General features: G+C 51.0%; 5 protein-coding genes and 1 pseudogene across 21 annotated transcripts; 2 read left to right on the forward strand and 4 right to left on the reverse strand.

The window, feature by feature from the left end:
* The first annotated feature begins 5,923 nt into the window (after positions 1–5,923).
* On the forward strand, positions 5,924–14,974 carry LOC119052881 (histone H2A.V). 2 transcript variants are annotated; one of them, XM_037150295.2, is made up of 5 exons: positions 5,924–6,018; positions 8,187–8,264; positions 10,370–10,483; positions 13,184–13,313; positions 14,645–14,974. In XM_037150295.2, the coding sequence occupies exons 1-5, from the start codon at positions 6,016–6,018 to the stop codon at positions 14,704–14,706; spliced, it is 387 nt and encodes a 128-aa protein (XP_037006190.1). In that variant the 5' UTR covers positions 5,924–6,015; the 3' UTR covers positions 14,707–14,974. The 2 variants fall into 2 exon arrangements, with proteins under 2 accessions (XP_037006190.1, XP_053510784.1); XM_053654809.1 differs by lacking the exon at positions 8,187–8,264.
* Positions 14,975–25,446: 10,472 nt separating this feature from the next.
* Positions 25,447–28,696, reverse strand: PPIA (peptidylprolyl isomerase A). 2 transcript variants are annotated; one of them, XM_037150301.2, is made up of 5 exons: positions 28,571–28,696; positions 26,807–26,837; positions 26,630–26,718; positions 26,250–26,422; positions 25,447–25,786 (listed from the first exon to the last, which is right to left on the reverse strand). In XM_037150301.2, the coding sequence occupies exons 1-5, from the start codon at positions 28,637–28,639 to the stop codon at positions 25,654–25,656; spliced, it is 495 nt and encodes a 164-aa protein (XP_037006196.1). In that variant the 5' UTR covers positions 28,640–28,696; the 3' UTR covers positions 25,447–25,653. The 2 variants fall into 2 exon arrangements, with proteins under 2 accessions (XP_037006196.1, XP_037006197.1); XM_037150302.2 differs by lacking the exon at positions 26,807–26,837 and having other exon boundaries at positions 28,571–28,653.
* A 5,445-nt stretch (positions 28,697–34,141) lies between these two features.
* On the reverse strand, positions 34,142–46,251 carry ZMIZ2 (zinc finger MIZ-type containing 2). 14 transcript variants are annotated; one of them, XM_037150284.2, is made up of 19 exons: positions 46,039–46,128; positions 42,464–42,586; positions 42,231–42,345; positions 41,810–42,012; positions 41,416–41,608; positions 40,945–41,202; positions 40,643–40,789; positions 40,185–40,262; positions 39,826–39,985; positions 39,156–39,300; positions 38,873–39,083; positions 38,087–38,192; positions 37,763–37,941; positions 36,894–36,961; positions 36,590–36,658; positions 36,096–36,340; positions 35,545–35,714; positions 35,221–35,460; positions 34,142–34,714 (listed from the first exon to the last, which is right to left on the reverse strand). In XM_037150284.2, the coding sequence occupies exons 2-19, from the start codon at positions 42,511–42,513 to the stop codon at positions 34,607–34,609; spliced, it is 2,745 nt and encodes a 914-aa protein (XP_037006179.2). In that variant the 5' UTR covers positions 42,514–42,586; positions 46,039–46,128; the 3' UTR covers positions 34,142–34,606. The 14 variants fall into 14 exon arrangements, with proteins under 14 accessions (XP_037006179.2, XP_037006180.2, XP_053510788.1 ...); XM_037150285.2 differs by having other exon boundaries at positions 42,464–42,589; positions 46,039–46,116; XM_053654813.1 differs by lacking the exon at positions 42,231–42,345 and having other exon boundaries at positions 39,826–39,982; positions 42,464–42,589; positions 46,039–46,251.
* A 4,258-nt stretch (positions 46,252–50,509) lies between these two features.
* Positions 50,510–51,447, reverse strand: LOC119052879 (dual specificity protein phosphatase 14-like; annotated as a pseudogene).
* A 1,483-nt stretch (positions 51,448–52,930) lies between these two features.
* OGDH (oxoglutarate dehydrogenase) lies at positions 52,931–100,519 on the reverse strand. Of its 2 annotated transcripts, none has more exons than XM_037150325.2 (23): positions 100,418–100,519; positions 87,045–87,293; positions 78,831–79,022; positions 77,435–77,537; positions 65,289–65,404; positions 64,461–64,615; positions 64,213–64,359; positions 63,756–63,846; positions 63,363–63,542; positions 61,193–61,321; positions 60,896–61,075; positions 60,421–60,573; positions 59,836–59,938; positions 59,564–59,692; positions 59,112–59,262; positions 58,785–58,912; positions 58,508–58,686; positions 58,275–58,346; positions 57,843–57,971; positions 57,278–57,350; positions 54,161–54,324; positions 53,878–54,032; positions 52,931–53,789 (listed from the first exon to the last, which is right to left on the reverse strand). In XM_037150325.2, exons 2-23 carry the CDS (start codon positions 87,264–87,266, stop codon positions 53,669–53,671), a joined length of 3,072 nt encoding a protein of 1,023 aa, XP_037006220.2. In that variant the 5' UTR covers positions 87,267–87,293; positions 100,418–100,519; the 3' UTR covers positions 52,931–53,668. The 2 variants fall into 2 exon arrangements, with proteins under 2 accessions (XP_037006220.2, XP_037006222.2); XM_037150327.2 differs by lacking the exon at positions 77,435–77,537 and adding an exon at positions 77,659–77,749.
* Positions 100,520–107,182: 6,663 nt separating this feature from the next.
* Positions 107,183–110,350, forward strand: TMED4 (transmembrane p24 trafficking protein 4). The gene is made up of 5 exons (XM_037150308.2): positions 107,183–107,394; positions 107,513–107,613; positions 107,778–107,903; positions 108,155–108,301; positions 109,353–110,350. Exons 1-5 carry the CDS (start codon positions 107,235–107,237, stop codon positions 109,500–109,502), a joined length of 684 nt encoding a protein of 227 aa, XP_037006203.2. The 5' UTR covers positions 107,183–107,234; the 3' UTR covers positions 109,503–110,350.
* Positions 110,351–113,042: the final 2,692 nt, after the last annotated feature.

Here is a 113,042-nt window from a genome sequence, read left to right on the forward strand (position 1 = left end):
TTACGCTATTTTATATTTCCCCCATCCTAGGTATCAAATCAAGAAATAGCAAAGTTAGCCTTGGCTGGCGTGGCTCAGTGGACTAAGTGCCAGTCTGCAAACCAAAGGCTCTCTGGTTCGACTCCCAGTCAGGGCACATGCCTGGGTTGCGGGCCAGGTCCCCAGTAGAGGGTGCTCGAGGGGCAACCACACATGGATGTTTCTCTCCCCCTTTTCTCCCTCCCTCCCCCTCTCTCTAAAAATAGATAAATAACATCTTTAAAAAAGGAAACAAATGAGCAGTGATCCATTTATTCAACTGTATCAGGATTTCCAGGGGTCATTTACAGAAGAGAGGTTGGGAGGATGCACTGAGGCCTGTGGATACAGCACTGGTCTATATACAACCATCACACAGGATTCCCGCCTTCTCACTTTCGGGACTCTACCAGGAAGCCCTCCAAGGACCTTTAGACTGTCCCACTCTCAAAACTGTCATGTCCTTTGCCTAGTTACCTAGTACCATTCATAATTAGTGAGCATCTTTTTTGGCAGTTATAATTGCCAAACTTTCTTTTATTTTAAAATAAATTTAAATTTAATAAAATTTAATTTAAAATTAAAATTAATGCACTCATTTTAACAGATGTGAACAGTAGAAAATTACCATAAAGAAGCAAAATGAATATGCTCCTTCTCCAAACCCACTCCTTAAAGGTAACTACAACTACTGTTAAATAATCTAGCATTCAGTCTTTTAAAAACTTTTGATAATTTAAAAAACTCAACACTGCCTGGCTGGTGTAGCTCAGTGGATTGAGTGCAGGCCTGTGAACCAAAGGATCGTGATTCAATGCCCAGTCAGGGCACATGCCTGGGTTGCAGGCCAGGTCCCCAGTTAAGGAGTGCTGGAGAGGCAACCATACATTGATGTTTCTCTCCCTCTCTTTCCTTCCCTTGCCCTCTTTCTAAAAATAAATAAATAAACTTTTTAAAAAGAGTAAAAAATAAATAAACAAAAGTAAAAAATGTCAACAATGTTAAGTAGCCATCACATTTGTGTATATATTGAAAAATCTGTATTAGTTAAACAGGTTAAATGACAAGGAATTCATGTTAGGTACATTGATAGCTATTCCCTGTGGCATTTTCTGTTTTAAGATTTTATTTATTTTGAGAGAATGATGGGGCAGGTGGGAGAAAGAGAAGGGGAGAAACATCAATGTGTGGTTGCCTCTTGCATGCCCCCAAGTGGGGACCTGGACCACAATCCAGGTCTGTGCTCTGACTGGAAATCAAACTGGGAGACTTTCGGTTTGCAGGCCAGTGCTCAATCCACTGAACCACACAAGTCAGGGCCATTTTCTAATATACATATCTTATTATTAACATGCCACAAAGTCAACAACTGTTATGTAGAAATTAAATTAAAAAATAATTTAATTCATTATTTTAGGTTCCATTCATTCAGGCACAGGCACATCTTCTCTACTTGCAAAACAAAAACTCTTGGGTCTCTGGAATTTAGAGAAAAATGTTCTTATTTCATGAATTCTGATAAATGGAACATTTTGCCATTTATGCTTCATATATCAGTTTTACTCTGTACTTCCCTTTCAGTAAACAAGTTGCACTTAAAATTGTCATTAAATGAAGTGATTGTCTACTGAGAATTTATTCCACTGGGTACAGAGATCAGGTGCCCTTAGTTTTTGTGTTTCAAAGCTGTTGCTTAGTTTAGGAATAAGAAAATGTTATTGTTTTGGATATACTATATGACCAACAGTGTGTGCTCTTTGTGTATAAACAGAAGTTCTGACCCTACATACATCTTGCTGCTTGACTCTGATGCTTTAGCTTAGAATTCAGAGCCTTTATTAATATATAACTTGTATACAGTGTCCCCTGTAATGCATAGTTCAAAACATAAAGGGTCCCCACCTTTAGCATAAATAATATACAAAGAGAAAGCATGTTAGGTTCCCAGTAAGAATGGCAGAAAAGTCTTCTGAGGTAAAGAAAGTTGTTGTCAGCAGTGTGGAATGTTCTAGTCCAGCAGCTGCCGATTTTCCCGTAGGGAAAACCTGGCTGGTGATATCACTCAGGCAAGTGAGTCATCAGGGCAGTGGGAACTTATCTGTCTGCTCCTCAACTGACCCACACCTTTCCTGGTGGTGACTGTAAGCTCTTTTGGTTACAACTAATGAACTCTCCCAGACCTTTATCAGCTCAAGGTTTCTCTTTTGACTTGGGACAGAAATAAGTGTGGGGAAGATTTGGGGTGATTTGTCGCAGTGTTTCTACACTGTAACTACAGTCTTTGGAGGTTTCTGAGGGAGCACTTCATCATGTCATGTCCTGACAATCCACTTTCTATGTAAATGAGTAAAAGAAAGCAAATTCTCTTTAAGGAGAAATTCCAGCACCATTTGTTGAGAAGACTGTACTTTCCTTATTAAATTTTCTTTTTTAAAGTAATTTTTTAAATGTATTTATTTATCTTTAGAGGGGAAGGGAAGGAGAAAGGGAGAGAAACATCAATGTATGGTTGCCCTTTGCACATCCCTTGCTGGGAACTGGCCTGCAGGGAACCAGCCTTCAAACCAGGCATGTACCCTGACTGGGAATTGAACAGCGATTGTCTGGTTCGCAGGCCCGAGCTCAATCCACTGAGCTATACCAGCCAGGGCCTTTTTTAAAGTAATTTTATTTATTGCTTTGAAAAAGATGGAAACATTGACTAAATTATGCATTAACTGGCTGACTCTTGTATACGTCCTGAGCAGGGATCACACCCACAACCTTGGGGTATCAGGGCGACACTCTAACCACCTGGGCTACCCAGCCAGGGGCCCTCACTGAATTTTCTGGACATCCTTGTCAAATACCAAATGACCCTGGGACTCTAACTTACTCCACTGGTCTACATGTGTATTTAGGCCAGTACACATCTTGATTACTGTAGCTTTGTAGTAAATTTTGAAATCCACAAGTGTTCATCTTCCAACATCATTTTTCAAGATCATTTTGGCTATTCTGGTTCTCTCACATTTCCATATGAATTGTAGGATGGTTTTGTCAGTTTCTACAAAGAAGCAAGCTGGGATTCTCCTAAATCTTTAGTTTTCAACAATGTTTAGTGGTTTTAAGTCTGTCTTGTGATTCTTTTGTGAAATTAGTTACCAAGTACTTTATTCTTTAAATGCTATTATAAATGGAAGTGCTTTGTTCCTTTAAAATTTTGTGCATGTGAATACAGTGCTCACTCTAAACTTGACCAAGGTCAGATTCCCAGGAAACAGGCTCTAATACAGGGATTCCCTTCCAGAAGTGTACTGTGGAATGCTCTTGGCAACATTACTGAGAAAGTGAAGGAAACAGAATTAAGTGGAGGGACTGAACTGCGATGCAGTGTTACACAGAAAAAGTTGGAGCTGGAAAAGCCATTTGTTTGTCCCAAATTAAGGCAAAGGACGCACCAGTCACTGAAGGTATGCGGCCCCCGAAAGGGGTGCAACCACAGACAAGGTGGCTCCTTTGGGCCAAGCACAGTTGTTGGGAAGACAGCATCGATCAGCCATCAGTCAGCATGCTCAGGAGCTCAGTGATTTTACTGCCTCTGTCCTGAAATGGTCTTCAGAACCACACAGCTCAGCTTACACGGTACCAGTGGTTCTCAGACTTGAGTGCCCCTGCAGTCTCCCGACACAGCCTAGGGCTGGGCCTAGGGTTAGAATCTGCCATTTCTAACCAGTTCAAGGTGAGGCTGATGCTGCCGGGCCAGGAAGCACACACTGGGTGAAACTTGGCAGAGTTGCACACTTTGCTAGTGTGTGGCAGTGTATCATGTATGAGTGCTCATGCCCAAACCCTGTTAGATGGTGCCTCTTCAGAACACACTGCCTTCTTAGAAAGCCCAAGATAGACCCTTCTCACTAACACACGTGGTCAACAGACAGTTTCTGCTTACAGAGGCCAGTAAATTTCCAGCCATGCTTCTCCAGTCTGTGGGCTTCAGTTCACCTCTCCATGCTTAGACACACACGTCTGTGAAGCAGCTACTTTGTGTATGATGAAAGCATTCATTTCAACCTGACTGCATGTCCATCTGAACCTCAGCCACGGACACGAAGCCAAAGGGTGAGGAGCAGTAAGAAGGAGTTTCCTACAGGAAGGAAGCTCACACTCACCAGACGTTCCCACCTGCAGCGCCGAGCTGAGTGCTCTCTCTGCGCATCACGGAAATCTGTTAACAGGCAGTGCTTATTCTGGTGGACAAGTGGCCCGCCAGGCCCGGGGGTACTGAGCACTCACTCACCCAGGCAGGCCCACACCTCCCCAGTGAAAGGGTGTGGACCCATCCCGGCGCCTTAAAAAACAACTGTTAACTCCTTCCTCTGGTCTGCCAGGAGATACTGACCGACATTCAGCTCTGGTTAGAGCAAGGCTGACACACCCACGTGAGAGCTGCGATGGCCCACCAGTGAGGACGTCCGGAACGCCATGGGGGGGGGGATTAAAAGCCAGCCCGAGGGCAACTGAGAGGGGTTCGTTTCCAGTGAAAGCAGAAGCACTAGCAGCAAAACACTGGGAGGCCGCAGGGGCCAGAGCTTCTTCCGCCAAGCACAGGACTTGCACTTTGTCCCAGCAAAGAGTGGGTTCGGGAAAACAAACTAAGTCTTGCATTTACAACGAGCGCGGGGCGCACTGAAGGGAAAAGGGGCTCCTCCTGCCTCAGTGGACACGGCGAAAGCTAAGCTAACACCGGCTCAAGGGAGTGAGCGCCCGTGGGGGGAGAGGTCGCTGTCGCTTCAGGGGCTTTGCTGCACGGGCTCCTCCGGGAGCCCCGCCACCCCCCCCACCCCCATCACGTCCCCTCTGCTTCTGTCTGCATCCCGTACGCGTGTCTGCCGACACCTGCACACGGGCCAGACCGCTCAGACCGCTCCACCAACGCCGCTGGCGCTAGAGAGCCCCAGCTACGTCGCGGTCCGTTAACACCTCAGTCTCCCTCTAGATTTCGCTCCACGCCTCCGAATCCCTGACATCCCTTCTCACCTCAGCCCTCGTCTCCTCCGACTCGTTACCTTTCCTCCTGTTACAAGGTCATTCACACTTGGTGACACTTTTAAAATGTCAGCCTGGAGACCTCCGCGTGGGAGGTGGACCCCACTCTGGACCGCCTGGCGTGGCAAGGGAGAAACACCATGTAAACACGCATCGGCTCGCGGCCGCAGCGGGTGAGACGCGACCCAAGAAGCCGGCACCAGGTCGGCCCGGGGGAACCGTGAGCAGACACACCTGCCCTCCGTTCGTCTCTCAGCGCCTTAGCGGCCGCTTTCGAACGCCTCCGCCTTCCGCCTGGTGTCCACAGGTATCTTAACGCAGGCGGGAAGGCGACCTGGCGTCAGCCGACCTGGCGTCAGCACCCTCCACCACGCGAGTACCACTACACTAACAGGCCTAAGGGTCTGAAAACGCGCGGGGAGGAGCTACAGTACGACCACTCTCTTCCAAATAGTTCTGAGAAGCCAGACAGACAGCACCAGGAACGCGCGGGAAAACCTCCACCACCTCCAGTCTCATCCTATTGGCGAGTCTGCCTAACGTTACTGGAGACCCACCACCCTTACTCGCGGGCAATGTTCTCATTGGCTGACGTCCGCAAGCTTTCCGCCCTCACTGGTCCGTCCCTCCGTTTGTCAGACTCCGTCGCGGACATAGGCGGAGAGCGGCGCATGGCCCGCCCCCGCCTGCGCATTGGTGCGTCACTGTTGAGACTGGAGACCCCGCCCCCCGTGCCGTGTGCAAAAACAAACAGCCGTTAGGGAGGAGGAGCTGGGGGGGGGGTGGGCCTAACTAGAAGGAGACACACGATTGGGCAGCCGCCGGGGTTCAAACTAGCAAGGCGAGCGGCCATTGGCCGGAGCTCCGCGAGGCGGGCCCCGGTTATTGTCCGGCGACGGAGGTGGCGGCGGCGGTCGGTGCTGCGGCGGCAGCGGCTCGGCGGGAGTGAGGGCGGGAGCGGCCGAGACGATGGTGAGGACGACGTGACAGCGTCTGGGCGGGCAGGCGGCGGCGGGCGGGCCGAGGTCTGGCGGCCAGACCTGCACCTCCTTCGACAGAGTCTGAGTGCTAAGTGGTGCTTCTTTTGGCCGGGACGCTACACTCGGTGGGGAGGAGCGGGTCCCTAAATCGTGAGGCTGTGCGGCGCTGGTGCCGAAGCCTTTCCGCGGGCGGGCGAGGCGCAGTTGGTCGCCCAGCCCTGCCGGTGTTCTCCGTGATCACGAGCGCACTCGCGACGTGCTGCAAACCGGTGTCGCTTTACCGGCAGCTAAAAATACCGGAGGCACCGAGTTGTCATCCAGGCCCTTAGGATTTTAAACTTGAGCGGAAGTTAGCCTGGCCCGTTAGAGCACCGCGCTAGTGCCCTGAACGAAGTGCGCTCCTGCTCTGCTGCAGGTGTGTTTCCTAACGAACGCCTGAGCCTGGATTTGTCTTGACACGGTTCTTGGAGTAAAAAACGTACATTTGCTTGTGTTTTGTTTCTCAGTCGATCGCCATATATATATTCAAATTAGTATACAGAGAGTTCGAGGGAGTTATGAAAAGAAACTAATTATTTTCTGTATTGGTGATACCACAGAAGTTTGACTTTGTTAAGTATCCAAACCGAGTTTGTATTCTCCAAACCTTGGAAATAGTCATTTAATGTATTGCGATTTCTAAAAACTGATTTTGTGTCTGCTGTCTCAAAAAGCAAATGGATAAAACTAATTTGATGGATTAAAACAGCAAGGATAAAATTGTTTAAGAAAACTGGGCAGCCTGCAGTGTTTGGCAGTTGGTGGCATTTAGTTAGTAGTAGTTCTTAGTTCATAATTCATAGAGATACAGTGATTAGCAGATCAGACCATGCACTAGTTGAGAGGTTTTCAAGTGTTTTATACCAGAGGAAACAGCTGAAAGATGTCTATCAGTAATAAGTGAGTATTGTTACTTGTCCTGATCTCAGAAATTTAAAAAATTATGCAATTTTTTGTAGAGAAATATGGTCAGAAATTATTAAAATATTTGAGGCATCCTCCAGAAATCTAAAGATCTTCTAATCTCAGTTAAATCAGTCTCTTGCTAAATTGTTAAATATGAGAAAGTGGTATGAACTAGTTCTTAGACTTTCTTCTGATATCTGCCACAGCTTTTGTTCTTTAACGTATAGTTTTCAGAGATAGACATGAACTGAGACATGCACTTAGCAGGACTGTACATTGTTGGGTTTTCTTAATTTTTTTTGTTTTCATTTTAAAGACAAGAGAGGGAGAGCAGCGTGGATTTGCCGCTCCACTCCTGTGTGTATTCATTGGTTGATTCCTCTATGTGCCCTGACCCGTGATCCATCCCTCTGGTGATCTTGGCTATCAGCCAAATGAGCCCCCCCCCCACCCCCGCCAGGCCCTCACAGTTGATTTTTTGCTCGAAACTTTTTAGGGAAAGCATTACTAAGGGGAAATGCCATTTCAGTGCTTACTCTCTACTTCAAAAATATAGACCCTCAAACAGGTAGCCAATCTTGTAAACTTATTTCTTCTTTTAACAGTTTCTTTGGTTTTGGGTTGTGGATTCTTTTGCCTTTGTAGTGAAGAAATAATCAATTTAAATGGTAAAATTAAACAGAAGGAACATGAGCTTCCCTCTTGTCAGATCGTTAGTATTTCTTCCCCAGGGACAAGTAATTTTTCTAACTTACTATGTGACCTTCTAGAATGTATGTGTACACACACTGTAATATTCCATTTCTACATAAACAAGTTCATTTCACTTGCAAATATCTTTTTCATAAAGAAATGTTTTCTGTGTTGCTGGTTATCAGCACACAAATGTACCATTTGTTAAAATGGTTCTGCCACTTAATTTTTAGAAGATTTTATTAATTTACTTTTAGAGAGAGGGGAAGGGAGGGAGAAAGAGAGGGAGAGAAACATCAATGTGTGGTTGCCTCTCACACATCTCCTGCTGGGGACATGGCCTGCAACTCAGGCATGTTCCCTGACTGGGAATCAAACTGGTGACCTTTCAGTTTGCAGGCTGGCCCTCGATGTCCTGAGCCACACCAACTAGATATTTTTAACTAAAGTAAAACTAGAAAGCATTTTGCTTCCTGAATATTTTTGAAATAGCATCTTCATCTGGAGCCTTTTTTCATATAGGCTGGAGGCAAAGCTGGAAAGGACAGTGGGAAGGCCAAGGCTAAGGCAGTGTCTCGTTCACAGAGAGCTGGGCTACAGGTAATGTATCAATGATGTTGTCATTCATTATTAAATTCCTTTTTTTACTGTTGTAAAGAAGGTTCACAACCCATAGATGTTTCATTAATTACAAAAATTTAGTAGTGATCATTAGTGATGAGGTTAATTGGTCAAAATTTAAATCATAAAGCAATTGTCTTTTAATTTGTATTCTCTTCTACCAAACAAGAACAAGTTATGAGAGGTCTTAATTGGTAATTTTGTTGTCTTAAAATCTCTTGTTTCTAGATTATAGTTATGTTCCTGATTCTTTTACAGATTATATCATTGAAATGAATTATGCTGTGGTTTTTCTTTTGAAGAAGGCATTTGTAGTGGTGCATTAACTTTCAGAATGAGATAAAATTTTTGGTAGAAGAACGAGTTATCTGTTAGTCCTGTGAATATTTCCCCAGTAGATTTAGTTTTAGACTAAGTGATGTTCTGGATGAGTAAGAGTTAGCCTTTATATATGAGACACTTTGTAAACAGGAAAGTTTGAAGGCCAGACTGTAAGGTTTGGATTTTATCCTCTTGGCAGTGGTTAGCCACGGAAAGTTTTTGAATAAGAGGCTGACAGGCTCTCAGTGGTACTGAAGGTTGGGACAGAAACTTACACTTGAAGGCTACATTCTATGTTTTAATACACCACGTAAACCTCAACCAGAATTTACCTGCAGTGTGGGGGATGGAAGTCAGATGAAGGCAATAGCAGTGGTTTTAGGAATAAGGTCATACACACTTGAGTTAAAGTAGGACAGATAGGAAGGAGTAGGATTCGAGAGTGTGCTCCCAAAAGGGGGATGGGAGGGGTAGTGTTGGAGGAAAGTCAAAGGTTTCTGCAGACCATAGAACTAAGGGGCATAGGAGTTTTTGGGAGGGGCAAGTTACAAGATTTAAGAATTCAGGCAGAGTCGTTTTGAAGTTCCACCAAAACAGCCACATGAAAATGTCTCAAAGTTAATAGATTTGCATCCAGCTTTCCAAGAGAGATGATCGAAAAAATTAAATTTAAAATCATTTTGTAAAATTGGTAATTCATGCTCCAAGTGAGTTTCCAAATACAGCATGAGAAAGGGCCACAAGAACAGTTGTGCACCACCCAGAAAACACACAGCAAGACTGAGGAGGAGTCAGAACTCTAATCTGCAACCCAAGAAGAAATGGTTTTGAGGTCCTACTATGTGTCAGACAACATGCTGATTACTGAGGATGCATCGCTGAGTAAGGTGTTGATCCTGCTCTTAGGGAGCTCAGGGTGTGTAAACCCCCCCCCCCCAATGCCTTTTATCCTTAAGGATGCTACTAGAGATGGTGAGTACAATTGATCATTAAAATGTCACTGCCTACCTTCAAGAGTGGCACTAATCAAAAGAAAGAAGAGGACTGCTAATCAGAAGCATGTCAGGGAGAAAGTGGGAGACAAAGTGTCTCAGGGTTTGTGTTTAGATTCTGCCTTTGCAAAGGTGCCTGGGTTGTGCCTGGAAGCAGCTGCCACAGACAGGGAGAGGTTTTCAGTGAAGTGCAGGGAGGGAAAGGAGCCCAAGAAGAAGAGGGAATTGGAGCCATTGGAATGGGGGGCTGAGGACATTTTGGAAGTGAGCAACTACCCATTCTTAGGAAGTAGAGTCACAGTGAGAGAATGGTACTGTTTTCCTCAAGTCAGCCCTTGAGACCGAAGAATGACAGAACAAAGTGGGGCCAGCAGAAGGTATGGAGGTTCAGAGTCGCATGAGGCTGCCCTGTGAAGGAGTAACCAGGCGTGAAACTGACTGTGTGGCCACCTGGAGTATATAGTTGGTTGCTGTGCAGCAGCATTTCTCTTCGTTTTATGGTGACACTCCATGTTCTGAAGACGCTAATTCATGAAACCCTGTGGTGGTTCATGCCCTTTTAACTTTACCATCTTCTGAGGAGGGTGAAGGCAGGCATGGAGGCATGGGGCTAAATACTAGGACCTAGCACATAGGCCCTAGCCACTGCAAATTGCCCAACAGGTTGGGCTTCTAACATGGGAAACCACATTTCATAACTTCATGCTTCATTCATATTGTTTGCCTTTGATGACGTTTCAGTGCTTCTCACTCAGATGGTGTCTCTTTCAGTTTCCCGTGGGCCGCATCCACAGACATTTGAAGACTCGCACCACAAGCCACGGAAGGGTTGGTGCCACCGCGGCCGTGTACAGTGCCGCAATCCTGGAGTACCTCACTGCGGAGGTGCGTCGGGGTGTTAGACATGGGAGTCCAAAAGTTTTAGAGTAGAAAAGGCTGGAGCCATGGAAAATGGGTTTGAAACAAAAAAGACTCAGCCTTTTTAAAAGCACTTTTAGATATGTCTTCATCAACTTATTACCCTGGACCACTGTCAAAAAGAACCTTGGTGCATCTCGTTTTTAAAGTTAAACAATGGTTGGCAATCCATGTTTTTAAGTGACTGCTGAAGGAGTGTAAAAATTAAAATACTATATACTATCAAGTGAACTCTGAAGTCACATATAATCAGAAGTTACAGCATAATCTCTTAAAGATTTGGGGAGGGGGAACAGCTTGCCAGTGTGGCTATACCTTTTTGAAAATCACAAATATATGAGCTTTGACAAAAGACCTAACTGATCATTCTAGCTCAGTGCATGGTTGTATGCATTCTGTGCTATATTGTGCTCAGTTTTCACTTTTCAGAAAAATGAGTTACTTGGGCAGGAGGTTTTAATTAGGGGGTTATGGACCCACCACTGCTCCACCCCAGTGCCTGCTGGGGAGAACATGGGTGGCCACGTGTAGAGGCAACCAACCTGGTGGAAGCACAAGGAAGGTTTTTACTTGAGAAAGATTCAGGTTCAGTCTGCATGTTAATGATCTTTCGCTGTCATTTCATTAACCTCACCAGGTCATTGGTGTCCCTTTGGAGATTTAAGATTAAATTACCAGGAATTGCAGCCTTGCCATGTCATGAACCAGGGGTTTCTCTTTGGCACTGAGGTGCTGGTTGAGCACCTCCCTTACTGGCCTCATACCAGTTTTTGGTTAGCATCATACTGTGCAGAAAGGTGTGCTTTTCATCCACTTGTGGAGGCATAGTCTTCTGGCTCAGGATGTTAGAGTCCTATTTGAACTCCCATTTTCTTTATTCTTGAAAACTTTGATGATAATTTATTAAGGCACAATTAGGTAGTAAGCCTGCAAGCAGTCGACATGTTTTCAGATATGTAAGTTTGGGGTTTTCATCGTTATTAGAGGTGAAGGAAATAATTTAGTCACTAGTAGAGATAATCACTTTCCATTCTGGCTTCCTGCTAGGGTCACTCAGGAGCTTTCAGAAGACACTGGTGCCAGGCCAGCGAGAGTTCCCAGGGAGAAGGAGTGGGTTCTGGTGGGCTTTAAAGCACACCAGTCACTTCAGATACACACCGAGGATTCTGCTGCTCTGTTTAAGGGTGGAGGTTCTGTGGAGTTACATTGTGTTCCATCCAAGGTTTTATAATGCCATGTAGTTTACAGGGGCAAAATAAAAAAATTTAGCCATGGCTGGTGTAGCTCAGTGGATTGAGTGCTGGCCTGCGAACCAGGCAATCAAGGTTCGATTCCCAGTCAGGGCACATGCCTGGGTTGCAGGCCGGTTCCCTGCAGACCAGTTCGCAGCAGGGGACGCATGAAAGGCAACCATACATTGATGTTTCTCTCCCTCTCTCCTTCCCTTCCCCTCTAAAGATAAATAAATAAAATCTTTTAAAAAAAAATTTTAAATGTGCTTCTGTGGCCAGCTGGGACTTCGAAATTCCTCCAGTTGAAAATTTTCATTGTAGAATAGAGGGCTTCTGGTTTATTGTGTACAGATTATAGGGCCTCGTGATGTGTTAAAACCTCTTAAATAAAATTTCTCTATTTATATTTTTTATCTTTTCTACAAGTACTAAGAAATTCCAGCCACTAAGGGCTATACAAAAATAAGACTACACGAATATATGAAAATATATGGTCTTTCTAGATGTTCACATTTAGAATGTTGGCTGAGGAATAATACTGTCCTTTGGCCTTCTTTCTTTTTTTTTTTTTCCCTTATTTATCTATCTTTAGAAGGGAAGGAGAGAAGGGGAGAAATATCAGTATGTGGTTGCTTCTGGTGCATTCCCTGCTGGGAACTGGCCTGCAACCCAGGCATGTGCCCTGATGGGGAATCGAACCGTGATCTTTTGGTTCACAGGCCCGTGCTCAATCCACTGAGCTACACCAGCCAGGGCTGGTCTTCTTTCTATAGAAGTAGGTTTTTGCTCAAGTTTCTAATGCTCTTGTAGGATGTGAATATTAAAAGCCCAAATAAAGTCATGAGAACTCTATAAAACCATTATTAAAATATGAATAAATTATTTTTGGAATTCCTGGGCATTCCTGTGACCTCTCCTCCATGAAGGGTAGGGGTCCTTAGGAAAGACAGAATCTATTATCAAGGGTCTGATTGTTTTTTACATATATTGGATGGAACTTGTTCATATGTTTATATTCTTGCTCAATACCAAATCTGTTGTTGAAGGGATATTAATAAATATCCCAGAATTCATAAAAACACAAAATAGCCCTGCCTGGAGTGACTCAGTGAGTTGAACAACTGGCTGGGAACCAAAGGATCACAGGTTCGATTCCCAGTCAGGGCACCTTGGTTGCAGGCCAGGCCTCCATTAGGGGGCATTCGAGGTGCAACCACACATTGATGTTTCTCTCCCTCTCTCCCTCCCTTTCTCATATATATATATAATCTTTAAAAAGTATGAAAAAGAAAAACATACTGTTGGTTTCTGTATTTTTGTGTGCATTTTATGCATAGATGCTATAGTGATCTTTTTAGCTGTAATTGCTAGTCCACAATGAATCCTTCTGCATTTCACCCTTTGTTTGATGTGCTGTCTCACTGGTGCTTTGTAGGTGCTGGAGCTGGCAGGTAATGCCTCCAAGGATCTCAAAGTGAAGCGGATCACTCCACGTCACTTGCAGCTTGCGATCCGTGGTGATGAAGAGTTGGATTCTCTTATCAAAGCTACCATAGCTGGGGGTGGTATGTATTATGACCTCTTTAGCCCAGATTGGTATTGGCTTTTCTAACTAATAAATAATTCAGGTCAGTGATCCAGCGCATTTCCTCAGCCAACTGGGAAACTTACAAACTTAAATTCTGTAAGTGTCAAGTTTTATTACAGTTCTAGGCTTTTTATTACCATTTGAATAAATATTTTTCTCTGTATAGCAAGTCCTTATCTAAATTTCATACATATTTAAAACCTGGTGTTGAACATATTTCTCATGTTCATTGTCTATATTTGAAAAATGACCTTGAGAAATTGCTTTATATGATGCCCTTGAAAATCAGGGCTGAGCCCTGGCTGGTGTAGCTCAGTGGATTGAGCACAGGCCTGTGAACCAAAGGATTGTGGTTCGATTCCCAGTCAGGGCATATGCTTGGGTTGCAGGCCAGTCCCCGGCAGGGGAGGCATAAGAGGCAGTCAAACATTGATATTTCTCTCCCTCTTTCTTTCCTTTTCCCTCTAAAGATAAAATATGAAATCTTAAAAATAAATTATTAAAAAGGCAAAATCAGGGCTGAGTGAATGTCAGAGGTAATTTGGTGTCTCTTAACCCTTTTTTGGAGAACCTTTAAAGAACTTCCTAAAAGCTGTGGTTACTCTTCTCCCAAAAAGCACATAAAATCAGCTCTGGCCAGTGTGGCTCAGTTGGTTGGAGTGTTGTCCCAGAACTGGAAGGTTATAGATTCAGTTCCCCACATGGGCACAGATGATCCCAGGTCCGAGCATGCATATAGGAGGCAACCAGTCAGTGCTTCGCTCTTGTGTCAAAGTTTTTCTTTTTCCCTTGTCAATGAAGGGAGAAATCAATGAAAAAACATCCTCAGGTGAGGATTTAAAAAAAAAAAATTTAAGCCCATAAAATCACATCATTTTACATACAACCCTAGAGGAGTTCCCAGACCCCAAGGTGGGGCCCCCCCTTGGTGTGGATATTTAAACAAGGTTAGTCATGAGAGGAGACTTAATTAAATCCCATTCTTTGTATAATTGCTCTTTTTGGTTTGAGGCACCAAAATGGTCAGATACAATCAGCTTAATGTTCTTTTTAATAGTAACACCTTCCGCTCTGGCTGGTGTGGCTCAGTGGATTGAGTGCCAGACTGTGAAGCAGAGGGTCACTGGTTCAATTCCCAGTCAGGGCACATGCCTGAGTTGCAGGCCAGGCTCCCCAGTGTGGGGAGTGCAAGAGTCAACCATACATTGGTGTTTTCCTCCCTGTCTTTCTCCTTCCCTTCCCCTTCGTCTAAAAATAAATAAATGAAATCTTTAAAAAAATAACACCTTCCTTTCTGTCTTACCGTAGGTGTGATCCCTCATATCCACAAGTCTCTGATTGGAAAGAAAGGGCAGCAGAAGACTGCTTAGAAAGTCGTCCTAACCAGCCCACTTACTCCCACCACCGTGCTGCAACCAGGACAGGAGATAATGGGGATATGTGGAATTTTAAACACAGGAAGTGGAAAAGCATAGACAATTACTGTAGACATGGTAAAGGAGACATTTGTACGTTCTTAGACTCAGAGTTTGATAAAAGTACCTTTTCACGTGTCAGCAGTTGTGTGTTGATTGGCTGGGTTTTTCCCATGGGTTTTATACAAAAATGGAATTGATAAACCATTTTTTACAAAAATAATGTGTCTCAAAACTGTTCTGTTTGTGATGTGTTGGAAATAGTTTGCTCAACTTTGAAATTTTTAAAAATTTCATATTGGTTACATACTCAAAGTAATCTTAAATAAGAATTTGGGACTGTAGTTTGACCATAGTTGACAACAATACTTTATTGAATCTTAGATGCTATCCGTTTCTAGTATGTACCATTGCTTTACATACTGCTAAAGAAAGAAAAACTGCTTGTTTTTCTTGATATGCCATTAATAACAAGATCCATCCCAATCTCAGAGATGTTAGAATGTGCACTGACATAGATAGGTACTTGTTGGAATAGGCCCTGGCTGGCTCAGTGGATTGAGTGCTGGCCTGTGAACCAGAGTCGTGGGTTCCATTCCCATTCAGGGCACATGCCCAGGTTGTGGGCCAGCTCCCCAGTAGGGGGCACAAGAGAGGCAACCACACATTGATGTTTCTCTCCCTCTTTTTCTCCCACCCTCCCCCTCTCTAAAAATAGTTGGGTTTTTTTGTTGTTGTTTTTAAAAGAAATGTTGAAATAGGCTAGCAGAATTATTTGTTTTACTGAGTGGCAGGCCCTGTGCTAAGGCCTTCACTGACCGAGGAATTTTACTGCCCCCACTTTAGAGATGTGGAACCTGATGCTCACAGAAATGAAATGGTTTGCCAGGAAACATCGATTTGGTCGACAGAAGGTGGCAGAGCTGAGATACAAACCTAGATATGCCTGACTTTAGAGCCCACACGCTTACGTAGAATTGAAGTTACACTTGGCTTGGAATTCAAACTTCCAGTAGTCTTTTATTGATACAGTAATTTGTACAATATTTTTAATTATTTTTCTTTGTCAGCTTCTAAGTAACTTGTAAAATTTAGGTTAAGGTACCAGTTAGTCATACTTAATATAATATTTTTATGACTGGAAGACCTCATTAAAATTTTTTTAAATGTTTTTAATGCAACACTATCAAAATAACTCATTTTTTAAAACTTATGCTACTGTGGTAATTTTCAAAACTATAGAATAAAGAGAATAGTATAATGGCCCCCATGTACACAGCCTCCAACTTCAGCAGCTGTCCTGTGGTCAGTTAGGTTTTACCTGTCTTTCCCCCACCAGCCCACCTCCTAGTGGAGCCATGTGAACCCCATTTCAAGCTGATTTACTTTGATGTCTGCGGACGTCAACGTGTCTCTAAAGATGAGGCACTTTTTAGACCATAACCCAGTATCATTGTAAGACAACTAGCATATTTCATAGTACCAAACATCACACACATTTCAGTATGCAATTCCCTAATTGTCCCATATTTGTATTCAGTTTGTTTGAACCAGAATCCAGACAAGATTTGTATCTTACACTTTGTTGATATCTCTTGTTTCTTTTTAATCTATAAGTTTCTCTTCACTTTTTGTTTTTCTTACAATTTTTGAAAAAAAAAGTCCTATAGAATTACCTTTAATTGTAGATTTTACTGAATGCATCCTAGTGCTATTTAATTTTCCCCCGTTCCCTATATTTCCTATAAATGGCTCTAGAGGGGTGTTTTATTGCATTTTGCCGTTCACAAAAATAACTCCTAGGTGACACTGCACTTCGAAATTTTGTCACACACTGGTGAGGGTCACCTCGTTTCCCCTTCCTTCCTGTGTCTCACCGGCAGGAGTCTTTGAGGCTTCCTCCCTTCTCTGCACCGTCGAGCGACTCCCCTTCCCTGCAAAGCCCTATAGTGTAAGGACAGGAGCGCACTGCCATACCGGGTTGCATCCCACCTGTAACGGGGCAGTGCTGCTTCAATTGCATCATGGCTCCGTGTAATTTAGGGAGCCCTGCCGGGCCACCTGGCCTCCATACAAAACGTGCGTAGGCGCCACAGTGAGACAAGAACCAATCAACGCCTCCGTCCGCGTTGGGTGTTGGCAGCTCGTGCTCCCATCCATCAAGGTCCTACCCAGTGGGTGCCCTCCAAGCAACTTGAGAAGGTAGAAACAAGACCGGTATCCATAACTCCGTTATTCCGGAGTACTCATGAACAAATCTGCCAACCAATCACAAACCGTGGTCCCCACACAATGGCTTCCCCAAAGCAGTCCTCATCTGGACCTTACACGGCCTTACCGTAAACCCGGTTTCTTTTCACCAGCCAGGCGTGTTTAGGCAGCCGGCACCTGCAGCGGGCACGCAGAGGAACCCCCAGAGACTGGAAAGCCCACTCAGGGTCGACCAGGCACAGGAAGCCAGGGCCGCACCAGTGACCACTGCTGTGACCAAACAGCAAGTGGGATCCTGCTGCCTGCTGCCACCCTCCAAAATTCCAGAGGCAGAGGTTTGGTGACAAAGGAAAGGAGTCTTTATTCAAAAACTTAACAATTTTGGAATAACAGCTTTCCACGTGCATTAGTCACTTAAGCCTATCAAAGCGAAACTCTTAACTAGTTACAGCTTCGATCACTTAAGCCTATCAATTAAGGCTAAGCTCTAACACCTGCGTTCTAATATTCCCCGGTTAGTTTTTAATTATCTTGTTTCTATAGGCTTAGTTTACAAACTACAACATAAGATACAACAGCTACACAGTGTGGGGAGAAGGGCAGGCTTCTGCCTCAGAGCCTGTCCCCTCTAGTGTTCCTGAAGAAGAACCCCCGCTGCCCTGTGCCAGGCCAGCAGGAACCTAGGCTGTGCCCAGAGTTCCTTCAATCAAAATTCATCCAAAATCCACCTCAAATCCATCCGAAATACCTTCTGCTGGGAAACGCAGGCAGCTGCAACACTATCCAGACATCCTGAGGAAGGAACCAGAGAGATCCAGTCCGAGAGCCTGAAAGCCTCCCCCCACTCCACCCCATTTCAAACCTTTGTGGCCCATAATTCCACGCGCTCTGGACGCATTCAACTTCTCAGCCAATCCTGTCCTGGGCTATTTACCGTTTCCTGGGGCAACCTCCTCCTAAGGCCCCTTCTCACTCCTCTCCAGTGAGCTGATCCAGACCCCTCCGTATTTTTGTTTCCGCACACGTTTTCAACAAGTTTCTATATTGGGAGGACCCACAGTTATTCCTGCGTGAACTTTTAATCATTTTTGGAAGCCAAAGTAGCAATGGAAAAGGCAATAATTAACAGAGAAGAGGCTTCTTTTACGAGAGTTTTCTAGATCATTGCTGCAAATATCTATTTCCTTTTGGTAGTGCAGTTATTTGACTACTGCGTCCCCAGGATTGTATTTTTGTTTTGTTTTCTACCGAAGGGGAAAAAAAAGCCAAGCACCTGCGCCTGTGCTCTGGGCCTCACCCAAACTGTCCATCTTGCTGCATCAGTACCTGCCCCCTCCTCTAAAGCATGGCGTGGCCATTATATTTCCTCTGTAACACTTGAACAGGTGTCCTTAAAAGAAAGCTTTTTAAAAGGACGTTTTTTTAATATTCAAAGAGCCCCCCCCACCCCCAGCTAAGCTGTGAAATTGTTATAGGATAATTCCGGAGCTGCAGCTGCACTTTCAGTAGCATTCATGTGTGTGGTAGCACCTCAGAAAGGGGAGTCTTTTTCTTTTTAAGATTTTATTTAGAGGGGAAGAGAAGGAGAGAGGGAGAGAAATATCAATGTATGGTTGTCTCTCATACATTGTGCATCCCCTGCTAGGAACTGCCCTGCAGCCCAGGCATGTGCCCTGACTGGGAATCAAATGGTAGTTGGTTAGTTTGCAGGCCCATGCTCAATTCACTGAGCTACACCAGGGGAGAAGGGAAGGTCTTTAAACATTAGGCCTGGAAGGAGCATTTGGGGAAGGCCAGTGCTGTCACAGCATGACAGACATCCAGGACAGGAAAGATGGTGTGTGCAGGGGCTTACAACAACTGAGGAGCATGTGGCTTGAAGGGATGGGAAATGCCACACTGCTGGCTTTGGGGCCTGTGGCTGAATTCACTGTGATGGTTCTTTCTTTCTTACAGTGTAATTGCATAGATTATATTAGTTTCAGGTGCACAACATAATGACAATATCTGTATGTATTGCAAAATAGTTGTTAATATCCATCATAAGTTTTCCTGTGATAACTGTTTTAATTTTTATTTATTTATTTTAGAGAGTGGTGCAGGAAAGGAGAAAGAAAAGGAGAGAAATATTGATGTGTGAAAGAAACATGCATCAGTTGCCTTTCTCACACCCCCCAATCAGGGACCTGGCCAGCAACCCAGGCATGTGCCCTGACCGGGAATCAAACTGGTGATCTCTGGGTCGTAGAAGGATGCCCAGTCCACTGAGCCACACCAAATCAGGGCTTCCTGCAATAACTTTTAAGATCTATTCTTACCAAAAAAAATTTTTTTAAGAATATAAGAGTTTATTTGAATCAAACCGACCAAACCGATCTTGCTGGGGAGCAAGATCTCAAATGTTCCGGAAATTAACAGTTTTGCAGCTTCTTTCATGTATTTGAGATTAAGGATGGATCTTAGCAACTTTCAAAATATGCAGTGGAGTGTTAATAACTATAGTCACTCTGCTGTCCACCCTATCCCATCGCTTATTCGTTTTACAACTAGAGGTTTGTACCTTTTGACACATTTCACCCTCCACCCATCACCAGCCTCAAACCACCAACCTTCTCTATCTATGAACTTGGGTTTTATTTTAAGATTTTATTTATTATTTTCAGAGAGAGGGGAATAGAGGGAGAAAAAGAGGGAGAGAAACATCAGTGTGTGGTTGCCTCTCAAGCACCCCCTACTTGGGACCTGACCTGCAACTCAGGCATGTGCCCTGACTTGGAATCAAACTGGCAACCCTTTGGTTCATAGGCTAGCACTCAATCCACTGAGCCACACCAGCCAGGGCTATGAGCTTGGTTTTTGTTTTTGTATTTCAACTTGTTTAACTTGATTTAAAGTTGAGAATCACGTTATTTATAATTCAAGCACTTCCCCTGACAATGAAGGGGTTGGCAAAAGTAGATTCACAGTTGTGAGTATGCAAAACAGTTTATTCTTTTTTTTTTTTTTAAAGATTTTATTTATTTATCTTTAGAGGGGAAGGGAAGGAGAGAGGGAGAGAAACATCAATGTATGGTTGCCTTTTGTGTGTCCCCTGCTGGGAACTGGCCTGCAGGGAACCAGCCTGCAACCCAGGCATGTGCCCTGACTGGGAATCGAACCACAATTGTCTGGTTCGCAGGCCCACGCTCAATCCACTGAGCTACACCAGCCAGGGCGAAAACAGTTTATTCTTGTATTACTATTTATTTTTATTTTTATTTTTATAAAGATTTTATTCATTTATCTTTAGAGGGGAAGGGAAGGAGAGAGGGAGAGAAATATCCATGTATGGTTGCCTCTTGTTTGTCCCCTTGCTGGGAACTGGCCTGCAACCCAGGCATGTGCCCTGACTGGGAATTGAACCTGCAATCCTTTGGTTCACAGGCCCATGCTCAATCCACTGAGCTATACCATCCAGGGCTATTTATTCTTGTATTATATATTTTTCCATACAAATGACTGTAAACCTACTTTTGCCCACTCCTGTATAACTACTTTATCAATAAATGAACTCATTAATAGGGGGAGAAAAAGCCCTGGCCGGGTGGCCTCAGTTAAAGAGCTGCCCTGATGTGCCAGAGTTGCGGTCTGATCTCTGGTTGGCACACACAGGAGAATCAACCAACGAATGCATCAGAGTAAGGGGAACAGTAAATCAATGTTTCTCTGTCTAAAATCAAAGAGAGAAAGAGAGAGAGAGAGAGAGAGAGAGAGAGAGATTCCACCTGGAAACAATTAGCTCTCAAATGGTGCTACCTGGCTTACTAGATGTAAGGGGAAGGGGACAGACAGACAGAACTCTTCACTGCACTGCACTTCCCAGGCACTGGGCACTGAGTGTTGTTGTTGTTCAATATTCTTAGAGAGCCCTGGCTGCTGTGACTTAGTGGTTGACCGCCGGCCTGCAAATCTAGGGCACATGCCTGGGTTGCGGGCTGGGTCCCCACTGAGGGGTGCACAGGAGGCAGCCACGCATTGATGTTTCTCTCCCTCTCTCCCTCCCTTCACCTTTCTAAAAAAATGAATAAATAAAATCTTTTAAAAAATTCATACAGAGAGGTAAAGGGAGGGAGAAAGAGAGGGAAAGAAACATCTATTGGTTGTCTTTCACATTCGGATGTGAAGCTGAGGACAAAACCCACAATCCAGGCCTGTGCCCTGACTGGGAATCAAACCTGCAACCTTATGCTTTGTGGGATGACACCCAACCAACCGAGCTACACCAGTCAGGGACAGGGAGCTGAGTGCTGCACAAAGGGAAGGTCTGTGGCAACCTGGAGTCAAGATTGTCAGAGCAGCCCTGGCTGGTGTGGCTCAGTGGACTGAGCACTGGCCCGTAGAGTGAAGGGTGGTTGGTTCAGTTCCCAGTCAGGGCATGTGCCTAGGTTGCAGGGCAGGTCCCCAGTAGGGGGTGCTTGAAACGCAACTGCACATTGATGTTTCTTTCCCTCTCTTTCTCCCCCTATTCCCCTCTCTCTAAAAATAAATCAATTAAATAAATATTTGAAAAATAAAAGCTTTAAAAAGATTGCCAAAGAAAAAGGGTGTACTCACCCAGAAAGTTGGGACCCCTGCTGACTAGGACTGCCACTGCCTTTTTGGTTTAGGCACCAAGGAGATCACTGTGGGGCCCCCTTTTCCCCACCTTTGAGCCCCATGCAGTATAAGCCCTTCTGAATTCCCTCCCCATTCCACACTTCAGTTAGCCCCCTCCCATGAAATCCTCATTACCGCTCCTCACAGGACACTTGCCACTTTCAAGTAAAATCCTTTATTCCAGGTACTCTTCCCCCTATCTCAACAAAGCTCCTCACAGCTGCTTAACTAAGCGTCACCTCCTGACCACTGATGACAATCTGCAGGAGGCTCCTGGGTGACACTGACTTCTCATGGCTTGTTCTTTGATCTTACTTAAGAGGTGACAACTGCAGAAAATACTGTGCCGCGTGTGCAGTATCCACACCCTTTCAGATCACGGAGCCCAAGGAGCTCATGCAGGCTTGCACCCTAGCCTGAGGCAAAACTGCCAACGTGTATATTGATAGGGCATCCACTTTCAGAGTGGCTCATGGCATTGGAATGTTGTGGAAGCAATGTGGCTTTCTTACCTGCAGCAGAAATAAAGTTAGGAATTTTTGGACACTATCCTTTTTGTTTTATGTATGTTTCTTTCTTTTTCTTGTTTTTTTCTCTTATCTTGCTATTTTTGGTCACTATACTCTGTGTGTGTGTGTGTGTGTGTGTGTGTGTGTGTGTGTGTGTGTGTGTATTTATTTATTTAATTGATTTTAGACAGGAGGAGGGAGAGAGAGATTGAATTGTTTTTCTTCACACCTGTCCATGCATTCACCGGTTGACTGCTTTGACTGCTGTATGTGTCCTGAGCAGGGATGAAACCTGCAACCTTGGCTCATCAGACTGATGCTCCAATCAACTGAGCTACCTGGCTGGGGCTGTACTTTTAAAAACGATGAATTTTATAGTGTATAAATTATGATCTCCATAAAGTTTTTAACAAAGAGAAATTACAGTATGTAAAAATAAAATGTTGTTCTAGATTGAAAGAGACTAAAGAAACCTCATAATCAAATGCAATGTGTGAACCTGGGTTGGATCCTGGGGGTGTGGGAAGGGGAGAAGGAAGGGTATTGTAAAAGACCTTCTAACTACATGTAAATTATACCTTAATAAAACTAATTTTGCCCTGGCTGGTGTGGCTCAGTGATTGAGTGCTGATTTGTGAACCAAAAATTCCCCAGTTTAATTCCAAATCAGGATATGCCTGGGTTGCAGGCCAGGTCCTGGATTGAGGGCCCACAAGAGGCCACAGATCATGTATCACTTGCATGTTGATGTTTCTCTCCCTCTATTTCTCCCTCCCTTCCCTCTTTCTATAACTAAACAAAATCTTTTAAAAGTAAAATAAAGCTAATTTTAAAAACACCTAGGTCCCCTGGGGGAACTCTGAAACATGGACCAGATACTCTAGTTATGGATTCTGCTTATTTTCTGAGTCGTGATGAAGGCACTCGGAGAGCTCACCTTCTAGGAAGCTCCCCTGGCTGGCTCCCCTGTGCTCCTGAGCTGCTGAGGTCACACCAGGATCCACACTGCTCATCTTGCCTTCTCCTGGTTCTGTCAGCACATAGTGACAATCTCCCCTTTCTTTGCACAGATTTGAGCTTGCTTCTCAGTTTCCAAACTAAACACAATGTTTCAGGGGTACACATTATGTGCATAAGATCGAAGAACACAGAAATATACATTATGTGCATCAGATCGAAGAACACCACCTCTGGTGAGGGGACATATGCAACAGTGGGGGCGGAGTGACCCCCAAGGGGCTTTGGGGTGACTGGGAAATTAGATATGCTGGTGGTTTCATTTCTGGTCTCTACACCTACTTGTAGGAGGCAACTTCTAAGGATGGCCCCTACTGCTCCCCACCTTCTGGTGTACATGCCCTTGAGTGTGGGCTGAACCTGGTGACTGGCTTGTAGAACACCGTATGGGATGTCATTTCTGCGACAGGCTGGGAGACAAGGACTGCCACCTTGCTGGGCCCTACTGCCTTCAGGACTGCATACTTTGATAAAGCAAGCTGACAGTTGATGAGACCTTGTGGCAAGAACAACCCTGCTGTGTGACGCCCATGTACATGAGTGCTACGTGCTACAAAGCAGGTCCTTCCCCATGGGGCCGTGATTAACACCCTGGCCAACACCTTGACTGCAAAGGACCCAGTCAAACCATACTGAGTCCTGACCCACAGACACTGATACTACTGCTCAGTCACTAAGCTTTGGGACAATTTGAGACAGCAATAGATGCCCATAGACTATGCTTCTGTATGTATGCTTTGCAATAAAACATTAAGTTCCTAATCCTGGAAAAAACAACCAGCATCTATGTTCAGATTTCAGTTTTCATGCCAATATTTGTGAGCCTCCTCTGGGGACACGGCTCTGGGACTCACTAACCTCGCTGGACAAAACCCCAGGGGTCCACACTCACACTGGCAACACACCATGCCCCAAGCACTTGCAAGAGTGATCACTGAACTCTCACCCCCCCATGGAGCAGAGCACAGCCTGTGTAAAAAGCGTAAAAAGATTGGTTTTAAGATAGGCAAACCACCGCTCAGCCCAGGACACTTCCTGGGGTATCCATGAGCCTAGAACCAGCAGAAATGGAGGGTGAACAGGTCTTGCCTGAACCTTCTTCTCTTCACCTGATTACCTCTGGTTAAATTGCTTGGGACGTTCGCAACTATGCCACCTTACTACACCGTATGAAACAATTGTTATTGTTACGAACTCTAGGAGTCTGCTCTGCACCTCCTGAAGTTCTGCAAGGCAGGAATCTCCCTTCTTTGGTTTTCCACTTTTTCTAATGTCCACCACTCTGCCATGCTATCCAACTGATAGTGATTAGACAAATGTGATCAATGACTTGGTGTGTGGTCACACATGGGATGAGTGGTTTACTACAGGAGTCCCCAACTCCTGGTCTGGGACCTGCAGCAGCACAGACCTCTTAAGGACCAGGCCACACCAGTGAGCTTGAATGCAAACTACTTGGATCATCCCACCAACCCAGCCACTGCCCCCAGCCTATAGACAGTATCTTCCACAAAACCAGTTCCTGGTGCCAAAAAGGTTGAGGGACTGCTGCACCACAGAAACAAAAGTACCAAAGGAACCAGCCAAGCAGCCACAGTTCAGGGCACTAACTGGGTGAGTGCATCATCCTTTAATCTTGAGTAGCAGATGGGACAACCAAGCCAGGAAACTATAGTCAGCTGTGGAGGTGGAGAGGTAAATGCTAACAGTGGGGTGTTCTTGCCTCACACCTGCATGGGATTCCCTTCCACCTATGAACAAGTCACTCCTGACACAACACTTGCACTTCACTTTCAAGGAAACCTAGTTCCTGAGGAAGGGCCTCGCCTCAACTAGATCCCACAGCTAGGGCTGGTCAAGACTGCATTAGAGGGACTTCAGGGGCAGATGCCAGAGAACCATGTACCTGACTTTCTACCATCAGACTGTTTTGTCCATTTCAGACAATCTATATTTTATGATAAACCTCCCATGCTTCATCCACCTCCTCAAAGTCAACAGTTCCAATGGTTCTGCCAAGGCAGCCCCACAGACACCCCTCAAGGGGCACCACGGTAGGCTGTTCAAATGTGCCTTCTCAATTCGTTGCCACACTAACTTTGATGGTTGCTTTCTCAATGTGCCAAGCAGGAACTTCTAGTGGCGCAGCTCCCAGCTCCTTTCCTACCCTGCTTGTAGCCCCAGCTTACTTGGTGGGTACTCCATGACACTTAGGTTAGGGAAGCAAAAATTGTAGTCTGGAATTAAATGAAGAGCATGGTTGCCTTAAAAGTAACCTGTTGCTGCTTTAGGCAAAACCCTCACCCAAACAAGGACAGACAACTGTTGTTTAGTTTTTATTTCATAATCATAAACTTAACTCTGCAAACCAGCTAGACTTGGAAGGGGAAGGGAAAACATGGAACCCATTGAACTGCGGCGAGAGCACGAAGATTATAGAACATTCCAAGCAGATGGGGGTGAAGGGGTGCTCTCCTGAGCTACAGAAGGAATGGTCTGTTGGTTAAGATAAAACGTAAGTCAAATGTTATTAGAGCTGTCCACAGTCAGTAATGGTGATCTTCTTGCTGGTCTTGCCATTCCTGGACCCATAGCGCTCCATGGCTGTCACAACATCCATGCCATCTTTCACCTGACCGAAGACCACATGCTTGCCATCCAGCCTGGAAGAGAGCAATCACTACCACCAGTGACCAGAGGTAACAGGCACCCTGCACTGTGCATTAAGATGAGAGGAGTGCCCCACAAACCAATGCAGCACACTTACAAGAGCACAAGAAGGGTGGCTTATCCAGCCTTTAACATTAGCTAATATTGACTCATTAAATACTGGAAATGCTATTTTATCCTTCTACCTAAAGGAAAAGGCAACATAAAGACTGACCCAAAAAGGTGGCATAAGACTCTACAGCCTCGGCAAGGGAGCTCAGTTGGTTAGAATGTTGTCCTGACATGATCCCTGGTCAGGGCACATTCAAGAATCAACCAATGAATGAATAAACAACAAATCAATGTTTCTTTCTCTAAAATCAATATACATATATGGGCAAAGAGATCACGTGCATTTGAGATAAAACACTACTTGTTCCTTGGTTGCCCCTTCCTGATTCTGCCCTTACCACTCACCACTCGGTCTTGGCAGTGCAGATGAAAAACTGGGAACCATTTGTGTTGGGTCCAGCATTTGCCATGGACAAGATGCCAGGACCTGTGTGCTTCAGGACAAAATTCTCATCATCAAATTTCTCCCCGTAGATGGACTTGCCGCCTGTGCCGTTGTGGCGTGTGAAGTCACCACCCTGTGAATGTAACAGAAACCTATCACCTTTGCAACATAATCAGAAAGCATGCCAAGCATGCAAGGTTCAAACTTCAAAACTCAAGTTTAAACTGACCAGAAGGTTTAAGTGAAGCCAAAGTGGTAAAATAAAAGGTCATGTGTACCAATCCCATCCACTCCCAAAATAAGGTAACAACCCAAGTGAAGATCAGCACACATTTCATACCTGGCACATAAATCCCGGAATAATTCTGTGAAAGCAGGAGCCTTTATAACCAAATCCTTTCTCCCCAGTGCTCAGAGCACGAAAGTTTTCTATCAAAAGAGAAAAAGAGAAGAATGTATGTACACACCACACACAATTAAAATTGGATCACCTTATTAAACTTAAATAGGAACTAACCTGCTGTCTTTGGAACTTTGTCTGCAAACAGCTGTAAGAGAAAAACAACACCTGCTTACATATTTTATTGCTAACTACCCATGTCTTCAGGGGCTTTTGAGTCAAATTCATTTTCTCCCTACAAAAGAATTCTTCAGTAATTGCCCTGAATCCCAAATAAGTGTTCCAGACAGCCTTAATGTCCTGTGGGGGTGAGGTGGGAGCCGTAAGACCCAAAGACATGCGAAAAATCCAGAACCCACAACGACTTACATAGTGTGAGGCTTCTAGAAAGTGACTTAGAACTTCTGAGTATGGTGACACTTACTCCTCAACAGATACATGGCTTCTCAAGTATCACCACCTGCCCCCACCTCAGCTGGAACCAAGGGACAGATTTTCAGGAACAGCAACTACTGCTGCAAGATTCCAGCGACTGCTCTAATTTTAGTCACTGGCAATGAAAATGCTACCACCTCCAATCTGTTAACATAGCTCTAAGGGATTAGATAAGCAGCCTCGTCTTGGGGTTTCCAAGTCCCTCACCTGGGGGGGGGGGTACAAAAATCAAGATTGGTTCCTAATTCACCTGCTTTGAACCTTTCCTGCGAGCACACAGCATCTTGGCTAAAGACGATTAAATGCCATAGAAAACACTTACAAGCCCTTCCACAACTCTTACACCGATCTGTGACTAAATACGCAGGTCCCTGGATGTTTCACCTAGGAGGGCGCGGCTTTTTAGCTCTAAGTCCCTGCACCTACAACATCCGGTCTCTAAGCAGCGCCTTTTCTCCTGGCCCTGAGCTCCTCACCTAAGTCCCTACCACTTCCCCATTAGGCCCTAACTCCGGTTCAGGCCTTTCCTGGCAGCTCCACCTTCATTCTCACCCAGGGACCCGCGGGAGGTCCTATCGCCTTTCCACTAAGCCCTGGAGCTAACCCGACACTAACACGTTACTCGCTCAGCTCCGGCCAAGTTTCCACGTGGGCCCCTGACAGTTACGAGCGGCTCACAGCAGGGCAGGCTGACCGACTGCGACTGACGCCTGCCGGATAGGGCCCAGGGGCCATGGGCAGGAGCCTCCGCCCTCGACTGCACGAGGAGAACCGACTCCCGGACGAGGCCCCACCCCGAGCGCCGGCGTCTTGCTAAGAAACGACCGAAAATCAAACCACGCCCGGGAACGTGGCCGGGGCCACATGGGCCGCCCGTCCTCCGGGCTCACTCCCGCCCCAACCGAGGAGCGCAGCCCCGACCCCAGGGGCCCTGGCCCTCCCACGGGCGTCGTCACCGCGGGGGAGGCGGGCCGCAGCGCCACCTCGCTTCCGCCGGGCTCGTGTCGATTCCACCGCACCTCCCCAACCACCGTGGACGCCGAGTCACGCGGGGTCCGGTCCCCGGAATCTGGGCGAGCCCAGGCCGGCGCAGAATTGGAGCCCTCAGGTGCAGCGGCCGTGAGGAGCCAAACAACGGTCCGATTGCTCAGGGCGACGCCCGTGCCCTCCGTCCGTTTGGGGCGTTGCCAACCCGCAAGGCCCACGGTCTGCGCGGCGGCCCACGGCTCGCGGTCCGAGCACGTGCGCGGCCGGAAGGGCGAGGCCGCCCCTCCCCCGCTGCCTTTGTCTGCCCGCCGCCCCCGGCCTCCCAAAATGGCCCCTCATCAGGAAATGGCGCCGCGCTCCTCCGGAGGGAGCCCGCCCGGGCCCCCTCGGCCGCCGCCCCCACCTCACCCCACCCCCGCCCAGGCCCACCCGGAGCGCCGCCGCCGCCGCCCGCCCCACCTCGAAGGAGACGCGGCCCAAAGGCTCGCCGTCGGCAGCAATGTCGAAGAACACAGTAGGATTGACCATGGCTGGACGTGGTAAGGTCCGAAGCGGCGGCGGCGTCTGCAAGGCGGCACGAGTCGTGGCGCCCGTCCCTCTTATAGTCGGGCAGGGCCCCGCCCAGGGTCGGTCGCGCGCCGCCGCCCTAGCCAATCGCGACCGCAGTCAGTCGGGAGTGACGATGTGTCTGGCCTTTGCGCTGAGACGGCGCTGGGGCGGGGGTGGGACTGCAGGCGCGCGTGCGCGCTGGGGTTCTCCAGCAGGTTCCCGCCCGCGGGTTCAGTCGGGTTTCTGCGGCATTGGGTGGAGTGAGGGGGTTGGGGGGTGCGTCCTCTGGATGGTGTTGCGGGTGGGTGCCCGGGGCGGCCCGAGTGAGTGGCCGCAGCCGCATGGGGCGCGGGGGTCGGGAGGCCACCCTTCGCCTGAGCGTCCTTCCCACTGCGCTGAGGGGGCAACTGAGGCGAACGCAGGTCTCAAGGTCGGGAGACGCGCCAAGGTCGCTCGGGGTCCCCGGCTCCACCGGGAGGCTCAGGGCCCAGGTGGCCTCAGGCACTGCCATCTCCACGAACTGGGGAGGAAGCGCAGCCACCCAGACTGCTCGGTGACGAAATGCTTCCAAAATGCCCTACTTTCCGAAAATACCTTACACTCTCTGACTGCATCTCCCCCGGGGGAAAGACACTGCGGCGGAGCCTAGCAGCCCCACCTTTAAGGACGCTGCACCTTCCCCACTTTGCAATCTCGGCGCCACCCCCACCTACAAAAGCAGATCTGTGCTCTGTCGGGCCCCCGCTCTGGTGAAAGACAAAGCAACAATTTTAAAGTTGATTTCCGCAGGCAAAGACAGTAACACTTTATTACCAAATGCACTTATGCGACCCTAGCGTTTTGTTCAGAAAGCCTTGAAATGGCGATAAATTACACGTATGCCCACCCCTGCCACGTAGCCACAGTACTCACAGTGTTAATGAGTATCTCAAACTCAGTTTCTTCATCTATAAAACCAGGGCAGGGTGTGAGAAGCAAAGCAAATGAAACTCCGGGATGGAGGAGAAGCCCAGCGCCCGGCACGTTCCGGGTCGTTCACCAGGAGTCTGACTCTACGGTGAACGCGGTGTGGTTTTCTCACCGACCTCCACGATCCCCATCACAGACGCGGGCGTTACGGGTCCTGGGTGTTTCTCGGCTTGCTCAGAGTGTTAGCAAAGCCAGCCCTGGAAACGGCTTTTTTTTTCCTCCCTCACTCCACATCACCTGGTGCTTTGTGACCTTGAGGAAGCTACTCGCCCTCACCTGACACCAAAAAGAGCCGAGGCCCTCACACATAAACTCCAACTTCTCTCCCTTCCACTGGGAACCTGAGAGCATTTGGAGCCTCCCCCCGCCCCCCCCCCGCCGCCCCGCCCGAGGTGAATGAACGAATGCAAATGCAGAGTGCCAAACAGAGTCATCCTCTGACTTTCCTCATACTACTGTCTCTTTCTTAAAGATTTTACTTATTTATATCTTTAGAGAGAGGGGAAGGGAGGGAGAGAAACATCAATGTGTGGTTGCCTCTTGCTCGCCCCGTTCTGGGGACCTGGCCCACAACCCAGGCATGTGCCCTGACTGGGACTTGAACCCACAGGTTCCCAGGCTGGCATTCAATCCACTGAGGAATTGCTGCTGCAAGTCCTGTCTGCTGTTCATCAGTGCTGTCGCAGCCAGGACCTAGGCCTGATCACTATCCACACAGGCACATGGTGTGTACCCTCAGAAACCAAGCGTGAGTGTTTTCTTTGGTAAGGGAGAATGGATGTTGGAGCGGAGCCTTCATTGACAATATGTATTGAACTAGACTTCCAAACTGAGTAAGACAGCAATCGACACAGAACTTCCAGAATGTGGGGCTGCCTGTGCCTTATTGGGATGATTCAGACAAAAAAGCAAACGCAAGTGAATTCAACAGCACCCTGACCTGGCTCAAAGGAAGTGTTCCATCCCAGCAATCAGAACTGTGTTCATGCAGCATACTATATACAAATGCTTACATCGCAAACTCTCTCTTTGAACAGGAGAGAATGTAACAGGGAAAGTAAATCAGGTTATCCAAAATTACACAATCACTGCTTCGGAAGGGGGGAACTTGTCTCTTTAGGGCCTAGCTTGGTACTTCTGCCATCTTGCTTCTGCTCACAGCTGGGGGGAAGCTGCCCCTGCTGGGACAACCTGTGACATCACCATCCCCAAACCCAGGGCCCTTCCCAGGTTGAGTGTTCACCTCCATCAGGCATGTGTACCACCTTCTGCTTCTACAGATTCCTTGATGGCTTGACTCTTCTCTCCCACTTCAACTCTGGCCTTTCCCCATTTAATTGTTTCCCAGATTTCTCCCGTGTCACAGCTGCGCAGTTGATCTTGTTTTGTCTCACACACACCTGCCATGGGGGACCTCGTCCACTCCCATGGCTTCAATCTCAGGTGACTTCCACACTAAGCTCTCCCCCACACCTCCTCTCTGTCCCTCCTGCTGCAGCACTCACTCGGACTGTTGCAGCCTGGTTACTGGGCTCCTGGTTTGCCACCCAGAGTGGTCATTCTCAGCACCATTTCACTGTAACTCCTATGCTATACAGCCCTCTCGGAGGACCCCTGGGCAGGGCCCACAGCATGGGACGAAAGCAGCTCCTTCACAGTCTGGCCCCGGCTGGCTGGCTCCAGCCTCTGGGTGGACATTTCTCCTTCCACAATCTCCCCATCACTGTACTTTGTGTTTCCTGGACTCACTCTTTGCCTGCTCAGTGCCTGCCCCAACTGCCCCTTCTCAACCCGGTTGAGAAGCTCAGCAAAGCTCAACCCTGTTGTTCCGGCCCAGAAGTTACCCAGAGTCACAGCATCTGCAACACCTAGACTCAGTACAAGTGAGTTGGGTGGATGCACAAATGAATTCTATGACCCCACAGGTGGCTGATGAGAGAGCCAGCCAGAGCCTGACTCTGGAGCATGTCGTCCAAGGCTGTGAAACAGCCCAGGCCCAGTTCAGCAGGTGCCCCTCCTCTGGACACTCAGTCAGCCCAGGAGAGTGTCCACGGTATGAGGCAGCTTCACTTCAGTCCTCACTGCCCCCACATCTGCTAGCACCTGCCCACACCCTGCTTCCTCCCCCAACCCATCCTCTCCTGCAGCTTCTTGCCAGGCCCCTTACAGGTAGCTGGCCTCAGTGTTACTCTTCCACCCTCCCCTCCTCTCAGCATCTCCTCTTCCTGCAGTTCCCCCTTCCCCACCCCTCCCTGTGCCCAGCCTCAGACGTGTGCCCCATTGCCGCTCTTGGCTCACTTTTCATAATGGTCTACACTGCTTGCCCTGACCCCTCATTCAGTCCAACTTCTGCTCTCACCAAGGCCCCCAGGTTACTGATTTACGGCTTGTCAGACTTTACTCGTTAAACCCATCAGGCCACAGGCTCACTCTACCTTGATCCGACTCCGTGGCAGGTAGGACAGACTGTCTCAGTGGTCACCGAAGGGGGTTGCAGTGGGGAGAGCCAAGGGATGGGGATGGGAGCCCCTCCTGCAGGGAGAAGGGCCAGAGGCTGCCTGGGATTGGGATGTGTCCCCACCCCTACCTTTCAACTGTTTGGTGGTCCTGGGGTTTGGGGTGGTCACTGACTTAATCTCACTCACTGGAGTGTTCAGCTGCTATTTCTTCTTGGGTCAGTTTGGGTATTTTGTATGTTTCTAGGAATTTGTTCAGCTAGGTTACCTGATTTATTAGCACATAATTGTTGCTAGTGTTCTCTTATCCTTACTTCTGTCGGGCCCGTACTACCTGGCCTGCTTCCATTGCTAATGTAGTCATTTGTGTCTCTTCGGGGTAGCTACAAGTTTGCTCGTTGTAAACACTTGTGCTTATGTTGACTATTGCTTCTTTGGGCTCTGGTTCACCTCTGTGTCTCTCATGACCGCCTTTCTGCTACCTCTGCATTCAGCGCATGCTTTTTCTACTTCCTTCAAGAGTTAGATTTTTAATTTGGGACCTCTCTTCCTTTTTTAATGGTGTTCACAGCTACAGATTCCCCTTTAGTACCACTCCCACCCAACTCATGCGTTCGTGTGTTTTCCCTCACCTCAATGTGTCTCTCATCACTGTGATTTCCTTTGACCCTTTGGCTCTTAATTTCCATGTATTTGTGAATTTTTGTTTTCCTTCTATTATTGTCATCTAGCTTCATTCCCCTGTGCTTAGAGAAGGTACTTTGCATGATTTCAATATAACTTATTGGTACTTGCTTTGTAGCCCAATACATGGTCTGCTATGGAGAATGTGCTTTGTGCTGTTGTGTGGAATGGTCTAAGACTGGCTGGCTTAAAAATCTTTTAAAAGTTAATTTAGCCCCGGCTGGTGTGACTCAGTGGATTGAATGCTGGCCTGCGAACCAAAGGGTCATGGGTTCAATTCCCACTCAGGGCACACGGCTGAGTTGCCAATCAGGCTCCCCAGTAGGGGGCGCAGGTGAGGCGACCAATTGATGTTTATCTCCCTCTCTAAAAAGTAATCAAAACCTTTAAGAAACTTGATTTTAGAGAGAGAAACATCAATTTGCTGTTTCACTTACTGATGTGTTCATCAGTTGATTCTGTGTGCATGCTGAGAACTGGACTCATAGCCTTGGTATACTGGGAACCCACTCTAACCAAATGAGCTACCCAGTCAGGGTACTGGCTTTGCTTTTCAGTTTTGTAATATTTGGTGTACACTGAGGTGAATACCCACAAAGTCACTGCTCTGCTCTTCCTTGGGTGCTCCCACCCCACAGAAGTAGGCACGGGAACCCTGTGAAATGCACAGTGGGCAAGCTTGGACAGGCATCTACTGTGGGGGCCCCACACCCCAGCCTCTTGTCCTTCGTTGTGAGAGGAGGCGTCCACAGCAATGTCAGGTCACCCACACCATGGTAGTCACTGCTCAGTCCTTTCTGAGGACTCTTAAGTGGTTTGCAGCCTTGCAGTTGCACCCTGATCTCCCCACACCGTACCCCCCCCCCGACAGAAAAAGCTCCCACAGTGCAGTAGTCTGGGGTGCCAGCACCTGTCCTGCTCAACAAAGTCCCCCCAGCGGGCCCAGAACTGCTGATGAGAAAGTACTGGGCTGGGCTTTTTGGTCCCCATTTTGGACTTCAGGTGTGCCCTGCAGCCCTGGAGGTCTGGAATCACCCCTGTGGCCAGACAAGCCGGAAACAGGCTGCAGCAGGACAAGCAGGTCCATGTCTGAGGGTCCAAAAAGGTCAACAGCCAGGACTGGAACCGCCCTCCCCGCCTGCACGTGAAACCTACCCCCCACCATGCCAGGCAAGCGGGGGCTGGGGCACCAGGTGGCCAATGGAGCAGAGGGCCTCACCCCAGGCTTCCTGCCAGCACGCCCACGCGAGGGGGACAAGGTGGCAGAGGTGCCTCCCGGCTGAGGCGACACTTCACAAAACAGCAGGCCAGCTCTCAGGCCACAGCCAACTTGGAAAATTCCAGGGATGAGGAAATGCACGGAGGCGGGGTGGCACGCAAGGAGGTCCCGAGCCACCATGGGAGTCTTTAATTGAGACGCGGGCAGGCAGGCGCCCCCACCCGGCGCCGAGACACGGCAGGGCTGCACAGTCACGGTTCGGGGTTGTGGGGACGACGACGTCCCCTGGAGGTGCATGAGGCTGCTGCACCTGGGCAGGAGGGAGGCCCCCTGGTCCCTTCGGGAACCACTGAGGTCACCACTGGGGGCGGCAGGCGGAGGGCGCGCTTGTGTGGTATGTGGCTGAGGGGGCGGGGCGGGGCGTTAGGGGACGGGCCCCTGGAATCTCCTGCAGCTGCCAGTGGGCGGGGTTGGCACGGGTCCCTTCTCGCTAGGGCAGGGCTGTTTGCAGCTCTGGGACAAGTGGCCCAAGGTGAGCCTTGGAGAGCGAACGGGAGGGAGGGAAGGCAGGGCGCGGTGACGCCTGCGACCTGTCCCGCCTCTGGGCTGCCAGCGGGTTCAGTTGTTCTCAAAGAGAGAGAGCAGGTCGTCGCTGCTGTTGGCGGGCAGGTCGGGCGGGCCCAGGTAGGACAGCAGCTCATCCGGGTTGGTCAGTTCTGGGAGCAGCTGAGGACACAGCAAACTGGTCTCAGACCCACCTCCAGCAGTTGGCCGCAGCCCAGCTGGGTGGGTGAGGTGGCCGGGATATGGGCTGCCCTGTCCCTCCCCTCCATAGGCGGGCCTGAGACCCAGACCGTGTGGGGCTCTCCCTGCAGGCCTCTGACCAGGAACCCCTGACACGTTGCCCAGGGCCAACACAGAACAGGCAGGGCGGAGCTGCTGCAAGTCACAGGGAACACAGGACTGTGAGGGGACCCCACTGTAAACAGGCCATGTGGGAGCTCAGGCCCCCAGTCTGTAGGGTTTGCTGCTTAGAGCTGCTCTAGTTGTGTTCATGTTAAACCTGGGACCCCCAGGCTTCAGCTGGGAGTCCTGACCCCTGGGGCTCTGCACATGCCACCTGCTGCCTCCTCTTGGCCATCATTGAGGTGTGTGCGTGTGCACCCAGGACAACAGAAAACCAGCTCCCAGCCAGGTTCCCAAGTGCTCCCGGCAGTGGGCACGGTACTCACATCCAGGGCTGGTTCTGGGGCCTCCCCTGCCCCAGATAAGGGGGGCCCCATCATGCCTGCGGCAGCATGAAAGGCCAGCTCGCCAACAGGACCCGAGCTCACTGGGCCCAGGGGCTGCCGGGTCGCTGGGAGAGGGTTAGGGTGGTGCAGCTGGGTCCCTGGGGGGCCTCCAAGTGTGGGGGTGTGCAGTCCAGGTGGTCCAGGGTTGTGGGCCGGGTCCAGGTGACCTGCAGATGTCATCTGAGAACGGAGAGAAGGACCTGGTAAAAGGGCCCAGGGCTCTCTCAGGGGGGTGGTCCCTCGGCTCCTTGGCCTGGTACTCACCTGACCCGGGAGGCTGGGAGTAGACTTCTCTGGTGTCAGGAGGCTGCTGGGAATGTCAGACTGGTAGGAGATGGGGGGTGGCCCTGGGGTGAACTCAGGAAGGATCGGGGTGCTGGGTGTGGTGGGTGGGAAGGAGTCGGGGAAGGTTCCGGGTCCCAGGAAGCTGGAGCCTGAGAGAGGAGAGCCAGGTCCTGCAAGGGGCCTTCAGAGGGCAGGCCACAGTGCCCAGCACCCCAATCCTTCCTGAGCTCACCCCAGGGCCATCACTCACAGGCCAGGAAGCCATGGGAATGGGGCCTACCTCATCACATAAGGTCAGATGGGGCCAGGCCATGGGTGTGTGCTGGCAGAGGGCCCCTTGTTGGAAGCTGCTGGGAGGGTGGGGTGCAGCTTCAGCTGGAGGCTCTCTGGCCACACCCATTGGCTCAGCAGAGGCCACCTCTACACTGCGTGTCCACAACCAGTCCTGCCAGGCATGGCCCACATAGTGACACCCTCACAGGTAGCTGACCAGTCTGGAGATCACAGTCATTTGCCAGGGCTGTACTCACCCTGGCTGGGGTAGTCACTAGGGGCCGGGGCCGAGGGAGGCTGCAAGGGGGCGAAGGGGGTGGCCCCTGGGCCCAGGGCGGCTATCATCTCCATCACGCTGGGCAGGAGTGCGTGTGCGGGGCTCACGGTGCGACAGCGTTTTAGCACTGGCCCATCTGGCTCCTCCTTGATGTGCATGTCAGGCTTCACAGGCACTGGCTTCCAGCTGCACGTGGGGTCGATGGTGATCTCCTCGTGGTCAGAGCTGGGCGGGGCACAAGGACAGTCACTGCCCGTCCTGCTGCTTCTCCTGGCCCCAGGGCAATTTCTAGGCAGGCCTTCCACTCAAATGCACATTCCATGTGCCCTGTGGAATGCTGGCTGTGTGGGGGCAGATTCCATGACACCGGGAACCGAGTGCACTTCTCTGTGGATCCACAAGGGTGCCACCCCTCCCGTCCCGGGGCTGCCCCTGGCCGACCACAGAGGCTAGGCAGACTGTAGGAAGACTCACTTCTGGATGTAGGTGAGGATGCCCAGCATGTATTGATCCACCTCCAGGCCCTCCAGCAGGGCTGTCTTGCTGCAGAGAACAAGTGGGACACGGCTCAGAGGCCTAGCCCAGCCTACCCCAGGGAGAGGGCTGCCACGTCTCAGCCCTCCTCTGTTCAAGGCCACCCAGTGTGAGGTGGCCCTGTATGAGGTCTTGGCCCCAAGCTATACCAGTGACTGTGCCCCCGCCAACCATGGCTTGGGTGTTGCTTGAAGAACTGTCCTTGCCCCTGGTACGCAGTGAGGGCCATCTCTGGAACACTTACTTGCACACGGGGCACCTCCAGGTCCCTCGCTCACAGTTAAGTTGCAGGTAGGACTCCAAGTCGAAGCACTGTAGGGAGGGAGACCATTTCTCACACTGGGCCGGCGCCTGGCCACGTACTTGTAGGATCACAGCGCTTATTTTCCTGCATGTTTGAGGGGCTGTGTGCACCAGGTTGTCACAACAACATTGTTCTAAGGGACCAAGACTGGGGACAGCCACGAAGCCTGCACTGGGAGTAGAAGGCCCTGGGACCAAAGCCAGCGTTGGGCAGCTATGCTCCAGATGTGGTGTCTAAGGAAAGACCAGCGCACAGGGCTGTGTGTACTCTCGTGTGGTCACAAAGGTGGCGAGCACACTAGTCTGCAGAGTTTTGGCAGAGAGCCTGGGTGGCACTCCTGAGGTTCCAGCAGGGGACTTCATCCTGCATCCTCGACACTGTCAACACTGCATCCCGGGAACATAGTAAGGTCACTATGCTTAGAACAAACGGAAATCCAGCCTGAGGGGACGGAAGGAGTCAGGCTACCTGGCTGCTGGCTGGGTGGCCTGTCCTATCACCTACAGGTCCAGGCGCTGAATGTCATCTGCTAAAGACAGTCAGACAGTTGCCTTGGCTGCTGTGGCTCAGTGGATTGAGTGCTGGCCTGCAAACTGAAAGGCCACCCATTCGATTCCCGGTAAGGGCACATGCCTGGGTTGTAAGCCAGGTCCCCAGTAGGGGGCGTGTGAGAGACAACCAAACACTGATGAGTCTCTCCCTTTCTCCCTCCCTTCCCCTCTCTAATAATAAAGAAATATAAGATCTTAAAAGAAAAAAAAAAAAGATACTTAGAGGTTGTTCTGGAAAAGGCTACAGTGACCACCCACCTGTATATGGCGACAATCGTGGCCTCGGGCAGGGAGCTGGATCCTGCGGAAGGTGATGGGGCACTTGAGGGACACCTTGATAGCCGTCTGCTCCACCCCGTCCTCTCCGTTGGGCCCAGGGGTACCAGGGATGGTGCCGCTGCTGAAGTTCCGTTTTACTGGCGGTGACAGGGAAAGGACTGAGGAAAGGGCCACAACAAGGATGCGACAACTCCGAGGGCCCATCTGGAGTGGAGCACTGTCCCTGCTCGGACCCCTTGCCCCGGGGGAGATAGCCTCATCAGGCAGGGGTGATGCCATGGGGCAGATGGGCAGGCCACTCACTCTTGGTGACGCAATGCTCAGCGGGCAGCAGCCGCTTCTTGAGGAGACCCTGCAACACTGAGCGGACGGCCGGCCGGTGCACCAGCTGCAGCACGAACAGGTGGGACTGCAAGGCAGGGGCAGGTCAGGGGGACACGGGCCAGGCCTTCTCAGCAGCAGCACGTCCTCCAGCACAGTACACAGGCTAGTGTGCTGCCTCTCCCAGAGCCCGGGTGACAGGGGGCTGGCTCTAGACACCTGCGCTCTGCTCTGCACCCCACATCCTAACCCTCCCACAGCACCATCACATGGACCCCTGAGAGCCTGCCGGCCTGCAGTGCTCCCCTCTCCCTGCATCTACTCCTGGGCTGCCCTTCTGAGCTCAGCTGCCTGGGCCCCAGGCTGGGTGGCGTCAGGTTACCCTCTACAATAACTCAGGGCCCGGGAGCTTCCTCCCAATGGTGGTATGAGCACCTACTTTGTGCTGGGACCTAACTGGAAGCCTTGAGGGTGGGTTTAACTGGATCCTCTCCTTTTTAAAAATATTTTATTGATTTATTTTTAGAAAGAGAGGAAGGAAGAAAGAGAGCAAGAGAAACATCAATGTGTAGTTGCCTCTTGCATGCCCCCTACTGGGGACCTGGCACATAACCCGGGCATGTGCCCTAACTGGGAATCGAACTGTGACCTTCTGGTTCTCAGGCCAGTGCCCAATCCACTTAACTGGGTCCTCTTCTTAAAGAGTTGAAGGACAGATGGAACAGAAAGCCACGGGCAGGACAAAGACCCATTGCCTGGGGCACTCACGCAGCAACAGGCTGTGACTGTGATCTGGATGGTGTTGCGGCCCGGCTGGCACACATGCTTCAGGTACAGGGGCTTGTGGGAGGTCTTGTTGTCACCACGCTCGATGGTGAGCGGGGTGGCATTGACGCTGACCTGCACTGAGGCTGGCCAGTTGGTGTTCATCTGCCGGTCCTCGTGGTGGTAGCACTTGAACTGCAGCTCTAGGTCAGGCCTGTGCAGGGAGGACCGACGCTGAGAGCCGGGTGGAGGTGTGAGGGGCTGTGGGGCAATGGGGGACGCTCACCTCAGCATCAGGGTCTTGTAGACGGAGTCTCGGAGCTGGAAGGCATGGTTGCTCACAGCCAGGTTGTGCTGCAGGCGGAAGGGCTCCAGGACCACCCCATCCCGCACAGGGAAGGTCAGCCGCAGCTCATCACAGGGGCCGCTGCCTGGGAGCAGGCCTCAGTGTCAGCAGGCCTCCTGCTCAGAGGAGCTCCAGGCCCCCAGCCCCATGGTAGCACGGTGGCAAGGGTGGGGGTAGGGGGACCTGCGGCCCCTCCTCCCCTATGCAGGGCTCCAGTCTGGTTGGCATCTCTCCCGCAACCCTGGGCTCTGCTGTCGTCTCCAGTGGTAATAGGACTGTCCCATGGTTCCATGCTGCCTCAGTCACCCCACATGGCACCCCCTAAAATATAACCCAAGAACATGCCCCAACCCGGAAAGGAGGTGCTCCTGGTGCTTTCAGCAGGGTGGAGATCGAGGAGGATATCAGCTGGCCACCTGCCATCAATCACTCTGATGCTCCAATTAGCATTAAAGACCCCAACCACAGGGGTTCTGAACCAGGAGTGGGCCTCAGGGACCTGGCTTTGTGTGTGAGGGCACTTTCCCACACAAGCCCCGCAGGTGCAGCACTCCTGCAGAGGTCCCTGGTCCCCACCCACCCACCTGTCCCAGAGGCAGGTGACACTCACCAGTGGGTGACGAGTGCAAGGAGCTCACACTGGGCTTGAGGTCAGGTAGGAAGGGAGACTTGACATCCTGACTATAGGGGACACTGCTGCCAGGGGTCATGGGCGGTGTGGGGCTGCCCGGTAGTGGGGAGCCGGGATAGCCAGGGAGGGAGCGGGCCTGCTGTGGGGGTAAACAGACAGTCAAGGTAGAGCAGGGAATGGGGGGAGGTGGGGGGTTGCAGTGTGTTTCTGAGCACCCCTGGGAACAGCCAGGGCTGCTGAGGGTGCCTGGCTGGGCACCCACACTTCCTTATTCCCGGGAGCCCTCTCTCCTCATGCCCACCCAGGCAGCTTCCCACCCAGCTGCCAGCTGCCCATACCCCACTCAGGCCAGGCTGGCTGTAGCCGATGCTCCCCACACTGAAGCTGGTGCCCTGCCCGTGGAACTGCTCCGCAGGCTGAGGAGAGAAGACCACATGCGCCTGGGGCTCCAGCCTACCTCCCACCCCACCAGGCCCTGCACAAGACCCAGGATAGGGCTGAGGGCAGGGAACCTGCCAAACATATGGGCCTTGCCTTTTACTTTCTTCTTTGTATGCTTTTGTATTTTCTAAATCATCCACAGGAAGCACATACTGATTTCATAATTTTAAAAACTGCCACCACAGAAACAGATGACTGGTTTCAGACGGGTTTATGTGTACACCACAGAGAAGCCATGCTCTCGGAGGGCCCTTGCGGGGCTGCACCCCCACCCTAGCCAGCCCAGCCTGTTTGAGGCCTGGCTGTGTGCCAGCACTGGCAGCAGCTGCTGCGGGCCTGGAGGAGCTAGCCCTACCTTGTAGTGCAGTCCCAGGGGGCCAGAGGCGGAGAGGGGCAGCCTGTGACCAGGGTAGGAGGAGGGGGCAGGGGGCTGCCCGGGTGTGTACTGGGCAGTGCTGGGTGAATACTGGCCTCCTGGCAGGCACTGCTGCCCTGGACACACCTGGAAGAGGAAAAGGTGAATGCCCAGGGGAAGAATGGGGGTCAGGGAAGCCAGCTCCTGAGGAGTGGGCAGCATCCATGGCCTGTTTTCACACACAGGTGTCCAACCTCACCACGGCCCCACGTGACGCCTGGGATAAGGGCCCCGACTCTCACCTCACTGGAGTAGACTCTCTTGATGCCCTGCCGGGGCAGCGGCTGGGCCTGTGGAGGCCCTGGGTACCCGTGCAGGGGCAGACGCTGCCCTGTATACAGGGGGGCTGTGCCCACTGCCCGGGCAGGGTTCATGCCCATGGGGCCAGAGGGGCCCGTCAGCCCTCCCATGCTGGCAGGGTTCATGCTGCTGGGGACGCTGGGCCCCCGGGGACCTCCATGCTGCAGGAACTGGCTGTTAAAAGACTGTCCGGCCCCCATCTGGGAGGAGAAGAGGGACCATGAGGTCTAGCCACTGCTGTGTGTGCCCCTGTCCTCTCCCCTCAGCGCCTCACTCCTGCCCACCCATCTCCCTCCCAGGGCTTGTCCTTACGGCCTGTACCCTGTGTGCACACCCAGCAGCCCCTGAGCCAGCCCAGGTGCACTGTCCCTGACTGCCTGGGTCCTCCCTCCCAGGAGGGGCTACAGCCTCACCGCTCCATACTGGCTCAGCTCCTGGCTCTGCTTCTCCTGTAGGGCAGCCACTGTGGCCGTGGCAGTGGCTGTAGCGGTGGCAGCGGCAGCAGCCACAGCAGCAGCAGCCGCTGCTTGAGTAAAGTCTGTGGAGGGTCGTGTGACATGGGAGGGGAGGCCCAGACCCCCAGGCGTCCCTGGGCCACCTGCATACCTGCCGAGACACAGATGGCTTGGCAAGTAGCTCGTCCCACTTGTGGCCCAGGGGCAGGCGCTCTCCACCAGCCCTCCCTCACGAGCTGGGGGAGCCAGTGGGGAAGCAGAGACAGCACGTCCAGCGAACCACTGCTGCAGTTCCTAGGTGCCTGCCTTGGGAGGGCCCCTCACACATCTATCAGGGGAGGGTCCTGCTTACCCAGTGGTGAAGCCGGGGCCTCCGGGGTAGCCCCCACGGCCATACACTCCCTGCTGCATGTAGCCCTTGTTGGCACCACCCTCGTTAAATGCCTGCTGTGCCAGGCACTGGGGGGAGCTCAGGGCCGAACTGCTGCCTGCCATGCCAGGCATCATGGAGCTGCCAGGGGGGCTTCCCGTAGGGCCCATGGGGCTCCCCAAAACCTGTAAGGAAGCAAGAATCACCAAAGGGAACCATCCAAACAACATGTTTCACATGATAGCTCTAATATGCGCAAAGGAGACACTGGCAGGTAAGGTGGTGGGCAGGGGCAGCTCACGAGGGGTCGAAGGAAGCCACATGTGTAGGGAGAACTACTCTCAAGGGCTCGGAGTGCAGGGAGCCCTGGCTCCATTCTGGCTGAGACCGGAGGCGGGCGCACCTGGCTCTGCGCTGCACTGCCGACTCCCCACACGGTCGTGACCACCGACAGCGCTCCTGCGGGCTGAGGGGCACTCTGTTGCCACGGCACCGCCTCATAAACGAAGGGACCATCACTGCAAGGACAGGGGCGGCAGGGAGGCCTGGGTCCGGAGACCACAGGTGTGGAGGAGACACTGCCTGGGAAGAGCTGGAGGCTGGGAGCGGAGGGGTCCACAGCAGCAGCCTACTCACCTGTGTGGTGCGGAGGGCGGGGCAGGTTTCATGGGGTTCATGGGGTTCATTGGCTTGGGAGCGGCCTGAAGGGTAGCAGGAAGCAGCTCTCAATGGTGCTGGTGTGGGACTCAGCTGCTCTGGCTGCTGGGACAGGAGGGAAGGACAGCAGTGGAGATGCAGCTGGAGAACCCTGGGAGCAGGTTTTGGGGTTTAGGGTCAGGGGTCAGGATACAGGGTTCAGGGAGTAGGGCAGATGCAGCTCCCCTAGGCCCTGGCCTTGCCCTCCTCTGTTCCCATTGGCAGGGACAGGGCAGGCTACATTGGGGGTACCAGGGCAGCTCAAGGGGGCCAGGTGCTAAGGAAAGTGTTCTTAGACATGACACCAAAAGCACGATGCGTAGAAGAAAAAAAATGGAAACTGCTACTCTGTGAGAGAGGCTGCTTGGAGGACGAGAAGACAAGCTACGGGTGGGAGACTTATCTGTAAACCATACAGCTGACAAGACTGGTATCTGGAATATACACTAAAAACAAGTCCAATTAGAAAAGACAAAATACATGGGACACTTCACTGAGAGGATGTGCAGATGGCAAATGAGCACAGGAAGAGATGCTCAGCATCACTGGCCATTGGGAATGTAAATTAAAACCAGGTGGGGCATCCCTGCACACCTCCCAGGATGACCGGAGTAAGACAGTGACCCAGTATCATCCCATGCTGCTGGTGGGAGTGTGGGGCCTGGCCCTCTGGAAAGCAGTCAGGTTGTTCCATAAAATACTAAGCCTGCAGCTACCGTCTGACCCACCAACTCACTCCTGAGCGTCTATCGCAGAGACACATACACAGGTGTTCATATGGAAATCTGTCTGTGAATATTCACCACAGCATCACTCCTAATCACCAAAGAATGGAAACCCAGATGTTTTCCAGGAGTGAAGATTAACCAAGGCTGAGCTTCCCCAGCCAGAGGCATAAAAAGGGTGAGCTGAGCCAGGCACCAGCCTGCAGGAATCTCGGGAAATTCTGCTGTGTGGAAAACAGACAGTCCCTAAAGGTTACACACTGCCCAATTCCCTTTATATAACTTTCCTGAAATGACAAGATTACAGAAATGGAGAACAAATGGGTGGCTGCCAGGGGTTAAACGTGGGGAGGACGGGGCCGCAGGGAGGCAGGGATGGAAATATCTGTATCTTGAGTGTGTCCACAGAGAATCCTGCTGTGCTGCTGCAAGATGTTACCACCGAGGAAGCCAGGTGAAGGATACACTATTCCTATGGATCTAGAATTCTCACAAAATAAAAACTTAGTTAAAAACCCACCACTCGCCCTGGCTGGTGTGGCTCAGTGGATGAGTGCAGATCTATGATCCAAAGGGTCACCAGTTCAATTCCCAGTTGGGGCACATGCCTGGGTTGTGGGCCAGGTCCCCAGTAGGGGGCGCATGAGAGGCAACCACACATTGATGTTTCCCTTCTTTCCCCTCTCTCTAAAATTAAATAAATCTAAAAAAAAAAAAACAAAACACCCCACTACCAGCCCCCTCTCTCCACAGAGGCCCACTGGCCATCTGTCTGGCACCTGAGCAGGCTGGGTTGGCCAGGCTCACTTTGCTGCCCCAGAAGGGCAGGAGGAGGCCAAGTCCCAGGGCAGTGCAATTGCATGTGTTCCATTTGGAACTGCCTACACCAGCATCCCTTGGGAGGGCTGGAGGAGGGGGATGGGGCAGGTGCAGGGCAGCCTCCCACACCACATGGGTCTGGGGAATTCCACTCCCCAGGCTTCTCTGCTGTGGACAGACCACAGACATTTCCAGTTCCCCCAGGGCTGATTTTGTGGGGGCGGTGACTTCCTGCCTGCCCAGCCCCTGAACTAAGTCTGCTCTCCTCCCTGAGAAAAGACCACAGTTTCCAGATACCTCTGCAGGTACCCCTGCTCCTCCCCTCCTCACAAGGGCGCAGGCTGTGAGTGCAGACCCTCCTCCCTCCTCCCAGCCTGGAGCAGAGCTGGGAAGGAGCCAAGAGCGTGCAGGGCCTGTGCCTGGGTGGTACCAATTCCAGCTGGAAGCCAGGACCCCTTGGCAGCTGGCCTGAGGTCGTCTAGAAGGCCACATGGCTTTCTGGGGATCAGATCACAGCTTCCTCAAGCACACTTGCCCAGAACCCTCTTCTCCGGAACCTCGAAGCAGCTGCACCCCAGTCTCCCACATGCCACCCGAAGGCAGATGATAATGTTGGTCACCCCTCTACCACCCTCCACTCCATCTCCCTGCCTGGTCACTCAGGTGCAGCAGGACCCAACCCCAGCAGGGCAGCCCCTATCCTCCCTCGGTCACAGAGTGGGGATGCACTGCCTCCAGCAGGCCGGGGGCATTAGTTCCAGAGGGACCTGGAGTCAAACAGCCCTGAGACCCAGTGCAGTAGAAGGACGCCAAGGTGTCCTCACATCTGCAGGGGCTGGAAGCCCTGCCCTGTCCACCTGCCAGGCCCCAGCACTGCAAGAGTTCATCAGGGACACCCAGGAAGGGGCATGCATGAATGCCCAGGGTGTGGGGTGCTTCTGAGACCCGCTGAAGGGTTTTACTACGTTGAGCCTCCATTCATATATAATGGGAACTGAGAAGAGGAAAGGACATGTGACCACCTTTATGTCATCAGTCCTGGCTCCTGTCCTGGACACAGGTGTTAGTGGACACTGAGAGAGACCTGGCTGTGATCAAGCCAAGGACGAGTCCTCCTCCCCAGGTGTCTTCCCCAATTCCCATTCTGGCCTGTAACCATTCCCCGGGTGTGACAAGTCCCCAGGGCTAGTACCCACTGGCTGAGCCTGAGATCCCTCACTGGTCCTGTTTCTGCTCTCAGGCTTCTTCCAGGAAGTCCCTCTGATTCTGGCAGAATTTGGTGACTGAATCTGTCTTCACCCTATCCGACCCGCCCCATCTTCTATATCGAGTTGCGTGTTCTGAGTACGTCTCTGTGAAATCTTCTGAAATAATGAGTAACTTACAGATATCACCATGCATGTTCTGCAACTATCAGGAAAGAGGACATGGGGCAGCAGGTGTGGGGGCAGGACGGTGCGGATCAGGTTAGGGGGCAGCAAGTCAGCTGGGAGGAGGTCAGGGTGTGAAGGGGAGGAGGAAGGGGAGCGCCGGACAGCGGTAGCAGGTCATAGAAGGCTAGGGCAGGACTCCCTCCCGCCTGAGCTTCTGTGTGTTCTGTTTGGAAAGGGGTAAACCCACGGATCCACGGCTGGGGCTTAAAGGTCAGCGTCGCTGGGCCAGGTCCCCGTGACTGTGGGCGCGCACAGCCGGAGGTGAACCCTCCAGACACAGCGCTGAGCGGCGGCCGCGGGGGCAGATCTGCGAGGCCGGGCAGCCTCCCGCACACCACTCGGGGGCTCAGCCGGCGCCGTAACGACCGTTGCAACAAAGGCTCAGGTGAGAGGGTCGCCTGTGCGCACCGCCGGCCGCCCAGGACCACGACGCACGCGCGGCAGGCCAGCTCCGGAGCCTCGCTGAGGCGCCGCACCTGCCGCCCCGCACCTGCCGCACCTGCCGCCCCACCGCACGCATCTGCCTACGGCCGCTCACCTCCGTGCGGCCCGGCCCGGCCCCTTGCCGCCGCAGCTCCCGGCCCGTTCCGCTCCATGCGCTCAGCCCGCCCTGCGCGCCGCCTGCCACCCAGGGGCCGCCGCCGTCCGCGCCATCGCGCTGCCGCTGCTCCCAGGGCACAATGGAGCTGCCGCGCCGCTCATGCATATGCATGACGCAACGCGGCCCCGCCCCCAGGCCAGAGCAGTAGAGCCCCGAGCCAACGTTCGGGCGGGGCGGCCGCGGACCCAACGGCGGGTGGCTCGTGGACCTCAGGCTGACCGAGGGCAACCTGTGACTCCGCCCCCTCCACACCTTGCCAAACGTAGTGTCCACGGGACCACCACGCTTCCTGCTCGCTCTCTGCCGGGGCCGGGCAGGCTCAGGACGGAGGAGGCGCGGGAGGGGTCAGGATGGAGAAGTGAAAAGGGGCGGGGTGTGTCAGGGTGGTAGGGATAAGAAAAAGGAGATGGAGCGTGGCCGGGGTGGAGGACGTGGGATCTGTCAGTGGGGCCGGGGCTGGAGGAGGGGCCGGGCGGCTCCCGAACGAAGAGGGCGAGGGCGGGGTCAGGGTGGAGGAGTGAAAAGGGGCGGGGTCTGTCAAGGCTGGGTAGGTGGGAGGCGGGGTTTAGTGGGCGGGGCCAGGGCGGAGTAGGGTGGCTGTGTCACGGCCGCAGGGACTAGTGGAGAGACGGGTTGTCAGTGGCGGGGGCTGTAGAGGGGCGGGGCCTGCAGAGATGCGACAGTATCAGGGCCTTTTCTGGAGGGTCTGGGATCCTCAAGGAAAAACCACGCAACCAAATCAGTCACTCTGCTCGCTGCTCTCCCCTCTTCCCACAGCCACCCCCTTTGGGGATGTTTTTGAGTTATAACCAGTGGCGCAGCCTCTTTGATGTTTGCGCCTTTCAAATGCTATTATCACCCTTTAAATTATTCTCCACTTTTCCGACCCTCCTTTAGGAAAGCCACATTGTGATTGCCCACAACATTTTTTATTGTGTTAAAGTACACATAACATCTACCATCTGAACCATTGCAGTATTGAGCGCATTCGCACTGCTGCGCAGCCATCGCCGCATCCGTCCATAGGGCTCCTCATCCTGCAGAGGGGTCCTCTGTCCCACACCCCTCCCCCAGCTCCTGGCACCACCAACTACTTTCTCAGGAACCTCGTAAGGATGGAGTCATTCAGTACTGGTCCTTTGTGACTGGCTTATGTCCTCAAGGTTCATCCACGTTGCAGCGCGTGTTAGACGTCCTTCCTTTTCAAGGCTGAATAATGTTCCATCTTAGCCACATTTTATTCATTCATTGGTCCACAGACGCCCCAGTGTCCATCTTTGGCGTTGCTGAAATTCCTTCCCTCCAGGCTGTGTGAGCCCTTCTTTTGAGGATAATTAGTTCACTGAAGAACTAATTGTGGGCCTACTTTGGGCCAGGCATTGAGTAACTGTACGTTTCTGCCAGCGGTGCTTGTGCCAGCTGCAGCCCACCAGCCTCCACTCGGCCCCAGCACCACTTCCTGTGTCCTGTCTTGCTCCATGCACAGGGCTGAATGGTGGCCCCCAAAGACATGTCCGCATCCTAGGCCCCAGAACTTGCAAAAGTTATCTACTTGGCAAAGGTGTGATGGAGCTGACTGTGAGAGGAGGAGCTTGCTCCGATTCACCCCAGTGGGCCTGGAAGGCCTCCAAGAGAGGCAGGGTGTGTGTGTGCCAAACGTAATGAGGCCACAGAGCAGAGAGCGAGCGATGTGGGCACCAGCCAAAGAATTGGACATGCAGGGAAGGGTCCTGCCTGGAGCCTCCAGGTGGAGCATGGCCCTGCCCACCTGGATTTCCACCTTCTGGCTTCCAGACTCCTGAGCAAATGGACTCCTGTTGTTTTAAAGCCCCAATTTATGTCCTTTGTTACTGCCGCACTTCTCCTTTGGTCTCATGGGGGCCAGTGTCTCCTGTCTTCACCCAGGTCACCTAAAACTGGTGACCAGACTAACCTTCCAGGACACCATGTTTCCCTGGAGCCATCTCTCCTTTCCCTGGACTCTCTGTCCCTCCCTCCTCCTCCCTGGACACCCTGCTCTCAGTGGGCTGTTCTTCCCTCCCTGCTGGGAAGGGCACCTGCCCCAGGCTCTGTCCTCCAAGTCATCTTGTTTCCCACACTGTCTCTGGCTCATGTGGCCCTTAGCTCTATGTGGAAAGGACTCTCACCTCTCCCAGGTCAGCCGGGTCCACTTTTATTTCTGCCACCAATCAATGTCCACGTGCACAGAATGGAGCTCTGGGCCCTCCTGCAGCCTCCACCTGTAGTTCCCCCACCCTGGAGAGCTTCTCACACTGGTTCCTGCCATGCTGGCCCCAGCCCCATGGCGCTCTCTCTTTTTGCTCTTAATAATGTATTGAGACAAAATTCACACTCCACACAATCCATCCATATAAAATGTTCAGCTCAATGGTGTTATATTTATTCAGAGTTGTGTAGCCACCACCACAATCAATGAGAACATTTCATCACCCCAAGAGAAGCCACACATCTGTTAGCAGCCAGCCACCACCCTCCCCCAGCTGCCAGCAGCAAGTCTACTCTCTGTCCCTGTGGATTTGCCTGTTGTAAACATTTCATATGCGTGAAGTCACGCAGTGTTATATCACGTGTCAGTATTTCATTGCCTTCATACGGCTGAATAATATTCCGTTCTGTGGGCAGACCATTTTTGTAACCACTTGTCAGTTGATGGACATTTGGGCTGTTTTCAATGTTTGGCTGTTATAAATAATGCTTCTGTGAACCTTAACATACACATTTCTGGGAGAGCATGCTTTTCATTTCTCTGGGTGGTTACCTAAAAACGGAATTGCCGGGTCATGGCTCTGTCAGACCTCTAAGTTCCACAGCAGTTCCACAGCAGCTGACCATTTTACATCGCTGCCAGCAGGGCCATGAAAAAATCTTTTCATGTGCTTATTAGTCATACATATTTTTCGTTGAATTTATTGGAGTGACATTAATAAAATTATACAGTTTTCAACCATATGTAATTTATAACTGAGTTGTCTTCTTATTATTGAGTTGTAGGAATTCTTCATATATTCTAGGTACAACTCCTTTACCAGATAATATGATTTGTAAATATTTTTACAAGCTGTCTTTTCACATTTTTGTTAAATTTTTTAAGGTTTTAAAAAATTTATTTAAAAAATATTTTTAGGGAGAGGGGAAGTGAAGGAGAAAGAGAGGAAGGGAGAGAAACATCAATGTGTGGTTGCCTCTCATGCACCCCCTACTGGGGACCTGGCCCACAACCCAGGCATGTACCCTGACTGGGAATGGAATCTGAGACCCTTTGGTTTGCAGGCTCGTGCTCAATCCACTGAGCCACATCAGCCAGGGTTCTGTTTTCACTTTCTTGATGGTATTTTTTGACTCACCAAAATCTGTATTTCCATTTGTTACTTATACTTTTTGTGTCACGTAGAAGAAATGGTTGCCCAATCCAGGGTCACACAGATTTATATTTTCTTCTAACACATTTGTAATTTTAGCTTTTATGTTTAGGCCTTTGATCCAATGCAACTGAATTTTTGTATAAACAGTATAAGCTGTTAGTCCAATTTTATTCTTTTTCATATGGATATTCAGTTGTCCCAGCGCTGTTTGTCGGAAAGACTATTCTTTACCCCATTGAATGGTCTTAACACCCTTGTTGAAAAACGCTTGATCATAAAGTAAAGGTTTATTTCTGGACTCAATTTTACCCACCAACAGGTCTATTGTCTGTCCTGATGCCAGTACCGCACCAGGAGGATTACTGTAACTTTGTAGTACATTCTGGAATCGGGAAGTTGGAGTCCTCTTACTTTGTTCTCCTTTTCAAGATTGTATTGGATAGTCTGGGTCCCTTGAATTTTAGGATCAGCTTGTCAATTCCTAAAAAATACCCTAGAATTTTGACAAGGAACCTGGACATTGATTTGGAGAGTGATGTTATCTAATGATATGAAGCTGTCACATCCATGAACATGGGATACATTTCCATCTACTTAGGTGTTAATTTTTTCAACAATAGCTTGTAGTTTTTAGCACTTAAGTTTTACATTTTTGTTAACCTTATCCCTAAGCACTTTTAAAGCAGAATTAGTTTATTAAACTATGCAAATTATTAAAAATTATTAAAAGCTGGTTAAAGATTTTCATAAACACTATTCCAAAATGCTAGTTTTAAAAATGTTACCAGCAATGTATGCATCCCCCTTATGTTCCTCTCCACCCTCCCTATATTTTTTAATTTTTAAAAATTTATTGATTTGAGAAAGGATAGACACACACACATACACACATCAGTTTGTTGTGTTTTTGGAGTATCAAGATGATGCTCTAACCAACTAAGCGACCTGGTCAGGGCTGCCTCCCTACCTCTTAAAGCAAACTTGAACCCAGTGTAACAAACACTTCAGGGAGAACCAGAAGTCAATCATATGAAAAGGATGGTGAGGAGGGGAGCAGATGCAGACGGTGTGCAGCAGAGGCTGGTCCTGTCCAGGGGACTGCTGACATGGGCTTTGGTGTCTTCAGATGTTGGGTCTCGCTCATAACTGTTGGGGACTATGGAGAAAGGTGTCTGCCCAGTTTAACTGTCAAGTTCCCGCAGCCAGTTAGTTGCTGGTTGTCTAGCAGCTGCATGGAGAAACCTGCATTGGGCCTGAGGACAGGCCTCAGGCCTTCACCTGGCTGTGTGCCTCCAGCAGGCACGCAGAGTGGAATTTCACTGGGTCAGCAATGCAGAGTGTGGCTGAGCAGCTCACCCCTGCAGCACAGCATGCCAAGGTGGTCCCCTGCTTCTGGCTTACCCTGTGTCTCTTGTTGGCCACTGTGCCAACGTGCAGTCCGATGGGGCCAGAGGCATGTCAGCCAGGGGCCCTTTAACATGTTCAAGTTGGGGTGCTGTACCGGGGGATTCCTGGTGGCAGCATCAGTGATGGGGGTGATGCCATGAGCCTGGGACATGTGCCAGTTGGGGGCAGCACTTCCTGTGCCCAGGAAGAGAGGGGTGATTTGAGCAATGTCTCCTATGTACCCTCAGAAATCACCTGAGGGGCTGCCAAGGGCCGTGGTGGTGTGCTGGGACCCTCAGAGCATCTGAGGGCGCTGACAGCCATACTTGCTGAGCTAGAAGGAAGCCAGTGTCGTTTTCCTCCATCAGGGAACCCAAAGTTGTAATGTCCTATTGGGAGAAGCATGGTTCCTCCAGGGTCCCGAGTGGCAGCACTGACACCATAGACATGGAGCAGGCTGGGGTGGCCAGGCCTGCAGCTTCTGTGGGAGGCCAGGCACAGGCACCCGCCTCAGCAGTTCTTTCCTTCTGATGCCCTTGTAAATGGAATCTTTGTTGATTTCATTTTGTTTATCCACTGATACTATAGAGAAATACAGTCAGTCCTGCTCTGGCTGGTGTGGCTCAGTGGATTGAGCACCAGCCTGCAAACCAGAAGGTTGCAGGTTCAATTCCCTGTCAAAGCATGTGCCTGCGCTGCGGGCCAGGTCCCCAGTGGGGGGCATGAGAAAGGTAACCACACATGGATGTTTCTCTCTCCCACTCTCCTCTAAAAATAAATAATTAAAAAATATACAAATAAAATCTTAAAGAATTACAACAGGTTCTTCTTTATCAACCTAGTATCCTGTAAGCTAGCTTACTTCATTTACTGATTGTAAGTTTTTACACTGGGTCCCTTAGGGTTTTCTAAGATCATGTCTTCAGCAAATGGAGATCATGTTTCTTTTTACTTTCCATCCTGCATGTTTTTATCTCGTCTTCTTGCCTGACCACCCCAGCTGGCACCTCCAGTACTATAGTGAACTGAGGTGGTAAGAAGGTCCCTCCCTTGGACAGGCCAAAAGAGAAGCTGGGGACTGGTCTCCTAGTCTCTCCCTGAGGCAAGGTGCAGCCCCAGGAAAGGTGCAGCCCACAGCCTGCTCCTCTTCTTGGTCTCAGAGTTCCAGCAGCCACACAGGGCACAGGCCAAGTCCCAGGGTATTTCTACTTCCTGTGCTGTTACTCCTCCCCCAGGTTCCTGTGGGGCCTTTTCTCTTATTTCCTGTGGGCATGACTTTGGGTCCCTGGTTCCCATAGTTTTGGGTCTCAGGACAACTCTGTATTCTTACAGATGGCAATAAGGACACTTCTGCCTCCAGGAAGATGGGCTGTGCCCTCCCTCCCTCACATGGGCCGAGGGCAGGACCTGGATGGCGGCCTGGGCAGACTTGGGGAGGGTGTGCCGGTCCTATGGGAGCACAGGAGGCCCTGCCTGCATGTGGCACCGCCATGCCATGGCTGGAGCCTGTTAGCGAGCCGCAGGACAAAATGAAGATTCTGAAGAGGCTTCAAGGACAAGGGACCCTGGGAGTGGCCTAGAGGACGGGTGACCATGAGAAGGCCCTGCCACACCCAGGCTGCTTCCTGAGTTCTGAGTGTGGCTCTCCACCCCAGGGGTTACGGCTGGCCTATTGTGGGATTAAGACTGGGACTCCTGTCAAGATGGGGCACTGGACCCCATGAGGGATGGGGACCCCACAGGTATGGCCTGCTCCCCTCTAGATGGGCACTTGGGCTTCTGGGCAGGGAGCGCTAACCAACAACAGATGTCCGGGGGGGCACCAGAATGCCTGGTCAAGCAGAGACCTCAGAACATTTTTAGGTGATTGGGGAGGGGGACCAGTAGCAGGGGAGGCTCAGAGCAGGGCACCTAATGTGATGTGCATGGGTGACAGGGAGGCCAGGCAGTAAGACGAGGGCCTGGGCTTGTGGGGACATGGCCATGGGACACCAGCCATGCAGTGCAGGGTAGGGCGGAGGCCCCAGGGGGTGGTAGCTGGAAAGAATGACTCAGACAAGCCCAAGGATAACTTAGTTTATGAGTCAAGCCAAATGCAATGCAAAGTTGTTTTTGCCCTTTTTTTTAACCAAAATAAATAAATCAGATCTGTGCCTGTGACAGGTGAAGGGTGGCCCCACCTGGCCCTCCCCTCCTGACTGGCTTTGGCACAGGAGAGAGAAGGCCCTCCAGGGTCGCCCTGCATGAGGGACACAGGAAAGCAGGCCGGGCTGGGCTGAAGGGCACCCACCTTCCCGCCCCACATATGCCTGGGGCCCTCTGAGGCCAAGCAAACACTTTGGAGAGCAGCCCTGCCCTCTCTGTGCTAGGTCAGGCCAAGGCCCTCCCTGGACAGCCGCCCTCCCCACCCCACAGGGCCTCTGAGGACGATGGCTCCTGCCAGGTGTCTGGAGTAACACCCAGAAAGAGGGACCCACCTGGGACAGGTGTAGAACCACTTGCTGGGTGGCAAGTCCCATGAAGCTGTCCTTGGGGTGAAGCTGGGAGTGGGGCAGCCAACCCTCCCAGAATACCGGTGGGGCTCCCTCTCCTCCTGCTCCCATGGTCTCTGCGAAGGCTGCTCAGGGGGCAGGAGTCTTGAAGGCCCCAGGCCCAGGGAGGGGAGAGCGACCTAATTGAGTGAGGCGGGTGTAAGGGCGGTGAATGGGCAGAGGTGTGGGCGGCACTGAGGCACTATGTATTCTTTAGTGGAGGAGCAAGGACAGCAGTGGGCATGGAGGCCAGTGGCCTGGTGGCGTCTAGGAGAAGTTCTTGAAGGCGTCCAGGTCAAAGGCTGTGTCCAACAGGCGCTGCAGCTCTGTGACATGGGTCTTCTTGTTGCCGGTGGCTGGGGCTGCTGCTGGGTCCCGGCCAGCATACCTGGGGGTGGGGGACAGAGCAGTGATGGCAAGGCCTTCCAGAGGCGGACCCTTCTCACCCTCCAGTCCCCACATAGGCTTTGGCCTACCATACGGGCTTGGCGCGGCTGATGGTGGTCCGCAGCCGGGGCTTCACGTAGTCGTAGTATCCCTGGTTCTTGTGCTCCTCCTGGCACCAGGCCAGCTCAGCGTTGGGGTACTTCTGCACCTCCTGCAGCAGCAGGTCGAAGGGGAATGGCGACAGCTGGGGAGAGGGGGAGCCCCGTCAGGAGAGGGTGCTCAGAGCACTGGAGGCAGTGTCCTGAGGAAAGCTCTAGGGCACCAATGCCTGAGGAGGGGCGTCAGCACCAGCCGCAGCACCACTGCCCTCACCTGCTCAATTCTGGTGATGGCCACCTGCCCCACCATGTCCCGTGCTTTGCGCTCACGCGTGAGATCATAGTACACCTTGCCAGTGCAGAACAGAAGCCTCTTGACGTTTTCTGGGTTCTGCGCTGCAGGGCCATCCTCAGGGATCACCCGCTGGAAGTGGGTTCCTACGAGAGAGCCGCCCAGACTTGGCTGAGGACACTGGGCCCACCCAGGTCAAGTAAGGGCCGCACGGCAGGGTGCTGCCACAGCTGCTGCAAGAGCACTTGGCTCAGAGGGTGAGCGATGCCCCCACCCCGCCAGCCTCTGACGCCCTGGAATCTTCCAGACTGAGGCAGCCTCAGGAGGCATGAGTGAGTGACAGGCTCTGTGGGCAAGGCCAGCCCAGGTGAGAGCAGCCTACTCCCCAGAACAGCCTATCCCAGACTGAAGCGGCAGCTGTGTCTACGAATGCGTCTCATGGCCGCCTGTTCAGGCCCCTTGGGCTCTCGCAGACAGCCAGGCACAGCTCTCTGCATCCAAAACAAGGGGTTCACGTCAACATGTAGGGTTGGAAGGAAACCACCCCCATGGGACAGCAGCTGGTAAGGAGAACCTGCAACGAGCACAGCACTGTGTGGTCAGAGACAGAAAGCTTTTCCTGTAAGACCAGGAGCAGGACAACGGTGCCCTCTCTCCACCTGCATCAACAGAGCAGGGCACATGCTGGTCAGACCCTTGGTGAGGGGAGGGGGCAGAAGACATCCGAACAGGAAAGGAAGAAGTAGGGCGGTTTATAATGGCACAATCTCATGTGTAGAAAGCCCTGAAGATTCCACAAAAAGCCGCATTAGAAAACAGAAACACATTTAGCAAAGCTGCAAAACAGAAAACCAGCACCCAGAACTCAGCTCTATCCACTATCCTCAGCTCTATCATTTCTATCCACTAACAGCGAACAACCCCAAAGCATAGCTGGTAAAACATCACCAAGAATAAGAAATCACTTAAGGAGTAAACAGCCGGGAGGGTGAAAGGTTTGCACACTGGAAACCACACAAGTCACCTAAGTAAATTACCATATTTTTTGGACTATAAGATGCATTTTTTCCTCCCCCCCCCAAATTTGGGAGAAAAAGCGGGGTGCATCTTATAGTCTGAATGTAGCATATCTGGCTTGCTGGGGGGTGGGCGCGGCAGCAGTGATGGAATGGGACCACAGGTCATTAAATATTTTACCACATTTTTTGCTTCAAAAAGTTTCCCTACTCTAAAACCTGGGTGCGTCTTACAGTCTTAAGAATATGGTAAGAATGAGAAACAGGGGCACCTGTGGTCACAGACTGGGAGGCTTGCTACCGTGAAGACCCAAATCAATCTACAGGTTCAACACAGTCCCTATCAAAGCCCATTTTCTTCTGAATTAGAAAAGCCAATCCTAAAATTCATGGGCTCTCCAAGGGCCCTGACTGGCCAAGACCACCTTGAGAAAGAAGGGCAAGGCTGGAGGATGCACATGAGGCACAGTGACCAGCAGTGTGGTCTTGTGGCCGGAGGCCAGCCCCATGCACGTGGTCGGTGACTTCTGGCCCAGTACGGGGAAGACTGACTGTCCACATTCGGATGGGGCGGGATGCTCACACCTGCACCAACGAAAGTGAAAATGGACCAAAGACTTAAACTCGGAGCTATGTGTACAAAACCCTCACGAGAAAAGGGAGGGCAAAGGCTCCACAACCGCAGGCTTGGAGAGGAGTTCTTGGCTGTGACATCGAAGGCACAGGTGACAACGACAACAAAACAAACACCTCTAACGTCCTGAACACATAAACACTGTGCATCCAAAGACAATACACAGGATGGGAGAGAAGAGCGACAAGTCCTGTGTTGGACAAGCTATCAACACCCAACAGAGAGAAGCTCAGCAACAAAGCAGAATGTGAGTGAAAAACGGGACAGGCCTTGAATAGACATTTCTCTAAGGAGACATGCAAACCGCCAGTAAGACACGATGCGAAAAGGAGCTTCCAAATCACCATTCAGGGTAATGTAAATCGAAACCCCAGTGAGATGCTACTTCACAGTCATTAACAGGGCTATCACAAAACACCCGGAAAACACCATGTGCTAGCCAGGATGTGGAGAAACTGGGGCCCCTCTGCATGGGTGGGATGCAGTAGGGGGTGACCACCACGTGGAACCACACGGCACTCCTCAAAAGGTAAAAACAGAACTCCCGCTTCTGGTGAGCATGAGTGCACGGAGGCGGGTCAGAGGCTGTCTGTGCAGCACACACACCGGTGTCACTCACGGCAGCCAGGTGAGTGACCAGTGTCCACTGACAGGTGAAGGACAAACACAGTGTGGTCCATCCAGACATGGGGTGTGACTTAGCGGTAAAAAAAGGAAGGGGGTTCTGACACCTGCTGTGACACGGCCGGACCTTGAGGACGCAACGCGGAGAGAAACCAGACTCAGGAGGACAGATGCTGCTCCATCCCACCCACAGAGGGTCCCCAGCGTCATCAGACTCAGAGACAGAGAGGAGATGGCGGAGCCAGGGGCTTGGGGAGAGTAGGGGAGCCAGTGTTTGATGGGGTGGAGTGTCAGACTAGATGATAGAAAGTTCCGGAGATGACGGTGGTGACAGCTGCACAGCGACAGGAATGTGTTTGCTGTCCCTGAGCTGTTCGAGTACCCAGGCCTCAGGTGGTGAACTTCATGTGCATTTCTGCAGGATAAAAAACTGAAAGACACAGCAAGCCAGAGTGTTCACCTCTATTGGAGCCTAAAGGGATGCACAGCTGGGAGGAGGTGGCTTCCTTGGCACTGGAACCAAGCTGTCACCTCACACTGTGAGCTGGAGGGTAGGCTCAGCAGGCCCCACCTGCCAGGGCCCCTCCTCTGTTCCTGCAGGCGGCAGTGCCTGCCTCCAGGAGCAGAGTCCCGGCAGTGGGTGAGTTCTGGGCTCAGACACATGCTCCTGCCTCAAAGGGGGCGATGGGCCAGGTGAAAGCCACTGGGCTGCCATGTTCGGTGGTCTTCACCCGACGACCAGAAATGTGCTGACAGCCTCAGTATGAGCCCCAAAGCCTCACAGAACAGCAGCCGACACCCCTGAGATGCCATCCCCGCACCCACCTGGAAGCATCTCATCGAAGCTGGTCCTGGCCTCAGGATGCCGCAGCAGGGACTTGGGGGTGAAGATGATTAACTGAAAAACAGAACCACAGGCTCACGGGGGAGCAGGTGCTAAAGGTTCAGCATTGAGGTGCTGCCCTCCCAGCTCTGTGGTTGGCACGAGCCACAAGCCAGAGGCGGGAAAGGGAAAGAGATGGATGATGCCATTTCCCCATCCGCCTCTCCTCCACTCTGACAGGCTGGCCCTGCTTAGCCAGGTGTCCACCTCTCCAGGCCCCACACCAGCCTGCTCTGAGCCCTGATCATCGCCTGCCCTGGACCCAGGAAAGAGCCCTCTCCTCCCTTGGCAACCCCTGCTTGGCCTTGCCCTTCGACCTGCAGCAACCAGGGGTGCTCCCCCTTGGACTCTCCTTACACTCCTACTCATCCTGCAATACCCTGCCCAGGCAGCCCCTGCTGGGGTCCACCTTCCTTCCAAACTCAGCACACCACTTGTGACCACTGCCCACATGTCTCCTCGTACTGGCCCTGGCTCAGTGCTCCTGAGCAGGGACAGCGCACTGACCGGCTTGCGGAAGGGCAGGAGGATCTGGCGGCGTAGCACATGGAAGAAGTTGCCGGGCGTGGAGCAGTTGACGACCACCCAGTTGCAGTCATACAGCTGGTTGATGTCGAAGTTGGCCTGCTGCAAGTCCTGTGGGGTGGGGAGCACTCAGGGCCACGCTTGGCTCTCCGCCCCTACTCCTCCCACAACAGCCGCCTGGCCCCACGACCTAGGCTCTGCCACCCTCAGTCCCCTTCTAGGCAGATGCCTTCCTGGGTGTCCAAATCACAGTAATCACCCATGGCCCTCATTCCGCCTCCCGCAGCAGTGGTCACCAGCTCTCAGGAAGTTGAGTTTGGGGTAGCACCACCCCCCTATCCTCCCCGGGGACCGCTGCAGGACACAGTGGCCACGCCGGCAGATGCCTACATGCCCGGGCGGCACATGGCTCACCGGCAGGACGTCAGGGTCGTCGTTGCACATCTGCAGGAACCGCTCGGGCCTGGCGGAGGAGTGCTCTGGGCCCTGCAAGCAGCCAGCAGTCACAGCCTGCTCCTCTCTGCTCTGAACCCCGCAATGGGCTGCTTTCCTGCCGGCAGCTGGATTCCTCCCCCTACCCTGCCCACTCCAGGACAGAGCCCCGTGGGGACAGGCCCACTCGCGGATTTGGCGGGCATCAGGCTCACCATGCCCTCCATGCCATGGGGCAGCAGGAGCACGATGCCATTCTGCCGCACCCACTTAGCCTGCCCTGGGCAGATGAACTGGTCGATGATGCACTGGGCTGTGTTGTGGAAGTCACCAAACTGGGCCTCCCAGAGCACCAGGGCATTGGGGCTGGCCATGGCAAAGCCCAGCTCAAAGCCTGCAAAGCAGGGGGTGGTGTCAGGAGAAAAGGTCCAGGGACGGGGCTTCAGGGAAGCGGGTTGGAGGCTGGGGAGAGCGGTTGGGGGCCTTACTCACCTAGGACGCCGTACTCAGACAGTGAACTGTTGCATACGGTGTAGGGGGCCTGCTGGGGCCACAAGTGGTTCATGGGGATGCAGGTCTTCTTGTCCACATTCTGGTCATGGAGCACGTGGTGGCGGTGGCTGGGGAGAGATGGCACAGATGAGAGGCAGGATTGCTGCCTTTATCTGGCAAGCAGCTGCAAGCCTGTGCCTCACCCGGCAGCCATGTCAGAGCAGGAGGAATTCTGGGTTCGAGTTGCCGAGCTGGTGACTGAGCCCTTGTTTTCTTCCAGAAGAGAAGTGCCTCATCCCCTGAGTGTTGGGGGCCCTGGAGCCTTACCTGAAGGTGCCCCGCTCCACGTCCTGGCCACTCAGGCGGATGTGGATACCCTCCTTGAGCAGAGAGCCGAAAGCCATGTACTCTGCCAGAGCCCAGTCCACAGTCCTGTTCTTCACCATCTCCCCACGTGTTTTCAAGATCCGGCTCAGCCCTGCAGACACAGGGCACTCACCAGCAGTCCTCATCCTCCCGTGACAAGAGCAAGCCCCGGGGAGAGTGGGGAAGGGAGTGGGGAGAGTGGGCTGTGACAGCCCAGCCTTTCCTCCACAGCTGCCATGCAGCTGAGGACCATGCAGGCCAGGGGTTGGGGGAGCAGAGGGATCCCTGCACTCAACCCCTGCCCTGGACTGGGATGAGGCAGGGACCATGGTGCATAGGGACCAGGACCTATGCTAGGGAGACCTTCTGCTGCACTTGGCCCAGTGCTCCCCTGGCCAGTGCAGTGCTCTCACCTCCATGAATGGTGAAGTTCTCCACGGGCACAGAGCTGGCCACGTTCCCGATGTGTGTGAGGATATCCTCTGTCAGGCCTGTGGAGGGGCAGGTCATGCTCCTGGGCTGCCCGTCCAGTGTGAAGAAACCTAGGACAGAGGACACGCTGATGCCTGGCCACACTGGCGCCCATAAGATGCTGCACAGAGGTCTGGGACCCCCTCAAGAGGGCGTCAGGGTCTGACTGTGGGGCCTCAGGGTGCTGGGGGCCAGACAGTGATGCCTCACTCACCAGGCCATGGGGAGTCCAGCCAGTGCTTGATGTGCAGGATCTTCTCATCCTTGGAACGGGTGAAGGCCTCCTCACAGATCTTGTCATACTTGGAGATCTCCTCCTGTAGGGCATGCCAGCGTCAAGGAGCTTGGCCAGGCTGGCCCCACTGCACAGCCTGAGGTCCATGGGGCCCCAGCTCTGCCTCCCTGTTCCCAGCAGATTGGACCCCCACCAGCCCCACCCACTTTTTTACTGCTCTCCTGGCTCCTGCAGCCCCCACAGGGCCCTCTGCAGCATGTGCTGTTCCCGTACCTGCTCCGATGCTGCTCAGGGCCTACCTTCCTCCCTCTCCCTCTGCACACCCTGCCTGGGCCTCTCATAGTCACCACTCATACCCCCAGGCCCTCCCCAATGGGATCTGCATTGCTTCTCTCCCAGGCACTCCACCAGGCCCACCTGCAGGCCCCACCTCCTCGTGGAAGTCCCCAGGTGCCCGCACCTCACCCGCTGTAGACATATTTCACTGCCCTGGCTGGTATCAGTCACTCTGCCAATGAGCACCAAATTGGGGCTGGCCGCCTTGGGCTGCACAAGTGAACGCACCTCGTACTCGGGCTGGTTCACCACACCCTGTGACACCAGCAGCTCTGCGTACTTTTGCAGCACTGGCTTCTGCTTACGGATCTGCTTGTACATGAGTGGCTGTGTGAACATGGGCTCGTCCATCTCATTGTGGCCGTTGCGCCGGTAACACACCTGGGAATAATAAGGAATGGTGGGATGCTGGCATCAGGGACCAAGCGCGTGGAGGGCCAGGAACCACGAGGGCTGGCCCCTCAAACAGGACTCCTCTGTCCACAGCCCCGAGAATCAGGGTGCTGCCTCGTGTCCCTGCCCCTGTGCAGTTCTGCTGTCACCTGTGGTAGAACCAGTGACCTGGCAGTGTCCCAGGATAGGACCCCAGCTGCCTTCTTGCACAGCTGCCCTGTCCAGGCCAGAACCTTGGAGGATCTCGAGAGAGGTTGTAGGTAACCCCCCAGCCCTCCAAGCTCTGGGGCTCCCTGAGCTGGGCACTCACCAGGTCCACAACCACATCCTTGTGGAAGGTGCTCCTCCACTCAGCAGCCACCTTGCACACGTACATGACGGCCTCTGGGTCGTCAGCGTTCACGTGGAAAATGGGGGCGTTCACAACACGCGCCACGTCGGTGGGGTAGGGTGAGGAGCGGGCCATGCGGGGGTCCGTGGTAAAGCCAATCTGCAAGGAACACACAGCCTGGCCAGGGGGCGGGCAAGACCAGGGGCCTGGCCCAAGTAGGCTGTGATGGGGGAGGGCATAGCTGCCATGGTTTCTGTGGCCTTCCCACCAGGCTACCTGGTTGTTGACGACCACGTGGACGGTGCCATGAGTCGTGTAGGATGGCAGGTCGCTCAGGTGGAAGGTCTCATACACGATGCCCTGGCCAGCAAATGCGGCGTCCCCATGCAGAAGGATGGACATGACCTGCAGACATACAAGGGAGAACGCAAATCCAGCCCAATCCTGACTGCCTTGCCCACAGGCGCATTGCAGATTAAGTCACAGTTCACTAGTCAACAAAATGTTTTCTGAGCCCTGGCTGGTGTGGTTCAGTGGACTGAGTGCCAGTGTGTGAACCAAAAGATCCCGGTTGAATTCCCAGTGAGGGCACGTGCCTGGGTTGCAGGCTAGGTCCCCAGGGGGGCACAGAAGAGAAATAAAATCTTTTAAAGAGTTTTCTGAGATCATTTCAAAGTTAGAAAGAAAGTGACAGGAGAGCACAAAGACCCCACACTCTTCCCAGCCCCTGGCCTGCTAGCAGTTGATGCGCACAGTCCCTGAACATGCCACGCAGGAGCCCACACTGGAAAGGCAATGCTGGCCCAGCGCCCCTATGGGTGCGGGGGCTGAGTGATGGCCACCCCTGTACTGTCTTGTCCAGCTCCCCATACTGGCCCACAAGACCAGCCTCAGCAGTGGCTCGCTGCATGCCGGGACACGCCTGCGCTGGCCTGCCCCCTGCCCATGTCTTTCCCTGTAAACTCAACCACACCTGCTTGGGAATAAGGACAGCGGCAGAGGTGAGGGAGAAACTCTGTGTTCCGTCCCTCGAGGCCCCGTGTGGCCAGGTGCCACCCCTATGTGTGCTCTCCAGTGCCCGTATGATCTGTGCCCTTACCTTTTACCCTTCATGAATATGTGCTTATTTATGGACCTCGGTGTCACCCAATGGGGGAAATTACCTCTCTCACACTTGGACCCTCCTAGGAGCTAGGCTGCCAGCAGAGGTGGCACTGAGACCAGCACCAGTGCTCACTGCAGACTGGGAGACAGCACCACTCCCAGGCCCCCAGGCTGTGCTGTCCTGAGTGTGTGGGTCACGGTCCCCAGTGCCTCCAGTCTGCCATCCCCACTGGGATGCGACCATTAGAAGACTTATTTCACTCCTTTTCCGGATGCTTCTAGTGCTCCAACTGAGCTTGGTCTGAATGGCTTTTGTGTGTAATTTATGAGCACTGGCGTCACACAGAGCTTCCTGTGACCTTCTTCCTCTCCCCAGTCCCAAACGCCCCTCTAGGAACAACAGTGGAAATGCTGGAGGTGGACCCTGATCCCTCCAGGGACACTGCCCTGGGGGCTGTGTGGGAGGCAGATGCCTACTTGAGTGTGTGGCACTGCCCAGGCCCCCAACCTGACATGCTCCCTAGACGATGCTCTTCCTCTGTGGCGAGTGTCCATCGGCGCTGGAGCCATGTCCTGTGGCCAGGGCTGCCCCGGCCGAGCCCATCACCTCCGATGGCAGTTTCTCTTCTCAGGTGCAAGCACAGGACCAGGAGACTTCTGGGGTTTGGGGGCAGAACCCTGTAAACTGACCCTGGGCTTCACCCCTGGAATCTGACCCTCTTCCCTGTCCCCTCTTCCACCTGCAGAGATGTCCTTCCTGCCCCTCTGCCCCCCCAGCTCCCTCTGTCCCCCCAGCTCCCTGTCCTGTAAAGCTGAGAGCTCCCTGCTCCGTGGATGAGGTGTGGCTGCCTCTCGCTGTGCTCAGAGTCCATGCAGAGCTCTCCCTACACTGTGTACTCCTGGCTTCCTGCACAACACCCTTCCTTCTGGGAAGAGTGGGAACTAAAAGCAGGGAGGTGCTGCTGACTCTGCACCCCCAGATGCTGGCAAACGAGGTACCCTGCCTGAGTGGCTTCGGGGTCATGATCTGATAGGATACAGCGGCAGTCAGATCTGGCAGCCAACTAACTGGTGCTCAGCATTCACAGCACACACGGCACCCACCTGTGTGTTCACCTCCCGCAGGCTCCTCCACACCTGCGAAGGCTGCCCACTTGCTTGGAGGATGTGCCTCCGTTCACCTCGATGTCTGTGACAGGGGACCCCGCGCACACAGGGAGTAGACAGGGGCCCCCACTGCTGCCCTTCCCAGGCCTGCTCACAGGTTCTCCCTCAGTTCCAGACACTGATACCCACCCAGGTGTGCCCAGGGCCGAGAGCCACCTGGGCCCTGTGGCCTTACCTTCTTCCCCTCAGTGTCCCCACAGTAGAACTGCTCGGCTTTGGTCTTGCCCATCACCACAGGGTCAGCAGCCTCGAGATGGGAAGGGTTTGCCACCAGAGACAGGGTGATGTTCCTGTCGGTCACACGGTTGATGCGCCGGTGGTACATGCCCAGGTGGTACTTCACATCCCCAGAGCCCTGAGGACAGATAGGGAGGCTTGGTCCTGGGCAGCATGACAGCCCTGGTAGGACTCTGGGTGGCCACCCCTCTACTGTCCCCAGAGGTCAGCTACTAGCCACCTGCTCTGGGAACCAGGAGAGGGTCCTGCCCCCAGCAAGACTTTCCTGATGGAGTTGGGGCTGCTGTGCGGGCTGCAGCTGCACCAAGTTCCTACCGGAAGCCAGACTCACCTCATCAGCAGCCTCCAGCTTTGAATCGAACTGACAGAAGATCTGCTCCAGCTCCTTCCTGATGACATTTGCCAGCACGTTCAGCCGCCCCCTGGGACACACGGGGGTCAGCAGGGCCCAAGCAGTGCGCCAGGTACCCCCTACCTCCCCTGAGCAACGGGCAGCACCTTGGTTTGCTGCCCAAGAGGCACAGAGACCAGAGCTGGTGGGGGACACCCACCCTCTGCTCACCTGGCACCAGGGGCACAGTGAGGAGGGAGGAAGGTGGAGCTGTCTCAGCTGCTGTCACTGAGCAGCCCTCCCTCAGGCCAGCCCTGCTCTGCTGTGACCCTGACACACGTGCAAGGCCAGCACACTCGCCTGGAGCCACTTGTGGCCTTAGGTGTGATGGTGACCACCCGGTGAGGGCCACCGGGGGCAGGGGTGCTGAGGAGGGTGGGGGTGGTCAGGTGGGCACCTGTGCGGCATCCCCATGATCACGTAGTCCACGCCATTCTCGCTTGACTTGTCGATGATGGTCTTGAGGGCAGGGATCAGCACCTCGCAGCCTTCCAGACCAAAGCGCTTCTCAGACGACCACTTGCGCTGCAGGAACTCCTCGAACCTGGACGGGAGCCGGTGGCCCTGAAGAGCAGTCACAGGGCTGACCCGCTCCCGAGGGGCTGGGCCCCCCCTTGTCATAGGCCGACCGGAGCGCAGCCCCACCTGGTGGACCGCACCAGCCGGGCCAGCAGGGTGCGCTTCTCCTCGTTGGTGAACTGCATGACCCCAGGCGTCTCGAACTTCTGGCGGATCCACTGGCACTGCTCCAGGTCGTTGATGAACATGAACTCCACACCAATGTGCTGGCAGTAGGCCATCTGTGTCACACACAGGGGGTGTCCATCAGCTGGTCAATGCCTGCTTGGCCATGGCTGAGGGGCAGGGCCTCCCCTTCAAAGGACCCAGAGCCACTGTGTCCATTTGTGCATGGGTGTGGAGGGTGCCCTGCTGGCTCAGTGCCCACTGAGGCCAGAGGGGAGGAGAGAAAGAGGAAAGTGGGGGAAGGAGCAAACACACAGCTTGGGCTTGTGTGTTTGGGCCAGGACTGCTCATGCCGGAAACAAACTCCCACTGGGACTGGAACCCACAGAAATTTTTCTCCTTCTTATGGTTCATTATTAAAAAAAACACCCAGCTCTGGCTGGTGTGGCTCAGTGGATTGAGCACCAGCCTGTGAACCAGAGGTTTCCCAGTTCAATTAGCAGTCAGGGCACATGCCTGGGTTGCAGGCCAGGTTCCCAGTAGGGAGTGCACGAGAGGAAACCACACACTGATGTTTCTATCCCTTTCTTTCTCCTTCCTGTCCCCTCTCTGAATAATACATGAATAAAATTGTTTAAAAAAAAAGCAAAAACATAAATGTTTATTTATTAAAAACATGCATAAAGAAGTTCCTTTTCCCTTACATTAAAAAAAAAGGATCAAGGAAACCCCATCTATTGGGAGGCTACCCGCCAACCTGGCTTTTCAGGCAAGCACGCACTTCCTCACCTCCAGCCGCCGGATGATCTCACGCAGCGGAAGTGCCGACTCCTGCCCCCCAATGAATGTGGTGGTCGGCAGGTGGAAGACTTTGTCCAGGTCGGACTCATCCAGGCCATAGAACCCTGCAGGGTGAGGAGAAATGGGCACAACCACACAGGGAGCACAGTTCATGAAATGGGGGAGGGACTCCCCAGGGGAGAGAAAAGAGAAGAAAAAAACCATAAAAAGCTCTGAATTATACGAACAATATTTTATTGCTAGAAACACAGATTAGCAACAAATAGAAGCTGAGAATTTTACAGGGTGTTGTAGGTAAATGAGAATAAAGTTCACATATGTACACGTTAGTCCAGGGCACCAATTATTCGTGATTTAGAGAGAAAAGCATTTCAAGGCCCCACAGACATCAGACAATGTTGGTCTGCAAAGGCACTAGGTTGGTCAGTCAGAGAGCAGATGAGAAGCAGATTGGGGGTGGAGGGGCTTAGGTAGAAAATGAGGAAGTGGAACAGGACAGGCTGTGAGTCTCCTATGGCAGCAACACTCGTGTGCCGTGAGTGACAGGGCTGGGAGACAGAGCAGCCAACTGCCTGCCTGCAGGAGGGCAGTGGCAGCAGCAGCACAGCAAGGGCCGCACAGCCGTCCCTTCACCTGGGGATCCCGGCTGCACGCTCTGGACCCGCTCTCCCGGCCCAGCCCTAACCCTTGACCTACTGAGGACTCATGGCCGACAGCCTCGGTCAGACCAAGCACCCCAACTAATGGCCATGGCCACCCCTGAGCACCCATGCTGCTCGGGCACCTCAAGCTGATGAGATGTGAGGGAAGGGCCCCTTCTTGGAGGCCATGTGCTGGTCTTCAAGGGCAGAGACTCAGAGGGGAACTGTCAGGGACACTGTAGAGTGGGCTCTCACCCCAGCAGAGGCCTGTCCTGCTCCTGAATTCTTGGGTCTTTTGAGAAATCAAATCCACAGGGTCAGTCTCCAAGCAGGTGGAGAATACTCTCTTCCCTGTTGCCCATTAGGTGCATCTAGAACTTAGACGTCACATAGCAGATGACTCCAAAAGGTGGGAAGGAAAGTAGACCAGTGGTGCCTTAGGTTTCCTTCTGGGCCCCATGCCCCCGACTTGGAGCCAAGAACCTGGAGTCTGGAACTCCTTCAGATGCAGACAACCCCCAACCAAAGCTGCTCCCACAAGGCCCAGGAGAGGGCAGCCCAGCTGCACTGGCAGAAACTGCTCCATCCACATCCCCACCCCTCATCCCAGAGGTGCTGCCATGTACTCTGACCTGCAACCCCTGAGGTTTCATCCTCTCGGGGGGCGGGGGGGTCAGGACCCTACCCATGCCCTGACCCAGGATGCCCATCCCTACCTGGGAGTAATGGGGCACCCTCCCCCGAGAGTGGCACTCTGAGGAGACTGCTGAAACAGAGTGTGAGGAAAATCCCAAGTCCTCTCCTTCCCCGAATGTTCTGGTTTCAAACGACAATCACTCAAACAAGAAAAGGAACCTTTGAGACTGAATGAGAAAATCCACAGGGACAGAGATGGCAAAAGTGTCTGACTGGATGCTCAAGGAGCTGCTGTGACATAGTTTCAGCAGCAACTAGAACATGACAGAGACCAAAGGAAAAAGATCAAGATTCAGCCAAAACAAAACAAAACAAAACAAAAAAACAACTGAAAATACAAATAAAAACCAAACAGGAAATTAAAAAACTCCAAACTATAATAACCCAAGTTTAAGCTCAGTGGGTGGGCTCAGTGGCAGAACTGGAGACAAGGGATTGGTGACCTTGAAGACGGGACAAGAAAAATTAACCCAGTGACGGGGAGAGAGCCGGTGTGCTGGAGGAGGAAGCAGAAGGCCATGGGAACACTGACACTATGATAAGAGATCGCATGTCTAGTTGGTGACCCCACAAGAGCAGAGAGAGAGGTTGGCTTGGAAACTAATTGCCGAAAGTCTCCCAAATATGGCAGAAGATGAGAACCCACAGGTTTAAGAAGCTGAGCAAACTCATAGGATAAACGCAAAGAAACCTGAGCCAACACACACGCTAATTAAACTTCTGGAAATTAAAGAAGAACTCTTGAAAACAGCCACAGTAAAATGACAACTAGAAGGAAAAACAACTTAAGGGACAGAGGACTTTCCCTCAGAAGTACCGGAGCCAGGGGGCAGTGGCAGCACCAGGTTGAGAGCTGGAAAAAAGGGGCCATCTCCCCAGGATCCTGTCTGCTGACAACATCCTTTAGGGGAAATGGGAGCCATGCTGGAGAGAGAACCTGTCCCCCTGAACGGATGGCCACAAGAGTTCTCCGAACAGAAAGGAAGTGATGTCAGAAGGAACCTTAGACACCAGGAAGGAGAGAAAGGGTAAATCAACAGGCTCTCCTGCTCCTTTGGGGGCTTCTAAATCACGTTTGGTGGCTGGAGTGGTTTCATAACACCAGCCAATGGGGTTCTAGATGCCAAGTAGAGGAAACATGTTGGGAACCACCCTGCCTGGTTTCAGAAGCTGTAACCTTTGCATGGCTAAGGCGAGTAAAGAGACCTTGAGACCATAAGCCATTAAGGAGACAAAGTTTATCTCACTGGCAGAGGCACCACTCTGCCCCCTTTACTTCACCCTGCTTGGCCCTCACTAGATGACCAGTTAGCCAATGATGGGTAAGATTCCTCAAGGCAAGAACGACCTAAGACAGGCATGGTGTAAAGGGGTCCTCAGGGAAGGACTTGGGGGACTATAGAAAAAGGAGGTGATGGACACTCACCGCTCAGCTTTTTAAGAAAAACTTATTTTAATTGTTGTTCAAGTATAGTTTTCTGTCTTTTACTGCCCTTTGGCTTTGACATAGCCTGAGTCCTCATTCTGTCTGCAAGAAGTTTCCTAATTTCTTGGCTGCCTTACTTCCCCTGCCTGACTTAAGTCTCAAACAATGCTGGAGGTGGGTGTGGCCCTGTGCTGGAAAGGGCACATTTCCTGGGGCACAGGCCTAAGAAAGAATGTATAAAATCCTGTGAAACCTGCTTTGCTAAGAATATCCTCAATTTAAATAAGGGACCAAGCACAGAATGAGTTTGTTTCCCCAAAATTTTATGGTCCTTTAGCTATATGACCCTGACTCAGAATAAGCCCTCATAGTTCTTTGAATTTATTTATTATTTGATCCTTACTGCCTGACAAAGATTGAGCTTTATGTACATGCCCTGTATTCCTATACAAATTAAACCCAATAAAAGCCCATTGAGGAACAGGTTCCTGGCCCTTCACCTTTGAGAGATTGGCCACCTTTCCTCCCCAAGCAGATCATGTCTTGGTAGACTTATTCTCATCCGTTGCCAGGGTTGGGGGTGCCGGCAGAGCCCCCCCCCCAAAAAAGTTATAGAGCTCTGCTGTCATTGGAGCCTTGGTAAAATGATTCCAGCAGGAGACCAGGGCACATACATGTGTATAATGCCACACCGAGACTGTCACTACAGAGACTGAAGAAGACCCAGAGATGTGATAAAAAATACTACACATAAAGGCAAAGAACTTAAAAACATAGGCTTGAAAACCCACAGGAGGTTATGAAAAAGGAAGCAGAGGAGTGAGAAAGTGAGCACCAGAGAATAAAGAACAATACAGCAGACTTAAGCCACAACACAGCAATCATCACGTCAAAAATAAATGATCTCAGCATACTGATAGAGGACAAAGATTGGCAGAGTGGACTAAATAGAACCCGACTACATGCTTGCCTATAAAAACCTCCCTTCAAATATAATGATGACATAGGCAGAATCAAACATGAGCAGCAGTGGCTATGTTATTGTGAGATAAAGTAGACATCAGAGTAGAGAGAATTACCAGAGTCAGGGAGTGACGCTACATAATGAAACAAGGGTCCACTGAGAAGACACACAACCCTATCACACATGCACCACGTGATGGGGCTGCAAACAGCAGCCCCAGATGACCCAGAAGCTGCTGAGACTGAAAGGAGAGAGAGAGAAAGCCACAGTTATTGTCGGACACTTAGCACGTTCTTTCAGTGACCGATCGAAAAACTAGACAGGAAATCAGCAAGGACGACCAGTGGGCCACAGTGGACGTTTACAGGACACTTCACCCAACGACAGCAGGACTCACATTCTCTTCAAGGGTCCACACCAAGACGTGTAAACACACCAGGCCATGAAACCCACACACTCAACACCTGCAGCAGATGGAGATGGAGCAGAGTGCGTTCTCCGACCACAGTGGAATCAAACTGAAAAGCAGCAACAGAAAGATAAGAGAAACATCTCCAGATTCTTGGAAGTCAAACAATCCCCTTCTAAATAATCCCTGGGCCAAAGAGCAAGTCTCAAGGGACACTGTGACATGTGCGGGACTGAGTAAAGATGAAAGTACAATGCATCCGCATCTGCAGGGTAGTGAAGTCATTCCGAGAGGGACATGTGCTACTCAGTGTACTACTCAGTACCTAGGCTCCCACCATAAGGACCTAGAATAAGGAGGACAAAAGAAAACGACTGCAAAGAAATCAGAAGTAAGGAAATAATAAAGATGAGAGCAGAAACCAATCGAATGGAAGACAGGAAAACAGGGAGAAAAATCAATGGACTGGTAGCTGGTGCTTCAACAGACCGACAGCACTGACAAGCCTCCAGTGAGCCTGACAGAGAACAAGCTGCTGGGTTGCAGGTACAACGGTGCAGACAGACTGCAGACAGCACAGGGGCTGTGCCCAGAACCACACAGCTGCTGTCAGGCACCCAGCAGGACACAGACTCTGAACAGCGCTAGGAATATGAAGGAAATGGAATTCATCAAAGCTCCTAAAAAAGAAATCTCCAAAGTCAGATGCTTTTGAGGGAGAACGCTACCAAATGTTTACACAAGGATTGTACACAATCTCTTCCAGAACATACAGTAGGAGGCAAAATCTCATTTTATGAAGTAGAGTTACTGGGATACCAATAGTACACACAAAAACAGTCCGAGGAAAATTATAGACCAATATCCCTCATGAATGGAAATGCAAAAACTAAGTAGATGCAGTGATATAGGAAAAGAATCATATACCATGACCATGTGAGGCTTATTCCAACAACACCAGGTTGGTTCAACATCTGAAACCCAATCATTGTGATCCACCATTCTGTCAAGTTAAATAATAAAGATCACACAACCACACTAATAGATGCAGAGAAAGCATCCAACAAAATTCAACACCTGTTCACAGTGAAAAACTACCCAAAATAGGAGCAGCAGGGAGCGCCTGCACGTGGGTGAACCCTGCAGCTAAGGCAGGCAGGCTGGTGGCAGCCTGTGCACACCACCCACCGCGTGATGGGAAGAGGCAGGACGTTCGGTCTCCCACACTCACTCAACACAGCGCCAGAGGCGCCAGCCAGGGCACAGAGGCAGGAGGGAACCAATAATTGTCCCTATTCTCAGACGACACAAGTGTCTATATAGAAAATCCTAAGAAATTAGAGAGGACATCTTAGAATAAGTGAGCTCAGCACGGTCACAGGTACGACACACACACGTCATTCGTGTCACTAGATGTCAGTGATAACTATGTGGGCAGTAAAACTAGAGAGCAAAAGAAGAAACCCACAGGATGCTACCGAGATGAGTACAGACCCTGTGTGCTGGAAACCACAGAGCAGAGGAGAGGACGCAGAGATGGGACTAATGGAGGCATGGGGGCCAGAGCCTGCTAGGTGACATAATGAAGACATCAACTCCCCATGAACTGACCCCTGAGCTGAACACTGTTCTCACTCACCAGCCAGTGGGGCTTTTCATAGACAGAACCCAGCTCATTCTAAAACGTGTGTGGGAGGCCAAGGCCCCAGAACGGGGGACAGAGTGCAGCAGTCACAGCCACCAACATGGGGTGGCACTGCTGGGGCAGACACACAGACGGGAGAACAGTGCCCGACTGCAGAGAAGCCCGACACCGGACTGGACCCTGACCAGAGTGCAGAAGCAGTTCAAGGAGGGGAAGACTTGTTCAGCTACCAGCGCTGGAGCCAGCAGACACCTGTAGGTAAACCACACCCTGAACAAACAAAGCCCTTCCTCTACATCCACATCTTTTGCAGAAATTAACTCAAAACGAACCATAGGTTTAAATGTCCAATGCAAACATATAAAGCCGTGAGACAAATGCACGCACTGGGACCTGATCTCACAAGCACGACCCGAAGAGGGAAAACTGACTCCCTGGGTCCGTCAGAATTGAAAGTGCCTGCTCTGCAAACAACTGATTAGCCCCAGAAGCAAACGACCTGAAGGCCGTCAACAGGCCAGTAGTTGAGGCCACCATGGGCAGGGGTACTGCCCGCAACAAAAGGGATGATGTGCTGGGAAGCAGTGCAGGTGAAGCCCTAGAAACAAAGGCTGGTCTGGAAGGGCCAATTCCCATCATCACGTGTGGCAGCAGCACTAGTCCAACCCTCTGGGAGTGATGGTTATGGGAGCTGAGGACAGACTGTGATTGCCAGGGGTCACACCAGGGGCAGCTGGGGGAGGTGGTGTCACCACAGATGGAGTCAGAAGAACTCTGCAGGGACAGACCCAGCAGTAGCAGCACCCTGCTGGGACACACTGTGGCTGACAAGGTGTGACCATGGGGGAGCCTGCTGAGAGGCACATGCTCTGCTATTTCTAGCAACTACCTGTGAATCTATAATTCTCTCAAAATAATAAGTTTAATCAAAACTGGAGTCTCACAGATAAGCTGAGAAAGATGGCATGCACTGGGCGGCACCTGGCATGGGAGGAGCACACTGGTGGTTGGTGAGTGGCCACAGCCAAGGACCCCCAGCACCCCACTCTAGATCCTGCAGAAGGGCCCCGCCCAGGGTGTTAAGGCTCCTCAGTGCACAAAGACTCGACCAGCTTTTCAGCTGCCTGTCAGATATGGGGAGACCAAAGGGGAAGTCTTGTTCTAAATGCCTAGAAGGCCGACTGAGAGAACATGGAGTCCAGCTGAGGGCCTGGCGGGGGCGGGGGGGGGGGGGGGGGAAGGGTGCACATGCAGGATGCTGCGCGGTCCCAGCCACCAAGGACTGCGGGAGCCCCCAGAGCATGAGGGAGCACAGCGAAGCGAGGGAGCCACACGGGGGTGGAGATGCTCCAGGACACAGGATGGATGGAAGAGAAATGGCAGTAGAAGCAGTTCTACCTGCTGGGTCACTACTGAGTGGTAGGAAGACAATGAACAGATTTCAGAACCCTGGACAGAGGTGATGGTTTCCCCCCAGGGCATGCTGGGAGAAGCCCTTCTGTCCTGGGCAGGCAGTCCTCCCTGCAGGGAAGAAGGCTCGGCTCCTACCTCCCACTGTTAGCACTCGAAGTCGCTCCTGGAAAACGGCCAGGTCTGAGAGCAGGGGAGCAAGGGGTGGGGGTGGGGGGCGCGGGAGGAGAAAGACAGGTGAGAGTTAGTTCAAAAACCCACCTCCCAGCGCCATGGCAGTGAGGGGGCACAGAACACAGACACAAACATGGGGAGGGGGGGAGGGGGACAGGGCAGGTAACAGGATTGGGGCTATTGTGGTCACCAGCTGGCCTGAGGTGCAGGAAGATCATGGGGGCAGTGCCTGAGACTCCCATCCCCGCCCACGGCAGCGACCAACATAAGGCTCCTGGGGAGGAGGATGCCCAATCTGGACACTTCAGGGAAAGGAAAGGAAAAGATGAAGGATTCTCATTCCTCAGGCAGGAAACTAGACTGGAACCCTCAAGATTCTGGCAGCTTCCAGGTGGGTCCAAGTGGCCCCTCAAGGCAGAACTGGAGCCAAGGGGCTCGGCCTGAGGACACAACTCACAGCCCCATGCTCAGGGGTCTGCCCCGTCTGCCACGCTGGCACTCTCCTGGCTGCTATGAAAACCTCCAAATCCCTTCTTCTCCTGACCCAGTCACCAGGGTGTGTGGGCCTGGAGGACAGGGAGGCTTCTGGTAACTGTGTGGTCACCGTGCCTGTGGCCACTCCTGCCCTGTGGAAGTACACAGAAGATCAGCAACACTTCCTTGGAAGCTAATGTTGAGAACCGACTCAGAACACAAAGGACTCCACTCTGGGGGTTGGACAGCAACACCCGGCAAAGACCAAGGAGCCAGTAGCTCCGCGGCTCTGAGGCAGAACATGCAGATTCTGCGCCAGTGGATGCTCTAAGGTGAGAAGGAAGACTGCTTTTCTCCTTCGTGCCTCAGAATCGAGACCAGCACTAAGCCAAGGGGCACCTGCAAACACACTGTCCGTTCACGTCTGCAGCCAATGGGGTGGGTTGGTCACACTTGCTCCGGGTGCGGGGCAGGTGGGCGCTTTTGTCTTCCCCTGTACAGCAGCCCCCTCATCTGTGGGCTCAGCACACTCAAACCTATTAAACAAAAAATCCCAGACATAAAGAGCTCCTAAGTTTCTCACTGCACGCCGTCTTCAGTATCGTGAAGGAGTCTCAAGACACTGTTCACAAATGTTGGTTACTCAGTGGCGTCTTGGTGACCAGAAAGGGCCCACATTCACGTAACTCCTGTTACAGCACACTGTCACAGTCCCTTGTCAGCCATTGCTGACCCTCTCTCCCTGCACCTGTCACAGGTGTTTGTGTAGAAGAAAACATGGCGTGCACAGGGTTTGAGCACCTGGCACAGATATGGGGGCTGCTGTACTTTTTCAGCTTTAAAAAATAAAACACAAACAACAGACACAAACCGAAGGAAAGCAAAAGAAAACACTCTGGCTGTCACTAACGAGAGCACCTGAGCTCGGTGGTGTGCATGGCCCCCGCTGCACACAGGGGACTCTGCTACCCACCAGGGGCAGGGCCGACACCAAGCCTGCCTGCCACCCCTCTGCCAGTTCCTGGGAGTCCAGGAGAGGCAGCCTGTGGGGACATGCCCTCCAGGCCTGAGGAAGCCCAACCCCAGCTCCCATCCACCGCAGCCAGGAAAGGCTACAGTCACTGCTTTCAAGTGGCAAAAGCCAACTGAACAACTGTTTCTCGCTCATTCTCCCAGCAGTCAAGGCAAGGCCTGGGGACAAGCTTCCCCAGGTAAGCGGCTAACTGTTCCCAAGTCTGGCCTCTTCAAAATGGCTCTCTGGCTGTTCAGCTCCAGCTCCCCCCAGCCTGATCTCACAGGTGGGATCGGTCACCAGTTCTGCACGTGTGTGTCTCCCATTACTGCAGGTCTCGGTCTCTGTCACTGAGAGGAGGGGGCTGTGGCATCTGCACAGACACCACAGGATATGGCATTTTCACGCTGGAGCCAGACCCGAGTGTCGTTGTACTTGGAGAGGAGACGGAAGGCAGGGGTGCAGGCCCGTCTCCAGGCCCCAGACTAGGTGGGGCAGCCCAGTGTGGCCAGGTGGTCAGCACCGGCACGTTGGGCTGCACAGGGCAGGCCCAGCTCCTGTGCGGCTGGCAGCTTTTCTTCTAAGGTGGCAGCAGGGTGCCCATCTGGCCCGTCCCATCAGGGACCGCACTGACCTGTCCTTAGGGAGTTCAGGGGCTCTTGGGAGAGCTCCAAGCCTCCTCTAGGAGGGGGGTGGGCAGGACAGGCCTGCACCTAGAACCTGACCCCCGTCAATCATGTTCTGAGAAATGGCACCACTCCCAGCAATCGCCCGCACAATGACAGGACAGAACCCATACCCCCACGCCGAATGGAGAAACTGCTCTAATGCTAATTAAGTTTTCATCAGAGTTGCTGGCAAGCTCAGTATCTCCACAACATCATGCTATGTCTCCAGTCAGCTCCACAGGTGCAGGGCCCTGATGTCGGGAGCACCCAGGAGACACATGACCACCCAGCCTGTCCCAGACTTCTCCAAATCAGGAAGTAAGCATCAAGAACTTGGCGGGAAGCATCCACATGGTCCACTTTAATTCTGAGTGGACAGCTGCTCTGCTCACAATGCAGACCACTGGCTGCTCTCACCAGCCTCATGCTTCTTCAACAGCAGAGAATTCTCTGGAATGTGGAGGACATGTCACCCAAGCCTCCGTTTCCCCACAGACTGAGAAGCCCCAGGAGGCATGGCAGTGACTGAGGATACCAGCCACCCACTCACCCCAGACCCACGACTGGGCATGGTCCTGCACACAGTGACACATCCTCAGGGCTCACTTGGGGTAGTCTGGGCCTCTCCCCAGCCCTGGGACCATCACTCAGCTTCCGACGGTCTCCACCAGAGGGCCAGTAGTCCCTGACCAGACTGTACTGATGGTACGCCCCAGGCTCTGTTCTGAAACAACCTAACAGGTGAGGAGACAGGCTCCCAGCAGACGCAGGCCTGAGGTTCGGAGGAGTTGGGGACAAACACTCCAGGCAGCTGCATGTGCAGGGCCGTGGACAGAAAGGCTGTGTCATACAACTGTGTTCCAGACCTGTACACGTCCAGGGTGAAAGAACTCACGACTCCCTTTCCTGCAGACTTGGACACATGCCTTGTCTGTACCATCTCCTACTTCTGCAGCTACTTCTGCAGAAAGAACTCATCGTGACTTGTGTGTCACGTGACTTCAGATTCTCAGAATGAAGACGAGGGCTTCTTCTAGAAAGAGTAGAGGGTTCCCTGACTTCCTCCAAGTGGTTCTGAGGGCTCCTGGCCAGAGGAAACAGCACCGTTTCCTCCAAAGAGCTCAGGACATGCCCCTGGTTCACGATGTTTGTCCTCACCATAGGACACTCTGTTGGGCAGGGAAACCATTCCTGAGGAGTCAGGAAGCAAGGCCACGATGGCCCAGAGTGCAGAGGCCCTGCCTGAGCCCTGATGAGAGCTGGAAGCCAGGGGGCGGGAGGGCCTCCAGGCCTGACCTCTCGCCCTTCTCAGTCACCCTGTGCCTGTCAGGTGTGGCCCTGCCCTACCTGACCAGAGTCAGAAGTAGAAGAGAGCTCTGGGCTCCCCGGGGAGTTCCAATGAGAGCTGACAGCCACTAAAAGAATGGTCCACTTGGATGCCACAAACTTGGCACCCTGGGAGCGGGGACCCCACTTTCTGTGCAGCTGTCCTGTTCTGTTGGAAGGCTCAGCCGTGTCCCACACCAGTCCTCTCCTGGGAGTGCTCAAAGAGCCAAGAAGGCTTCAGGCCTGGGTGCTGCCAGGTTGTGTGGAGAGAGGCTCCGTGTCCAGGGGACACTGGGGGCACAATGGCAGGACTTGGCTCCCACCCCCCCCTGCAGCCTGAACCTACTTGATCAGTCAGGAGGCTGTAGTGCAGAGCCAGCCCTGCGTCACCTGGGCCTGTTCCCGAAATGAAGACAGAGCAGGGACAAGACCGCACACTGATGCCAGAGCCTGTGCTCCAACCTCACTGACCAGCACCTGACTTACTCAGACAGGGCAGGTTAGGTCCCCTCACATGGGGGGGGGGGGTAATCGTTAGGCGGGGAGGTAATTGTCAGTCTCATTAGCATGCAGTGTTTCTGTAAAATTCGCCGATTTCAGAATTAGTCACGCCATCATTTGTTGAGCATGGGTTAGCAGCATGGTGACTTAGAGCGGATTAACTGGAGAAGCCACTGCAGGTGTGAGCCCAGCCGCACCCTGCCCAGCACAGCAGCATCGAGGGGCGTGCCTGAGGAAGGCCCGGGCACCTCCCACATGCCGGCCTGCGCCCTGGGGCGCCTTCCAAAGTTTCCTCAGTGTGATCACCGGCAGCGGAGAATCGAGACCCCAGCTGCACACCCCACTCTGAAACTGGCCCTGCTGGAGGTGGGCCCACTGTGCTGGAAAGCACAGAATGCCGCAGGGCAGCAGCGAGGCTGCGCACAGCCTCAGCCTGGCCGGGGTGGCCCCACACCAAGGTCCAGAACCTGAAGCCAGAGGAGCGAGTCTCGGATTATCCTCCGACCCACCTGCATGGGTTGGTCGTCCTTTTCCCTGTGTCCCAACCTTTTCTACCCCAAATTTTACTTTCCAGTTTGAGACTCAGACACTCGAATTCCTTCAAACTGGCTGAAAAGCTGGGATGAAAATATCCTGCCCCCAACACACTGAGGCTGCCTGCCCAATAAATTTCAAGTGATCAGAGCGAAGGAAACTTGAGAGTCTCCCCTCCCGTCTGGGGCGTCTGCAGCCGCAGGCTAGGACACGGGCGCTCCGCAGCGCGGCACTGGCCACTCTCAGACCCTCACCAAGTTTGTCTGTGGATGAGATAATGTCAGCGGGCACGGAGGAGTCCAGATCGGCATCCAAAATTCCCAGGGGGTCCAGCTGTGCTACATGGTGCCCTCGTATCTACGAAAGGGCCAGTGGTGGACAGGGAGGGACACACACAAAAGGACAGGAGAAAAAAAAGAGGGAAGGGCAAAAAAAAGTAAAATTACATTAAAATGAGCATTTACAGATTAATCCTCACCCACGTTTGAAGAAACAGTTACTGGAGCATCATCAAAATTTACACAACTAATTCCGAGAGGATCAAGTTTTGCAATGTGGTGACCCCTGACCTGGAAGCAATAACACAAGCAGTGGTTAAACAGGTCCCGGGCTGTGGGGTAAAAGTCACACGTGGTCAAATCTTCTCTGACAGCAATGAACCCAAGTAACAAGATTACTAGTAAATGCCCAAGGACAGGTGATAGTCCAAGCACCACATCTCACAAAGGCCCTTTCAGAGAAAGGGGGCAGACTCTCGCTGTGAGAGCACTGGGCTTCTGAAAGGACCCACTTGTTGGGATCCTTGCTTGCTCTGGATAAATGGAAATGGGCTCTGCTGGGGACTGTCACCCCTGTGTGCCGCTGGCTGAGCCGAGGTCAAGGTCCCTGCAGAAGAAGGGACACCAGCACTGGGCAGGGACGGAGAGAGATCAGCCCTGGGGTTCCATCCATCTCTGCTGGTCAGGGCACGGTGCCAGGCAAAGGATGGCTATGACAGGGACTTTGGGATCTGACCTGAACTGCCTGAAAACAGGAGAAAGAAAAGACCCTCAAGTCTCTCCCCTCAGGCAAGGGCACGTCACCCCCGCCGGCAGCAGCTGTGGCTGAGGCTGCGAGCAGCACTGTAGGTTGCACCTACTGCCCACGGCCGCCCCTGCACTGCCTTTACTTTCCTGGGGACAGAGAATGCCTGGCTCCCCTGCCACGTTGCAGTGACATGAGAGGTAGCAGGGGAGCCTGGGTCCCAGGGGCTCCCTGAGATCTCTGCTCCCAGGCGAAGTACCTGGTCTTGGCTCGGAGAAAGGTCCTGCACCCAGTCTCCAGTGGGCTGACCGCAAACTGGAGTACCCTCCCCTGCTCCTGCTCCTGTGGGCAGGCTGTCCCCAAACCCTACAAGTTCATTCCCACCTACTGTGTTTGGGTGCTCGCAGCTGGCACAGGGACAGCACTCCTTCCCGCACAGCACTGCCCCCTGCCCACGAATCTTTCCTGTAAATCACGGGAACAAATAAAGGGCTCTTTCCAAGGCAGTCTATAAAGTGGCAGATGACATGCCTGAAGGCCGACTGTCCTGGCTCCTTTCCTCTTGTCCCAGACCCCAGGGCAGGGGACAGTGCTCAGTGTCTGCGGGAGTAGGGGACGCCACCTTACCTGGTAGGCCCTGATGAGAGACTGCACCGCCAGGTGGTCCTCCACCAGCTTGTCCACATGGGGCTGGGCGGCCACCAGGGGCTGCGCTCGGGCCATGGCAGACAGAGCACCTGGGCTCAGGGGGAGCGGGCTCTGGTAGGCGGTGCCAGGGGGCGCCCCAGCATTGGTGTTTCGGAAAAAAATGTCCCATGACTAAAGAGAGAAGGAACACATGTGTTACTCCACTGCTCACCAGGGGGTCGAGCCCTCATTTTCAGTCAAAAAAAGAACTGTTCTTGGCAGGCAGGCCACGTTCTGGTTGGGCGACGTCCACCCGCTCAAGTCAGTTGCTTCTGCCCCCAAAGGGCAGGTCTCTTCAAGTTCGGCCCACCGCCCTCCCTGCTCCAGACAGCCCATGCCAATGATGCGGACACCCTTGGCTGCCCTTGCATCGCCACCCCAAAGGCCTAGGCAGCCCAGTGGCAGGAAGAGGCCTTTCTGCCCATCTTCCCCGACCTCCTGTCCCCCAACACAGCCTCCAGGGCCCAGGCCTGGCCTGGGTGTTCCCTGACATACAAGGAGCCCTGTGCAGAGGCAGCCTAGGCTCAAACTCCTGGAGGAGCCATGTTGTCTGTGAGGTGCCTGTCTGGTGGCCAGTTTGGTGTTCTTGTCCAAAGGAGGGAGGGAACAGTCTGTGCCCTCCCCGGGTGTGCAGTGAAGAGGGGCGCTCTCTGACACAGAACTCTGCACACCACCTGTGGCAATAAGGACTGAGCTGGAGTTACTGTCTATTTCAAGTTCCTTTGTGTTAATCAAACTAACTCATTTACCTCTTTTCCTACTATTTTTGGCTATTCATGTTTGAATGATTCAATTTATAATAAAAAAATTTTTGTTTATTTTTGGAGAGAGAGGAAGGAAAAAGAGAAGAGAAACATCAATGTGCGGTTGCCTCTTGTGCGCCACCTGCTGGGGACCTGGCCTGCAACCCAGGCATGCGCCCTGCCAAGGAATCAAACCAGTGACCCCTTGGTTCTCAGGCCGGTGCTCAGTCCACTGAGCCACACCAGCCAGGGCTCAATTTGTAATTTGTATACATACTGGGAACTATAATAGTTTATTCTTCTCATAAAAAGAGGTGAGTTTAAAAAAATATCTGAAGTTAGAGAAACTAAGACTTAATACAATTTCACTGACAACGAGGCCCACACTACTAAAAACCAGAAAGCTGAGAAACATGGAAACACTGTCTTTCTTCTCTGCCATACATTTTCCAGTATCTACTGTTGATAAACTCTGATTAGAAGGATCTGGAGTGAACTGTCACTAGACTTGCCTTTGCCACCAAGACGCCATGCAGGTATCGCTGGCTTTCCCAGGCAGGACTCCCAGCCCTGTCCAGGGCACAGGCGTACCTGACTCCGAGGTCCCCAAGGGTCACAGCCTGCAGCTGCCAGTCACGAACTGGAAAACCTGCTGTGCTGAGTGGGGGCCTGCATGCCTGCCTCACACAGGGCAGCTGATGTCACACTACACTGTTCCCAGGGGCTCTGCAGCGAGAACACAGTCCCCTTGTGCTTAGAGAAACACACTGCTGGGCGACTGTGCAACATGGTGAACATACTAGGAACCAGACTCTTTCATCTCAATGAAAACTGTAAGTTATATCTTAACAGTGATTTAAAAATGTTTTAACACATCTCACTTCAAGATCTTCCTATTTTAGCCATTTGGTTGCTGGTCAGTGTGTGGACAGATGACAGGAGGGAGCCCTGGGCTTTTCAAGCAGCTCTGGCCACTGTAAAGCACTATGAACCAGGCACCCTGACACTGGGTGCCCCTCTGCCCTGGGTGGGACCTGGCAACTGGTAACAGGGCCATTCTCTCAGTCTCCCCGTGCAGCTGCTTCCACCGATCCATGCCCCCAACCCCAAACCCTGCTGTACTGTGGGAAGAGGTGGCATGTCCCCAGTGGCAGAAACCACCTGGCTGCCACTCGGGAAGGCAGAGGCCACCTCAGGGTCCACTCCCCCAGGGCAGGGCAAGGCCTCTGCTTGGCCCACACAGGATCTGTGACAAGGACACATGAAGCACAGTGGACACCCCAAACATTTCTGACTTCCTGGCACTTTGACAGCAGGCCCAAGTGAGCTCGCTGCATCCTGAGAGCAGCTCTGGCCCTGGGGAGCCCTGGCCTCCACCCAGGCCTCCAGTAACTGAGGACCCAGCCTACAGAGAGCCCCTCCACCAACACAGCTGCTACAGGGCAGGAGCTGGCCCAGCCTCACATGGGAAGAGCCAACAGCAAGCTGCCCCTGCCACAGAGATCTCAATGGCCTCTCTTCTGTATCCAAACATGCTCCTGTGCCAGTACCCCACCCTCACCCGTGTCCATACAGAGTCCTGCTCTCGACACACCCTGGGGCTATGAGAGGCTCAAGGGCCTGGCACGACCCACACTTCCTTCGAGCTCTACAGCAGACAGTCTTCTGTCTCACAGGACACCAAAGGTACATTCAGAGACGCACTTGCAGTGGTACAACAGCTAGACCTTGGTCTAAGGTCCTGGTCACACGGCAGCACAGCAAAAGCCAGAATTCATCCTCTCTTTGGAAGCATGGGCATCGAGCAACCGAACAGCATTGGCAGCAACAGGCAGAAGCTGTCCAGACTTGGGGGCCCCTGGTGCGCCACCTCTGCCCCTGGGCTCCCCGGGGCTTGAGTGAGGGGGCAGGGTGATTCTCACCACTGCACATGTAGTGACATGAACTCCCAAGGATGCTGCCTGAGGGCACAGGGCCCCTTCTAGCCCAGCCCAGGGAGGGGGGTCACTATCACAGGGCCACCCCTCTTGGCCCTTCTTGTAAAGGATGGAAGGCGGCAGCACAGAAGGGTGTGCGGAGAGCTGGGCCCATGAGATAGCACACCAGAATAAGCTTCAGTTGCTCCTGGACCTCACCCCCCACTGAAAGGGTGCACCAGGCCCCCCACCTCACACATCTGGGTGCCAGGCGTGGGTGCTGGTGCTCAGCTGCACCCAGCCCACCTGGCCCTCAGGTGAGGAACCCACCCCAACAGCAGCCCCTGCCCACCATGACCTGGAAGGATTTACATTTGGGTAATGGACAGCTCTTGACTGCATACACTTGGCAAAGCCTGTGCAGTACAACCTCAGAGAGATAAAAAATCTGTGCCCCGGGCTGGACTGGTGGTGTTGCCCCTCAAGTGTGACACAGGAAGGTATGACTGCTCACCAGCCACACTGAGAGCCAAGGTGCATAGGCACTGCGGCCACAGCCCCAACCTCTGCACGTGCCTGTCCCACAACGAACTCAGGGAGGAACCTGTCCCGTTGCTGGGCCTCGGATAGCTGACAGCCTGATGCAGACACTCAGTCCTCTGCTCACAAGAGGTAAGAGGGTTGGTGACCTGCAGGAGGTGGGCCCTGCCCAGGGAGGGCACAGGAAGGCACCTGCTGTAGAAGGCCAGCTCCTGTGCCCGGCAGGTACAGAGTCCAGCAACATTCTCAGCGAAAGAGAACCATCTCCCTGGACGTGTGCAAAGGTTCCTCAAAGGTGCCACTCCAGAAATATCCCCTGGGGCTGCCTCTGTGCAGCTGCTCTGAGGTTTGGGGACAGGAAGGTCTGCAATGAGCTTCTCACCCTTGGGAGCCACAGGACAGACAAGGCAATGTGTCATTTCAGAACTGATGCCAGTGCCAGGAAGGAGTGTGCTCAGAGGAAAGATGGTCACACAGCCACATGGGGGCCATGTGGGTGGGCTGGCAGAGACAGGACCGGAAGGTGGGCTGGGACCAGGGCTCAGCAGCCAGGTGGTGGGACTACCATGGAGCTCCTCACCTGTGCCTGGCCAGGGGCTGAGAAGGAGGAGCCTGTGGGAAGCAGTGTGACAGTCTGTCCAGAGGGGTGGGGCCTGCTGCCACCTCACAGCAGGTATGAGGCCATCAACTGGTGGTCCAAATGACTTACACCAAAACACAACAGCTTTCCCATGTATGTTAGGATACTGTTCTGGTTGAAACGAAACCAGAATTCCTACTTTAATTTTATGTAACTAAACCACTTAAGTCGTGAAGCTGTGCTTTTGAAGGCCATTGCTCCTCCCCTGCCCCCCAACTGACCTTCCAGAACCAGGACAGGCTCTCCCTGCAGCCACCAGCATCCCTCCCTCTGCAATGTCCTACAGAAAGAAGTCCAACCACCTGCTGAGTGAAGTCCATGGGGGGCAGACACATGTGGAGTCAGGTGTGGTAGTGCCAGCTGGGTGAACTGTGAACGCCCAGAGTCCAGAGGCTCCCCGCCCACAGAGAGGTGCTGACTGTGGCAAGTGGGGGGCTGCTCACCAGGGAACATGGGTGTGGGCAGCTCAGTAAGGCTGGTGAACTTGCCTGTTTACTGCCAGCAGATCAACAGTGCCGCAGAGCCAGGCTCCTGGCTGTGAGTTCACACCAGAGACTGACGGATCGAGAGCTTCGGTGTAGGAGGGAAGCAAACAGGCCCCCAGCATCCCTCACTTTTCTCAAAGGCCCCACTGTGTGTCGAATGTGTCAGCTAGCACAAGTAAGTGACCCGACAGAGCCACACACACAACACCTACCACAATGGGCCAGCCCACCAGCCTTCTGCTGGCTCTGGGGTCTGGGAGCCCCTGTGCTCTCCGGAAGGCTGGGCTCTCTGTGCCAGGTTCCTCACCTATCGAAGTAAGAGCACAGGCTACCCAGGAGAATACCTCACACCTCCACAGCTCCATACACTTTAAAAAGCACTTGCAGGGCCCTGGCTGGGTGGCTCAGTTGGTTGGAACATCATCCCGTGTACCAAAAGGTTGTGGGTTCAATCCCCAGTCAGAGCATGTATGGAAGGCAACCAATTGATGTTTCCCTTTCACATCCATCTCTCTCCCTTAAAAAAAGAAAAGGCACCTATGGGGACAAAAAGTTTAAATGACCCTTGGTTACGAATGCTTATTCCAGCTGTCATTCAATTCTAGGACTCTGGGTTCTTGACAACCACAGCCACTTCCTCTTGTCTAATGACACTCCTGTGGCTGCCCTGCTGTCTCCACCTTAGCTAGGAACCTGCCCCACCTGCCTACAAACACACCCTGATCAACTGATGGCCACCCTGGAATGTACCAGACCCCAGGTTCAAAGGCCACTGCACATAATAAACTAATGACTGCTGGTTCACTGCAGTCATTAGACAAGGCCCCCTGCACTCTCACAGACAACCACGTTAACTTTTGACATTGGCAATGCTTTTTAACTGCTACAAACATAAAATTCAGGGTAACATGTGACCAAGGAAATCAGATGCATGGTCATCTATGGAGAGCAGGTACAATAAAATGGCATTGGTCTAGTCAAAACGACATAAAGTATAGAAAACAAAATGGAGTCATTCATGTCAACCAAGATACCTTGCCAGTCAGCCATGATACTTTGATTCATGAGGGAAATCACCTACATCAAGCTAGACACATTCGGCAAGGAGTCACACCCAAGATACCTGCATATGTGTTCAGAACAGCCATGTCTGCAGAGCAGGACCACCCACAGGCTCCTGGGCAAATTCCCCACTTGGCATCAGGGGCACCAAGACATTTGTCAAAAGGACACAGAAGGGTGGAGTCCACCACTTAGAAGGTACAACCAAGGCAGACTCCAGAAGACTGCTGAGACAGCCTAGCTCCACACCCCAGAGGGCTGCTCCATACCACACTGATCTCCCTTGGCATTGGTTGCCAGAGGCTCTGTCCTGCTGGACTGAGGACTTCATCTGCCTTGTTGCCCACCTGGTTCTGGAGATCCTTCCTTGCAAAATGCTGATGGCTCCCTCACCCACTGTACTGTCTCCCGGACCTGCAGACCAAAACTCTGACTTGGGTTCATTATCCCCGGTTGACTGCTGTGTGTGTGTTACATTTGTCTTGATTGTCAGAGTGTGAGTAGGATTTTAATGTGTGCTGATGTTCTGCTCTGAATGAACCTGCATTTGATAAAAGCTGAGTGATTACCACAGTTACTGTGTATGACTCTTGTCTGTTCCTTGGTGCTGGGCTGCTCTGCAGGCAGCGAGCTGAGAGGTGGCCCGGCTGACTGACTAACAGGAAAGACTGTGTCAGGAGCTATGCTTGTGACATCATCTTGAAACAAGGGTTTGGCCAGTTCAGTAGAACAAATGGACAGGCAGTGGACTCCTGCCTGATTTGGCCAAGCACGATCAGAAGCGACTTCCTGACCAATAAGTGCACACCTTCCCACCACCGTGATAGGGGCTCTTCTGGGTTGGAAAGTGTGGGGCCCCAGCACCAGGTCCCTGTGCCTGCGGACCGGTTCATGCCCCTGCTGTGCAGGAAAAGGCTACATCGGGAGGCCTCCAAACCCTTCAAGTCCCCTCTGTGAGGACCGCTTGGGCCTACATCCTCCCTGTGAATTCAGTGGCTGCCCTCTCTGCAAGGATGTCTGGGTGTAGGAGGCTCATGGTCAACTGCCCTCCCTCTCACAGAACCTGCACAAAAGATTCATGCTTTAGGGCTTGGCACCTCTAGGAACAGCATGTAAGATGAGGAGTGCTGACCTTCTGACCCCCCCACCCACAGGGCCTTGCTCAAACTGCCCCCACTGAGGATGGGTAGGGCTGCACTTGGAGCACCACCTATCATATCTGGGGGCACTGGGATCAGGCCTGCCTGACTTGTCACCAAAGCAGCAGTTACCGCTAGGGGCTCTGCTTGGGTGTTGCTTGGTTGTGGAGACCCAGTGGATTTACGCTTGATCAGAGCAATGCCATTGCTTTTAAACCACAGGTAGCCTGGGGAGGGAACATCTCCAAATAGCTTCACTATCTCCTCTCCGCAGTGTGCAGTGGCCATGAACTCCAAGGTCAGCAAGGAAAAGCTGCCTTAGCTCTGCCCCTGGTATTTGCTGAGGGTGCAAGACACGGTCTCTGCCCAAGACTAAAGGTGGTGGCCCCACTGGACTCTCAGAGAAAGGCTGAGGTGGGCTGACCCATGGCCACATGTTCCCCACACCCCACCCAAACCTCTCTACACAGGTGAGCCTCACGCATGTACAGACGTTGTTCTTGCTAAAGCCAGGTATAACTTAAGACCTGGGAGATGACAGTATGGTTCCAAAACCTTAGGCCAAGTTTATTCCAGAGAAAAGCCTGTAGCAACTGTCCTCAGAGACCTTGAGCCACCAAAAACCAAAGCAGAGCTGCCTTCCCCTTCCTGGCACTTCCTTTTGGGCTGCACCCACCTCTTCCTGCCCAGAGAAAGGCTCCAGAGTGCCTCCTGGGAACCCCGGCCCCATTGGGCTCTGCTGGCCATGGAAACAGGAAGGACCTGACTACATGTCTTCCTTGGCTGAACCATGAGCTCAGAGGAAGAGGTGGCATTTCTGGTGAGACAGGGCTAGTGGCTTCCACAGACACACCAATGCACCCAAACCTAAACGCCTTTTGATGATGAGACCCCAAGATTCACAAGGAAGGAAAAGGCCAATTAATAGTGATGATGTCAGCTGCCCCTCGTGCCTTCCCTAAGCCTGCTCTGCAGTCCTCTACCCTGCCACCAGGCCCCACCTCCAGCTCCTGTGCTGGGCCAGTGCCTGACCCGAAAACCAAGAAACGGTCATTAAAACCACAAATTTCCACTGGCCAAATGCTGTGAAGAAATTTCACCGTGAAGTGTGCCTAGTACCAAGCAAATTGTAAGGACAGAGGCACTCAGAATGACATGTCCCATGGGAGACACAGAGAACCAGAAGGAAGCTTTCACAGGATTTGCTTCTAAATACAGGAGAAAATCAGGAGCACAACAGTCTAAGATGCGAATGATGCAGAAGTCGCACCCAAGTGGTTTTAAGGTTCTTAGGATGCTGGGACGCAGGGGCATCTGACAGTCATCCTCCTGCTGGTTTTCTTTCTCCAGCATCTTCCCCTCCAGCAGCCTTGCCTGATGAGATTCCGGAAGTGGTGCAGTAGTGTCTTCAGATCCGGTCTGTTCCAGAGCAAGGCACAGTGGGTGAGCAGGAAAGCCCTCCAGAGAAGGCGGCTCCTGGTGGGCCAGGGCAGCTGCAGAGGACACGGGTGGCTGGGCTCCTAGCCACCTGCCTGCTGGCCCAAGGGCTCTTCAGGACACTTACCTGGATGGCCAGCCTACATCAGCCACAGCTTCAAACACACAAAGACCGGCTCCTGAGAGCCTTACCTTGTGAACACTCTTGGGGTTCTCCAGCCAGGCGTAGTACATCTCCTCCACATAGTTAGAACTAGTCCCACTTAGGAAGGGCTCTGCAGCCACTGGGGCAGTGTAGCACCGGATCTGCCCAAACGTCCTAGAGGCTGCTGGTCTGTTTTGAGAAAATGTCTTAACAGTCTGGGAGGCCGTCAACGGCCTCAACTTAGTAGCACAAGTCCTTAAGTGAAACATTGTTGTCCCAAAGTTTTTCACAACTGCCTGCACAAAAAAAAAGAAAGAAAAGTCAGAGAGCATTTTAGCAGGTAAAGTTACTGGGGCAAAAATACTCACTGGTTCTGGCCAGAGGAGAAAAGGTCCTAACACTGGTGGCAGGTGTCTTGCTCTGGTTCAGAGAACACAACTGAGCATGAGCACCAGCCCCCAGTGGCCTCAGCTCTGGAGCCTGAGCTCCCCCACTGCAGGGGCAGATCTTCACTTACAAGCTTAAGTCTAATTTCAGGGACATAAACTATCACATGATATAAACATGTGACATCTTTAAGTGCATCTATTGTATAAAACAATGAACAACTATAGAAAAGGCAACAAGGATTAATTGATTACAGATTAGATTTGGATTAATTGCAAAATGAGAAAGATATTTTTTACTCTATCCAGAAACTATGGAGCACCTGTCAGACACACCCTGATACTCTGGAGAATACAGAGAAATTGGGAAAAATACTTCTCAATTTATATTTGACCAGAAGAAAAAAATATTTAAAAACCATCATAGAGAAAGCGCTGAGTGCCTGGGAGGGCCAGGAAATGCCAGCTCCCCAGAGGGCTCACTCTGCCCAGGTGAGAGGCCTCAGCCTGCAGGCATCCCACGGGGAAGAGGCAGGAGGAAAGCAGAGTGGAAAAGCATGAGGAACACAGTGACCGCACAGGAACTCCTGGTGTGGGGCAGGAACTGGGGGCCGCAGGGGCTCAGAAGGGAACTTACACAAACGTCCACCGTCAGTGTACCCGAGTCAGCGACCTGACATGTCAGGACTCTTCAGGAAGCCCACAAACTCCCCTCTGTTTTCCAGCTCAGCTTTCTGAGTTTCAGTTTAGGTTTCCCCTAAGGTCACAAGGCCATCAAAAGCAGAGCCAGGTGCCAAGCCCAGCTTCCTGTTGGCAAAGTCCCCATTCTGCCTGATCCTTTTGTAATACTAGGAACAAACTGGACTTCAGGGAAGGAAATGGATGGACAGTTTGCTCCCTTCCAATCTGAATGGACTTTGTACTTGATGGTCATTAAATACTACTAACTCTAACTTACAACTCTATCAGAAGTACCCATTTTAGCCCTGGCTGGTGTGGCTCAATGGATTGAGTGCTGGCGTGCAAAGCAAGGGGTTGCTGGTTCAATTCTCAGTCAGGACACATGCCTGGGTTGCAGGCCAGGTCCCTGGTGGGGGGTATGCAACCACACATTGATATTTCTCTCCCTCTCTTTCTCCCTCCGTTCCTTCCCCTCTAAATATAAATAAATAAAATATATCTTTTTAAAGTAGCTATTTTATAAAAGCTGACTGCCCACCAGACCATGAAAGAGTTTAGACTGTTCCCAGAGGGTCCGGAACCACTTCCAAAGCCCCAGCACGCCTCTAGGCAGATCCAATGTCAGAAAGGGACAAGGGCATTTCCAGTCAGCAGAAAGCTCCTCCCCTCTCCCCAGGGGGTGGTGAGGGACCCTGGGGGAAGGGTTGGGGCCCACAGCCCCTCACCTGGGGACTAAGTGAGTTTGTACAGGAGGCTCTGGTGAGGTGCTCAGAAATCTGCCTCCAAGCACCACCTGGCTGGAAGTTGGAATCACAATCACTTCTCTGCACCTACCTTAAGGAAACCTGAGCAATGAGGCCTGCTGAGAATTACCCAGAAACAAACATTAAAAAATCATCCTTTACACTGTTTATAAGAACCCTCCCTCTTTGCCCAAGTGTAATCAGAATACACGTAAGGGCACTGACAGAGAAAGTGCCAGAGTCTGGGGCTCAGAGAACCAGTCAGCAAATGGGAAGAGCTAGGTGGGTGTTTTAACATCAAACTAAGCCCTTGCTGGTATGGGTCAGTGGGTTGAACAACAGCCTGGGAACCAAAAGGTTGCTGGTTCAATTACCAGTCAAGGTACACGCCTGGGTTGTGGACCAGGTCCCTGGTGGTAGGTGCTCAAGAAGCAACCATACATTGACACTTCTCTCCCTCTCTTTCTCCCTCCCTTCCCCTCCCTAAAAAAGTAAATAAATAGCATCTTTAAAAAGAATTATGTCCAGGAAAGTGTCAGTGAACCTATAAATGCTGAAAAAAAAAAAAAAGTAGACAAAATGACACCATTTGTAACCCATTAATTTCAGGATGCAAGTACAAACCTATACATTTGACAAAAATAAGGTTTAAAAAGTAAAAACCAAAGCAAACTTTGTTTTTAAGGGTTTGGAGCCCTGGCCTTAAAGATAATAGAACTTTATCTGTGGCTGCACCTTCCCCAGTCAAGTGGCACACACCCTGGGTCAACTGCCCATACACAGCCAGGGGAAAGAATGGACTCCTGATGCCTATCAGCGTCTTGCTGGCTGGGCAGAGGGCTAATTACAGAGGCGATGTCAGCAAAAGTGGCCTGGGCACCGTGTCTCAGGAAATGAGTCTTGGAGAGTAAAGTGCATACACTGTCAGGTGACTGTCACTTCACGTCATCAAACAGAAACTGAGGCAGCGAGGGAGTGAGGGTCGCCTCTAAACTATGAGGCATTTTGCCAGGACTAGACCAAAAGGACAAGCGAGCTGGGGGTTGATGCAGGGTGTGTGTAGGGGGGGGCAACAGGCAGAGTGACTGTAACTGGCTGCATGGACCTCACGCACCTCACTTGATCTGTGTCCACCTTCCTTCACACCCCTGCGCCTGTCTTCCTGTGACTGTGATCCCACCCTGAGAGCACGCCACATGCTCCGGAAGTGATGACAGTATTACAACTCACCAAGGAAAGAGGTCAACTAAAGATGTCTCTTAAAAATCTGAATTTCCCACCCTGGCAGCTGTGGCTCAGTGTAATGGGCATTGGCCTGTGAAACCAAAGGGCCACTGGTCCGATTCCCAGTCAGGGCACATCCCTGGGCTGCGGGCCAGGTCCCCAGTAAGAGGCATGTGAGAGGCAACCAATCAATGTATCTCTCACATGTTGATGTTTCTCTCTCTTCCTCTCTCTCTAAATGTAAATAAATAAAATAAAATCTTTAAAATTCTGTGGCACACCAAAAAATATATTTAAAGAAGTCTGAAGTTCCCATGTAAACCTAAATGCAAGTTAATTTGAAGTGGGTAGCTGTCCAGATCTAGGAGGGACTCCATGTCCACAGTCAGAACCCCACATGAGCTTTGTCTGGGAGTTTGCAGGCTGACCGCCCCTCACTCAGACTGTGCCCATGACAGGAGGGGCCTGGCTGCAGTGCTCCTGGGTGCAAGTCAACAGGCCCTTTTCAAGGGTGCTGATCAGAACACAAATCACTAAATCTTTACGGGAAGGAAGGCCATTTACCAATACTCATTAAAATGTTTAAAAGCATAAATGGGACTTCCATTTCCTGCTAAATGCAGCTCAAGACATGAGATGCTACATTTAAAACAAAAGACTCAGAGATGGAGAGGAGACAGCCTGGGAAGAAGACACTGCACTGGGCTCCTGGTTTTCTTTTTGCTTCATATACCCCAGTCTAGGGGCTGGGGAAGCTGGCAACCCAGCAATGCCAACTAATGTGGACAGAAACACTCAGCAAGAGCCAGCTTCCCATCACCAGACACCACACAGCACACAGGGGCCTGCCCCCATCCCAGCTGGCAAGGTCAGTGAAGATCAGGAACTTCCACCCCACAAGGTGACAATGAGCCCCCCCAACACTGTTGGCCTCAGTGGAGGCCAGGGGGAAAGCCTAGGTTCTACACACACCCACTGCCCCAAGAGACACAGGGAAGCACTCTCTCTTCCCAGGCAGGGTGAAAATATAAAGACCAAACAGAGGACTTACACCTAAAGAGCAGATACCAAGGAGGCTGGGTGGGGAGCCTGGATTACACCCCTGACTGGCAGGGACTAGGCAGCACCCCTGTCCCCCATCTGTGTCTGAGAGAGACTGCTCTACTCAGATTTAAATAAGATCCATTCTCAAAGCATAACACCCAAATGTCCAGGCTGCAATCAAAGATCACTTACCACATCAAGAACAAAGATGATCTCAAGTGAAACAAAAACCGACCATCTATAGACACCAACACCAAATGACACAGACATCAGAATTATCTGGCAGATTTTAAGAGTCAGCATCCAAATGCTTTCACAAGCAACTATAAACATGCTTGGAACAAAACCCAAAAAGTCTCAGCAGAGGTACGGAAGATGTAAAGAAGAAATGAATAGCCATTTCAGAACTGAAAAATATAACAACTAATATAAAACACCTGATGGATGGGTCAAACCGCAGAATGCAGGAGACAGAAGAAAGTCAGCGAACATGGAGCTAGAATAAAAGAAACCATCTGATCTGAACACTAGATAAAAGAGATTGAAAAGAAATGAACAGGGCCCCCAGGACACGTGGGACTAAAACAAAAGACCTAGTGACGACATGATATGTCACCTGAATCCCAGGAGTAGAAGAGAGGTGCTGCAGAAGTATTCAGAGAAACAACAGCTGAAGACTTTCCAAATCTGACAAATGGAAAAAACCTGCAAATCTAAGAAGCTGGGTAAACCTGAACAGAATGAACCCTAAAAAATCCAGTCCAAGACACAAGATAAACTTCTGAAAACTACAATTTCAACAGTATATTAATCAGAAACTGTGGAGGCCAAGGGGAAGTGACCCGACACTTTCAAGTGCTGAAGGGAAAATAACTGTCCACCCAGAATCGCACATCCAGCAAAAACACCCATCAGAAGGGAAAGGGGAATCAGAGCACTCTCAGATGGAGAAAAACCAAGAGGTTCTGCTGCCAGCAGACCTTCCCTCAGTGACTAAAGAAGTTCTTTAAACATAAAGGCGACGGTAAAAGGAATTTTACAACACCATGAAGAAAGGACAATGGATAAAAGAGATTGAGTAAATATAATTTCTTTGTCCTCTTGAGTCTTCCAAATGACATGTGATGCTTAAAGCAAAAATTACAACATGTCTGATATAGTTGTATTATTTATTTAAGATTTTATTGATTTATTTTTAGACAGAGGGGAGGGGAAAGGAGGGGAGGGGAGAGGAAGGGAGGGGAGGGGAAGGGAGGGGAGGGGAGGGGAAGGGAGGGGAAGGGAGGGGAAGGGAGGGGAGGGGAGGGGAGGGGAGGGGAGGGGAAGGGAAGGGGAAGGGAAGGGAAGGGAAGGGAAGGGAAGGGAAAGGAAGGGAAAGGAAGGGAAAGGAAGGGAAGGGAGAATGAGAGGGAGAGAAACATCAGCGTGTGGTTGCTTCTCATGTGCCCCCTACTAGGGAGCTGGCCCACAAGCCAGGCAAGTGCCCTGACTGGGAATCGAACTGGCGACCCTTTGGTTCACAGGCCATTGTTCCATCCACTGAACCACAGCAACCAAAACCTGATATGGTCTTAAATGCATGTAGAGAAAGTAGTTAAGACACAGTCAATAGGGGAGGGTAAAGGGATGTGCATGGAGGTAGGGCTCGTAACTTCACTCAGACTGATAAAATGATGATACCAGTGGACTGTGTTAAGTGTACACATTTATATAATGTAATCCTTAGCCACTAAAAACTGTACAAAGAAATATACTCAAAAACACTACATATCAATAAAGGTGGAATTTCAAAACAATGTTCAAGTAACCTACAAGAAGTCAGGGAAAAGAAAGCAGAGAAACAGAAAACAAAAAAGAAAATAGAGAATAAAAGGGCAGACATAAGTCCTAACACAACAATAACGACGTCAAATGTAAATGGTCTAAATACACCAATTAGATAACACGTTGGCAGAGTGAATAAACAAGCCTCAGCTGTATGCTCGTCTATACGACATTCACTTCACATACAATGATACTGCCCTGGCCAGGCAGCTCCACTGGTTAGAGCATTGTCCTGGTGCACCAAGGTTGTGGGTTCCATCTCCAGTGAGGGCACATACAAGAAGCAACCGGTGAGGACTCCCGGCCAAGATGGAGGCATAGGTAGACACACTGTGCCTCCTTGCACAACCAAAATAAGGTCAACAGAAATTTAGAAACAAACAAACCAACCAACCGGTACTGACAGAAAATTGAACTGTATAAAGTCTGACAACCAAGAAATTAAAGAAGAAACATTCACCCAGATCTGTAGGAGGGGTGAAGTCAGGCAGCTGGGTGGAGAGGACTCATGGCAAAGCGGCGGCTGGAGGACCTCAGGTGCGTATGGTAGCAGTGGGTGGACCCAGCAAGGCAGCGGATGGTGGAGGGGCTCAGCGCGCTAGGCAGCTGGTGGACTGGGCTGTCCCACGTTCACGCACAGATAAACCAGGCGAAACTGGGGAGCGACACAGACCGCACAACCCAGGGCTCCAGCACCAGGAAATAAAGCCTCAAAACACCGACTGAAAACACCTGTGGGGTTCAGGTGCTGGGAGAGACTCCCAGCCTCACAGGAGAATTCACTGGAGAGACCCACAGGGTTCTAGAACATACACAAGCCCACCCACAGGGAAACCAGCACCAGAAGAGCCCAGTTTGCTTGGGGGAAGCAGCAGAAGGAACTGAAATCTGAGAGAGGAGCAAGCACCACTGTTCCCTCTTGGACTCCTGCCCCACATACTACATCACAACCCAGAAACTGGGTTGCCCGCCCTGGTGAACACCTAAGGCTCTGCCCCTCACTACGTAACAGGTGTGTCAAGACAAAAAAAAAAAAAAAAAAGGCTCAAATGGAAGAACAGATCAAAGCTCCAGAAATAATACAACTAAGTGGCAAGGAGATAGCCAACCTATTAGATGCACAGTTCAAAACCCTGGTGATCAGGATGCTCACAGAATTGGTTGAATTTGGTTGCAAATTAGATGAAAAAATGAAGGCTAAGTGAAAATAAAGGACATGTACAGGGAACCAATAGTGATGAGAAGGAAACTGGGACTCAAATCAATGAAGTGGACCAGAAGGGAGAAAGAAACAACTAAACAGAAAAGAATGAAGAAACAAGAAATCGAAAAAAATGAGGAGAGGCTTAGGAACCTCCAGGACATCTTTAAACGTCACAACATCCAAATTATAGGGGTACCAGAAGAAGAGGAAGAACAACAAGTGGAAAAGTTATTTGAACAAATAATAAAGGAGAACTTCCCCAATCTGGCAAAGGAAATAGACTTCCAAGAAGTCTAGGAAGCTCAGAGAGTCCCAAAGTAGTTGGACCCAAGGAAGAATACACCAAGGCACATCATAATTGAATTAGCCAAGATTAAAATGAAGAAGAGAATCCTAGAAGCAGCAAGAGATAAGGGGACAGTCACCTACAAAGGAGTTCCCATCAGACTGTCAGCAGATTTCTCAAAAGAGACCTTACAGGCAAGAAGGGGCTGGAAAGAAGTATTCCAAGTCATGAAATCCAAAGACCTACATCCAAGATTGCTCTATTCAGCAAAGCTTTCATTTGGAATGGAAGGCCAGATAAAGTGCTTCTCAGATAAGATCAAATTCAAGGAGTTCATCATCACCAAGCCCTTATTATATGAAATGTTAAAGGAACATACCTAAGAAAAAGAAGATAAAAAAGATGAACAGTGAAAGGACAGCAAACTCACAGTTATTAAGAACCACACCTAAAACAAAAGCAAACTAAGAGGACAGCTAGATCAGGAGCAGAACCATAGAAATTAAGATCACATGGAGGGTTAGCAACAGGGGAGTGGGAGAAGGAGAAGGGGGAGAAGGTACAGAAAATAAGTAGTATAGATGGTAGGTAGAAAATAGATAGGGGGGAGGGCAAGAATAGTATGGGAAATATAGAATCTAAAGAACTTGAGACACGTGGTCATAAACTAAGGGGGGAATGGTGGGGGAGGGGGTGTGCAGGGTGGAGGGGAATGAAGGGGGAAATAGAACTGTAACGACATAATTAATAAAATATATTTTTTAAAAAAGAGCCCTGGCTGGTGTAGCTCAGTGGATTGAGTGCGGGCCTGCGAACCAGACAATCAAGGTTCGATTCCCAGTCAGGGCACATGCCTGGGTTGCAGGCCGGTTCCCTGCAGGCCAGTTCCCAGCAGGGGATGCACGAAAGGCAACCATATACTGATATTTCTCTCCCTCTCTCCTTCCCTTCCCTTCTAAAGATAAATAAATAAAATCTTATTAAAAAAATCACACACACACACAAAAAGAAAGGGCAGATAAAATGCTGCTCAGGTAAGGTGAAGTTAAAGAAGTTCATTATCACCAAGCCCTTATTATATGAAATGTTAAAGGGATTTATCTAAGAAAAATAAGATAAACATGTACAGTAAAATGACAGCAAACTCACAATTATTAACAAACACACCTAAAATAAAAGGGAAAACTAAGTAAACAATTACAACAGGAACAGAAGCACAGAACTGGAGATCACATGGAGGGTTAGCAACAGGGGAGTGGGAAGAGGAGAAGGGGGTAAAGGTACGGAGAATAAGTAGCATAGATAGTAGGTAGGAAATAGGCGGAGGGTAAGAATAGTATAGGAAATGTAGAAGCCAAGAACTTATTAGACACATGGACATGAACTAAAGGGGGGGATGTGGGTGGGAGAGGGTGTGTAGGGTGGAGGGGAGTGAAGGGGGAAAATGGGACAACTGTAACAGCATAATCAATAAACTATATTTAAAAAGAGCAACCAATGGATGCATAGATAAGAGGAACTAATCAATCTCCCTCAAATCAATAGAAGTTAAAGAAATCAGGGCTCTATTACCAGATAAAGCAGACACCAGAGCAAAGGAAACCTCTGTATTTCACTGTGTGTGATGCTCCAGTGTGTGATGCGGATCCATGTTTTTTGCTCAAACTTTCAGTAAAAAAATTTTTTTCACTTTGATTTTTTAATTCAATTATTTATTTATATCTAGAAAGAAAACCAATTATCATATTCCAGGGTATTATTTTGCATATGGATATCGTTATTGCTTTCTAGAGTTACACTTCTAATGCATAAGCATGATAAAAAAATTAAAAACACTTATATAAATACAGAATTAGTATTACCCATGCATAATGGGCATCCTTATTTTTTCCTCAAAAATTTGGGCAAAAAAGTGTATATTTTACACAGCAAAATATGGTACCAGAGACAGAGAAAGCCATTACCTAATGCCAAAAGGTCAATCCACTGTGAAGACATAGCAATCATAAATGTGCATGAGCCAAACATCATACTGCAAAGTATGTGAATCAAACCAATAAAAGTAAAAGGAGAAAAAAACAAATCCACAATTATACTTAGAAATTTTAACTCCCTCTTTCAACTGGACATAAGATCAGGAAGGATACAGAACTCAGTAAAAGTACAAACTACCACACTCACCCAATTTGCAACATATAAGTCTGTAACCCCACAATTATTTTAAAACTTTTAATTTGTAATTAAAAAGCTTCTGTAAAGGTAAGTTCCAGGCCCAGATACTTTCACTGGGGAATACTATGAAACGTCTAAAGGTGAATCACCTCCAGGTCTACACATCTCTTCCAGAAAATATAGGAGGGGACACTTAACCAATTCATTTTATGAAGCTAATATTTCTCTGAGACCAAACCCAAAGACAGTACAAAACAAAAAAACAACTTTAAACTAATATCCCTCATGAATACAGATTAAAAATGCTTAATAAAACACAGCAAAGAGGACTGAGCAATACATAAATACAATTACACACCGTGACCTAGTGGGGTTTATTTCACATTTGCAAGGCTGGTTCAATATCCAACCCCCTCTCCCACCCAAACAAAAGGCAATGTAACTTACCACATTAACAAGCTAAAAAAAGATAAAGATAAAGCATCTGACAAAATTCAAAACCCATTCATGTTAAAAACTCACAGAAAAGAATGACCAGAAGAGAACTTCAACTTAATAGAAAACATTCACGAAGCCTACAATTCACATTATACTTACTGGTGACAGACTGAATGCCTCTTTTTAAACCAGGAGCCATGCAAGGACGCTCATTCTTATCCCTATTTCACACGGCACTGGAAGTTATGCCATCCAGGGCCACAAGGCATGAGAAGGAACTAAAAGGCATTCAGATCCGCAGACAGTGAGAAACAAACTGCACAGACATGATCATCTGTGCTTGAAATCTCAAGAATTCTACAGACACACTCGCCAAACTAGTAAGTGAATTCGGCAGAGACACAGGATACAAGATAAACATAGAAAAACCTATTGTATTTCCATATACTATCAATGAATACATGAAAACCAAAATTTTTAAGAAGGGAATACTTAGAGCATAAGTCTAACAAAATATGTACAGAACTGTATGCCAACTACAAAATACTAATGAGAGAAATGAAAAAAGCTAAATAAATGGAGAGATAGCCTGTGTTCTAGACTGGAAGACTGAACAAAGACGTTGAGTGTCTCCAAACTGATCAAAAGCCTAGTGATTTTTTTTTGTATATTTAGGTAAAATTATGCTAAAATTTATAAGAAAACGCAAAGGAACAAAATTAGCAAAAAACAATTGTGAAGAAGAATAACGTGTGATGAGTCAATGCACCTGGTTCTGAGACTGACTGTGCAGCTGCACAACCATGTGTGGCACTGGGGATGGGACCAGTGAAAAGACCAAGGGGGTCGAACGGAGAACTGTAAGAAAGATCCATGCACAACAAGCACAGCCGACTGATGACGAAAGTGCAACAGCGAGTCAATGAAGGAAGAACAGCCTTCTCAATAAAGGGTGCTGGTTAATAACCATAGGCAGAAAAAAAAGAAAAAGAAAGAAGAAACCATTCAATCTAGGTTTTATATCTTACACTGAAATTAATTCAAAGTGGGTCATAGATTTAAATGTACAACACAAAGTTATGCAACTTTTGGTAAAGCACATACGAGAAAATCTTGAGGAACTAGAGCCAGACAAAGAGTTCTTAGGTGTGACACTAAACAACAATCTGTAATTGACAACTGATAAACGACTTCATGAAAATTACAGATTTTTGCTCTGCAAAAGATCCTGTTAAGGAACAAGGAATCAAGCTACAGACTAGGAGAAAATGCCAGCAAATCACATATCCAAGAAAAGGCTGGTATCTAGACCATGTAAGGAATTCTCAAAACTCAACATTAAAAAAAAGGCAAGCAAACAATCCAATTTCAAAGTGGGCAAAAGATGTGAACAGGCATTTCAGTATACAGATGGCAAGTAAGCACATGAAAAATATTTAGTATCACTAGCCATCAGGGAAATGCAAATTAAAACCACAATGAGACATCACTACAAATGTATGAGAACAGCTAAAATAAAAAAATAACATCACCAAATGCTGGCAAGGATGTGGAGAAAGTGGATCACAAATACATTGTTGGTGGTAATGGTACAGCCACTCTGGAAAACACTTTGGCTATTTCTTTCAAAATGAAACATGCAGTTACCACATGACATATTGGCTGCAATCCTGGGCATTTTTCCCAGGGAATGAAAACTGATATTCACCTGTATACGTGTTTGCTGAGCCTTATTCACAATAGCCAAAGAATGAAAACCACCTAGGTATCTTTGAATGCGTGAACAGTTACAGGAGCTGTGGTATACCCACATAAGAAGCAACCAACTACTGATACAGGCAACAACCTACCTACACGACCCTTCAGAGAACTATGCTGCGTGGCAAAAGCCAATCCCCAAAAGGCTACATTCTGTATGATTCTCTTTACATAACATTCTTGACATGCCAAAATTATAGAAATGAAGAACAGATTAGCAGTTGCCAGGAACTGGACTGGAGGCAGGAGAGAAGAGGATGTGGCTATAAAAAGGCAACAGGAAGGAACCTTGTGATGGAACTGTTCTGCATCTTGGCTGTTATCAATGTCAGTATCTGGTGGTGACACTGTACTATAGTTTTTGCAAAATGTCACCACTGACAGAAACTGGGTAAAGGGACACTGCGATCTTTCTATATATTTGTTGTAACTGCATATGGTGGATTTGTATGCACAGTCTCAAAACTAGTTCTTAGCCCTGGCTGGTGTAGCTCAGTGGATTGAGCGTGGGCCTGCGAACAAAGGGATTACGGTTCGATTCCCAGTCAGGGCACATGACTGGGTGGCTTGTAGTGGCGCAGACAGCGGTTCCTCCCACGGCACTCATCCTGGTGCTGCTCGGAGCCCTATGTTGGAAGTGGGCCGAGGGCACCTGTAGCCCCCAGTCCTTTCCTCTCTTCGGGGACGGGGAGCAGACGCAGGGCAGATGAGCCACTAGTTTTATACTAAATGTCGATACAAAATTACACTTATCTCAAGTAGGTGACAAAAGGGTCCATGAATAGGGTCTTACTCCAGGAAGTGCACTTCATCTCATCAGCACAGGCTATTAAACCTCCTGAAGGATGAGGACGTAGGGTCGTCTGTTCAAGGTCATCACCCCCGCAGCCCCAGGGGAGCGAGATGAACAAAGTGGACTACTGAGCCCGGAGTCGTGGGGCGAGGGCGGGGGGAGGCGGGTGCTGCGGTGTGAGAGGCTCACCAAGGGCGTAGTTCCAGGAGCGAATGGGAAAGGACGGGCGAGGTACTGAGCACTGTAAGTATTGATTGCTGGGACTACGGAGTGAGGTGGGACACCACGCACGTGGGCTGCCGCAGAGTAACTGCTCAAGGGCGTCGCCCCAATAGGGTAGGGACAACCGGGACTGGAACAGACCTCGCACCCCGCCCTGGGAGGCGGAGCCCGCGGCCCCGGGCCTAAGGCCCACAGCCCGCAGCCGCTTCAAGGGCGCGCCGTCGGTCAGTTCCTCACGGCAAGGTGGACACTTCTGGGCTGCCCCACGTGACGCTTCCTCGACCTTGGGGGTCACCCCGGCGACTGTCCCCATACCCTCACATCCGCCGCGCGCCCCGCCCCCCGCCCGCCCCAGCCAATGGCGCGCCGCTCCGCGCCCCGCGCGACCTCTGCGCGCGCCCGCACCCGCCAATCTCCGCCCGCCAGGAGGCGCCCGCGGCGCCACTGGCTGCCGCGTCCGTCCGTCAGACCCCTGTCCCGCCTACCCTCCCGTCAGCCCCGCTCCATCCAGCTTCACTCCCTGTCACCGCAACGCCGGCAACAACAAGGGTGCGGCGGCCTCATCCTCCACCGCGACTCCCATGCCCTGCCTGACAGGCACGGAGCCTCCACACCGAACCGGGCCCAGCGACAGCGCGCACTTACCTGTCTGCGGCTCAGCTCCACCAGAATGAAGCACCGACACCCCACTCCCGGGAACCAAACTCTCGGCCCCGCCCAGGCGTGTGGCGTCAGCACGTAGCCCGGCGTCCGGAGAGTCCCCCGCCGCGTGGGCGGGGCAGTGATGTCACAGAGCTGTACTGCGCTGTCCTTGCATCGTCGGGGTTAGCGCGGAGGTCTCAGGGGTGGGGGTGACCTTGGGTCCGTGGGACAGGTCTGGGTCCGTGTCTGGAAAGGGGTGTGCGCGAGATCAGGAGTGGGGTGTCTGAGGAGTCTGTGAGGAGAGCTAAGGAGGTCGGACGGAAAGGCGCCTCGATCAGCGGCGGATTGGGAAGCAGGAAGCCCTGGCGCACCCCCCTTCTTTCAGCCGGGGGGGGGGGGGACTCGAGGGTTTCCCAAATGGACAGCGGGATTGGTGCGCGGCGCTGCGGCCTTTGGCCAGTGCATCGTGTCGTGCAAGTGGATATTGGCCTTTAGATGTTATTTTACTTAATTGCTAAGAAAGAAAAAACGCTGTTACTAGGACGCCTCGTAGATCTTAAGATACAGCCCTACTTCAAAATGTGAAAATCTAGGGAAAATATTGTATTAGAATTTAAATACGGTGAATGATGGTCACTCACATAGGAAGTCAGTCCCTTGCTGCAAGCAAGGAGAAAGCCTCATTTCATGCTAACGTGTCTGCCGCTCCACTCTTTTTCTTTCCTTTTTAAACTTTTTTCTTTTGAGAGTACGTTAATAAAGCTAGGGACAGTGAAAGAGGGAAGGGCCTAGGACAGAAGCAGCAGCAGGGGAGAGACTAGGCAGGGCTGCTTTGTCTGTCTGAGAAATAAAAGTCGCAGTGACAGAGGTGAGCCAGTGCAGGGCTCCTGTTGGCTCACTGAAAAGTCAGAGGAAATGAAAGAAACTCTGGGGGCCTTGGAGACAGGTTCGGGGCGGGGGGGTGTGGGTCAGCCGGGAGTGAGCCACTGCTGCCCATTGGTCTGGTGGGGACCTTTAGAGTTTCGGAGACGCACGCCTGTGAGGGCAGGAGAAGGGAAAGAAAAGGGCTTGGAGGGCCAAACGCCTCTAACCCTGTTTGACAAGGGGACACGTTAGACAGGCTCGGAACTTTTGATGGGGTAGAACTTAAACTGCTTTGTCTTCCTGATCTGTGAGTTTCTCTTTGATGTTTATGTCAAGTGGTATGGTTTTCCTCCTTACAGTACTGACAGTTTAAAATTTTTTTTAAATTGATTTTTAGAGAGGGAGAGGAAGGGAGAGAGAGGGAAGCATCGATTTCTTGTCCCAGTTAATGAATCATTCATTGTTTCTTGGATGTGTCCTGACCTGGGGCCCAAACTGCAACCTGAGCGTTATGGGACGAAACTCTAAGCAACTGAGCTACCTAGCCAGGGCGTGATAGTAATAAATGGTTCCAGTTAAAGACTATGTTAACTAGGCATTAGCATGGGAAGGTGGCATTCAAATAGCTGATATTAGGGGAATGCTGTTTCAATGACAAGGGCAGTGATCTGACCGAGATAGTTGCATAGAGGACAAAACTGAGTCTGGGCTGGAATTCAGACTCGGGACTGTGTCACCCACTCCTGGCTGTGACATGGACTTAGAGCAATTCCTAAATTTCTACAAGGGAAAGGTAAAGTAAGAGGGTTTTGTTTTTAAGTAAGAGCACTGTATAAATGCAAGAACGAAGTCGGGCTGCTGTGTGGGGTAAGGATTGAGAGACTGGGAGAAGGTGAAGAACAAGGAACAACCGCAGTATGTTGTTTTCTTTTTCCCTTTTAAAAAATTGTGGTAAAATATATATATGAAAAATATTCATTGCTCAGTAGACTGAGCACCGGCCTATGGACCCAAAAGTCACCAGTTTGATTCCCAGTCAGGGCACATGCCTGGGTTGTCGGCTGGGTCCCCATTTGGGGGTGTGTGAGAGGCAAATGATCCATGTTTCCCACATCAATGTGTCTCCCTGTCTTTCTCCCTCCTACCTCTCTAAAAATAAATAAAACATTTTTAAAATTCTTATGAAAGTGTACAATTTTTAATTATATTCACGATGTTGCACAACTATCACTGCTATATCCAAAACTTTTTCACCAGTCCAAATAGAAACTCTAGCCTTTAAGCAATAACTTCCTTTTCCCCTCCCCTCTCCCTTCTCCCTATACTTTCTGTCTCTGTAATCTGACAACTCTGGATACCTCATGTAAGTGAATTCATACAGTATTTGTCCTTTTATGTGTCACTTAGCACATTTCAAGATTCATCCAGTTTGTAGCATGTGTCATATTTTTGTGGCTGATATATTATTCCATTGTACAGACAGGCCACACCTCATCTGTCCATCAGCTGCTACATTTAGGTTGTTTCCATCTTTTGGCTACTGTGATTAATGCTACAATGGCCATTGGCTTTCAAGTACATGTTGAGTCCTTGTTTATAATTCTCTTTATAATACCTAGGAGTGACTTAGTGAGTCACATGGTAATTGTATGTGTAGCCTTTCGAGGAAGTGCTGAACTGTTTCCCACAGTGGGCACGCCATGTTGCATTCCCACCAGCAGTGCAGGAAGGTTCCCGTTTCTCAACCTCCTCAATATTTTTCTTTTTAAAACTTTTTTATAGCCATTCTAGTAGGTGGAGGGTAATCTCATTTTGGTTTTGATTTGCATTTCCTTATTTCTAATGTCAAGAATGTTTTCATTTCCTTATTGGCTATTTTTATATCTTTGGAGGAAAGTTTATTCAAGTCTTTTTCAAGTCTTTTTTTCTTCCTTTTCTTTTTTTTTATTCCAGTCTTTTTTTGAATTGGGTTGTTTGTCATGTATAGTTGGAGGACTTTATATATTCTGGATATTAATTTTTTTATAAGATATATGATTTATAAATAGTTTCATTCTTTTCACTTTATTTGTAATATTCTTTGATGAACAAAAATTTTAAACTCGGATGAAATCCATTTTATTCATATTTGTTATTGTTGCTCGATCATATCTAACAATCTATTGCCAAATCAGAGTTCATGAAGATTAACCCTTATGTTTTTTCTAGGAGCTTTATGTTTTAGCTTTTATCCTTAGGTTGTTTACCCATTTTGAGTTTGTTTTTGATTATGATGTGTGTTAGGGGTCAGACTTCATCTTTTTGCATGAGGAACTCCAGGTGTCCCAGCATCACCTGGTGAGAGACAATTGTTTCCCATTGAATGAACTTGGCACCCTTTTTAAAGGGAGTTTTGGTAGGGATTGTGTTGAATCTGTAGATTGCTTTGGATAGCACTTGCATCTTAAAAATATTAAGTCTTCCAGACCATGAACATGGGATGTTTTTCCATTTATTTGTGTCTTAATTTCTTTCAGCAGTGTTTTGTACTTTTTGGTGTACAAGTCTTTTTCTTTGGTCAGGTTACTCCATGGTGTGTTACATGTAAGTGGAGCTGCTCTCCCGATTTCCTCCTCCTGTCGCTCATTACTGGTTGTTGTGCACTGATTTCTGTCCTGCAACTCCACTGAATTTACTACCTCTTGTAACTTTCTTGTGGGTTCTTTGGGATTTTCCATATTTAGGATCATGGAATGGAAATAAAGATAGTTTTTCTTCCTTCCTTGTTTGGGTGCCTTCTCTTTTTCTTGCTGAATTGCCCCAGCTAGAACTTCCAGTACCGGGTTAAGTAGAAGTGTTGAGAGTGGGCACCCTTGTTTTGTTTCTGACCTTAGAGAAATGATTCAGATTTTACCACTGAGTATGTTTGCTTTGGGATTTTCATAGATATTATTTACTATGTTGAGAAACTTCCTTTATATTCCTCGTTTTTTGCGTGTTATTGAAATGAAAGGATGTAGGATTTTAAGTGCCTGTTCTCCATCAGTTGAGGTAATCATATTTTTTTCCCTTTTGTTCTATTGTGGTATATTGCATTGATTTTTTTTATGGTGAACTATTCTTGCATTCCTGGGACAAATCTCGCTTGGTCATGGTGCATAATCATCTAAATATGCTGTTGGATTTGGTTTACTAGTATTTTGTTGAGAAGTTTTGTATCTATGTTTATAAGAGATATTGGTATCATTTTCTTGTGACGTCTTTGGCTCTATTTCAGTGCTGTGCGGGCCTCACAGCATGGGGTAGGAGGTGTTTCCCTCCTCTTCAGTTTGTTGGTAGAGCTTCAGTAGCATTGGTGTTAATTTTTTTTAAATGTTTGCTAGAGTTCACCAGGAAAGCCATCCATTCCATACCCATTTTGGTTCCTGTTATGTTTAGGTAATTTGTGTGTTTCTAGGAATTTATCCATTTCATCTAAGTTATCTTATTTGTAGGCGTGCAGTTGTTCATAGTATTCTCTTAGGGTTTTTTTTTTATTACTGTAAGGTCAGTAATAATGTTTACTTTTATTTCTGATTTTAGTGATTTATGTTTTTTTTTCTGTCAGTCTAAGTAAAGGTTTTGTTGATCTTTTCAGAGAACCAACTTTACTTACATAGACTTGTTTTTCCATTGTTTCATTTATCTCTAATTTGTATTTGTTCCTTTCTTCTTCCAGCTTTGGGTTTAGTTTGCTTTTTAAAAAAATTTTTTAGTTCTTCAAAATGTAAAAATTAGGTTACTGATTTGATACATTTTTTTAACAAAAAAGATTTTATTTGTTTTTAGAGAGAGGGGAAGGGAGGGAGGAAGATGCAGAGAAACATCAATGTGTGGTTGCCTGTGACACACCCCCTACTGAGGACCTGGCCTGCAACCCAGGCTGTGCCCTGACTGGGAATTGAACCCAGGCTGTGACCCTTTGGTTCCCAGGTGGGCATTCAGTCTACTGAGCCACACCAGCCAGGGTTCAGATCTTTTTTACTGTAGACATTTTTTGCTATAAATTATTTTGTAACCACTGCTTTCATTGCATTCCATAGCTTTTCCTCAATATGCTTTTTCATCAAAGAATACATTCTTCATTCATTGAACAAATATTCATACCAGCTTGGTTCTAGGTGGTGGGGATTTAGAGGTAAATACAGGACGGGCAGGATTTAGGGTAAACCAAAATAGCAACTGGTGGCTTCAAATCCATAAAGCAGGGTACTATGATAAAGAACAGCAGTTAACACTGCTTTAACTTTTGCTTTAACTTTTAAATTTTAAGTAGGTAATATATACACGTGGTTCAAAAATAAAGATATTAAATGGTCTAGGTTGCAAAGTCTCCCTTGCTCTTCTGCAACTTCTTGTCTTGGAATCTGCTGGCCTGCCAGACCCTCAGAGCAGATGTGGAGGGAATTCAGGGCTTGGAGAGTGGCCATTTACCAACTAGAGCAGAAGTATTTCCACGTTTTATCCAGCACAATCAAATTGGTGTGTACTGACTGAATATTCATGCTACCTGTAAGTGACCATTTCTGTTGAGTCTTAGTCTTCCATCAAATACAAACACTAAAAATAACTTTCTGGGTACTCTCTATGCGCCTTTTATTTTTCCTTAAATTTATCCTCACCTGAGGACTTTTTTTGGGGGGGGAGGAAGGGGGTGGGGAGAAAGAAAACGTGGACTGGTTGCCTCCCAGATGCACACTGACCGGGGATCAGAGATCCCCGACCTTCGGTTAAGGGACCACGCTCCAACCCAGCACCTTGCTTTATCTTAGCAATCTGTCCTGAAGTCTGGCTGTCAGTTCATAGCGGTTTTTTTTTCCAGTTGCATAATTACGTGGAGTGGTTTGGGCAGTGATAGCAGACCCTTGCGCCATGTATTGGCGGTGGTAGCTCTTCTAATGGAAGTGTCCCAAAAGGCATCATTCCAGTGACTGAAAATGGAAGCCCTAAGGCCCAGGCCCCAGAGCCATATAGGGCCAGTCCAGATGTGGGGGTAAATAGATGCCCCCCCCACCCGGGGAAGAGCACGTGGATGGGGGAAGGAGGTGGTGTTTGGTGCTAGTTTTGCAGCCTTCCTACCACACCAAGGCCCAGTCAAGGTCACATGTCTTATTTGGGCTTGTGCACACACAGTCTCTTTTAGTCTATTTCCCCCACTCCCCCCCCTTCAGTTTCTGAAAGGTTGAATCCAGTTGTCCTGTATTCTGAATTTGCTTTGTTTCCTAATGCTGTCCTCCGACTTCTTAATTTGCTATAAGCTGCAAGTTGAGACAGACTACCTAGTTCAGATCAAACATTACTTACAAAAGTATATTGTACCCCCTGGTGACTCATGTTTCACTGATGATCTTTTGCCAGGACAGGATAATTTTAAAATCTATGCGCAAATCATTCCTCAAACAAAATCTCCTAAGGGATTGTCAAAAGGCCTTATGCAGTGTAACAGGCCTACCTGACTCCCTCCGTCCGGCACAATCCCAGCCCTCACGGGATAACCGGGGTAACCAGGATAACCCACCCACGTCCATTCCGCGGGCAGACTGCATCCTAGGCCTAGAGTGCAGGTTGTGGGGGGGGGGGGACAAAAAACAAAACGAACAAAAAACAAAACCTAGGCGTTTCGCGCATGCGTAGTCCATGCGCGGCTGTGTTCCGCCTACTGGGAGCCAAGCGCTGGGGCGCTCCCGGGAGCTGGGGAGGGAGAAGGCGTTGTTGGCTGTTGTAAGTACTGTGCTACGTCGCTGAGGAGCGGAAGGGTTTCCCCTCCCTCCGCTCCCGGCGTAGACGCTCTGCGCATGCGTAAACCCCACCGGCCAGTGCTCCAAGTCCTGAAAGGGGTGGGGCACGCGTGACACGTGCTCTGAGTCTGGCCCAAGCTGCGTAACCTGAATGCAGCGCGCAGGCGTGCACAGGCGCGCTGGACGTTGGAGGGCGGGCGATGGCCGGGGTCGAGTCCCCGCGTCAACTCGCGATGGGGCAGCGGGTGTTGTTGCTGATCGTTCTTTGCGCGGTGGGCGTTCGGGGGCTCTACTTCCACATTGGCGAGACCGAGAAGCGCTGCTTTATCGAGGAAATCCCTGACGAGACCATGGTCATCGGTCAGACGGGTTGGGGGGTGGACGGGCCCTGAGTGTCCCCCGGACGCAGCCGCGGCGCCCCGCGGTGTGCGGAAGCCCGGCTGTCAAGGCACATGATGATGGCTGTGTCACTCCGCAGGGAACTACCGCACTCAGATGTGGGATAAGCAGAAGGAGGTCTTCCTGCCCTCGACCCCGGGCCTGGGCATGCACGTGGAGGTGAAGGACCCTGAAGGCAAGGTAGGGCCACCACTGTCTGCCCGCAGGTAGTGGCATGGGCGTCCTGCAGATTGTGGCAGGCCTGCCTTCTCCAGAGCCCTATGGGACGTGCGGAGCTCGGAGAACATCAGCTGCCCCTGGAGAGGTCAGTGCAGGTGGGGCTTCCACAGACTTCCATGTTGCAGGTGGTGCTGTCCCGGCAGTACGGCTCTGAGGGGCGCTTCACCTTCACTTCCCACACCCCCGGTGACCACCAGATCTGCCTGCACTCCAACTCCACCAGAATGGCGCTCTTCGCTGGTGGCAGACTGGTGAGAGAACATTCTTTGGCTACAGCTCGGAATCTCTCACTTGGTTCCAAAGGTCTGATTTATCACCATCATCATTTGTGACACTTTGTCGCATAGTCACAATTGGGGAAACATATTGCTCTTCTGTCCGGCAGCCAGGACAAGAGTGGGTTCCGTAGTCTGGAAAAGGCCGTCGAAGCCTCCCCGACTCGGACACGGCAACCTCAGTGTTTCTGACCCTACTTTCGGGCTCCCACCCCATGTCCTTGTAGCGTGTGCACCTAGATATCCAGGTCGGGGAGCATGCCAACAATTACCCTGAGATTGCAGCGAAGGACAAACTGACAGAGCTGCAGCTCCGAGCCCGCCAGCTGCTCGATCAGGTGGAACAGATCCAGAAGGAGCAGGATTACCAAAGGGTAAGGGCATGTCACTCCTGGGACCTGGCAGTTAACCATTATACCCACCACACTCACTGGAGTTTTTGCTTGGGGCCTTCCCAATGAGCTGTTCAGAGAGCGGAATGAAGGGTATCAGTCTAGAGCAGTGATTTCCTTCTTTCCTTCCTTCCTTCCATCCAAAGATTTTATTTAGAGAAAGGGAGAGAAACATCAATCAGTTGTCTCTTGCACCCCCTACTGGGAACCTGGCCCCAAACCCAGGCATGTCCCCTGACTGGGAATGGAACTCTAGCAGGTCTATACTCAGTCCACTGAGTCATACCAGCCAGGGCTAGAGCAGTGATTTTTCAACCTTCTTCACCTTGTGACATATACAAACTAATTAGTAAATTCTGATGCACACCAAAAAAATACATTACAGTATATACTTTGCAGATCTGACAAAAAAAATAGGTATAGTTTGGATTCATTCACACTAAATGGCTATTGTGTTGGCTCTTGTCATTTTCTTTATTTGACAATCCAAGGGGGGGGGGAGTCAGTATTCCTGACCAAAAAGTAGGGTATTGCATATTTTAAAAATTCTGGCATGCCCTGACTGGTGTGGGTCAGTGGGTTTGGCATCATCCCATAAATAGAATGGTTGCCAGTTTCATTCCCACTCGGGGCACATACCTGGGTTGTAGGCTAGGTCCCTAGCTGGGGGTGTGCAAGAGGTAACTGATTGATGTTTTTCTCTCTTTCTCCTTCCCTTCTCCTCTCCCTAAAATATATTTAAGAAAATAAAAATAAAATTCTGGTGGTACAGCAGTTGAAAATCGCTTGTCTAGACAGCTGTTTTTAACCTCTATAGAATAAAGTGAAAGTCTAGGCATCGCCTGTTTACCTTGGGATCTTGCTCGAAATGCTGGTGGAAAGGCTGTTGCACATCACTTCCCTGGGGCACTCCCAGTGGAGTCAGGCAGTACCGAAGGCGTTTGGTGGGGTGGTTCCATGGGAGGGCTTCCCTTCCGATGGCCAGGGCCAGGTTTTCCTGCACCTGTAATTCTGGGTTTGTTGTCCCATGCAGTATCGTGAGGAGCGCTTTCGTCTGACCAGTGAGAGCACCAACCAGAGGGTCCTGTGGTGGTCCATCGCTCAGACCGTCATTCTCATCCTCACAGGCATCTGGCAGATGCGTCACCTCAAGAGCTTCTTTGAGGCCAAGAAGCTGGTGTAGTGTCCTCCCCATATGACCTCTCACCTCAGTTATTTGGTACTTACCCACCTGGCTTGCGAGGGGAAAAAATGAAAAAAGAATATAAACCACATTGGTTCCCTAGCAGCAAAGCCTCCCAATCAGCCACTTGTTAACACAGGTTCTCAAGGACATAGGACATTGGTCCGAGATTTCAGAAACATCCTGGGGTTTGTGCACAGTCAGAACTGACCCGGAACTACATCTTGCTTCTTCGGCCTCCATTGATTTCCTCTTCATCCTGTCACAAAATGAGCAAATGACAAGTCTGCCTTGTGACTTGTCTTCATCTACTCAGCAGTAGGTGGTGGAAATGCCCTACCCAAGAGGCCCACCTCCTCGCCCCTGTCAGCCCTGGGTTCACTCAGTGGCTTTGTGAATGTAAATAAGGGGCCGAGGCCCTACAGGATTGAAAAGTTTTTCTATGTATTAGAACTATTTTTTGATAAATTATATATTTTCCTTCCTAGTTGAAGTGTCACTGCCTGTGTGACTAGCTGAAAACTAGTGCAGGCTGTCTGCATTCTGAGTCTACACATTTTTGGGAACTGCTGTGGCAGCTCTCAGAGTTCAGCGGTCGGCGGGCTGGAAAGCAGACGTCCCAGCTACAGTCCAGGCTTACCCGAGGGCCAGGCAGAGACCCCTCTGGGACACTTGAGGGTTCGTTATGGGGCCTCGGGAAGAGCTTGAGCACGAGAGCACGCACAGGGCAGGGTGCTCCAGCCCTCCCACTTCCCTTGCCCTTTATTTAAGCTATGGTGACTTTTCATGGAACAAGGGTGGGTTCTTCACACAGATTTTTCCAGTGAAATAAAATGTGTTGTACTGGCTATCTTTGAAATGAAATGAGAGGTTGTGGGCAGAGGGGAGGCACCCTGGGGGAAGTGGAGGTGAGGCCGCTGGCCTGAACTCCCTCTGCAGAATGGACCAGAGGGGTGGGCTTGTGGTGCTTAGGCCCAGCCTGACCTCAGGCTTGGTGTATGGGTACACGAGTGGTCACTTAGTCTCAGGTCATGTGAAGGGTTAAGTCCTGGGACCATAAGTATAACCACGCTCCCTTCATGCTGTCTGCTCTGGAAAACAATGCCATTAATTTTATTCCATGGTCTTGTTTATTTGACCTGCAGAACTATATTCTTTCATGTTTTCTTATGTTCTATACTACATATTTATATGGAGTAAAAATATTTGCGATTTAGATTTATAGGCATTGTCATTCAGTATTTTTGAAATTATACATGTTCCACATTTCTAATTCTGGATGGCTGTGTTAACAGCCCTGGGAATGGAAATGCCATAATTGACATACCCAAATTTTTTTATGTTTATTTTAAAAAGCAGGATCTTTTATAATACTATGTATTTTTAGGGAGGGAGAAAGGGAGAGAAACACTGATCAGTTGCCATTCATACGCACCCTGACTGGGGACCAAACCTGAAACCCAGGCATGTGCCCTGATTGGGAATTGAACTGGTGACATTTCCCTTTGTGGGATGATGCCCAACCAAGCTGCACCAGTTAGGGCAGTATATTTAAAATTGTTTCCAGTTTTCTTTGTGTTACAGTAAACTGGAAATTGGAGCCAGCTGGTTGTGTAGGCCACTGGCCTGAGACTGGGGGAAGGGAACATGTACATGTCTGCTCTGTGGCTGATACTAGGAGTCCAGCCAGTAAAGCCAGTCTGGCCTGTGGCAGGACTGGAATTTCCAGGCAAGAGCTGAGGCTAGCTCTCACCGTCCGCCAGTGGTGGACACGACTGCATCTCATGTGGACTGGTTGGTTGGGCAGTTTGTGGCAGGAAGGGGAGTGGAGTGAGCACAAACGTGGGATTGCATCACACTCCCGGAAGGGAGGGGGTGCAGGTAGGCACTTCTGTACTGCTGAGTGTCTTCACAGACACATTACAGCCTAAAAGTTTTTTTTCAGTTAGGCTTCATTCATGGTATTGTAGCGACCCCATCCCCCACCACATACTACCCTGATTCCCTTCCTGAAACTGTTTCTAAGACCACAATGTCCCACCAAACAGCCTTTACCTCTGTACCACAAAAAGATTTTTTATGTAGCATTTTAAAAAAATATTTATTTTTCGAGAGAGGGGCAGGGAAGGAGAAAGAGTGGGAGAGAAATATCAATGTATGGTTGCCTCTTATGCATCATCCCCTGCTGGGAACTGGCCTGCAACCCAGGCATGTGCCCTGACTGGGAATTGAACCGTGATACTCTGGTTCACAGGCCCGTGCTCAATCCACTGAGCTACACCAGCCAGGGCTCACAAAAAGATTTTTTAAAAGGGTGGGGAGCCAATCTGATGTCTTGTCATCCTGGCTGGGTTCCAGGCTCTCACTGGGACTGCAGGCCCCATGTCTATCTTTGGTCACTTGGTCCCACTATCACTTGACCCATGGTGTGCAAACTGCTCTCTGTTCTCACCCTCATTTCTGGTAGTCTTACTGGGTCCATGTCAGAGCTGATGCAAAGAGCCATTTGGGAAACAGATTCCTGAGCTTCACCCAGGTCCAGGCTGACAAAACAGGTTCATGTGGTTGCAGGATGATGGCCCTCCAGTGATGCCTGTGTCCTAATCCCTGGGACTTGTGATTGTCACCTAACAAGGCAAAGGGGACTTCAGGCTGCTAACAGCAGATTTTAAAGGGCAGCTCATCTTGGATTATCTGGGTGTGCCCAGTGTCCTCATGAGTTTCCTGAGGAGGGAGGCAAAGGAAGGTCAGTGAAACGATGTGAGGACTCAACCACCTTTGCTGGCTTTTAAGATGGATGGAGGAAGGGGGCCACTGGCTGGGCTGGGAAAAGCCAGGCAGGAATTGTCCCTCGTCTCCCAAAGGGAAGGCAGCCTGCCAACAGCATGATTTCAATCCCGTGAGACCTTGTCAGACTTCTGACCTATAAAACTGTAAGTACCGGTGATAAATTGGTACTGTTTTAAGCCACTAAGCTTATAGTAAATCAGCAGGAACAGCAAACTAACACTGGTAGAAACCAAGAATCCTCATTTCCTTTCAATCCTCACCTGAGGATGTGTTTATTGACTTTTTGAGAGTGGAGAAGAGGGAGAAACATCGATGTGACAGAAACATAGATTGGTTGCTTCCCACAAGTGCTTGGGGCACCCGGGGATGAAACCCACAATTCTTTGGTGTAGAATGCGCCAACCACCATCTGGGGCAACAATCCTCATCCTCATTTTCATTTTTTTAAAGCATATTTTTAAAAAGATTTTACTTATTTATCTTTAGAGGGGAAGGGAAAGAGAGAAATATCAATGTGTGGTTGCCTCTCATGAGTCACCTGCTGGGAACTGGCCTACAACCCAGGCATGTGCCCTGAAAGGGAATCAAACCGCAATCGCCTCAATCGTGTGGTTCACAGGCCCGCGCTCAATCCACTGAGCTATGCCAGTCGGGGCCTCATCCTCATTTTAACCAAGCTGTGCAGGTAACTAATGGGCAACCAGGTTAGGAACCCCAGGCACACCTACCTCCCTTTTTTGTCTCATGCTA

This window comes from Artibeus jamaicensis, unplaced genomic scaffold (genome assembly GCF_021234435.1).
Source record: "Artibeus jamaicensis isolate MK-2021 breed Jamaican fruit bat unplaced genomic scaffold, CSHL_Jam_final contig_886, whole genome shotgun sequence".
NCBI classification, from domain to species: Eukaryota; Metazoa; Chordata; class Mammalia; order Chiroptera; family Phyllostomidae; genus Artibeus; species Artibeus jamaicensis.

What these genes read in the sequence shown, in the direction of transcription:
- LOC119052881 (XM_037150295.2), top strand. An exon ending in CACAGAGAGCTGGGCTACAG is followed by an intron (nt 8,265 to 10,369) that starts GTAATGTATCAA and finishes TGTCTCTTTCAG; the next exon opens with TTTCCCGTGGGCCGCATCCA. An exon ending in AGCTACCATAGCTGGGGGTG is followed by an intron (nt 13,314 to 14,644) that starts GTATGTATTATG and finishes GTCTTACCGTAG; the next exon opens with GTGTGATCCCTCATATCCAC.
- PPIA (XM_037150301.2), bottom strand. Translation starts at nt 28,639, where the DNA reads ATGGTCAATCCTACTGTGTTCTTCGACATTGCTGCCGACGGCGAGCCT. An exon ending in TTCCGGGATTTATGTGCCAG is followed by an intron (nt 26,423 to 26,629) that starts GTATGAAATGTG and finishes TTACATTCACAG; the next exon opens with GGTGGTGACTTCACACGCCA. An exon ending in TGCACTGCCAAGACCGAGTG is followed by an intron (nt 25,787 to 26,249) that starts GTGAGTGGTAAG and finishes GCTCTCTTCCAG; the next exon opens with GCTGGATGGCAAGCATGTGG.
- ZMIZ2 (XM_053654811.1), bottom strand. Translation starts at nt 46,212, where the DNA reads ATGCATATGCATGAGCGGCGCGGCAGCTCCATTGTGCCCTGGGAGCAG. An exon ending in GGCCCCGGCTTCACCACTGG is followed by an intron (nt 41,609 to 41,809) that starts GTAAGCAGGACC and finishes GTGTCTCGGCAG; the next exon opens with GTATGCAGGTGGCCCAGGGA. An exon ending in AGCTGAGCCAGTATGGAGCG is followed by an intron (nt 41,203 to 41,415) that starts GTGAGGCTGTAG and finishes TTCTCCTCCCAG; the next exon opens with ATGGGGGCCGGACAGTCTTT.
- OGDH (XM_037150325.2), bottom strand. Translation starts at nt 87,266, where the DNA reads ATGTTTCACTTAAGGACTTGTGCTACTAAGTTGAGGCCGTTGACGGCC. An exon ending in GTGGAGCGGGGCACCTTCAG is followed by an intron (nt 58,913 to 59,111) that starts GTAAGGCTCCAG and finishes ATCTCTCCCCAG; the next exon opens with CCACCGCCACCACGTGCTCC. An exon ending in CTTCGATGAGATGCTTCCAG is followed by an intron (nt 54,325 to 57,277) that starts GTGGGTGCGGGG and finishes GCTCTCTCGTAG; the next exon opens with GAACCCACTTCCAGCGGGTG.
- TMED4 (XM_037150308.2), top strand. Translation starts at nt 107,235, where the DNA reads ATGGCCGGGGTCGAGTCCCCGCGTCAACTCGCGATGGGGCAGCGGGTG. An exon ending in TGAAGGACCCTGAAGGCAAG is followed by an intron (nt 107,614 to 107,777) that starts GTAGGGCCACCA and finishes TCCATGTTGCAG; the next exon opens with GTGGTGCTGTCCCGGCAGTA. An exon ending in AGGAGCAGGATTACCAAAGG is followed by an intron (nt 108,302 to 109,352) that starts GTAAGGGCATGT and finishes TGTCCCATGCAG; the next exon opens with TATCGTGAGGAGCGCTTTCG.